This window comes from Malania oleifera, chromosome 12 (genome assembly GCF_029873635.1).
Source record: "Malania oleifera isolate guangnan ecotype guangnan chromosome 12, ASM2987363v1, whole genome shotgun sequence".
Classification (NCBI taxonomy): domain Eukaryota; kingdom Viridiplantae; phylum Streptophyta; class Magnoliopsida; order Santalales; family Ximeniaceae; genus Malania; species Malania oleifera.
The window spans coordinates 66282130-66419318 of record NC_080428.1 but is presented as its reverse complement, the minus strand read 5'-3'; the positions used below and the strand labels follow the sequence as shown (position 1 = coordinate 66419318).

Below are 137189 nucleotides of genomic sequence, written 5' to 3'. Positions count from 1 at the left end.
ATGCTACACAACCTGCAGTACCTGTTAAGAACCCTATGAGAGTTAGTTTGTACACTTCTCAATATAATTACCCCATATAATTTATAGTGTTTACTTTTCCATGTCATTACTTCATATAATTTAATTGAAATATATTAATCGCTGCTCTCCCTTCCCCTTTCCCTTTCCCTTTCCCAGAGCCATCGCGGCGACCCTAAACCCCCCAGGTCTAGCCCATCTACCTCTCCCACTGCTGCCGCCTATCCCAGCCACTATCACCCCCATATATTTAATACTATTTTCCTGTAGCGCCTGCACCCGCCACCAACGCCCCTTTAATTAAATACTCTCTTTCTGCCGCAGTGTGTCTCCTCCCAATTTAAATATTCATTTTTGAGATTGTGCACGCTTGTTACCCGGCGCACGCCCCACCTTGCTGCAGCAACCTCCACTGCCCCTCTTTACCTTAAATATAGTATTTAAGAAAGTTATTTTATATTCACTTTTGCATGTGATTACCCTGTAATTTAATTGATATGCCACCGTTTCCAAAACATTCTCAGTACCCCCAATGGTCAGGGCTACTCCACAGTCCATATAATTTGTAATTTAATTGATATACCACCGTTTCCAAAACATTCTCAGTACCCCCCATGTCCAGGGCTACTCCACAGTCCATACTGCCACTGGCTGAAAGTTTGGAACCACTATTATACTCTGGTGCTATTCTTTTTCCTTTTTCCAGTGGGAAGTTTATTGGGTTTGATTTGCTTGAAATTGAACTTCAGCTATTCAAGATGTCCCATACAAAAATTATTTATTTTATTTTATTTTTACTATGAAAAGAAGGATATCTCGTCTTTCTTTCAAAACCTTTTTCTAATCTCTTCCTCGTATTAGAATTGAAGACCGTAATTCGATCTTCAAAGTCTCGCAGTCTAATAATTTGAATGTCACCTAATCAGTCTACTTCCTGTTCAGTTAAAAGTTCTGCATTGCATGGGCTAATATATTCGGATAATGTACTCATACACGTGCCTTTCCTTCATAACTAAACCGAGTTTGCGTCTAGTGTTCTACACAGCTCAGATTAAGAAAGAGAACAGTTTCATTGCAATAGAGAGAGTTTGGTGCATGAATTTTGACAAAATTAATCCCCAATATGATTTTTTCAGGTTCTGCTGTATTGATATGATTGGGTGAGACTTTATTCAAACGAGTTGGATGTCGACATAATTAGTAATAGAATTTTTTATGATACTTGGTACACTGTATTAGAGCTTGTGTCTTAATATCTGTATTCTCCAGGAAGAGAAATATGGTATTATGATCGGCAGAAGAGACTAAGGACAAGGGTCACTTTTTTATCAGAAGACTTCAATAAAATCAAATATAAGATTTTATGAGAATTTAATAGAAGAAGTTTGGAGAGAAAAATACTTCAAACTAGTTTCTTCTAAAGCAAATTTCGAATCAGATCCTATTGTGATAAATCTAAAAAGAGTTAAGAAATGTCTAGAATCACAACTAATAGAAGTTGAAAGACAGATTAGTCTTTATCAATCTAGAATTAGGCAACTCTAGGATCAGAATCAAACGGCCAAAATCTCATTAATCTTCAAAAATGAAGGAAAGTCAATCCATCACGAACAAAACTAGAGAAATAATGAAAAGTTATGAGGACAAAATATAATCTCGTAGTAGGGGAGACGATCCTCAATTGTCTCAAGTCAGGAGTAGCATATTAGGGAGATATACGGCTAAAGACTATGAAGATGCACAGGAACAAGAGGTTCTAAAAAAGGGCAGAAAAACCCAGAAAAGAGATATCTTAAACCCAGTAGGATTAGAGCAGATGTCAAGAAATTGTTCAAGAAGAAATACGGACGATACCCTAAATGTCCGCAAGGAAAATCTCTGAAAAATTGTGACTGTTGTTGGTTTTGTGGCAAGAATGGCCATAAGGCTAATAATTGTCCAGAAGCAGAGAAAAAGGAAGGATAGCCTCAAGAGTATCTTGATGAAAAATTCTTCATAACTACTTTATGAACTGATTTTGGGAGAGGAGATTGACTTAGATGATGAGAGTATATATATTCTATTTTCAAGCATTTGTTTTTAAATATTATTATTTGGTTTTTTTATGTTTTTCTTAGGTTTTTGTTTTGCAGGTAATTAACATCAGTTTACAAGTATTTTATTTTTATTTTTGTTTGTTTTATTTTCATTACATATGGACTTATTTAGTTTGTTTTAATTGGATAATGGTACAGGTTTTGTAATGACCTGCTATAATTTAAATTTTTATTTTTTTCACATATACTAGTATTCACATATAAGCTAAAATTACACTGCCCTAATACCTTTTATTTTAGGTCTAATTATCCACCTAAGCAACGAGAAGTTGTAGTCATATATCCACAACCATACACAAATATCTTACAATACCAGAGAGCTAGATTATCCTCAAGTTACACGTATATAACTGAATAGGGGTATACAAAAATATTTTCTACCCCAAAGACTCACCCTTTTGACAAGGTGGTACTGTAGTCCCTCTACCTGCGAACTTGATCTGCTAGCCTAACTGGATCACTCGAAAAATATTAATATAATAGGATGAGACGACGCTCAGTAAGACGAAATATGTTATTGCTAGTGTGTGGCAAGTAAATTACATTTCTATAAAAATCTGATTCTATACAATCATGAATAACTGAATTTGGGAATACAATTACAAATAATATATAATACTACCTTGTTCACATTGCTTAGCATAATTGCCTTTATAAATTTTCTATTCATAAAACTTCTAATATACATAAGTATATTCTCTGTTTCTGTAAACTGTATATACATATAAATACTGAAAAACTTCCCTGTGAATAACTGTATGTCATGATTTAACCCCTCATGACAGGGTTGTGCAGGCCGGTAGGCGGGATCTATCACTGGATGGCCTACCAGGATAAACCACTATACTTCGTCAATCAGATTGGCCTTCCTCAACCCATATCTGATGAGGAGCATGTCCACGATATAGGCACGATCAACTTATCTACGACGTATTATCTGAATATGTGGTTGCATTCTGAACTGTATATAGCTATGGTATCGTGCTCTGTAAACTGTATCTGTAATGGTCCATCAGGGTCTGATATTATATAATACATCTCTATATACAACTATCTATTTTACCATGATTCTGTAATAATTGTATTAACCATAACGCTGTAGTAAACTATAACTATATTAACTGTATTTATGAGATTAACTGTAAATCTGTGTCATGGTACTGTAAAACTGTATAATCATGGTATTTTGTAAAACATGTTCCCTATCTGCATATTTTGTAAAACATAATCCAGAAAATACTGTAAAACATGTTTCTGTATAAATACTATAAAATATGATTCTGTACTGTATCATATTCTCATGTCACACGGTAATTTAAACATCTTAAATATAAGTGATAAAATATATAAATTCCTGCTCTGAATAATAATCTGGTAATAACATATAATTTCTACTGAAATCATACTAAAGTTACCTAGCATAACATATTTCCTTTACCTGATTCCTGCTAAAATCCCCCTACTATAACGAGTCTTTTACCCGCAGGGCTCCCCACTCAGTACCCTGAAAACAAAATTTTTTAGAACAGAATATTACTATTTCTTCGCCTACTACATTTCTTATAACTGTTGAAAAGCCAAATTTTGACAAAAAGACTTTACCCTGAATTTGGGATGAAATCCAACTTCGTCCCACCAACGATCCGCTCCAGTAAACTTTGGAGAAAACTTCCCTAGAAGCGTCGTGGTGGCCTCGAATCATCGATCCGGCAACTAACGGGGCCAAAATCGAAGAGAGAGAAGGGAGAGACCGTTGAGAGAGAAGAGAGAAAGTTTTGGTCGATTTTCCTGTGTAAAAACTGAGTTTAGCACTATTTATACTGCGGGCTTTGTCGAAGAGTCACATCATCTTGTCGACGAGGCCACGAAGGAGGTTCGTCAACAAACACCATCTTCTTGTCGACGAAACATGTCTTCGTTGACAAGACCCTCTTGTTCCCTCATCGACGAATCTCCTGTGTTCATCGACGAGGCGATGAATTAATTTCTTGGGTTATTACATTCTCTCCTCCTTATAAAAATTTTGTCCTCTAAATTTACTTATCCATATGATCCCTCATCTCTCAAAATAATCGGTCTACTTATTTTATTACTTACCCTCACTTATGGTAGAGGAATACCATGGTTACATGGGTAATTCTGGGAGATTACAAGTATAAAAGAAAATTCCCCCAAAACTAAAATACTACCTATCCTATACACTACATTACAATTCCACTGTGCTAAACAAAATAAAATTACCATTACCTTAATTATACATAACTGTTGTATTCACTAAACAAGTGTGGATATTTCCGTCTGATCTCATCTTCAAGCTCCCATGAGGCTTCTTCTATTGCGTGATTCTTCCACTGGACTTTTACTAGCGGTATCTTTTTACTGCGCAATTCCTGTTCTTTTTTATCTAAAATCTGTATTGGAGCTTCCTCATATGCTAGGGCATCATTGAGTTCCAATTCTGCGTAGCTGATAATATAGGAAGGATCTAGGATGTATTTCCTTAACAAAGAAACATAAAACACGTCTTGAATCCTAAATAGAGATAGCAGTAAAGCCAGCCGACAAGCAACCGACCCAATCTTCTCGAGTATCTCAAATGGGCCAATGAACATAGGGCCCAACTTACCCTTCTTCCAAAACCTCATGATTCCCTTCAATGGTACTATTTTCAGAAACACATAATTACCCACTTCAAATTCTAGTTCCCAGCGATGAGTATTCGCGTAACTTTTCTGTCGACTCTGTGCTGCACTGATTTGATCTCGAATGAGTCGAACTTTATCGTACGCCTGCTGGACTATCTCTGGCCCCAAAATTCGTCTCTCACCCAACTCACTCCAATATAAAGGGGAACAACACCTCCTACCATAGAGTGCTTCATAAGGAGTCATGCCTATGTTAGCCTGATAGCTATTATTGTAGGCAAATTCCACCAATGACATATACTGAGCCCAGCTACCCCCAAAGTCCAATACACACGCTCGCAACATATCCTCAAGTACCTGAATCGTTCTCTCCATCTGACCATATGTTTGAGGATGGAAAGCGGTGTTGAATGCTAGCTAAATCCCTAATGCCTCCTACAAGCTCCTCCAGAGCCGCAATGTAAAACATGGATCACGGTCCGAGACTATGGATACCGGCACTCCATGGGGTCGAACATTCTCTTGTATGTAAATCTCTGCTAACCTGTTCATAAGGTAGCTAACTCTAATGGGCAGGAAATGAGCTATCTTCTTCAACCTATCAACCACCACCCAAATGACATTCTAACCATGCGGCGCCGGTGGTAACCCAGTAATAAAATCCATGGATACGTGGTCCCACTTCCATTTAGGAATGAAAAGTGGCTGCAACTGACCTTCCGACCTCTGGTGCTCAGCCTTAACCTGCTGGCATGTCAAGCACTGCTGTACAAATTATGTTATTTCCCTCTTCATGCCACTCTACCAGAAATACTCCCGCAGATCCATATACATTTTCGTACTGCTAGGGTGAACAGTGTATAAAGATCTGTGAGCCTCTTCTAGAATCATCCTCCTGATGCTGTCATCTGCAGGCACACATAATCTGGTGCGAAATCTCAAAACCCCATCATCAGAAATGTTGAATTTCTCTCCCTAACCATCTTGTATTCTAACTATTACTTCTGCTAATTCTGGATCATTCTCCTGTGCCGCTTTAATCCTTTCATAAAGTTTAAGCTGTACAACCAGAGTAATAAATGCCTGAGGATCATCTTCCACTAATTCCACGCCGAACCTTTCTAAGTTCATCTGAATCGAGTGCTGAATTATTGTTGCTAACTGTGTTGTATCCTCCGATTTATGGCTCAGTGCATCAGCCACCACATTAGCTTTACCTAGGTGGTAACTGATGGTACAATCGTAATCCTTGATGAGTTATAACCATCTCCTCTGGCGCATATTCAAATCTTTCTGTATAAAGAAATATTTTAGGCTTTTATGATCAAGAAATATTTCACACTTCTCATCATATAAGTAATGTCTCCAGATCTTCAGTGCGTATACAACCGTAGCCAATTCCAAATCGTGAGTAGCGTAGTTCTTTTCATATTCTTTCAACTGCCTAGACGCATACGCTACCACCCTACCATGTTGCATTAATATACAACCGAGTCATTTCAAAGACGCGTCACTGTAAATCACATACTCATCACCTCTTGATAGAATTGTCAGAATTGGTGCAGTGACGAGCCGCTGCATTAATTCCTAAAAATTTTGTTCGCATTCTTCATCCCACATAAATCTGGCATTTTTACTGGTCAAACATTTGAGGCCTTGATAAGGCTAAAAACCCCTCAACAAATCGACGGTAATAACCTGTCAGTCCCAAGAAACTTCTGACTTCCTGCACATTCTTCGGCCTGACCCAACTCACTACTGCATCAATTTTATTGAGATCCACTGATATATTGTCTCCTAAGATCACACGGCCTAAAAATGCAATATTCTCAAGCCAGAACTCACACTTGCTAAACTTGCCATTGAGTTTTTCTTCCTTGAGTGTCTATCGAACCTGTCTCAAATGCACCTCATGATCCTCAAAACTCCTTGAGTACACCAGTATATCGTCAATGAAAACTACTACAAACTGATTTAGATACTGGTGAAAAACTCTATTCATCAAGTCCATGAACACAGCTGGGGCATTCGTCAGACCAAACGGCATAACGAGGAATTCATAGTGTCATACCTGGTCTTAAAGGCTGTCTTCGCAATGTCCTCAGCTTTTACCCTCACTTGATGATAACCTGATCTAAGGTCGATCTTGGAATACACCCGCGTACCTTGGAGCTGATCAAACAGATCGTCTATACGAGGTAGATGATATTTATTCTTAATAGTAACCTTGTTGATTTCTATGTAATCAATACACATCCTTAAAGACCCGTTTTCTTCTTTACAAACAACACTAGAGCTCCCCATGGCGATACACTGGGTCATATAAACCCCCTATTTAGCAAGTCTTGCAACTGATTCTTCAATTCTCCTAATTCAGCTGGAGCCATATGATAAGGAACCTTAGAAATCGGTGCTGTCCCTGGAGGTAAATCTGTAGAAAAATCCACCTCGCGCTCAGAAGGCAACCCTGGTAGCTCCTCTGAAAAAACATCTGGAAATTCTCGTACAACCGGGGTATTGTCAAGCTTCGATTCATTCTCTGACGCTTCCTTTACAAAATCCAAACCCCATACTTCCGTCTCAGTGTAGTCTTCTTGCCTGTATAGCTAATACTATCTACAATGGAGCATGTACACATGAACCAACAAACCGAAATTCTCACTCCCCAAGAGGTCTGAAAACTACTTCTCTCTGATGGTAATCAATACTGGCATAATTAACTGCTAGCCAATTCATACCCAGTATTACATCAAACCCACACATCTCTAACATGATCAGGTCAGCTGGTAGCACTCTCCCCTGAATTTCTATAGGATAGCCTCTGAGTACCCTTTTACACCTCATCACTGACTAAGATAGCATAGCTACTGACAGTTCTCTATCTAATAACTGAGTCTCATTTCCAGATAATTTAACGTAGGATATAGAGACAAAGGAATAAGTAGCACTTGAATCAAATAAAACAATAACGGAATGTGATAAAATAGTAAAAGTACCTGTCACCACATCCATAGCAGCTTCAGCATCACCCGGCGTCAACGCATAAACCCTCGTCGGGCCTACATTCCTCTATTGACCTTCACAAGGCGTTTGATATCCTCCCCAATAGGGCCTGGGAGCTGGGACCTGGTCTAGCAGACTTAGGCATGCACATGCCATGTGGTCGGGTCTCCCACAGTGATAACATACATCTCTCCCTACCCAGCACTCCCCCAAATGATGTCTCCCATATGTCTGACATACCGAAAAGGTCTGCACACCCTGAGTCTCCCGAGGTCCTACCGTCTACCTCTGATCTCCCCTATCACGACCTCCTCTCCAAAGGCCCCTACTAGAGTCAGCCTAAAAAACCCTGAGGCGCAGGCCTTTTCCTCTAACTCTGGGTTGCGATACCTCTCTGTATACCACTATCGATAATAACAACTCTGTTTACAATCTCTGAAAATGTCTGAGCCCTAAAGCCAATCACCTGTTCAAACAAGTTCTACCGCAGACCCTCTCAAACTTCCTTGCCTTCCTCTCTTCATCTGGCGCTAAATGCGAGGCAAAACGTGACAACTCGATAAATCGAGCTGCATACTAAGATACTGCCATCTGCCCCTGAACTAGATGCATAAACACTGCTGCCTTCGCGCTCCGAACGATAGAGGGGAAGTATCACTCGAAGAATAGCTCGTTAAATTGGTCCCACATCATCGGCACTGGAACCGACCTTTACTCCTCAATCAGTCGCACTGATCTCCACCAGCGCTTCACTTCTCCTACCAGTTTAAATGTTGCAAATACTACCTTCTTTTCATCTGTACATGGAAGCACAGCCAATGTCTCTTCAGTATCCTGGACCCAATTTTTAGCTACAATCGGGTCGTCTCCTCCAACAAAGGATGGGACTTCATTCACGTAAACTGCTCGATTGAACAGCCACGTTCCCCAGAGCTCCTGACTATCTCTGTCATCACCTGCTGGGTGACGCTACATAGTACTACATCCGTATCTCCTCCTCCCATTCTGGAAGGTCCTGGCTTATCCTCTCTAACATTCGTGCCACTGCTTCCTGGGTCCATCCTGAAAACAAAGAACACACTTTAAGAATTTTATTGCCTATACCATCCTTATCTATTTCTTTCAACTAAAGTCCCATATTCACGCTTTACTATCTTCCTTGTTCTAAATTCAAAATCAGGCTCTGCAACCTAGACACACAACCCGATGATAGTTTACTATGGTTTTCCTGAAATCTTCACCCTGGGAAAAACACTGAAGCCACCACGGTAATCCAGTACCCAGACTATAGAACAAACCTCAAATCATTTCTTATACTCTGGTATTACTTCCACTGCACTCTAAAGTTTATAAAATCTAGCAACTTAGGCTCTGATACCAAATTGTAACGACCTGCTATAATTTAATTTTTTTTCACATATACTGTTATTCACATACAAACTGAAATTACACTGCTCTGATACCTTCTATTTTACGTTTAATTATCCTCCTAAGCAGTGAGAAGCTGTAGTCATATATCCACAACCATATACAAATATCTTACAATACCAAAGAGCTAGATTATCCTCAAGTTACACGTATATAACTGAATAAGGCTATACAAAAATATTTTCTACCCCAAAGACTCACCCTTCTGACAAGATGGTACTGTAGTCCCTCTACTTACGAGCCTGATCTGCTTGCCTAACTGGATCACTCAAAAAATGTTAATATAATAGGATGAGACGATGCTCAATAAGACGAAATATGCTATTGTTAGTGTGTGGCAAGTGAATTACATTTCTATAAAAATCTGATTCTATACAATCATGAATAACTGAATCTGGGAATACAGTTACAAATAATATATAATACTACCTTGTTCACGTTGCTTAACATAATTGCCTTTATAAGTTTTCTATTCATAATACTTCTAATATACAAAAGTACATCCTCTGTTTCTATAAACTGTACCTGTGGATAACTGTAAGTCATGATTTAACCCCTCATGACAGGGTTGTGCGGCCCATAGGCGGGATTTATCACTGGCTGGCCTACCAGGATAAACCACCATACTCAGTCAGTGAGATCGGCCCTCCTCAATTCATATCTGATGGGGAGTCTATCCACAACATAGGCACGATCGACTTATCTACCACGCATTATCTGAATATGTGGTTACACTCTGAACTGTACATAGCTACGGTACCGTGCTTTGTAAACTATATATGTAATGGCCAATCAGGGTTTGATACTATATAATACATCTCTATATACAATTATTTATTTTACCATGATTTTGTAATAATTGTATTAACCATGACGCTATAGTAAACTATAACTATATTAACTGTATTTCTGAGATTAACTGTAAATTTTTATGTCATGGTACTGTAAAACTGTATAATCGTGGTATTCTGTAAAACGTGTTCACTATCTGTATATTCTGTAAAACATAATCCTGAAAATACTATAAAACATGTTTCTGTATAAATGCTGTAAAACATGATTCTGTACTGTATCCATATTCTCATGCAACACGGTAATTTAAATATCTTAAACATAACTAATAAAATATATAAATTCCTACTCTGAATAATAATTTGGTAATAACATATAATTACTACTTAAATCATACTAAAGTTACCTAGCATAGCATATTTCCCTTACCTGATTCCTGCTAAAATCTCCCTACTGTAACGGGCCTTTCACCCGCTGGGCTTCCCACTCAGTACCCTGAAAATAATATTTTCCAGAACAGAATATTACTATTTCTTTGCCTACTACATTTCTTACAACTGCTGGAAAGCCAAATTTTGACAAAAAGACCTTACCCTAAATTTGGGATGAAATCCAACTTCGTCCCACCAATGATCCGCTCCAGCAGACTTAGAGAGAACTTCCCTAAGCGCATCGTGGTGGCCTCAGATCGTCGATTCGGCAACTAACGAGGCAAAAATATAAGAGAGAGAGAGAAGGGAGAGACCGTAGAGAGAGAAGAGAGAGAGTTTCGGTCGATTGTCCTGCGTAAAAACTGAGTTTAGCACTATTTATACTGCGAGCTTCGTCGACGAGGCCACGAAGGAGGTTCGTCGACGAACACCATCTTCTTGTCAATGAAACATGTCCTCGTCGACGAGACCTTCTTGTTCCCTCGTCGACGAATCCCCTGTGTTCGTCGACTAAGCCATGAATTAATTTCTTGGGTTATTACAGGTTTTGTTAGACTTGTATTGGTTTTGTTGTTTGGGCTGATTTTGTTAGTTTATTTATAAATCTCTTATGATATGTTTATAATCACAGTTTTCCTCCGACATAAGTGAGATCTATTAATAAATTTGGGATTTTTAAAAAAATAAAAAATAAAAAAAGTGGGAAGTCAGGAAAGCTAAGTCTGTGCACAAAATTATTTGTTTTGAAATTTTTTAAATGCTAGCACAGGATAAATTTATAAAAACTCACCCCTCTTTTAAGATTTTACTTTCTTTTTTCCGTTTTCTGTTAGTCACACAGCATAGCCTAAGAGAAAGAAAAAAAAAATGAAAACTCATAGTAGTGCCTTATAAAATTAAGATATTACCAAGGAATGTAAAATTTTAATATAATTTCATATTAAATATTATCTAACTTTATACAAAAGCAAATGTAAAATTTGATTTACATACTCCTAAATGCATGTTATTAGCCTTGTTGGTTACAATATCATATTTAACGTGTTTTGATGATATTAACCTATTTGTGTGTTCCTAGTGTTTTCTTATCTTTGCAGTTATTGTTAGTAGAGGTACAAGTGGCAAATGCTTGAAGTACCGAACAAGAGGCAAAGATCGGGTCGAGTAGGCATCAAGAAGGAAAGATCAAATGGACGCATACTCGGAAGGACCCAAGTACAACTGGATGTTTTATACTTGTTGAATTATTTGTAATAAGGGTTGTGTGAGTGGTAGGTTCTGTTTTGTAACTCTTGTGTTTTGTTTCTTCATGATTTTTGAACAAGAGTTGAGCAAAACACATGCATACTAGGACACATGAGTTTATAAGATTGCACTAAAGACATAAACACAAACTCACCTTTCATGATTTTCAAAGTTAAACTTAAAGAATTTGTTAAATGAATCCTAAACTCAAATATGGTTTTCAAAGGGACAAGTTTTTAACATCTTGGTTTTACAGACATTTTCATACTTGGCCCCAAATGTGTCAAAATGAGTCTTATGTCCAAAAGCTTCGAAGAATTCGAGTATTTTTCATAAAAGAACATAATGGCATATAAGATATCAAACGAGCTTTCAAATAGGTTTTTATTAACAAGATATCTTATAATCAAGGGAAAACTCACTTGGACAAGTTTTGAACTTTATTAGACTTAATATCTTTCTTATATTTTGTCACATAAATGTTTTAAATGTTAAAAGGCTTTTTTGAACAAGGAAAAATAGTGTGAGAGTGTCAGCCCTAGAACATCGTCAACGAATACAGGGGATTCATCGACTAGTGTGTGAAGGCAACTTGTCGACGTACATAGAGTACTCATCGATGAAAAGATCCCAAGAGCACCTAAAACTGTAGAGGTGACACGTGGATGAATACAGGGGATTCGTCGACTAGTGTGTGAAGGTGACTTGTCGACTTATATGGGGGAATCGCCGACGAAGAGATACTGAGACCCACCTGAGACTTGCAGAGGAGTATCATCGACAAGAACAGGCATTTGTTGACGAAGGTATATAGGTGTCTCGTCGATGAGCGGTCTCGAGCCCAGCATCCTAACGGACAGAAAACGGCTAGTTTTTGTTGGGGATTGCTCCCAACGACTAGTTAACGACTATTAAGGGCTTTGGGCTATATATACAAGTTCCTAAACTTGTTTAGGTAGGTTTTTGATCATATTATTCAATTATATCTTTGATTTGCAAAACCTAACACTTTGCACCTTGCATATTAGTCTTTCATACAAAAGTGCTCAATCCTCTCTTGCTAATTGATCTTGTGTGAATGATTTCTTGAGAGATAAGAGTGAGGATTTGATTTTATTTCATATTAGCTCATTAAGGAGCGTTTCTTTGTAAATCATCTTTGTTGTAATAGGTTCTTTGTGAACCATTGAGTGAAGGTTCTTAGTGAACTGAAGTGAAGGCTCTTGGTGAGCGCGGTAGGAATTTGTTCCCAAGTTGCAAGACTTCTAGCCGGTGAAGGAGATCGGTATAGTGGATTGTGGAATCCTTACCTTGGTTCTAAGGCGTGGACGTAGGCTGGGTGCCAAACCACGTTAAATCTCAGTGTTAAGCTTCTCTCTCCCTACTCTTTATTGTTTATCTTGTGCATGATTTAAATTCATATATTGTGATAGAATGACTTGAATCTTTCCAAGTATTTTGTTTTGTAGAGAGATTTTTAATACGCGAAAAGTGCAATTCACCCCCCCTCTAACTCTATATTGCATATCCACTGCAGGGCACACGTACATACTCCCGGGCTACGACGATTAACAAGTGGTATCAGAGCCGCACGCTTAAGTTTAAAGGAGTAAAATCCAGAGCGTAAATATCGTGGAGTATACGTTTGAAGCACCCATCACTCAAGGACAATTCATAGATTGTCCACCACAATTCAATTGGGGCAACTACCCCGCATGGAAAAATCATATGACAATCTTTATTCAATCTTACGATTTCAAAATGTGGAGAGTGATCACTAAGGGAAACTACGAATTCAAAAATGAAGAAGGTGAATTGAAACAAATGGAGGAATTGACGGATGCCGAATCAAGGTTAGCACAACTCAATTTCAAAACCAAAAGTTTTCTTTATTGTGTTATTTGCGATTAGGAGTACAACCGCATTTGCGGATGTGACACCGCAAAGAAAATCTGGGACAAGTAGGGGTGTACAAAAATTACCAAAAAATCGAAAATCGAACCGAAACCATAAATGGTTCGGTTTTTCGATTTTCGGTTTCAGTTTTCAAAAATAAAAATGTTCGGTTTCGGTTTTATGTTGAAACCAAACTGAAAAAATCGAAAAATCGATTTATATAAGATATATATATATATATATATATATATATATATAATATGGCTAGTAAAAATATAGCATACAATATAGCCATATAGCCACTATAGAAAATAAAAATCCTCAATAAATTTTTAAGAACTTTATGAAAAATAAAGGTTATTTTTGTTAAAAGTGTCTAACAGATTTTATTTTGTTAAAATTATGAGTCCCTATAAAAAATTTAAATGCTCAATAAATTTTCAACAAATTTATGAAAAATAAAAGATTGTTTTTTTTTGTAAAAAAAATCGGTTTAAAATCGAAAAACCGCAACCGAACCGCCACATTTTTTGTTTTCAATTAAAGCATAATTTCGGTTTGATTTAGGTTTCGGTTTGAAATTCTCAAAATCAAAAATTTCGTTTCGATTTTTTGTTCTAGCCAAAACCGAACCACACCGAACCGTATACATTCCTAGGGACAAGTTCCAAGTAACATATGAAGGTATGTCACAAGTCAAACAATCTAAAATTTATATGTTAGTTAAAAAATATGAAATGTTCAAAATGGAATAGGGCGAATCAATTGCTTCCATGTTTACACGATTCACACACATAAAAAATGGCTTGAAAGCACTTGGTAGAATATTTTCTATGGAGGATAATGTCCAAAAAGTTTTCTGATCTTTACCTGAGTCATGGCATGCAAAAATCACCGCCATTGAAGAGGCAAAGGATTTAACCAAATTCACACTTGATGAGCTTATTGGGTCCTTCATGACTTATAAACTTAAGAAAAATATGACTTTGGATCCTAAAAAGCCTAGGAAGGATAAATGCCTTGCTTTTAAATCACCTAGTCCAAATTCCAAAGAAATTCTAGAAGATGATGAAAATAGTAAGGTTGACATGGAATCACTCTTAAGTGACATAAGAAAATTCCTTGTAGGTAAACAAAACTTTAGGAATGAAGAAATAAGTAAAAATGAGAAAGAAGCACATCAATGCTTCATGGCCAACGAGCAAGAAAAAGAAGGAACAAGCTCGGAAGATGATGATGATACTCCTTCTTATGATGAACTAGCAGATAGTTGTGCTAAATTGTATGATGAATTAGTCTTAGCAAAAAGAAAGAACAAAAATGTTAAGAAAGAGCTTGCTATGGTTAAACTTAAGGAATCCTCATTAAAAGAAGAAAATGAAATATTAGAAGTCAAAATCAAAGGCTTGGAAGATAAATTGTCAAAATGGAAAGGAAAAGAATCTTGCCTTTCTTCCATCTTAAAAGAGGAAAATACTTCTCTTAAAAAGGAAAATGAGGAGCTTTTAGAAAAGGCTCAAAAAGATCATGGATCTTTTCAAATTGAGGTAAAAGATTTGAAAATTCAAATTGAAAATGTCTTGAAAGAAAATGCTATCTTGAAAAAGAAAAATGAAGATCATGACAAACTCATAAGAGGTAAAGAAAATTCAAATAAATTCCTAGGAGCTATAAAAGAAACAACTTTTTCAAAAAGAATTTGAAAACCTCTTATAAGTCACATGGGTATGCCTCCACAAGCAAAAATAATGGAAATAAGTCAAGACTCTCAAAAACAAAATTTGTCTATATTGTAAAAGGAAGGGCCACATATGATATTTTTACCCTTATAGAGGAAATAAAGGCAAAGAAAGAAAAATGGAATGGGTTGTAAAGAAAACCAATCCCTTGGGACCCAAGGAGGAATGGGTACCAAAAGGAAACACATGAGCTCTTTGAATTGTTTCCTTAGGACCTAGGATTAGGAATTAGGTTTAGGACCTTAGGTAGATTCAAACCACACCTAGGTGAAATAAATAAGTGTTGAAAAAGTAAATTGTCTTTATGATAAAATAAAAACACTTATTTTTGGTTTGTGCTCAAAATATGAAAATTCCAGTTTTCGCATTTTAATTTGTATTAAATTATTTTTCTAGAAATCTCTTGAGAATCATGCCAATATTAATGAGTTCATTTGATTAAAACCAATACAATGCTTTAATTGTTTCTATCTTGAAAATTGGTTAACCTCCTTTTGAAATATTGGCTATTGCTTTATGGAATGAAATAGCATGTGCTCCAAGCTTGGTAATTGGAAAAACCTTGTTTTCTTTTGTGAATTTCTAAGGTTTTGATTTTTTTATCCAAAAGCATGTTATGATGTGTTTTGATGATTTATGCTCTTGCTTGGATATATAGTAGAATTATTAAAAGCATAGCATAACATATCCCATACATGGACTTGAGCTTTAGTAAAAGCTAGTCATAACAACTTTTAGAAAATTTGCATTGAATGATTGATCTACATCATATGGTATTTTCTTAAAGAACATCATTCATGTTTTTGCAAGAAAGTCATTCTTGGTTTTTCAAGCGTTATGGTTTAGCAAATCTTTTAGCATATGTGTTTAGCGCACACTCACCTCACCACCATGGTAGCACATTTTAAGGGGGAGAAATTAGTTTTTAGAAAAATGATTAGTACCTCTCTTTTTTATGATGATCAAAGGGGGAGAAGGTATTTCAGTGTTTTCTTTGTTAAGAGAATGTTGTGTGGTATTATGTGTGGGGGAGAATGAAATACATGGAAAATGCATGTGGGGTAGAATGCATGTGGTAATTCAAAGATAATATGAAAGTTCTAATTTTTATCTTTACATGATCTTTCTATTTTATGGTGTGCATATTTAAAGTTTTAATAGATATGAAAAATATAGTTAAATAATTTTACACCTTCGATGCATAAAGTAAAAGGAAGCTTTAAAATATACCCTTTAAGAGAACACCAATGGTTTGCCATCATCAAAAAGGGGGAGGATGTTAGCCTTATAGTTCTAGGTAAACTTATCTTTGCATGATAAGCTATGTTAAGTATAAATACAAATACAAAGATTAAGTAGATTGTTAATAGGTTAGACATTATCAAAAAGGGGTAAATTGTTAGCCTTGTTGGCTGTATTTAACGTGTTTTTATGATATTAACCTATTTGTGTGTTCCTAGTGCTTTCCTGTCTTTGCAGTTATGGTTAGTAGAGGTACAAGTGGCAAATGTGAGAGGCAAATATTGGACTGAGTAGACGTCAAGAAGGAAAGATCAAATGGACACATACCTGGAAGGACCCTTTGGAATTAGTGTATTCCCAAGAGGGGAGTGAATTGGAAATATAAAACTGTTGTCTAGGTTAAACCATATAACATCAGTATTTCATAACCTATGGTATTTCTATGCTATCCCAATCACACTGGTAATTAACTGAGCAAATATTTAAACAATTAAAGCAATCTCAGTATTTCCCAAGCATTCATAGAAATTGAAATATAAACAAATAAATATGGAAAATTAAATAGTGCAGGGAAAGAGAATGACACGAGATATGTTATCGGGGTTCTACCAACTGTGCCTACGTCCCTGCCTTAAGCAGCAGCTTAAGCATTCCACTAGTTGCTCACTTCACGAGTGGAGCGACACCGTTTACAACACCTTACAGGCTGGTGTACCTAGTTCTTTTATTCGGATCTAAACGAATCCAGTGCTCTTCTAACTAGGTCTAAGTAAGTCCAACACTTTTCACAAGACAAGTCTCCCTCTTCTGACCACACACCAGGAATAAAATAAATAATCAAATGAAATATTTTGTACAACCAGAATATGCTTCTAAGCAAGCAGATGTGTACAACAATATGCTCGAAATGCACTCAAGTATGATAGGATTTTAAGTTCAAGTGAGATCTTGATAATACAGAATATCAACTCACAATAAAATGTGTATCTATATGTTTATGTGTGAGTAAGTTAGATTTCTAATTCAAGATAATATATTCAAAGTATGAACAATTAGAGAATCATAATAACCCTAGTCAAATACCTCAACAATATATGTCGAATGTAAAGCACAGCAGATATTTAGGGTTTTGCTTGCCAAAAAATATTTTTCAAATAATGCACAATACAAGACTTTGAATCTTGCAATTGAGTGTGCAAGATTCACAAGCTAAGAAGAGTTTCCCAACAAATATATATCAAGGAAATAACTTGGGAAGGACTTAAGAATCACTCTCAAAATAATTTGTAAAAATGAGCAAAGGAGAGAGCAAGTGATTTTTGATTTTGAAGATAAATGCCCAAAATGTTTGCTCTCTTAAAAAAATTTTCAAAATAATAAAGATAAGAGAGTAAGATAATGAATAAAACACAAAATTTATTTGGGAGGATTTTTCTTCCTAATCTCTTGTTTAAAAATGAGTAATGAAGGGGTATATATAAAGTCTGGCAAAAAATAACCGTTGGGGGACAAGTTGGGGATTTTTAAAATGTTTAATTGAGTTTTTAACCCTAATTACCATGGTTAAATTAAGTTAACCGAGAGGTTCGGTCCCCCGGTCCTTTAGGCCGGTCGCCCGAATAGACAGAGGTCTGTTCTTGATTTCAGGGGGCTGAGGTGAGATTGGGTGGTTAAACTTTAAGGCGATTTCCCAACTTTCGTGGTTTCGGGCGCCTGATCCAACATTCGGGTTGCCAAAACCCAACATTCGGTTGCCCAAGCCCAATTTGAACTAAGAGTTCGGTCGCCCGAGGACAGTGAGAAAAGTTACTTTGAACGTTCGGTCGACCGTGCAAAATCAGTTCAAAATGGGTTCGGTTGCTCGAGCCAAGTTAACTTGTTGAATTTTTGCTCATTCGGTCACCCGAACCATTTTAACCATACAAGTTCAGTCTCCCTGAAGCCCTTTCAAATTCAGATTAAGACCTGATTGGCCTCTTAATTGTTGTCCCTATAATTATAAGTGTGATATAAAATCTTTTAGGGAATTTTCATTATGTGCATGGGAACCTATGGTTAGTTTACGGCATAGGCTTTTTAATTTAGCCTAAAAACCTAGTGTCGATCGACCCTGTGTATGGTCATTTAACTTCCCTATGGTCAGACTATGACCTTTGAGCAAAAAACCTATCATGCATGAGATGCAGTTATTACAGACCACAATATTACAGATCAAATAATGAAACAAAACGCATTATACAAACTAAACAATAAGTCTTCTTCTTCTTTGATCTTCTAAAACTTCATAGAATATGCTAGGAATATGTGTACTTTATGTCCCTTTTGGCTTCCATTTCCTTGCCTTGTGTATGTGTTTGAATTAAAGACCTGTTCAGGTACTGAGTGCACACATGAGTAACTTGCAATTTGTCATTATCAAAACTAAGGATCGGACTCAAAAAGTCAAAAGACCCAAGCACAACCGGATGTTTTATAATTGTTGAATTATTTGTTATAAGGGTTGTGTGAGTGGTAGGTTCATTTTGTAACTCTTGCATTTTGTTTCTGTATGATTTCTGAGCAATAGTTTAGCAAAACACATGCATAGTAGGACACATTAGTTTATAGGATTGCACTAAAGACAAACACAAACTCACCATTCATGGTTTTCAAAGTTAAACTTAAAGAGTTTGTTAAATGAATTCTAAACTCAAATATGGTTTTCAAAGGGACAAGTTTTTAACAACTTGGTTTTACAGACATTTTCATACTTGATCCCAAATGTGTCAAAATGAGTCTTATGGCCAAAAGTTTCGAAGAAATCAAGTATTTTTCACAAAAGGACACAATGACATATAAGATATCAAACGAGCTTTCAAATAGGTTTTTATTAATAAGATATCTTATAATCAAGGAGAAACTCACTTGGACAAGTTTTGAACTTCATTAGACTTAATATCTTTCTTATATTTTGTCCAAGAAATGTTTTAAGTGTTAAAAGGCTTTTTTGAACAAGGGAAAACAATGTATGAGTTTCAGCCCCAGAACACTCGTCGATGAATACAGGGGATTCATCGACTAGTGTGTGAAGGCGACTCGTCAACGTACATGTTAGCCTAGTTAGGCTTACAAACTCTTGATTTTGATGATTGTTGACTCTACGAGTCCAATCTTGTTTTGATAATGACAAATCACTTGATATTTGATTTGTGCATTAAGTTTGTGAACAGGACTTACACTAAGCATGCACGAAAAGTTAACAAATCTTGGCAAGATCCATGGAACTCAAAGAGTACGAGAATCAAGATGCAAGTGGCAAAGTTCAAGAATATCTTGGGAAAGGGTATTTAGAACTCATGTATCTACATTTTCGTATGATTTATCTTGAGGCTCAACATAACTTAGAATGATTTTAGGATTCATGCATTTCATATATATCATTAGGGAACCTTCATGGACTTAGAAATGTTTTTGAAATCATGGAAAATATGTTTTATAAAAGGCCCAAGAAAAAGAGCAAAACATTTTCTAAAATTAGAAAAAGGAAATAAAAATTTGGACTTCGGTAACCTGAAGTTCACTTTAGTAGCCTGAAGAATTTCTCCGGTTGCCTGAAGATTAAGTTTGGTCGCCTGAAGAATTAAATGGGAAAGACAGAACCTGGCAGAGGTACCTCGGTCGCCTGACCTTGGAACCTCAGGTGCCTAAAGTTGACACTTCAGGAGCTTGAAGTCGAGTTTGGTTACCTGAACTCGTGGGAAAGCCTAAAAATCAGTTCTTTATTAAAAAGACACGCGAGGTATCTTATTGATCCAACGATTGAGATCAATTCTAAGGGTAATATACTATATATTATGAATATCTAAACCCTAGAAAAGAGAGAGACACACAAGAAAGAGAAGAACACACTTTGTTACAAGTTTGTTGATTATCCACTCTTAGTGTTATTCGTTTGCCTATACATCAATCTCATATCTTCAAACTTGGGCAAATCAATTCAGATTTTCAAAGGGAACTTGGTTACTCTACTGTACTTCAATCTAGTATTGAGGTTTGATCTTTCAAGTTATTAGTCTTGTGATTTTTACATATCATCTCATTGGTTGTTCTTGACTAGTATTGAAAAGTATTGATCTTGAGTGTGCCTTTCGTACAAAAATTAATTTTCTAAGGGATCATTACTTGAGAAAGTTTATCTAACTTGGTAGATTAAATCTTAGTTCAAGAGTATATGAATACACATATATTTTCTCAAAGGGCTTCTTCTTGAAAAACCTAATTTTTGATTAAAAGAGTGATCTTGAAAGTATCTTTATATATACCAAGCTATTTTAAACAAGATCATTATTTGTTTTATGGTGTGTGACTCATTGAAAGGTTTGATTCAAGTGTGTGGTTTCTAAAAGGATCTTTCTTTAGATACATTAGAACTTGATTTAATATCCTTGATACTTATAAATATAATTTTAATTTAGGGATATTTTTCTGCAAATTAATATACTCAGTTTTGTGGTTGAGTACATGAAATAAAACTTTGTAATTTTGATTGAGTGTATATTCAAGACAAAGTTTTTGCCAACAAGTTCACTTCAATTATATAAGTGTGCAGTTTTGCAAAGTGAACCAAGAACCCTAGATTATTCCAAAACGTTTTGAATTTATCTTTACTTGAAAGTTTTGGTTAAAAAAGAATTCGTGTGTTGAAGCATATCATACATAAAACGATTTTATTGTTTTCATACATTCACGAGCTTCAAGTTATATCATATGTTAATGTGCTAGGAAATTGATACTCACTAGCTTTTGTTAGAAGCATTGTTTTGAGTGTTATTTTCAGATTTCATTGTAAACACGGTTCAGGTTATGAACCGGGTGTGAGGACGAAGTTGTACCTTTTATGAGCAGCAGATAAGGAGAGAGTTGCACCTTTTATAAGCAGCGGTTTGTAAGGGAAGCTCCGTCCCACTTTAAGGAGCAGGGTTTTTAGTGAATCCTTGAGCGGGTTTACTTAGACTTGATAGTTAATTTGTAAAACGATCACATGGCACACATTGGTGTAACTCCATTTGGTGAGGGACACTCATCCACTAGACCACCCGTTTTCTGTGGTGTAAATTACACTTATTGGAAACGTAGGATAAGCATATATCTACTGAACGTAAATTGGAAGGTCTGGAAAATTGTGACTAAAGGAAATCACATTCCCATGAAAGTCATTGAAAAGATTAATGTACCTAAAACTGAAGATGAATATACTGAAGAGGATTGGAAGTCAGTATGCCACAGCCATGAATATACTTTTTTGTGTACTAGATGTCAATGAATTTGATAGGGTAATGGCATGTAACTCAATTAAAGAAATTTGGGAAAAATTAGAAGTTACATATGAAGACACTAAGGAAGTAAAGGATAGCAGAACAGACATACTTACTAGTGAATATGAAGCATTTAAAATGACCATTGATAAATCCATACAATCCATGTACACTAGATTCACACACATGATTAACTCTTTAAATGCTCTTGGAAAAACTTACCCCTCTTATGAGTTGATCAGGAAAATACTCAGTGGATTACCTTTAGTGTGGGAAGCAAAAGCTACTACAATAGTAGAAAGGAGAAATCTCAAGGAGATGTCGGTAGACAAACTCATTGGATCACTTATCACCTATGAGCTAGCCATAAATGAGAGGAAAAATGAACAAAGCAAAGCTAACAAGGTTGCTGCACTTAAGGCATCATCAAGCTATTCAAGTGAAGGAAGCGATTCCGAAACGGATGATGGCATGGCCTTGCTAACAAACGGCTGCCAAGCTGAGGAAAGGCGATTGCCACCCTACTTAGTTGTTTAAAATTGAATTATTCTTGTGACAGACGATTGTCAACATAAGGACAGACGACTGCCACCTTTCTGTCTAAAAAAATATGAATGTTATACATAGACAGATGACTGCCAAGACTTCACATTCATTTGGCTCGCGACAATTTTCAAAATTTCCAACTGCCATATTTTTGAAATTTAAATTATTTGAAGCTTAAATAAATTTAAAACTTGGACCCTACTCCAAGTAAACTTAAGGAACAAGTAAGAAGTCTTTCTACCTCTATAAATACCCTCAAGGATCATTGTTTTAGACACCAAGAAATCAATTCAGCTATCATACTCTCTCTAAGTTTATTGAAATTCTGAAAGCTCTCTATTGCTTTCATCACTCATGAAAATCTCTGAAGTTTTGCTAAGTTTCTCACTGAGTTTGTGCATCGATTGTTGATTCTTTCATTCATTGAAAGATACTTATGGTGATAAATTTCTAGAGCTTCATTCTGAAATTCATATTCTGAATTTACTGAAGTACATAGTGTTTCAATTTGTACTAATTAGCTCTTTGAGGAGCAAGTTCTTGTACGCCTTATTTTGAATATTTGTAACAGGTTGATTGACATTTCGAGTGCTGAATCGTTAGACCAAACAAGGGGATATTGTTTGGAGAAGGCGAACTCTAGCCTTACCCAAGGAGTGTTGTAACTTGTATTGTTCCTCCTGGTAAAGGAATAGTGATAGTGAATCCTTTGGTGGTTTTGCCAAGGGCGAGGACGTAGGCTGTGTTGAAGCCGAACCTTATAAAAACCTCGTGTTCTTCTTTCTCTTCCTTGCTCTTTATTTTTAAGCAAAATATATAATCTGTGTGGTTGCTTTAAAATTCAATTATGGATGTTTGGTTGTTAAATAGATCGAAAGGTAATTTGTTTTGGATGGATCAGCATTGATTGCGGAAACCGAAAGGGACTACGTTGATTGATCATCCTTGACTTATTAATCTGAAAGTTTATTTAAAAGCTGAACATTAGGAAGAAGGATAATTGTGATACAAGGCTTATAACAAGTTCAACAAATTTTCATATTAATACAAGGTTATTGTTACAAGGATTGAGTGATTAATTATATTGTTTCGATTTTGATAAACTTTGTGATTGTGTTTAAGTTTTGGTTATTGTTATAACTCAAAAGAACTAAGACAAAGGGGAATATAATTTTTAAATCCCAATTCACCCCCCTGTTGGGAAGCTATTCCAATTTCAGTACACATAATACTCTTCGACGAAAAGATCCCGAGAGCACCTGAAACTACAAAGGTTACTCATCGACAAATATAGTGGATTCGTTGACTGGTGTGTGAAGGTGACTCGTCGACGTATACAGGGGAATCGTCGATGAAGAGATACGAAGACTCACCTGAGACTTATTGAGGAGTATCGTCAACGAGAACAAGAATTTGTTGACAAAGGTATATAGGTGCCTCGTCGACGTTACAAGGGACTCGTTGACGAGCGATCTCGAGCCCAACGTCCTAACGGATAGAAAATGACTAATTTTTGTTGGGGATTGCTCCCAACGACTAGTTAACGACTATTAGGGGCTTTGGACTATATATACAAGTTCCTAAACTTGTTTAGGTAGGTTTTTGATCATCTTAGTCAATTATATCTTTGATTTGCAAAACCTAACACTTTGCACCTTGCATATTAGTCTTTCATACAAAAGTGCTCAATCCTCTCTTACTAATTGATCTTGTGTGAATCATTTCTTAAGAGATAAAATTGAGGATTTGATTGTATTTCATATTAGCTCATTTAAGGAGTGTTTCTTTGTAAATCATCTTCATTGTAATAGGTTCTTTGTGAATCATTGAGTGAAGGTTCTTGGTGAGCGCAATTGGGATTTGTTCCCAAGTTGTAAGGCTTCTCTGCTGGTGAAGGAGATTGGTATAATAGATTGTGGAATCCTTGGCTTGGTGCTAAGGCATGGATGTAGGCTGGGTGTCGAACCACGTTAAATCCTGGTGTTAAACTTATCTCTCCCTACTCTTTATTATTTATCTTGTGCATGATTTAAATTCCATATATTGTGATATAATTGCTTGAATCTTGTCAAGTATTTTTTTTTTGTAAAGATATTTTTAATAAGTGAAAAGAGTCATTCACCCCCCCCCCCCTCTGACTCTATATTGCATATCCGTTGCGGGACACACGTACATACTCCCGGGCTACAACAATTAACACATGTTAATGGTAAAAGATAATGACCTTTCTCTAAGATTTGAGAAAAAAAAACAAGACCTCTTTTGAGATTTAAAAAATCTTAAGGACCTCTTATGATATTCAAAAATTTTCAGAAATCTCACTTAAAGTTTTTTTAAAATGACACTAAATTTTTTTTTTTTATATTTAACAAATAGATATTATAAGTACCTTAAAAATTAAATGTCGGGAGAGATTTGTGAAATACTTAAAATTTCATAGACCTTCTATGAAAATTTTCAACTTCAATGGCGATTCATGTCCTTTTATCAAACCTCAAAAGAGTTAAAGTATCTTTTATCTTAAAATTAACTTAAACTCGTTCATAGGAGGGTGAGGGATTACAATTAACAAAAAGGTTAAAATTTTATTTTTTAAAAAATATATTAAATTATTAAGCAATTAACCTTGTGCACTAATTATTCAATAAGTTTATCTTGGTTATGACAAGTATGTTATTTAGCAGAATGCTGCCTTATAAAATTAAGGTACTACTGACAAATGTAAAATTAAGGTACCAGTATGCTAGAATTATAGGTTGCAGGACTCAATTCTAGTGATAGTAGAAACTTCCAAAACACAAAGAAAAGTGCTTAGTACACAACTGCAAATTCCTTCAAGAGACTATTTTGTATAAAATTCATTATAAATTCTTGAGTTCAAGAATTATCCCTCACTTTAACTCACCAAGAACGCCCACCAATATATTATGACATCTCACCTCATGGTAATGTCATGGTACCAAAAATCTTTAGGTGGAATGAGATTAGCTTGTTACACTAATGGATAAAATCAAGAGTCCTTCCTCCACAAGCCCAACATGCAAATAGGACATTTGGAGGATATATTAAGTACGAATAAGGAGATATGGGAATAAAATTCTAAAGAGATAGATCCGATATACATTCCATTTGTTTTAGAACTATAATAACTAGACAAAGATTCTTTTTTGTTTCAAAACACATAATCATAGACTTCGAGAAATCTAGAATATCGACATCAGAAGAAGATCCCCTTACAAAGATGAAAGGGATACATATAGAAGAACAAATAGCCCAACCAATGTATGAAAAATTTAAACAAAACTTTTCATCAACCCAATTTCGGATTTATGAATGCAATGTTCTAGACAAAGAATTTATTACAAACAAGAATAATTAAACAAAGAATTTCTGTCAAAAAAAGAACAAAGGTTTAAGGGAAAAATTATTTTGAAGGTTTACTGAAGAAAAAATTTAAAATTACAAACAAAGATGATGCGAATATATGACCAAAATAAAAAAAATATTTCATTCTTTGATTGAAAAAAAAAATTCATTCTTTGATTGGTATAAAAATAGAAAAAAAATACAAAAGAGACTGCTCTACTATTAACAAAACTGGAAAAGTTTATAAGACAGATAATGATCTTATTATAGGAAATCACTCCCTAAAAGAAAGAATTTACTTACAACATAAAGACAATGAAATACATGGACTTCCATTCCTAATAGCTGACAACTTAAACCTAATACAACATGCAACACAGTAACATGTTCAAATCATGGATAGACAAAATAATTATACAAATGAATACTTAACAACTTTAGGAGAACAATAAGACAAAATAAAAAGTTATGAAATGGAAAAAAATTAGATAAGATAGATAAACAAATAGATAAGATAGAAAAGGATAAACAAAATATAGATCAACAAGACCATCTGCCTCGAGCGTTTCCACTCAACCAAAAAGGAAAAGAAAAAAGAAAAGAATTAAACATTGGATTTAAACTCCCTGACCCATTGTATATAAAGGGATGTTTTGACAAGAAAGAGATCTTAGACCAAATAGATAGTTAACTTTTAGCTACTTTCAAAACATAAGCTCTTGATGAAAATATTAGTGAAATTTTAGACCAAGAAAACTACCAAGAGGATTATCAAAGTGACATCTCCAAAATTGAGAAAATATTCAATAAACAAACTGAGTTATGTATGATATAATCAACCCATATGCATATTTCATAATTGTTTATATTGATGATGTTTAGTCTTCTTAGAAAATCTAAACAAACACTTTAAACATTTAAAGATTTTCATGAAAATAATCAAGACAAATGGATTAGTGGTTTCTGAAAAGAAAGTTGTATTACGCCAAACCGAGATCACATTCCTAGGTCATATTATATAAAATGGGACAATAATGCCTATTAGCATAAGTATCAAATTTGCTAACAAATTTTTGGATGAAATCAAAGACAAAAAACAACTCCAAAGGTTCTTAGAATGTTTGAATTATCTATCAAATTTTTACAAAGACCTAAGAAAAACCTATAAACATTTTTATGATAGATTAAAGAAAGACCCTCTACCATGGTCCTCATGTTAGACAAAAATAGTTAAGGAAATAGAACAAAATATCTTAAATCTCCCCTTATGACAATTTGTAACCCACGAGCTTTTAAATAGTTGAAACAGATGCTTCTAATGTGGGATATGGTGGCATCCTAACAAGTGATTGCCAATATAGAAAAACTAGTAAGATATAGCTCCGAAGCATGGAATGAAACTTAGGAAAACTCCTTAGTCAAAAAAGAAATATTGGCAATAGTCCTATGCATCATAAAATTCCAAGATGACTTATTAAACAAAAAATTCTTATTAAGAGTAAACTGCAAATCAACCAAATATGTCTTAACCAAGGATGTAAAAAATTTAGCATCGAAACAGATATTTACTAGATGGCAAGCTTTATTATCCATATTTTAATTTGATATTGAAAATATAACAAGCAAGCAAATTCTGCCTGATTTAACTCGTGAATTTTTACAAGGGAAGAAGTGACGAAAAGACCATTCAAAAGGTAAATTCTAAAGACAAATATGCTATGACAAGCTCACAAAGTACAAACATTACAACAAATTATTTGTGACCAATTTAGCCCAAAGGCTTACCCTCGGGACTTTCTCTTCTCTATTTTCCTTCTACTTCCAGACCAACTATTCTTTTTAAATTTTCAATCCTAGAACAATTAGGACAATCTTTTCTTCCTCTCTAATCTAAAATGAGTTCTTACCAATACAAACTTTCAAAACCACCCACAAAATACACAACAACATCTTCTACCTCTCCTATCATATCTTCTAATCATAAACATTCTCCTTATTTTATAAAACCCTATTTTGTAAAATTTCTTTACAATTCCAGAATAATTGCAGACAACGTCATTAACAAAGAATTCCATCGAGTTCTTTTTTTATGACAATTGGCGCTCTGATACCAATTGTTGTTTGTGAATGCGCAGCAGAAGCCCTCACACAAACTCGCAAATTAATCAATGAACAACCAGTGCAATCACTCAATGATAAACAATACAATAGAATAAATCACAGAGCAATGAGAACAAATGAAAGCAATAACCAAAAACACAAGATTTACGTGGTTCGGCAATTTGCCTATGTCAACGGGCTGATTTTCACAATCAATTATGTCAAGCTTGCATCAAGCGTTACAAAATAATGTATATAAATGAACCCTTATTCGTACATAAATCTTAAAACCTATCTAAATCACTTCTATAGTTGTCCTCGCATGGTACACCCAATTCTTCGCCAAATAGATGGCACTCTAACCATCACACTGCAGCCGAACTCCACCTTGTTAGACACTCAGCTCCCTGATCAATCCCGTAAGACACAACGCTTCCTTGGTAACCTCAGCCACTACTATGTACTTCGAATCAGTAGTAGATAAAGTTACGAGTGACTACGCCATAGACCTCCAACAAATAGATCCTCACACAAGGGTAAATATGTACCTTGTGGTAGACCTTCTATCATCAAAGTCTCCTGCGTAGTCAGCATCCACGTGCCCTACCACTAACGGATCACTATGTTGTCCACTAAGCATAATGTCATATCTGGTTGTACCCTTCAAGTACTTGAGAATCCACTTGACCGCATCCCAATATTGTCGATTCGGATTCCAAAAAAAACTTGCTCACCACGTTGACAGCATGTGCCAGGTCCGCCCATGTACACACCATGACATACATCAGATACCTCACTGCACTGGCATAGGCGACCTTCGACATATCACAAACCTCATCGTCCATCTTTGAGCATTGGGTGGTAGACAACCTGAAATGACTCGCCAACGGTGTGCTCACCGGCTTAGCATTAGCCATGTTAAAGCTCTCTAGCACCTTCTCCACATAGTCACCCTGAGATAACTATAATCTCCCTATAGCTTAGTCCCTGCGAATCTCCATGCCAAGTATCCTCTTGGCCGCACCCAAATCTTTCATGTCAAACTCTTTTCTAAAAGTCGATGTGTGATCCCAAAAGGGGGGGTGAATTGGGTATTTTTAAAATTTATTACAGAAACTTAATCAATTTTAAATGTTGTGATTTTACAAATGCTCTAACTTCTTAACAATAGTAGTATTCTCAACAGATAACTTTATCAATTTATATATCCTTAAATGCTAAAAGTCTAAGCTAAGATTTCAATATGTAACCAACTACACAATATTGGCCATACTCATAACAAAACAATATTAATAAAAATATGCTCGGCCACAAAATAATTTATGTTGTAACTTGAGTAAGTGATAAACCAATCACATAAATTTTTTGGCAAATTAAATCAATATGATATTCATAACTACTGCAGATTTCATCCAATAAAAATACTCATGCATTCACAGCGGATACAAATCAAAGTAAATATGCTTAGAAGAATAAAAAGTTAAGGTAGAGAAGCCCACACAACTTTGGGATTTATGTGGGCTCCACGTGGTATTGTGGGCCCCACACAGTTTCCAAACCCCATACGCGCTGGATGTGAAAATAATCACCTATGTTGCGAAATTTATGAAATTTATACAAGGACACTTATATTATTATTATTTTATTATATATTTCTACAATATGTCAGTTAAAAATATTATCTTATATATGTACACTAACTATTTTTACTCTATTTATCCTATGAAATTTCACTTTGATCAGGCTGACCTCCAGGGAGCAACTAAACCGCAGTGGTCTTTAAGCACTCACTAGACAAGGTATTTCTTAGGCATAAAAAATGGAATCAATGATCCTAACAGAAAAATACATTCACATTGATACTAACTTAATGACAATTTTTATTATTTTATTATTATTATGATCTACTCGTATATACATTTTTGTGGTCATTACAACATATACTAAAAATTTACTCTCCAAAAAGACTTTGAAAAAGTATGTCAAACTTGGATACAATAATCTTCATATATTCATGACCAAAATGAGTTGAGTTTATTGATGTTTGGGTTCAACAACTGCGGACTTATTTTAACAAAATAAAGTTTCAAGTATAATATCATGCATAAAAGAGGTGCTTACAACTTGAATATCTCTTTAGCTAAATAGCAATTTTAGTTATGACAAATTAAGTCTCAATCCATGACTATAAGAATTATTTTACACATAATATGTGAATGTTTTACAAACTATTCAAAATAAGCACATTACAACCCCAGCTATCTTGGTTATACTGAGCGAAAAAAAATTAAAAATCAAAATTCCAAACTCTTCCATAATAATATTATTTGATTGGTTATCCTCTGAAAATTTTCAATGGAATAATCAATTAACAATGATTGGATATCCTCACAAATGATTTTTTTTTTTCATATTTAAGTATATACCAATTTTTTTTCCAAAACATTTAAATCCTTTTCTTGCAATTGTGTTCTTCCGAAATCAATTTTGATTCATCATTGTAAAATATATTATTTATGCTACAAGCTATTGCTATAAAGACACGTGACAATAATGAGTAATGCTATAGATCACAAGTCTACGATAATCATGAGCCCATAGATAGCACGAAAGAGGACAACTACCCTCTCTCGTGTTAACACTTTAGCCAGCGACCCCAAGCATTTTTTGATAATAATGGATCCTACATGAATGTTTTGGATGATATGTTTTGTATCCAACCATCTTCTTCTCAAGAAATTATGGTAATATCACCATTCTCAAGGTAATGATAAACACACTCAACAATAACCATAGAATTTTCGGATATCGTATTCCACACTATTTTAGATATATCTTGAACATAGTGAAAACAATCTTAATCATTGTATTTAATCATTGTGTATAATACAATGAAGCTTATACTCTAAAAATATATTTAGTTTCATCAATAGCTTATGTAAATGGATAAAAGACTCTAATTTTCTTAATTAGAAAAAAAGACAAGAAGTCCTTAAGTTTTGAAAATATCAAAACCTTTCCTAACTTATCAAAGAATCTACACACTTCCCCCTTCCCCTGATATTTGACTTTTTGGAGACACTTTTACCCTTAAAAATTATATTTTTATCAAATAAGAAAAAGTTTGTGTCTTTATGACAAATCTTTAGGGAGGTCTGTGAAAATTTTAAATTCTCAAGAAAAGTTACTAGAGTTTTTAAAGCCTCGAAGTAGGTCCTTATCTTTTTGCAAAACTTTAGGAAGAAGTCAATATCTTTTACTCTATTTAAATAGCGGAATTCACAAATGACGTCATTTCGTGTGTACAATTAGCAATTCAGTCCATTAATTATGACATCATCACACCACCATTTACAATTAGAATGTCAATATCATAAATCAGTATATGTACCCCCCCCCCCCCCAAGGAAAAAATAAATAAATTTGATTTATCAATTTGGTCATATTACTTTTTCTTAGTAATAAAAATGGTGTATACTACACTTTGGGCACAACTGTATCATAAATGTCATTAGTTAAAATCATAAACCTGAGATAATTTTTGCATCCATAAGTTTGGTTCACATAAATCACATAAACAATCTCACTTTTTAATCATCACATCATATTGTTAGCCTCCAAAAACAACAAAAAAAAAAAATTGCTTTTTCAATTGTCTATGAGAATTTCCTCAAAGGAATAATTTTCTCCTTTTTTTTTTCTCAAGTCAAATAAACAAATACAAGATTTGATGCAATAATATATAGGACAAAAGACACTAACCTCTCATAAGATTTGGTAAAAAGATAAGAATCTCGCCTCTGAAGTTTCAAAAATCACAAATCTCTCATTATATTTTACAAAAAGACAAGTCTTTCGAGAAAAGATTTGTATTTTTTTTACAAATATCAAGGAAAGTTTATGGCATTTTTAAAATATAAGGGAAAATCCCTATCTTTTTGCCAAACCTCAAAGGAGGTCAGTATCTTTTGCCCTTACATTAACTCTATAAACCCCAAGGCTTCATCCAGCACAATATGCTTCCAATTACCAATAGTAGTGCTTTATCAAAATATATATATATATATAGTAGTGAGTTATTTTAAAAAATAATTAAGTGCTCGAACATTCACCTTATTCACTAAATAGTTCACATCAAATAGTATAGATTTATTTCATTTCTCTTCTTGATTAGGACCAACATTAAAATGCATGTATTTTCTCAAATATATATAAAAAATTTATTTCACAATCATATAAACTTGTGGATGATAAATCGTAACATGGAAATCTTCACTAGGATCCTACACCATGCTTCTTCCCGCGAAAAACTCACATTCCATCCAAGATGCAACAACCTCAGATTGGTGGGTCTATGTTTTCCTAATGATGTTATGATCCTTCCACTTGGTGACATTCAGCTCCAACACATTTTAGCTATCTTGTTTGGGATCAATGGACTTAGATGCAATATATCCAAATCTGAGATCCTCTCGGGTGTTTCCGACCCAGCCAAGGAAATTATCATCCAAGTTTTGGGAGTTCTTGATGGCAAGCTTCCACTGAAATACCTTGGTCTTCAACTTAATTTTCTGGTCTTTCTTCTTGCTTGTGAACTCTTTGCCGAACTCTTTCACAAACGGGCAACAGCAGATTGAAACACAGTCTTTCCCTCCTCCCCAGAACTAAACTTTATATTCCCAACCCCCCCACCCCCAACTCATCTATGTCATTGTTGTCACCCTGTAATGATTTCATACGGATACAAACTAAAAAAAAAAAGCTTCAACTTTGACCTCAAGAGCCACTGTCAACGAAGATTCAGTACAATAGTTGTCCCAAATAATGCACTTGCAATGAAATTCCTTGAAACCAGTATCCTAAATCTCTTCCAACCCCTTTTCAAGATTCAAATTTGACATCTCACTGCAAAAGTCTAAGGTCGAATGATGAATGTAGTGTTGTAATATCCCCTTGGGGACAAACAGACAGTGTTGCAACTCCGGAAAGTGTGATGATGGTGACAAAATTGTGACAACAGTGGAAGACACAAAACAGAAGCTAAGAATAGAGAAAGCATGTCTACTAAAAATGGATCATATTCGCACCCCATTTCAAAATTAGAACTAGAAACCTTCACTGCAAAAGACCAATGTGGAATGTAGTCTTGGAACTTCAATATCCCTTCGGCGACCGATAGACAACAGTGTTGTGAGTAATGAGTATGGACAGTGTGATGATAAACAGTGACGAGATTTCAGTGGATAATACAGAACAGCAGCAGCATTTTTATTAAAAACAGAACATGTTCTCAACAGCACAGCCTTGAATTTGCATACAACTCTGAATTCTATATATGCGTATATGATCCATTTTGAGCTTCAACAACTATTCAAAACATTTTTGAAAAATTCAAAGATGTGGAATACTGAACAACAAAATCTAACAAAGACGGGGGAGTACCTGAAAATCCCATACCGCCTTCGGTTGGCCTCGGCAGAAAATTGCCATTTCTTCCGCCATTATTTCTTGAAAGTTTTCCGAGCCCCCAAACACCTCAATTCTTGGAATCCGTCCGGAAAAGTTTCACCCTGGAAAGGGGCGTCTGTAAGAACCCCTCAACCTCATACTTCTTCGGTGAAAGCTCCCGATACTTCGCAAACTCTGCCCTCGCCTCTTCATTCCTATCCGTCAAGCTGTAAATCGTCCCTTTACAAAAATACGGCCTGTAATCACTCGGATCCTCCTTCGCTAACTCTTCGTACCTTTTCAACGCCTCCTCCACATTCTTCTGCAAGAACTCTATCTGCGCCATTATCAATTTCACGTCGCGAGCTTCCTTCGCTTTATTCTCACTCTCCGCAATCTTCAACGCCTCCTCGAGCCGCTTAATCACCGCCTCTCCCTCCCCGCATCGGTCCATCAACAGAGCGTTCTCGAAAAGCGCTTCAAACGACAACGGATTTGCTTCCAGAATTTCTTCGAACACCTTCCGTGCGTCTTCGGTGCTGCCCATTTCGTTCAGCAGCCTCGCCATGAGGAACTTCCACTCCGTCATCGCCGGCTGCGCAGACACCAACTTCCTCAATATGTTCAAAGCTTCGTCGTCTTCGCCATTCTCGAGCTTCTGCTGCAACAGGGCTTTCAAGGCGTCGACGGCCTCGGAATTGGAATCGAGAAAACTCTCCAACGGCGAGGATTGTTCTTCGGTGGCGGCAGCGGTTTCGTCGAGAACTTGGGTCTGTTCGGAGATGGTGACCGGGGACTGGGCCCTTGCCGGCGCGTGGGGAAACTTTCCGACGAGCAAGGCGGCGGCAGCGGTTAGAATAAGGGTGCGAGCGGTGGAATTGACGGTGCGGATGATGGGGTTTTTGGCGGCGGCGTTTGAAATCCTTAGGCGAGGAGCTGGAGGGGAAAGCGAGGGCTTTGGAATGGCAAAAGGGAGATGGGAAAGGGACCTTGCTTGTAGTGGTGGTGGTAGATTTGGGAGGAAAGAGGAAGAGTTCCGGGAACGGAGAAGGGATAATGGTGAAGAGGCCAAAGCAGAGTCCATGGCTGGTGGTGCTTCAGAGCAATCTGGGCGGAGAAGGGGTAGTTGGAGACGAAGTGCAGCAGGCGGAGGCAGAGCTCTGATTAGGTACAACTACCGTACAAGCCTACAAGGGAGTCGAAATTTGAAGAAGAGAAGTGCTGCCAAAACAACACAGAACTCTCTTATGACAACATTTTCTTCTCTCTCTTTGCCACTTTTTTTTTTTTTGAACGGGATTATTTTTTTTTTGGATTACGGGTATCCAACGTATCCGTTTTACGGTCCACGTGATTAATCCTGCGCCCCTTAAAGTTAATCTCACAACTTCAAAGGGAGGATAAATTCAGGAGTTCATGAGCGGAAATGAGTTCAGGAGGGTTTGAACACTTGACCTAATGAGAGGCACTCCCGCGGCCCACACTACCACCTGAACCACACCCTGGGAGTACGAACCTCCTTATTATTGAGCGAGAACAAACCGACCTCTTTAAAATTTAAAAATTTTACTAATCTCTTATAAGTCAATTCTATCGAACAAATTGCTTTAACTCAATTCTCTTTTAACCCGATTCAATTTTATTCAAATTAAAATCACTTAAATATTTTAGTGAGTCGACTTATAATGATATTCAAGTTAAGTTGTCATGCCCCGAACCCAGAAATGGGACTCAAGATGTGATTTAGTAACCTAACATGTCCATGTATCATACGATCGTCCATGATACTATATAATGTAAGGTTCTGACCCTGTAGGGTTCACGTATACCCTATACACAATCACATATACCATATACGCAACGGAATAAATCAACTAATACATTCATAAACCATACCAGAGTCTATACAAAACAGGAGCTAATTCCCCAAAATACATAACATATCCCGGGTGTCTATATAACCCAAAATGATAACCCGTCAAAGGACCAGTACATACACAAGTAATTCTGCACAGCTAACCAACCACCATGCTCCTGAACTGTTAGGACGCTAGTGTCGGCTACTCAAATGACTTGAAAAATATTTGTATGATAGGGGTGAGACACATCTCAGTAAGAGAGAAACATGTTATATCGGTGTGTGAATATATAAGTGTTATTTCAATATTAAAACATACATTTCACAATACCATTATTTTCACAAATACAGTTCCAGTATACATACGATACGAAACTAATACGATCTGATGTCGTCACACCCTTCGGCCTAAGTCAGATTGTCTGGTGGTATTTGTAACAACTCAAAAATTACACCATTTTTTTTCATATATAAAATATAAATTATTCTGATGTCCCTATATTACTTGCTATAACATCTTAGGGTCCAAATGGCACTGAGGTATCGTTGTACAAAAACCAACACACCTATGCAGCGAAAAACATAAAATCATACATCCATATTTATAATACCAGAATTCAGTGTTTCCAAATCTTATATATAATTATACATCACCCTAGTATCATCTACTCAAAAATGTAATCCCTTAAATACACTTACCCTATAAACAGAGCAAAATAAAAGATCTCTCTATCTGCGAGTCTGATCTGCTCGTCTAACTGGTTCACCTGAAAAATATTAAATCCCTGGGATGAGACAACGTTCAGTAAGTGGAAATATGTTATTATTAGTGTGTGACAACTAAGTTTTATAAATATTATAATGATAATATCTGAAACTGTAAAAGTTGGTAATCAATATATGCTATAACTTGCATCTATCGTAGTTTAAAGCATAATTGTATTATCTGAATTTTCTACTTTTCATACTTCTAGTATCATACTACTGATATTCTGTAAATCTGTATACATATACATAGCTGAGATTTTACTCTGGAAAATTGTACGTCATAATTTAACCCCTCATGACAAGGTAGTGCGGCTCATAGGCGAAACTTAATCCTGGTTGGCCCACCAATTAAGTCAACTGTAACTCTACCAATCCTCAATCCGGCCAAACTGGGTCCTCTCCTAGGTGCGAAACTAGTAACTACCTCGTCAAACCGGCCTCCTCAACCCAGAAAACTGGGGAGACTACAAACTCTCCATAGGCACGATTGACGAAATCCACATACTATATGAGATATGTGGTTGCACTCTGATCTGAAAATAGCAACGGTATCGTGTTCTACTATCTGAACGTAACTTGATTCATCAAGGTCTGTTACTGTATATACTATTTCTATAATTACCCTACTTTCATCATGTTTCCAAAATAACCATAACATTATAAATCTGAACTGAAAATACTGTAACATCTAAATAAAATAATTGTTGTATTTGACTATTATGACTGTATGTCTGACTGTAATATCTAACTAAATAATCTGTAATGTTTGAGTGTTATGGTTTTGGAAAGCATGACTTTCTGTAATTACTGTAAATTACTGGTCTATTAAATATTTGTAATATCTGTCTGATAAAAATTTGTCTGGTAAATATATCTGTCTATATATATACACTGTAAATCATGATATTCTGGATCAGGCAAATATCTACTCAAGTCACACAATTAATACAACTCATATTCTGAAATCTATAAAATTGTATAATTTTATACTCTATACCTTAATAAACAAATACTATAATTTTTCTAATCATGTTTCTGAATTTCCTAATATAGCATATTTCCCTTACCTAACTGGCTGGGAGGCTCACCCCTAACTTAATCCTCACGCTCATGGCGTACTATCCCCAAAATCTTGAAATAATACACATATGCATATTTCCAATAAATCAACTATATTTTCCCGAACCTACATACTCGTAAATTTCTGAATTATAATTTACCTGGGCTCCTAAAAATACTCATTGAGGTGCCCAACCCATATCTGCAAGGTTCCAAAACACCCTATTCCTGAAAATATAATACTCAAATTTTACTGCACAAAACTCCAGTATATTGGCATATAATACTAAATTTGACCTCAAATGAACTGTATAATACTGAAAATGCTCAAATAATCCACTCACCTGGGTTTTGGGATGGTTCCCAAACTTCTCAAATCGACATTTCACTCCGGCTATATTGTAGAGAATGTTGACTCTACGAGTCCAATCATGTTTTGATAATGACAAATCACTTGATATTTGATTTGTGCAATTGAGATTGTGAACAGGAATTATATTAAGCATGCACGGAAGGATAACAAATAATGGAAGTCATGAAGATTAAAGCCTACATATCTTGGCCCATTCCATGGAACTCAAAGAGTACAAGAATAAAGATGCAAGCGGCAAAGTTCAAGAACGTCATGGGAATGGGTACTTAGAACTTATGTACTTACATTTTCATACGATTTAATTTGAGACTCAAATCATACCTTAGAATGACTTTAGGGCTCATGCATTTCATGAACATCATTAGGGGACATTCATGGACTTAGAAATAATGTCAAAACCCCGAAAAATATTTTTATATAAAAGTCAAGAAAGAAAGCAAATCAGATTTTTCAAACTAAAAGAAAAAATCCAGGATTTGGGAACTTCAGAAGACCGAAGTCTACAATCAGTCGTTTGAAGTGGCAACTTCATAAGATCGAAGTTAACTTCAGCCATTTGAAGAATTTCTTCAGAAGACCGAAGATTAAGTTCAGTCCTCTGAAGATTTTCTAGTGAAACTCAGAACCTAGCAGAAGCACCTCAGAAGACTAAACACACACTTCAGTCATCTAAACTCGACACCTCGGTCGTCTGAGCTCCAACCTCGGTCGTCTGACCCTGTGTCCAGGTGAGTTTTTTTTCAAAGCTTAAAAAGGACTTTAGTCGTTTGGGTCCTTGACGTCAGTCGTCTAAACTTGCGGGAAACTTAAAAATTTAATTTTTAATGAGCAAACACGCAAGCTATTTTATAATCCAACGATTAAGATTGGTTCTAAGGGTTAAGCACCTATATATACTGCATATCTAAACCCTAGTGAGAGGCGAAGACGAACGTGAAGAGAAGAGAACATCTTGTTGAAAGAACATTGAGAAACTTGAGCTGATTGCTATACGATTGCCTGCACTTCAACACATACTCATCTTCCTTGGGCAAATCAATTCAGAAAACCAAAAGGGATCTCACTCATACATCTTGAGTTCAACTTGGTGTTGAGGTTTGGTTAATCCAGTTAGCTTTTTCAAGAGATTCTCATATCAACATCTATTTTTTGAATATCTTTAGAAAATCTTGATATTGAGTTTTCACATTAATGTAAAGATTGTTTTAGATAAAGTACAATACTTGAGAAAATTTTTATTTGGCCATTGATTAAAGAGTAACATTCAAGTGTGTTCTTAGTTAAAGATCTGATAGTTTGAATGCTTCTAAACTATTTGATTAGATATCCTTAGAAGTGCATAATTATATATATATATATATATATATATATTGAAGGATATTTTATGAAAATCATATGTTAAGTGTGTTAATCTTTGGTATTCTCATCGTATAGATACATATATATACATTAAGTCAAATATTACCAAGATCACATTGAGATTGAAATCTTGAGAGAAATATTATTTTCGACAAAGTGTGTTTCAAATCTTTGCAAAGTTGTTTTTGTATTCGAAGATTTAATCTAAGTTCTCCAAAGTATTGAGTTATATAAATATCTTTGGGAGATTTGATAAAAAGGGGTTTGTGTGTTGAAGCATATCATTCATAAACGATTGTATCGTTTCATACATTATGAGCTTCAAATGTCATCATATGTTAATGTATTAGGAATTTGAATTGTACTCACTAGCTTTGTTTGGAAGCAATTATGAGTATTTTATAGATTTCATTGTATTCATGGTTCAGTAAGAGAGTTGTATCTCTTGTAAGCAGCGGAGTAGGAGGGAGTTGTACCTCTTGTAAGTAGCGGATTGTAAGGGAAGCTCCGTCCCAATTTAAGGAGCAGGGATTATAGTGAAATTCTTGAGTGGTTGCTCAAGGTGAGGACATAGGCCAAGTTGGCTGAACCTTGTAAAAATTGAGTTTGTTTTCTCTTTTCCCTTAACTCTTTATCTTAAACTGCGATAAATGTAATATATGTTGTACAGATTTATCATTTTATACAATTCAGATGTTATTAAAATAGTATGCAACTTAGTTGCCACACACTAGTAATAGCATATTTCCACTTACTGAGCATCGTCTCACCCTATTACTTTAACATTTTTCAGGTGAGCCAGCTAGGCGAGTAGATCAGACTCGCATATAGAGTGGTTTCTTGGTTGCCCTGTTTGTAGGGTAAGTTTATATAGAGTGTTGTATTTTGGGGTAGATGATACTGGAGAGAGATGTAAAATATAACTATGGTCTGGAAATACTGAATTTTGGTGTTGTATGTGTATATATATGGTTGTGTGATTTATGTTTTCCACTGCATAGGTATGTTTATTGAATACAGGAATACCCTAGTGCCCTTTGAGGCCTGAGATGTCATAGTATGGGTATCAGAACAGTTCATATGTGTTTATTAAAAATATATTTATTATTAAATTTTTGAGGATGTTACATAGGGAATCTGCATCTGATAAGGGAGAGTCGAGTAAAGGAAAAGAAAAGTCAAACGCTCCTACGTGCTATAACTGCAACAAGGTTAGGCATATCAAGCCGGATTGCCCATTACTGAAAAAGGATGCTAGGAAAAAGAAAAAGTCATGAAAGCGAGCACTTCATGGGATAAAATAAGTAGTAGTGACTCAAACTCAGACTACAGTGACTCAGAGGTTGCTAATCTGTGCTTGATGGCACATGATGATGAGATATCGTCTTCTTGTTCTTTATCTTCATATTATTCTTATGATGATTATGAATCTAATAGCATGCCTACTTTTGAAGAATAGCAATTTGAATATATTCGTGTGTCTAAACCGTTGAATAAAATGACCAAAGAAAATGATGTTTTGAAAAAGAAATGCAAGAAATGGTCAAAATTATTCGAAATGGCAAAAAATTCTCATGCTTCGATTATTAAAGAAAAGGATTTGAAAATTGATGAGCTTGAAAGAAAATTGGAGGATAGCTCCAAAATTGTTTTTAAATTCAACGAGGGCCAACGCAATTTTAAAAAACTACTTGGAGCTCAAAGAAATTCTCTTAGTAAAGAGGGACTTGGTTTTAATGACATTGATAATGTTAGACAACCTAATCTTTACTTGGGATATTTCACATGTGAATCAAAATCTCAAATCCCACCTAAAGATCCTAAGTGTGGAATGAAATGTTTCAAATGCAAGCAAATCATATTTAATTTGATTGTCCACTTAGAAATAGACATGTAAAAATTAGAAAGGTGTGGGTAATGATCCAGTCACTAACCCTTGTGGACCCAACAGAATTAGGGGACTAGCATCAGTTACTTAGTCTATCTTACAGGTGTGTTTGAGATTGTCTTTTTCAAAGGACAAGTGGTACCTGGATAGCGGGTGCTCACAGCACATGACTAGCGATAAAGCGAAGTTTGCATCCATCACTCTCAAGGATGGAGGGTACGTGATGTTTGGTGACAATGCAAATGGGCGCATCATCGGCGTAGGTAAGGTCGGTAAGGATCCTTCCTTGGTTATTGATAATGTTCTATTAGTTGATGGCTTGAAGTATAATTTGTTAAGCATTAGTCAATTGTGTGATAAAAGATATAAAGTTTCATTTGAAAATGATAAATGCATAGTTGAAGGCAAATCATATCATAGAATTCTTTTCACTGCAGATCGCCATAAAAATGTATATACTACCACTTTTAATAATTTAGATTCACAAGTAATTTGTTTTTCTGCAATAAATGAAGCTAGTTGGTTATGGCATAGGCGCTTAGGACACACTAGCATGGACTTGTTGTCAAAACTAGTAAGAAAAGATTTAGTGAAAGGCTTGCCTAAAACACCATTTGCGAAAGATAAAATATGTGATGCATGTCAAATGGGTAAGCAAACAAAATCCAGCTTTAAGAAAAAGAAATTTATATCTACCACTAGACCACTTGAAATGCTTCACTTGGATTTGTTTGGTGCTAATTCTGTGCAAAGTCTTTGTGAAAAATCATATGCTTTTGTCATTATTGATGACTATTCTAGGTTCACAAGTGTGACGTCCCGATTTTCGTACAATTTTTTTTCCTCCAATAATAATAAATAATTACACGTCATCCACAACACCCACAAATCAGCCATGTCAACAATCCCACTATTGTTCATACGACTCGACCCGCATTGGGTACCGGGTAAAAAATGATTTTATTTATAAAACCTAACAGCGGAAGACAATGTATTTATATCATTCAGAATACAATACCCAGAGTATCTACGTACACATATATACATTATCATCACAAACTCAAAACAATCCAACTCTAGGGAAATAACACATCCCCTAATCCAAAAACTCACCTCATGTGTCAGGGTCCCAACTCCCTATCATCACAGAGTTCTATCACCTGGTCTATCCCTGTTTCTTGAAAAATTTAGATAATTTGGGTGAGACACATATCAGTAAGAAGGAATAAATTATTTACAATGTGTGGCCATATGAGTTCAATTATAATACACTTTACTTTTCAAATCATCGTTTCATCTGAGAAAATACACTGATATATACATTCTCATAATGATATAGATATACAACACAAGCTTTTATAAGCTTTAAAATTATTTCTCAAATTCAATAATTTTCAACACATTTACCGCGAAGTTCCTGAGAATAGGGAAGATTACCCACCCATACAGGTAGCTTCCCTCTGCCCTAACACGTTATGCAACCACATATAGGAACATCCGATACCTATCAGGGCACTCACCTTACTCAGCAAGCCCTCAAGCGGAGAGTTTCACTTCACCTCAAATATGTATATTATCAACTCATACGGTTCTACTTCTCAATTTTATCATTCTTTATTTCTCAATTTTCATTCTTTCTTTCATTTCTCATTTTAGCCAATGTTATCATTCTTTTACTTTTGGTTTCTATTTTACTTTCCGGCTCGAGAGTATCCTCGGTATCAATTACCAACATCGCGTCTGTAACTCATGACCACCCTAAGGATCTTTCTATCCACGTCATGCTTCCCCCCATGGTCAAGGTTGTGCAGTCCGAAGGCTGGATCTAATCGCGGTTGGCCGATCCGGTTAGATCAAATATCATATCACATATTACGTCTGTAGTACGACTACCCGGCCTAAAACCCTAATCCGGACTCAGGGGGCCCAACAACCCTACAAAATAGCACAGTCGACCATCACGCCACACGCTCCAAGAGTCCGTGTGGTTGCACTAACACCACTAGCAACGGTACCGTGCTCAATATCATAACTATCCAACAGGGTTTACCACCACATATCCGCAATCATTATGCAGTATTGGCATTTTATCATTCATATTTCACGTATTTCCACATTTCTCATTTTCATATTACAGAATTAACATTGCAATATTTTTATTTCACATATTCACAATTCAATATCAGTATTCTCAACACATTTCATCATTTAAATGATATTTTCTCAGTTTATAATTCATCTCATCTCATACTATCATATACATATCTTATTTCACAATTACTCAATATTTCTCAAAACACATTTCCATATTTCACCTTTCTTCATTTTCTCAGAGAATACATTTCTTACACATTTTACTATCATCATTTTCCCACATTTCAATTCTCATATTAAAACACATTTCAGTATCACATATTTCACAGGGTAAATTATCTAACTCAGTTTAAACATTTCTCAATATAAATCATATGTCACACAAATTTCATCCGATATTTATATCCTAATAAATTTCAGGTAAAATAACATACGCCATTTTCACATATTTCTCAACCCATAATTTTCATAAAAATATTATTATAATTTATTCCCCTTACCTGACTTACTGAGTGTCTCGCTAGAATCCCAAATCCTACGCCCTTGGCGCCCGAAATTCAACTCCTGCAATTTGCATTTTTCCCTAAATTAATTAATCTATTTCTCCAAAATAATACTCATCTAACCTTTCCTAGGTTCCATATACCTCAAATTAATATTTAAACTATTATTTAACACCCCCACATAATTTTTTTAATTTTACCTGCGGGTCCCAAAATTACACCCGCGCTCACCTAGGCCCTAAATTTCAGAAATCCTACTTTAACCCCAGATGCTCAACATTTTAGAATTTCTAAATTAATCATAATTAATTAAAAATAAGTCCCTTAATAACCCCCGTACCCCCACGAGAATTTCGTCCCACTAGATTTGTAGAGAATCATCCCTAGATTCTCGTGGTGGTGTCCGTTCGTCAATTAGGCTTATAATGTGCAAGAAATTAAAGAAAAATGGGAAATTGGCTTACCCCAGGGAATACACCTACGTCGCTCCTACCACCGATCCATTCCGGTAGAAATGACGACAGTGAAGAATGGAGTCCAGAGGTATCTTCGGATTTTCGATCGGATGAAAATCTGTCACGAAATCGAGGAGAGAGGGAGAGAGAGAAAATTCAGAGCTGCGCATAGGAAGAGAAAAGAAAAGAAAAGAAGAAGAAGAAGAAGAAGAAGAAAAAGAAGAAAAGGTGGGGGGGTGCGCCAATCTAAATTCAGGATTCTACCTGAAGCTTCTTTGAAGCTTCAGATAGGTTAATAATAATAATAATAATATATTTTATTAATAAAAATAAAAATAAATTTATTTATTATTTTTTTTATTTTTTATAAATTTGATTAATTAATTAATTAATTTTTTTTTTTAGGAATTACTCTACTAATCTTCTATAACCCTTTTTGGGGTTATTAAAACAAAAGTGTTATTTATCTCACATAAAAATGAATCATGTGAACAGTTTACTAAGCTTTGCAAGAGAATTCAAAATGAAAATGCTATAAGATAACTCACATAAGAAGTGATAGAGGCACTGAATTTAAAAAAGAAGGCATGGAAAATTATTGTGACCTAGGGGGTATATCACACAACTTTTTTGCACCTAAGACCACTCAACAAAATGATGTGGCAAAAAGAAAGAATAGATCATTGCAAGAAATGGGTAGGATCATGTTGAACGAACATAAGCTACCTAAATATTTTTGGGCTAAGACCATAAATACTGTATGTTATGTCGTGAATAGGGTGTTGATTAGACCTTCACTTAATGAAACCCCTTATGAATTGTGGAACAACCAATTGACCTAACATTTCCTACTTTCGTGTTTTTTGTTATAAATGCTTTGTGCTTAGGGATAATGAACATATAGGAAAATTTGATTCTAAATATGATGAAAACATTTTCCTAGGTTATTTTCTTAATAGTAAAGCATATAGAGTTTTCAATAAAAGAACTTTAACTGTCATTGAATCTATTCATGTTGTATTTAATGAATCTAATCTGTTTTCTAAGAAAAATGATGAAGATGACATTGACATTAGAAAATGCTTAGACAAGTTATATGTTGAAAATAATGCAAGTGAGAATTCAGAAATTAATGATAAATCATCTGAAGATAATAACAATGACAATGAAATTTAGGAGTTGCCTAGGGATTGGAAATTCATTAGGAACCATCCTATAGATCAAATCATAGGTGAACCTTCCCGTGGTATAACCACAAGATCTTCCTTGAAAAACCTAGCGAGTCATTCTACTTTCTTGTCCCAAGAAGAATCTAAAAATATTAAAGAAGCAATAGAGGATGAGTCTTGGGTGATGTCCATGTAAGAAGAACTTAATCAATTTGAAAGAAACAAAGTGTGTACCCTAGTTCCTAGGCCTAATGATCATACAATTATAGGAACCAAATGGGTATATAGAAATAAGAAAGATGAGAATGGGGTAGAAACTAGGAATAAGGTTAGACTAGTTGCCTAGGGTTATAATCAGGAAGAGGGAATTGATTTTGACGAAACCTATGCTCCCGTTGCTAGGATGAAAGTCATTTGTATGCTACTTGCTTATGCCGCTTTTAAAAACTTTAAATTGTTTCAAATTTATGTTAAAAATGCTTTTCTTAATGGCTATATTAATGAAGAAATCTATGTAGAACAACCACCTGATTTTGAAAATCATAAATATCTAGATCATGTATATCGGTTGTGTAACACCCCGACCCCGAGGGGCCTGGGATATTAACTTTTTACTACTGATTTACAGCGGAAGCAAAATAAACTCAAATTTTTATTAAACCAGAACACTAATATTCCATATTACAATCATTTATTTCAAAAGAAGGAAAATTACACAAACATAAATATCTGAAACCATACTAATATTTTTAATCAATCTTTATTTTTCTAATCCCCACCCGCATGCTTGCTAAGCCTGATTCCCGACATGTCCTTCAGAGTTATCTGAAATAAAATATGATTGGGATGAGACGACGCTCAGTAAGTAAATAAGATTATTATTAGTGTGTGGCCAAAATGAGTTTTTAAAGAATTTCGTAAAACAATAATGAATACTATAACTTCAAGATTTTTTTTAGAATAAACATAAATTTAACAATTTCTGCATAAAACTTTTGTCATCAATTTCAACAGTAAATTTTTAAATCATATACTATAACTGCTAAATTAAACTTTTAACTTTAAAACTGTAAAAATATTTAATGATAAACATACATATACTTTTCCTTATACGTTTTCCTTAGATCGTCATATAAGCACCAAAATGATCCTTTTCACGTAAACTTACACTTTTCCTTCAAATTATCAGTAACTTTGTACACGTAATTAAATATGTATAAACATATATCGTAAAAACCACCCTTAGGCCTGTTTGCCGTAAGTCATGTTTACCCCCATGACTGGGTTGTGCGGTCCGAAGACTGGACTTAGCTGGCTGGCCGACCAAACTAAATCAACGTACGTAAACTTTAAGTGAGATTTTCCTTATTAAGTCCTGGACTTAAACCAGGTGTGCACTCAGGAGAAATCCACTAACATAAATAACCACTCTGTAAACAGTGTGGGTGCACTCTGATCCGTATAAACTTTAAGCTGCGGTACCGAGCATCTGTAACTTTGAACTTTCGTTGCCATAAGGGGTTTGAAAATCATCTTATTATCATTTATGCAATTTAAAATAATATCGTGAAAATCTCATCTTTACTCATATTTTCATAAAAATGTAACGTAAAAATAAACTCATGCCACACAATTTTTGTGTTAAAAATATATATAATTTTATTTTTGAATAGAAATAATTACTGAAAATTTACCCGAGGGGATTAGAACATTTCTTAACCCAAATATAGATGCAAGTATATTAAAGATAGAACTGGTATAATTAAATATGCGTAAAAATAAACTCATAGAAATTTTTTGAAACTAAGTAACATAATTAAAATTTACGTACATAATAAACTCGGGTATGAATTTAAAATAAAAAGAAACTAACATAATCAAAATTTACTTACCTTCTTCTTTTACCGTGTGCTACGAACACAATAATTATCTTTAAGAAATGAGATCCGAAAAAGTGGGTGATTAAGAATTTATTCAAAAATTCTCTCTCCACCACAAATTCTTTCACTCACTAATCCTTCTCTTCCTTGGAAAATTGTTGTGAAAAATGAAGGTTGAGAGCTCCCTATTTATAGGAAAATTTTGGGGAAGAAATAGAATTTATAAAAGTGTGGGGAGATGGGTGAAATTAAAATTTTAAAAATTAAAGAATGGGCAAGGGATGGGCAAGGTATGGGTTGAGTGGAGGCTATTTGGGAGTGCTTGCCACCATTCCCACTAAATAAATTTTTAATTAATTACTTACCTAATTAATTAATCCATTACCTAACTAATTATTTTATTATTTTATTATTTTTCTTAATCATTATTATCATTATTATTATAATTGTTATTAATTTTAAACTATTTTTAGTATTTATTTATTTTATTATTTATTTTTGAACAAGAATTTAATTTGAATTTTGAAAACTCATGTGGGCCCCACACGGTCTTGTGGGCCCCACACAACTTCGAGACCCGAATGAATCCTACGTAACTCGAATAATTCTTATACGATTTTTATGCATCCTAAATAGCTTCGAGACTCGTGTAAACCTCCATACGGCTTCGGGACTCATGTGGGCCCCACACAGTCTTGTGGGCCCCGCATATGATACTTACATTATTATTATTTTATCATAAATTTCTACAAATTATGTCAGTCAAAACATTATTTTATGTACATATTTACGTATATAAACAGTGTCTACCCTGTTTATCCTATGAAATTCCATTTTGACCAGGCCGACCTCCAGGGAGCGACTGAGCCGCAATGGTCTCTGAGCACTCGCTTAGACAAGGTCTTTCTTAGGCATCAAACATGGAATCAAGGATCCTAACAGAGAAACACTTTCTTTCTTTTTTTTTTTTTTTTATACTAACTATTATTATTATTATTCATTTTTTTTTTCTTGGGTTATTACAGGTTGTCTAAGGCCTTGTATGGATTTAAACAAGCTCCTAGAGTTTGGTATGAGGGGTTTAGTGGTTTTCTACTAGAAAATGAGTTTTCTCATAGCAAAATTGACACTACACTTTTCATCAAATCCAAAAATGATGATATGCTTATTGTTCAAATTTATGTTGATGATATCATTTTTGGAGCCACTAATGATGAGTTGTGTAATGAGTTTTCCAAATTCATGCAAAGTGAATTTGAAATGAGCATGATGGGTGAACTTAGTTTCTTTTTTAGGGCTACAAATTAAACAAGCTCAAAATGAAACTTTCATATGTCAAACTAAATATGTCAGGGACTTGTTAAAGAAATTTAATATGGAAGATAGTAAAACTCTTGGTGCTCCTATGAGTTCTTCCATCAATCTTGATAAAGATGAGTAAGGAATCCCTATTAATATGAAATTGTATCGTGGCATGATTGGGAGTCTTCTATATCTTACAGCTAGTAGGCTAGATATTATGTTTAGTGTGTGCATGTGTGCTAGGTTTCAGGCCGCTCCTAAGGAATCTCATCTATTAGCAGTTAAACAAATCCTTAGGTAACTAGTTGGAACCATAGAGTTAGGATTATGGTATCCTAAGCATACGACCTTTGAGATTGTTAGCTATACTAATGCTGACTTTGCCGGTAGTAAGGTTGATAGGAAAAACACTAGCAGCCCTTGTCACTATTTAGGACAATCTCTCATTTCTTGGTTCTCCAAGAAACAAAACTCAGTTGCCTAATCCACAGCCGAAGCAGAATATATTGCGGCTGGAAGTTGTTGTGCTCAAACTCTTTATATGAAACAACAACTTAGGGATTTTGAATTGCACTATGATGTTGTACCAATTAAATGTGATAATACTAGTGCAATAAATATCTCTAAGAACCCTATCTCACATTCATAAACTGATGTAGGACAATCCTAGGAACCCTAGTCCTACCAAAGACCCTCTCACAAATGCACACACCAGATACACTTTAAGATGGAAATTTAATTAACCGCAATGACCAATATAAATTATATGCGAGAACTACAAGTTGTGGAAAATTCAAAAAGTTATAGGATTCATGTAAACTTGTCCTTAAGGACCTAATCAAGTAGGATAAGATAATTACTTGAAAGATGGTAAATTCAAGCCTTAGAATTAAGCCTAAACATGCAAATTATATATCCTTAGAATAAGACACAATCAAGCATTCAAGTATGAAAATCTTTTGGACTTTGAAGAGTTTGTCTGCAGATATTATTCAAAGACATGCGATGGATATTTTGAAAAGGCTAATGGAAGGTAAATATCATATTGGCTATCTAGGAGTTATTTTGGAAGTAATTGAAATGAGCTTACTGAAATTATTCGGAATGATGAACACAACACACTCGAACCTTGCTCGATATCTCGAATGGTGATTCTCGGCTTTTCTTGGGGTTGTGATTGATCTGCTTGACTGTTGAAGTACTAATCTCACAAAATAGCTATTGGAATGGTAATATGGAAAATGGATAATGATAATCTCGTGGCCTCTCACCACTCAATCTCCAAAGGAGAAGGGATGTGGTCTCTCACCACTCACTCACAAATAGGGAACAAGCTTAAAGCTTAAGCACAAGGCAATAAATCTTGATTCAATTCAAAATACTTGATGTCCCTAATAACTTACATGCCCAGCTATATATAGAGATGTTGGAACAACCCTCCAACCATAAGTAAATAAAAGATAACAAGCTTTGAATGGAAAATGATAAAATGAAACCAAAAAGTCAAAAATGTAAAATTTTCAAAACAAATAGTCTCATTCTTCGGCCTTCTAGACGTTCCATACTTTGAATTAGTTCACATACCATATACCAAATTAAAGATATGGATGTCTTATTTACAACACACTTTGAACCACTCCATTTGGACTTTTCTTGGGAAAGTTATGGCATATTTGGTGAGAGGTGTGCAGTTGTCCATGTGAGGCAGAATTTCTAGACGAATGTCTACTGTTATTGGGCTGCCAAGCCGTGCACAATTTGAATTTCATGGTTTTCCCTATACCCAAAGAAAGGTATGGGAGTCTTCTTTCCAGCCCAATTGGAATCGGGTTATTTGGGCCTCTGTAGATGAAGTTATGCATTTTCTTGTACAGGTGCGCAGTTGCCTTCATCCCAGCGAATGCATCCACGTGACACCATCTTAGCGAATGTTATGTTTAGGGAATGTTGATCCCCATCATAAACTAAACACATTGAGATTAGACATCATTTCCTTCGTGATCATGTGGAGAAAGGTGATGTGGCACTTAAGTTTGTGTGCACAAATGAACAATGGGCTGACATTCTTACTAAACCACCTCCAGAAGATAGATTCATACAAATTAGACGTGAACTAGGTCTCATGCATATTAGAGATGCTTCCTAGATATTTTATAGATTGCATCAACTTAGGGGGAGCTTTCTAACAAATCTTAAGTCTAACAATTGATATAAAAATTGGTATCTTTCATTGGTTTAGACTTTATGAATTTGCTTGTGTTTTACAATGCATAATTCTCATATCTACTACATGATAATGATTGTACTTATGTTTTACGTCTTGATCATACTGGAACTATTTGTGTTAAATAGTTGTGGATAAACTGTTAATCTTAAAACTCAAAACAGGTCATTTTTATACAAGTATTTTTAAGAAAATGTCCTATTTTCAAACGACATGATGCCGAAATTTTAAAAATTTCTCAAACTTATCTTGTGTATTAATGTATCATATCCAATGCCTATGACTATTTATTTCATAACCCATTTTGCTGTTGCCAAAAGGGAGAGATAGAGATGAGAGGCAAAAATTGGTAGTAGTACTTAGTCCTTGAAAAATTATTTGCATTGAAATTTTTTTTTTCATTATGCATATTGTTAGGGGGAGCCTTTCAAGGCTATACCCACTTTTTGCATGGTGTATTTGTCATCATCGAAAAGTGAGAGAATGTTGATGTAGTGACCCGAAAAATAATAGTATTTAAATAATAAGAGAGAAAAAAAATGGAAACAGAAACAGAAGGAGGTCGTAGATTTCGTCGACGAATACAGGGATTCGTCGATGAGAAAATACCGAATGGGGTTTTTGGCTACTTTGAATTTCATCGATGAATACAGGGCTTCATCAACGAATTTAATGAAGGACTTGTCGACGAGGTGACGTGTCTCGTCGACGAATTTGGCTCTATAAATAGCTAAAAATTCGATTTTTATTCACTTTCAGTTCTCCTCTCTCTCTCCTACGAACTCTCTCCCTTCTCTCTTCGTTTTTGGTCTCGTTAGTCGCCAGATCGAAGATTTGAGGCTACCACGACACTCCTGGCGAAGTTCTCTACAAGTCTGCCAGAGCGGATCGTTGGGAAAACGAACTTGGATTTCATCCCAAATTTAGGGTAAGGCCTTTTAGCCTATTTTTGGTATTATGATAGTTATAAAAAATGATGTAGGTGGAGAAATACTGATATTATGTTCTGGCAAATATTGTTTTCAGGTTTTTTGTAGGAGGCCCTGCGGGTGTTAAGCTGGTATTTCATAGGGGCTTTTTAGTAGTTAGGTAAGGGAAATATGCTATGTTAGGTATTTTTAAAATATTATACCGTTTATTAAATGATGAAAATTATGTATTACAGTATTGTGTGGCTTTTGAATGTGAATATAGTACGAATATATGTTTTACGATATTTCAGTGTTCTGATTTTACGATATTTCAGTACCATGATTTTATGAATCTCAGTACCATGATTATACGAATATCAGTATTATGATTATGCAAGTTTCAGTATTATGATTATTCAGTTTCAGTGTTATGATTATACAGTTCTCAATATTACGACGTATGAATTACAATACAGTTATGCAGCATCATGGTTATTACAATTATTTCAGAATTATGGTAATTCAGATAGTTGTATATAGAAATATATTATATAGTATCAGACCTTATTGGACTTGCAGCTACAGAGTACGGTACCGTTACTACAGATATTATGTTACTTTATGAGTGCAACCACCTATTTAGATAATACGTGGTAAGGTCGATCACCTAGGCCCTTGAAGAGGTTAGGCTCCCCATCTAGATATGGGTTGAGGTGGGCAGATTGACCGATGGAGTATAGTGATTTATTCATGGTTGGCCAGCCAGGGTAAATCCCGCCTACGGGCCGCACAACCCTGTCATGAGGGGTTAAGTCATGACATACAGATAGCCACAGGGAACATTTTCAGTTATTATTACGTATGTATAGATTTACAGAAACAGGGAACATAGTTACTTATACTAGAAGTATTTTGAATAATAAACTCCACTACTGTCATGTTAAGCAATAGGGATAGGGGTGGTGGATTTTGTCACTTATACTTTATTGATATATTCAGTTATATATGTTTATTTGAAAAGGAATTTTCATGATATAGTAACTCATTTACCACACACTAGTAATAGCATATTTCGTCTTACTGAGCGTTGGCTTATCCCAGTGTTGAATCAATTTTTAGGTGATCCAGGTACGCGAGCAGATCAGGCTCGCAGATAAAGGGGCTTTAGTGGTGCCCTGTCAGAGAGTGAGTAAATTTTACGGAATGATTTTGTATACCCTAGCTAGTTGAGGGTGTTTTTGGGAACAGTGATATGTGTATACTTTGGGAAACGTGTTAGAACTTTGTTATTGTATAATATGGTGTGGTATTGTATATATTTTCTTATGGTTATGTTTATTTGATTTTTGCTTCTTGCTGCTTAGGTTTATAATTGAGTTTTTCCCAGTATGGTATCAAAGCATGTAGAATATTGTAATATAAAAAAAAAAATACCCAGTTAATTAAGTAGGTCGTTACAGTTGACCTTATAGGTCACACCCAGTTTTGATAATGACAAATACTCAAGTATTTGATGACTATCTAGTTTATGTGCAGGTATATAATTAGCAAATCAAATTGATGGCACATAAAGTAGAGCTTAAAGACCCTGAAGACCATATTATGTTGTATTTCAATTCATTTCTTATTTGGATCTATAATAGTAAATAGGAAATGGTCTGTAATAATCAATGCATTACATGCATGATTAGATAGATAAGCTCAAAAAGACCTAAACTGACCTTAGGTTCCCCATGCATGCATAAAAGAGTGCCCTATTAAAATTAAGTTAATCACCATATGAATAGGGACAACATTATAAAGAGAAAAGGACCGAAAATTCCCAAATTGGCATGTTTGATCGACCGAACTCAGTTACACTAAGATCTTTAGTCAACCGAACCCCCACTGGGTCAACATGTTGACCCCTCAGTTGACCGACCAGAAACATATAGGCAACACCCTGGTCAACCGAACCCCCACGTGAGAAATTCCAACCGCCTGGTCGACCGAACCCTTTAATTCAAAATATCTCGGTCAACCGAAGTTCGACTAGTTCGGTCGACCATCTTCTCAATTCAATTTTTCCACGGTCGACCGAACTGAGACACTCGGTCAACCGAACCTTAAGTTCGGTCGACCGATGCTCTCGAGTTGGCGAAATTCACCAAGGTTAAAACAAGGTTAAATTTTATGAACCTCACTTAAACCTTTTCTAAAATAACCAATATGTCCTGAACGGTTGTAATCTTGGGGAATTCTATATATACCCCCTCATTTACAAAAAAGTAGTAATTGGTTAGCAATCTTAATTAGCAAAAATCCTCTAAAACTCAAAAATTCTCACTCTCATTTTCAAGCATTCTACACTCATTCTTACTCACTCTTATTGCTAAAATCACTTTGTAAGTGTGTTTGAGTGTTCTTTTCATTTGGCCTACATTCTCACTTGTTTGGTGTTGATTGAAATTTATTTATCTTGAGAGTAAGCCCTAAGTGTTTCTAGGAGACTTTGTTAATAAGTCTTCCTTCGGAATACTTCATTGAGCTTTTAGGTATTGCATTGTCATTGCAATACTCAAGGAGTTCACATTGTGTTTTGGTTGCTAAAAATATTTTACAAATCATTTTCAAAATATCTCCTGTGCTTATCTTTGAGAAATACATTTTGAGATATTTGCTTGAGTGTTAAAGATCTTTGTTGCTATATCTTTAGATTGATATTATCATCTTCACACAAAGATCAAATAATTTCTACAAACCATTGTAGAAAAATATTTGTTGAGATATTTGAAGTGTGCTTGTGATCTTTGTTGCTGCATTGTGATTAAGACTATTATTTTGTCACAAAGATCCTATCACTTACACTTTCACGTACTGATTGCAATATTTGCATAAATCCTTGAGAGTAGACACTAAGACTACATTGAGTTTATCTTATCATATCATTCGGTAGTGTATTGGTTACATTGGTACATAATCTGCTTAGTTGAAAAGCATATTGATTGTACGCAAATTTTATTGTGAAATCTATTGTATTCCAGGCGTGGCTTGAGGGGGCGGTAATCCAACTTGGTAAGGATTGTATGTAAAAGTTGAGGTCAGTTCTGTACTAATTGACCTGGTTGTTTAGGTGTCGCTCCATCTATTAAGTGAGTTTATAGTGGTAATTCTTGTGCTTGTTAGCCAAGGCGGGGACGTAGGCAGTTTGCCGAATCTCGATAACATTTTTTGTGTCGTCTCCTTTACTACTTTATTGTGCATGCTTGGTTAATTTATTTGTGCAATTTAATTTTCGCTGTGTATATATATATATATATATATATATATATATATATTGATTTACTTTATCTGCACTGGATTGACCTTAGGCTTGTGTAATACTATTGTTAGGGGATTGACCTAGTGGATAAAATTTGAAAATACCAGTTCACCCCCCTCTTGAGATTACGGTAAAGCTAACAGGGAGAGTTTGAGCCTGTATAATGAATATGTAAAAACAATCTCACTCAAAATAAATGACTAGATGAGTATATGAGAAGAGATTTTGGCAATGAGTACGAAAATTATGGAAGTATAAATGATTTTGGCCAAAAGATTTTTAGAGGAATTTGACTAATCTCGAAACCCTAATCATATGTTAATTTTACAAATGAAGATGTATTTATAGAGTTGGGAAGAATTATAGTCATTGGGGATACGCTAGGTATTTTGAAAAAAGATTAAGTGAGTTTAATTAAAAATAACTCAATTTAAACTCGGTAAAAGTTGGACAACCCGAGAGGGTCGATCGACCGTACTTGAGGTTCGGTCGACCCAATTGCCAAGTTTGGTCGACCGAGGCATTTTTGAACTGCAGGTTCGGTCGATCAGACTTAAGGCGATTTCAAAATCTTTGAGGTTTGATCGACCGGGGCTAAGTTCAGTTGATTGAAGTTGAACGTTCGATTGACTAGACCATTTTTCTACTACAAGTTCAGTCGACCAAGGCATTGGGATTTCCCACGTGCTAGTTTGGTTGACCAGGGCGTTACAGTTCATTTTATGGACGGTCGACCAAGTGGTCAACTTTTTGACCATGGGGAGGTTCGATCGACCGAAGGTTCTCAGTGTGTTCAGGTTCGGTCGACCGAACACGTGAAATTTGTGCATTTGATTGCTAACCTTCTTTTAAAGTTGCCCCTACTCATATGGATATTACATCTAAGATATGTGGGGGCTTTTTCATGCAATATATTGGGTCTTTTGGCTAGTCTAAGGTCTTTGAGTTTATTCCCTATCATGTATGCAATGTATTAATTATTACATACATTTTCTACTTAAATATTACAGATGCCAAACTAAACATAATTAAATTACAATAAATGACTCTTCTGGGTCTTATTTTGCTTCAAACCACTGTGTGTCGCCATATAATTTTACCAATTTGATCTTGCATACAAACTCGACAAACCTTAAATACCTTGTATTTGTCATTATAAAAAACGAGATAGGACTTAAAAAGTCAACATTTGTATACATTTGAAGTCCTTATAAGATGATTGGATAAATAGACATGGAATCCTATATTAAGTTTATAGATAGAAATCATTTGCTAGAAGTTAATTAGAAAGTTTTATATAGAGACGCTATATTTAAAAGGGAGATACACATCATTCTACTTAACACAACAATTATTTTAATTGTGAATAATCATTAACTTGATGTTGACTTTATAACATGGTTTATTCATATCAAAATTTATAGTAACTAATCATCATCTACTACAAAAAATCTAAAATTTATATTTTAATAGCATTATATATATGGTTACATATGAAAATTACATGTTAGACATTTTTTTTTTGGGTAAAGTTGGCTCCAACTAGATCTTTGATGTTTAGATAATTATATAATTTTTAATGCATAAAATCAAGTTATTATGTAGAAATAATCAATTTTAACTTTTTTTTTCTAATTGGATTAAAATTCACATTCAAGATGAACAATACAATCTTTTGAAAGTGGTTACTTCTTAAATAAATCGGCACCATGTAAAGATCATAGATTCAACAACAATAAGAGAGACCTATTGTTTAACATTATTCACAAAAATATATAATTCTTAGTTAGTAGAAGATATTATTATTGGGATGCTTTTGGTGACAACTTTTCACTGAAAAAATGACTGTCGAATAGTATTACATGTTTTAATCAATTGGGAAAATATATATCGAATTCAAAGATTAGCGTGTTTTTTCCATTAAAATATTTCTACATTTTAGAGCCAAAGTAAGTAAAACATTGATAAGCTCACTTTGGTTTGTTTAAGATATATACTAAAAAGGAAATTATGTAATAAAGTTTCAAATAAAATTTTTAAAATGAATACTTTTTCAAAACAAATTACTTGGCAAATGTGTTTGGTTGGTTGGAATAATTATCGTTAATTTAAATGCATTGATAAACCCAAACTAATTTAGGTAAAAATCTTCTCAAAACTAAAAATATAGTATGAACATTAAAGTTTTTATAACATTAGAGACTTGAAATAGAGATATTTGATGATATAACGTTATTAATGAGAAATAATCAAATGTCTTATTATACATAGTATGAGGTAAATTCAAAGAAATAATTTTGTTACCTATTATTATGAGTAATAAATGTGGGGTTTTAAATTTTAGTAATCATTATACTTCAACTTGATCTATATAAAGTACAATGCTCATGTCAAATTTGTTCAAGGTGTAGAAAGTAAACAGAAGAGAAAGATGATCATTGCTGAAACTTTGAAATTTCTCATGTCCCTTGTGGATGGTTCGTTGGTTCTAAGAGATTTTGTTCGAAAGAATTTTTGTCTGAATAGTGAAGAGAAGATCTATGCTTGTGGCAAGTCGATGAAGGTTGGATAGCAAATATAATTATTCATTGTTGAGCGCTAAATAAAACAATTAAGTTTTTTATTTATGTATTATGCTTTTCTTTCAGTGTATTTTATTTTATAATTTTTCATTCAAGTCATCTATTATTGTTGCGAATTACTCTATTATGTAAAATTGAAAGAAAAACAAACCAATTGTTTATTTTATATTTTATTTTTATTTTGGTGTAACTTTTTTAATCAATTGGGAAAATATGTATCGAATTCAAAGATTACATGTTTCTAGAGCATTATGCGAGTAATATTGAATTTAACTTTCCTTACAATATGAATGACTTCGATCTCATTCATTGTATTCATGCACAAATATGATTTAGTATATAACATATGAACACATCTATTTTTTGTTTCCATACTTTCTTGGATTTTATTACTCAAATTATTAATATCAGGTTGCCTTAATATATAATAAAATGACTCATCTCTTGCAAATGTCAAAACTCATGTTTGTGTGGCAAATTGCGATTGAGGGGATTGAATTGTAGTTAAAGAGGATAAAAACATATAAATTAAACTAAATTTTGTAAGATGTAATATTCTTTGGTCGATCTTTCTATTTAGAATTAGTACAAAAGTAGTTAACCTGCTTTTGAGAATGTGAATTTTGAATCTTAGATTTGAATTTGGATGGATGTAAGCAAATTTTAATACAATTTTATATAACATTTATTCAAATATAATGTAAATTCTAAATCAAAATCTCTTCAAACATAAGATTTAAGTATGCTGACTTCAATTGCAAAAATTATCTGTTTACTTTAAACTAATCTTTGCCAGATCTTATTTTTATCGGCCAATCTTTCTATTTATAATAGTACAAACGTAGTTCAACTACTTTTGAAAGCATAGATTTCGAATCTTAAATTTGAATTTTGATAAATTTGAACAAATTTAAATATAATTTAATATAACATCTCATTCAAATCCAAAGTCTCTCCAAACATAGGATTCAAGTATTATGATTTCAATTACAAAAATAATTTGTTTATTTTACATTGTCTTCTTGAGGGATTTTTTATCATCCTTTTATTGTAATTATGTTTTTTAAGTGGACTTGTTTTATTATAAAAAATAATAATTTTTTGTGCATTTTTAAATTTTGGTTATGAAATTAATCTCAAATTATTAGAATTATGAGATTGTTTATAGATGAATTATGAGTTGTTGCATTCGAACTGTGATTTCAAATATGCTTGCATTTCTTTAATGTAGGCATTAGTAAGCTCGATCATTTTCCAATTCACTTTGATAAAGATTAATGTGTCGAGAAAGTCTCCTGTAAGGGGGAACTTAAAACGAAGTTAGCCTACTTTGTGTGCTATTGTCCAATGAGAAAAATGTATATTGTGGGTATCAAGAAAAAAATCTCATTGTTTTCATAATTAATTGAATAATTAATTCAGATTTGAGAATTTGGATTTGGATTTATATTTAAGTAAAATATCGTCAAAACTGTGTTAAGTTCCAACAAAATCCATACAAATTGAAATATAAGGCATGAATCATATTCATAAACCAAAAACTTGAAGTAATTTTAATTGGATCAAATCTTAATGACTTATAACAATAATAATTAATGCATACATATACATGTGTGTGTGTGTGTATTACTAGTTTATCTGTCGTATAGACCCCTGGGTTCAATCGATTTGACCATAATTGTCACAACGCCTTGGAGAATGATTCGAAATGACAAGAAATAAAAATATTAAAGGTTCAATTCCTAACTTATTAGTTTCATAAGTGTGGTTAGCTTACCTAATTACTACTTGTTGATTGGTTTCCAGACTAATCTAAAACCAAAGAACAAGTAATCTCAATTTTCTTTTACCAGAGGTGAGATTGGGAGTTCAATTATGCGAGGGAAAGGTACTAGTACCCTCTACACACACGTTGTATGAACGGTATCTTATTAACCATGAATTAACTCCTTTAGAAATAAATAAAAAAATATTTAATTTTTTAAATAAAATATAAAATAAGATGCAATTTAAGCATGTCTAATAAGACCTCCAAATGAGTAGATCTTATTAGAAAAACCTTCATCTGAACTAATGTAAGTGAGGTCTGAAATACCTCTTTACCACTTTAAAACATTCTCAAATTTTTCTAATTTTTTTTTAGAATTTTCTAAAAAAATTCAAAATTTTTTATGCAATTTTTTTGGGATTTTTAAAGACTTTTTCTTTCATTTTTTTTAAATATTTTTTGTTTCATTTTTTTTGTCCGAGTCAAAATAATTCAAATAATTTTTATTTATTTATTTATTTATTTTTAATATTTCGACTTGATTTTTTTTTTTACTTTTTTTTCTAATTTTTAAAATTTTAAAATCAATTTTAAAATTGAATAAAATGAATTGGCGGTTTAGAAGAGTCATACAAGTTCAATCAATCTGAACCGGTTCAACGAGTCAATGGACTTGGATCCGAATCAATGTGACTCAAGTCTTTGGGTCAGATCTAAGGGTACTCGGGTATGGGTATTTGAATTCGGGGCACGTTGACTTGGGTTTTTTAGGTTGTATCCGAATCAACACTTTGGTCTAGACATTCTAAATTGGGTCAAATACTTGAATTTATTTAATATATTTTGGGAAAAAATTTAATTTCTATTTAACTCTAACTATCGAATCCTGATGTAGTAACCCGAACCCGAAAAATGAAAAAGAAAAAGAAAATGAATAGAGGAAAAAGGGAGAATAAAAGAAAAGGAAAAGAAAAATTGAAAAAGGCATCAAGAAGGGACTTGTTGACGAAGTAGTTCTACTCATCAACGAACGTCCTTCTGGTTCTCGTCGACGAGTATGCGTGTCTCGTCAACAAAGACTTACCAAGAGAGGTTCAGATATTTTTCAATTTTGTCAACGAACCCTCGGCTTCATTGACGAACGGTCTTCTTAGGCTCATCGACGAAGTCCTACTTATAAAAAGGTTTGCTTTCATTCTAAGCGATATTTCTCTCTCCTCATGATTTTCTCTCTCTACCCTACAGTTTTTCACCTTCTTTCTTTGATTTTGGACCCAATCCAACCTGGATTAACGATCAGGAACCACCACAAGATTCCTGGAAGATTTTCTACAACTTAAGCGGAGCGGAATTTCAGTTTGGGGTTTCAGGGCACCATCCCAAAATCAGGGTAAGTAGGGTAGTTTTAAGTTTTATTATTGATATGGAGTATATAGGGCCTAGGGAATGATAAAATAGCATTTTATTGAAGTTTAGGTTGATAAACTCGGGTTTTTGAATTAGGGTTCGGGTAGGTGCTGCAGGCGACGTTATGAGGTTTCGCAGGCGAAATTTAGGAAACCAAGTAAGGGGAATTAATTATAGTAGGTTTTATTAATTTTAAACCTGTTCATTTGAGTATTCAAATATATATATATATATATATATATATATTTAGGTATGATTTATCTGAGAAGTTAGGCATCTCGAAAAATGTTCACTTTTGGTATATATATATGGAAAAGAAATTGTGTGGCAGGAATCACCTTTCATAATTGTAATTGGCTGTTGTGAGTATCGAATGATGAAATATACTGTTGGAATGTGGCTAGTTGTGAGTACAGTTTATTTGTGAATAAAGATTTGGTTGTGAATATTGGCTGCTTGAGATTGCTGCGTGATAAATAATGTGATGTGCGTATATGAGTCATTTTGTATGGTTATTCGTGTGTATCACAATATAACGTTGGCAGGTATAAGGAGTTTGTTATATTGCCTGGATATAATCACGATATACGTTGGCAGGCCGGAGGAGTTTGTATATTGTCATTACATACTGGAGTAGAGCATTGGCAGGCCTAAGGAGGTTGTTCTACTGATGTACTACAGGTAGGTCATGGGGATTGGTGCTGGTGGTTAGTGGTGCTTGTGTGGACCATGTATTCTATAAAGATGTTAGTCTTATATGGACCAATCCTGCGTGGACCGTGTATTCTGTGAAGATATTAGTCTTGTGTGGACCGTGTATTCTGTGTGGGTGTGAGTCCTGTGGGGACCAGTCCTGTATGGACCGTGTATCCTATGTGGGTGGGAGTCCTGTGGGGACTAGTCCTGTGTGGACCATGTATCCTGTGTGGGTGTGAGTTCTATGGGGACCAGTCCAGTGTGGATCGTGTATCCTGTGTGGGTGTGAGTTTTGTGTGGACAGTCCTGTGTGGACTGTGCGTTTTGTATGAATAAGAGTCCTATGTCGATAGTGTTCTCTTGTGTGGATAATTTGTGTGGAATGTGGTCTGATAAGATAAATGGTATGTTAATTTAATTTATGTGTATTTATGGCAAAGTAAACTTATTGCCAAGAGCTTGCTGAGAAAGGCGAGTGCCTTGATAATTTTCAGTTTGGTACCAAAGCAGAGGGAAGCTACTTGTATGGGCGGATAATCTTCCCTATTCTTGGAAACTTTGCCTATATACATAGTTCGAGTGCTTACTGAGTAAGATGAGTGCCCTGATATTATTATTAGAGCAGAGGGAAGCTACTTGTATGTGCGGGTAATCTTCCCTTTTCTCATATTTTATTAGTAAAAATATTTATGAATGCGTGTATGATTTTAGATGACAGTATTGTTGTTAATGATGCGTTTTCTCAGCTGTTGTGGATAGTGAAACACAAATGAATATATATTCTGTATTTATTTAAACTCCCTGCCACACATTGTATGATTTATTCTTCCTTACTGAGATGTGTCTCAACCTAGTGGATGATTATATTTTTAGGTCCATCAGGAGATTGAGCATAGAGCTCTGGGCAGGGTAGTATTTTATTTTGGTAAACTTTGGGGTGACTACATTAACAGTTTATGTGTAGTTTATGTTTATAAATGCTGGAATATAATATAAATAGATGGTTGCAGTTGTTTTCGGGATATATACTGTAACGACTTGCTTATCTAATCATATGATAAAACATATTTAAAAATATAGGCAACCAGCACCCATGGGTGACGGGGACACACCTGTCATACACAGCGGAAACTTAGGTAGCAGTAAATGTAATTGACATTCATAAAACCATAAAATACATAATACCAAAGTCAATTACATTCCAAAACACTGTGTTTATATACAATCTCTAAAAATACAAAAGTATATACATATCTATGAGCCTACAACATAAATCTTCTATTCCTAAATCAAAACTTATCCTCCTAGCGGGGTAGTACCAAACTAACTCAACGGCGGCCTCGATCCGCCAGTCTTTCTGGGTTTCCTGAAAATTATTTAAGTTGGGGATGAGACACCTTTCAATAAAAAAAAATAAACTAAATACAGTTGTATTGCAACATGAATATTTGAAGCTATAATACACATACAGTACATTTCATATGCTAGAAAAACATTCATCATAACATAACTGAATAATCATATACTTCCATAATTTCTAATAAGTCATAGTGTTCATGAAATGTCTGATATAACTGATAATACTGTAATTTACCCAGGATTTATAACTAGTTGATGTCACGTATTACCCCCCATGACTGGTTGTGCAGCCCGAAGGCGGGACTCGACAATGGCTGGCCGACCACTGCCAAGTCAAAAATGTCTATAAGTACGATGGACCCACCACACCCTGGTACGGACTACCAGGTGGACGTCTACAACTCTACACTGAAAGCCACATTGACTATCCATCTCCCACCCCCTCTACTTGCAGGGGCGGTTAGCACAAGTCTGAAACATAATAATATGATCTGTATAGCTACGGTGCCGTGCTCCTAAAACTGAATTGAAGCTAGGGAGCACTGCGTCTCTCCTCCTCCACCTGGACCAAACAACAAGGGGCGGGCCTTATTAGACTAATGACTAGCCCCACAAACCAACACGTGTCCTTTTCAGTATGTTTTGTCCTCACTTACACACTTCCTGAGAAAACTTACCAGGTGATCACCCATCCCAAGATTGCTCCAAACGAAGCACGCTTAACTGTAGAGTTTTTATGGGAAAGCTCCCGAAAAGAAAGGTGCACCTTGTTGATATGGGTAGTAACATCTAATCTTTTAAGTCTTTCATCCATGGGGTATCACTACGGTGCCGTGCTCCTAAAACTGAATTGAACTATCATTCGGGTTCTGATAACATATAATACATGATAATACACTTGTCTAACATAAATAGATTGATAGCATTTTCTGTAATAACATGCATACATACATACGACCTTGCACTAATTTCTTTCATATCAGCGGCCTTGCGCCGAAATCATAAATATTACACGGCCTTGCGCCGACTATCAATCATGGTCTTGCGTCGAACATTTCATACATATCAATTTGAATAATTAATTTGTTTATCATGCATTTTGAAACCATAATGTACTGCATTATTCCATAATTTCTAAAAGCATACTTTATTCGTAAAATTGCCATAACATAATACTTTTCACGTAAAATAATATTCATGCCACAAAATGCTGAATAAAACCATACATTCTATTCTAAAATCATATTTTCTAGTATTTCATACTAATACATACATTTCAGTATAATAGCAGTATTTTTCCAAATATGCATTTTCTCAATAATATTCAAAAATATTACATGCTTTCCTGAACATAATTCTATTAATAATTTAATAATAATTTTCATGAAAAAATGACTGCTCTAGTTTATTTCCTTACCTCATTTCTAAAAAGAAACCTCCTAAAATATACTGGTCCTACATTCGCAGGGTTCCCCGTTCAACACCCTGAAAACGATATCTCTCATAACTAAATTTCAGTATTTCTCTATGAACAACATTTCAAATAAAAAGCCTTACCTTGAATCTGAGATGAATTTCAAGCTAGTCCCACCGACGATCCATTCCAACAGATATGTAGAGAACTTCCCCAAGAGTGTCGTGGTGGCTTTAGATCATCGAACCGACGAGATTCCGGCTCGAAATCTTAGAGAGAAAGGAGGAGGGATGAAGGGAGGAGAGAGAGAGAGGGTTTGGTGCGTCGAAATTTAGCCAAAAAATGAAATTTGGGCCATTTATACACCGACTTTTGTCGACGAGCCACTTCACCTCGTCGACAAGGTCAAGAAGGCAGTTCGTCGACGAACTCTCACCCCTCGTCAACAAAATTCAGAATTGCCAAAACATCCTCTTGGTATCTTCTCGTCGACGAGACATGTCCCCGTCAATGAGCCCCTCATGTGCTCTCATCGACGAATCCCCTCTGTTCATCGACAAGACCCTATTTAATTATTCTTTTAATTCCTTTTTCCTCCTTCTTCCATTATTTATATACCATAATTCTCTAGGTCACTACATATATAGATAGATTTTGGTATTTAAATCGAGGTTATTTATTTTAATTCTGCTGCATGATTTTGGTGTATGGTATCAGAAACAGGTGTTTGGAACACGTAACGTTCGCGCCCCACTTGGCAGGTTTGGGGCGTTGCGGTTGGTATCAGAGCCTAACGGTATTGCATACTTTAAGGATAATTAATACTAGATCATAGGTTCGAGTTAGGATAAGGATAAGAGTGGGTAGGATAGGAGGAATAGTTGTATGGATACGTGGAGGCGGAGATCCTTTGATGGTCTTTTGTATTTTTCCGAGGGTGATGATTTCTGGAAAACTATGGCAAATCCATTAATGTTTTCATTTCTGAGTTGAGAGATTGGAATTTGAGCATGTAAGTTGGAACGATAGGTTAGTTGAGCACATTGTTGTGTTGGTGTTAAGATTCTGTAGTAAGACGGTATGAATGAATTGTGGATTAGAACTTATATGTTATAGTAATTTTTCATGTTAAACTTGTTTCAGTTATGATAAATGAGGGATTATAAGCTTATTTTTATTCTATCTTCAGGATGGATCCTAGGGGGAGGAATGTTGATACTGGGGGAGATATACACGTGGATACCTCCAGTGAGGATGACGTTGATGTCTCGGCGGTGTTGCGTAGCATAACACGTCAGGCTAAGAAGGAAGCTCAGAGAGAGCAGGATCAGCCACTAGCTGAGAGGGGCTGTACCTTTCAGCAGTTCACCCGAACTAGTCCGTTGGCCTTCGTAGGGGGGTGCAAATCCGATCATAGCCAAGGATTGGATTCAGGAGATGGAAGAACTCCTGACTGTTCTGCACTATACTAAGGAGCTAAAGGTACAATATGCCACCTTCAAGTTGGTGGGGGAAGCAAAAAGGTGGTGGAGGTCGGTGAAGTTGATAGAAGAGCAGCGATTGAGACCTATGGTCATCACCTAGAGTCGCTTTAAGGAAGGGTTCTTTGACCGGTATTTCCCCGCCGCCACTTGGGAAGCTAAAGTAGAGAAGTTTTTACATTTGACCTAGGGGTCTATGACCATGCAACAATATGCAACCAAATTTGTGGAGTTATCTTGTTTCGCTCCACATAATATCCCGGACGAGCCGCTGAAAGCTCGAATGTTTGAGAGAGGACTGAGGTAGGGGATAGGCGCTCAAGTGGTGGCATTGTTGACTCAGAGTTTTTTTGAGCTAGTGGCTAGGGCCATGGCAGTTGAGGCCAGCATATAGTAAAGTGAAGCAGAAGAGAATCAGAAAAAGAAAAGATCCATACCTTCCAGCTCACATACTGATATCCGACAGGATTCCTGGTGAGGAGATCGAGATGTTGGTAGTCAAAGGTTAGATAGGGTCGATCGAGACTACCATAAAAATTCATTCCGCCCCCTTTGTGCTAGATGTAACCGGAGGCATTGGGGGGGGGGGGAATGCCAAGGTGGGAATACCGTGTGCTATAGGTGTGGCAGGCATGACCACATAGCTCATGATTGTCGTACTCCACCGAAAAATGCACTCGCTCCAGATCATAATAAGAGAAACAACTAGGTACCTCGCGATTGTGACGGCTCGACGTGTATTTATATGCTTGGTACAACTGAGGGGGGGCAATGCTAGAGGTGCAGGTAATATGTTTATGTTTGAATAAGGATAATTTTGTTTGATTTTAAGTGATTCGATGATTTGGGTGTTAGAATTGATTGAACATTGTGAATGTGGTTAGTTAGTTTTTAAGTTATGAAAAATGATGCATTAACGAATTTCAAGGACAAAATTTTGTAAAGGGGGAAGAATGTAGTAACCCGAATCTGGAAAATGAAAAAAAAATGAAAATGAATAAAGGAAAAAGGGAGAATAAAAAAAAGGAAAAGAAAATTTGAAAAGGGCATCAAGCAGGGACTCGTCGACGAAGTAGTTCTACTCATCGACGAACGTCCTTCTGGTTCTCGTCAACGAGTATGCGTGTCTCGTTGACGAAGATTTACCAAGAGAGGTTTCAGATATTTCTGAATTTTTTCGATGAACTCTCGGCTTCATCGACGAACGGTCTTCTTGGGCTTATCAAAGAATCCACGTGTCTCGTCGACGAAGCCCTACTTATAAAAAGGTTTGCTTTCATTCTAAGCGATATTTTCTATCTCCTCATGATTTTCTCTCTCTACCCTAGGGTTTCCTCACCTTTTTTATTTGATTTCGGGCCCAATCCAACCTGGATTAACAATCAGGCACCACCACGAGATTCATGGGAAGATTCTCTACAACTTAGGCAGAGCGAAATTTTAGTTTGGAGTTTTGGGGCACCATCCCAAAATCAGGGTAAGTAGGGTATTTTTAAGTTTTATTATTAATATGGAGTATATAGGGCCTAGGGAATGATAAAATAACATTTTATTGAAGTTTAGGTTAATAAACTCGGGTTTTTGAATTAGGGTTCGGGTGAGTGCTACAGACGACGTTATGGGGTTTCGTGGGCGTAATTTAGGAAACAAAGTAAAGGGAATTAATTATAGTAGGTTTTATTAATTTTAAACTGGTTAATTTAAGTATTCAAAAATATTTATATTTAGGTATGATTTATCTAAAAAGTTAGGCATTTGGAAAAATATTGACTTTTGTTATATATATATATATGGAAAATAAATTGTGTGGCACGAATACGCCTTTCATAATTTTAATTGGCTGTTGTGAGTATCGAATGATGAAATATACTATTGGAATGTGGCTAGTTGTGAGTACAGTTTATTTGTGAATAAAGATTTGGTTGTGAATATTGGTTGCTTGAGATTGCTGCGTGATAAATAATGTGATGTGCGTATATGAGTCATTTTGTGTGGTTATTCGTGTGTATCACAATATAACGTTGGCAGGTATAAGGAGTTCATTATATTGCCTGGATATAATCACGATATACGTTGGTAGGCCGGAGGAGTTTGTATATTGTCATTACATACTGGAGTAGAGCATTGGTAGGTCAAGGAGGTTGTTCTACTGATGTACTACAGGTAGGTCATGGGGATTGGTACTAGTGGTTAGAGGTGCCTGTGTGGACCGTGTATTTTGTGAAGATGTTAGTCCTGTGTGGACCTTGTATTCTGTGAAGATATTAGTCCTGTGTAGACGGTGTATCCTGTGTGGGTGTGAGTCCTGTGGGGACCAGTCTTGTGTGGACCGTGTATCCTATGTGGGTGGGAGTCCTGTGGGGACCAGTCCTGTGTGGACCTTGTATCCTGTGTAGGTGTGAGTTTTGTGGGGACCAATCTTGTGTGGATCGTGTATCTTGTGTGGGTGTGAGTTCTGTGTGGAGAGTCCTGTGTGGACTATGCGTTTTGTATGAATGAGAGTCCTATGTGGATAGTGTTCTCCTGTGTGGATAGTTTGTGTGGAATGTGGTTTGATAAGATAAATGGTATGTTAATTTAATTATATGTGTATTTATGGCAAAGTAAACTTACTGCCAAAAGCTTTCTAAGAAAGGCAAGTGCACTGGTAATTTTCAGTTTCGTACCAGAGCAGAGGGAAGCTACTTGTATAGGCGGGTAATCTTCCTTATTCTTAGAAACTTTGCCCATATACATAGTCCGAATGGCTTACTGAGTAAGGTGAGTGCCCTGATATTATTATTAAAGCAGAGGGAAACTACTTGTATGGGTGGGTAATCTTCCCTATTCTTGAGTTTTATTAGTAAAAATATTTATAAATGTGTGTATGATTTGAGATGACAGTATTGTTATTAATGATGCGTTTTCTCAGCTGTTGTGGATAGTGAAACACAAATGAATATATATTATGTATTTATTTAAACTCCCTGCCACACACTGCTATGGTTTATTCTTCCTTACTGAGATGTGTCTCACCCTAGTGGATGATTATATTTTCAGGTCCATCAGGAGATCGAGCTTAGAGCTCCAGGCAGGGTAGTATTTTATTTTTGTAAACTTTGGGACGACTATATGAACAGTTTATGTGTAGTTTATGTTTATAAATACTGGAATGTAATATAAACATATGGTTCTAGTTTTTTTCGGGATATATATATATATATATATATATATATATATATATATATAGACTCTTGTATTTAAATTGAGGCTATTTATTTTAATTTCGCTACATGATTGTGGTGTACGGTATCAGAAACAGGTGTTTGGAACACGTAACCTTCAGGCCCCACTTGGTGGGTTCAGGGCATTACACCTGAGCTCAAAATTTAGCATTTTGCTAGCTAATGAAATAAAACTAATGCAAAATTAACTAGCACTTACGTATGACTCTTTGAATTATGACCTTGTAACTTCATCTTCCTTTGTCTGAGCCCCTTTAATTCTTTACTGCTGCTCTTGCCCTTCGAACCACCCTTCCTTTAACCTTGCTGCTACAAACTCAATTCCTTCAAAAACTCTCGATAAACAATTTACTCTCTATGTTTCTATCTCCATGTGTGTCATTCTTCCTTTCTGAAATCTTCTATTTATAGGTATGAGGGAAGCAAGTAGATTAAATTTTATCGATCAATCAATTTTAAATTGATCAACCAGACTCAAAACTAATTGATTAATCAAATTGATTAATCAATTAGTTTTGATTAATCAATTTTAAACTGTTCAATCACATTGAAAAAATCAATTAGCTTTTATCCTAATTTCCTAATTGACATTCTTTTGTGTGTGTGTGCAGGTGCAAGCATGGAGAATCTGATCTACCTTTTTATTTCATTTTTTCCTTTTCTATTTTTTTAATTTTATTTCATTCCTTGTATTTTTTTTAATGTATTTTCTCATTTATTGTATTAAGGGACTTTTACTCATTTGTGTTATACAAACTTCAGACAAAATAGGGTGTCTACAATAATGGCTTCACTAGTCAATCAGCAATATAGTTAAAGAGGATAAAAACATATACATTAAACTAATTTTTGTAAGATGTAACACTTGTTGGTTGGTATTTCTATTTAGAATTAGTACAAAAGTAGTTTATCTACTTTTGAGAGTATAAATTTTAAATCTTAAATTTAAATTTAAAAAAGATCTAAACAAATTTTAATACAAGTTTATATAACATTTTATTCAAATCCAATGTGAATTCAAATTCAAAGTCTCCAAACTTAAGATTTAAGTATGCTGACTTGAATTGCAAAAATAATTTGTTTACTTAAAACTAATTTTTGCGAGATGTTATATTTGTCGGTCAATCTTTCTATTTACAACTAGTACAAATGTAGTTCAGTTGCTTTTGAGAGCATATATTTTGAATACTAAATATAAATTTTGATAAATTTGAACAAATTTTAATATAATTTTATATAACACCTTATTCAAACCAGAAGTCTCTCCAAACATAAGATTCAAGTATAACTGATTTACCTGCCGTATAGACCCATGGGATTAACCAATTCGACCAACATAATGACTTCATCGGGAAATCACCGATCTAGTTTTTAAAACCATGGTATGCATTTATTGAGTAATTTTTTCAAATGACATATAAGATTTGATTGATTAAACTTTACTCTTGGTTGCTTTCAAATAAATCCAATGTTGGAGTTTACGCTACCAGTCACTTAAGCCTTTTAGTGCAACTCACTTGGAAGAGATTTTAAGCAAGGGGCAGCACTCTACTAGGCCAATATCATTTAAAATGGTAATACTAACTAGTAGTCGGTGAAATATGATAGCGTGGAGTCAACATATATTCACAAGTTCATTTGTATTTTATGGACTCACATGACTCCACTAATTTAATTCACAAAATAAAATAGGATAGCAATAAAATTAAATAATTATTTTTATAAATAATATGTAAAAGTTTAATAATAAAATTTTATTTCAATTTATTTTAAGTAGCAAATAACATGTAGCAAAGTAGTGCATTATTAACATCTCAACACCCTCTCATCAAAAATCAGAATTTTCATTTACAAAAACAAGAAGAGAATGCAGTGGATATTTATGTCATGTGCGGGAAGGCAACATCTTCATCTACTAAGGAGTGTGTTGTAAATAAATATATTATTTATAAAATTATTGTAGGTATCTTGAGATGCATGATTCTCTGCTGTACCATCCGAAAGACCCACAACTACTTTTCCGATGACTCAGTCAGCCCACCCCCTCCCCCGAATTCCAATCCTAAGTAGAGAAAATAGGGAGACAGCAAGAAGTGGTGGGCATTGAAAAATTGAGAGTTACTCGAGCAGCAAGAAGAGAGAGTGAAAAAAAATAGAGAGCTAGGAGGGAAATCCTCGTGAGCATTGCTGAAACTCATGACCAGAGAATAGAGGTAGTGGAGAGAATGATGCAGAGGGGAGGAACCTAGGAGGAGGACTAGAGCAGAGTCTATGAAGATAAGAATAGCTATAGACAAGAAACTTGGCTGATTTGCAGAGAGGGAAGACGAAATTCAAAAGGAATTACCAAGCGAAAGGATTAGAGTGCTCAGTTGAAGGAGGTATTAAAGAGGGAGGAGTTGAAGACCTAAGGTAAAATTTTTATCTCCTAGAACCTGTCTGTTTTGGAGGTTAATCTAATGGTCAACTGAATGCTTTAATTTTTGTCGGTTCTTTTAATTGGTTGAGAGAGTGATTGGTTGTGTGATTAAAGTAGAGCACAACCCGGGTTGATTAATTGAATGTAAATTGCTTGCATCTTTCAAATTCACATAGTCAAATATATAAATGTGTTCATGTTGAACTCTTTGGTTGTGATTTCGTGATAAACATCAATTATTGAACAAATTGCAGCAACTACCCAAACTTGAGTCCATGGGCCCTTTTTGCCCAAACCCGGAAACCAGCCTGAACCAAGCATCTGAGTTAAGCCATCAAATCTCTGAAACCCAACCAATTGAGCCCAACAACTTGAACCAAATAAACTAGACTAGAGAGCTGAGTCAAACCGAACCCGATCCTAGTCAAACCTACCCAAATACCCAAGTCAACAAACCCAAACCTAAGTCAACCTACCCAAAAGCCTACGTCAACCAAACCGAACAACCCGGGTCGACTAACCTAGACCCAAGTCAACCCGTACCGAATACCTGGGTCAACAGATCCAAACCTGAGTCAACCCTACCTAAATACCTGGGTTATAGACCTAGACCCAAGTCAAACAAACCTGACCCAAGCCTAAGTTAAACTAGACTCGAAAACCCGGTCAACCCTACCTAAAAACCTAGTCAAACAACCCAACCAAATTGACCCAAAAGCCCAAGTCAAACTGATCCAAACTCAAGTCAACTCTACTCGACTACCTACGTTAACAGACCCGAAGCCAAGTAAAACCTGTTGGGCTTTTGTGGAGCCTAGTTATGTTTTGATTTGGATGACGACCCGACCTCTATTTAATTAGAGATTTCTATCCTAAGGCTTAGTCCATGGAGCGAAGGTCGCAGTGCTCATGGACTAAGCGGTACAAGCTGTACTCGTGGGGGTCCGGGGGCAACGCCCCCGGGGAAAATTTTTGGAGCCCATTCGGAACGGAACCCTAGGCGCAACATATAAAAGGGTGCTTTCGGGTGATTAGGGTTTTTAGTGGTTGTATCCGCGAGAGAGAACGAGAGCGAGAGAATTGTATCGCCACACTCTCTGTGCTTTCTTCCTGATAATATTGAAATTCCTGCAACTCCGTGGACGTAGGCAAAATTGCCGAACCACGTAAATATTGTCTTGTGCGTGTGATTGAATTTTTCTTTGGCGTTATTCTTTCTCTATTTGTTTCTCACAGGTTTCGGGAATTTGTTCGTATATTCCTAACAAAACCAACCTAACTACCTAGTCAACCCAAACCGATAACTCGATCAAACCCAACCTAGAAACTGAGTCAACCCAACCTAGAACACCCTAGTCAGCCTACTTGAACTTGTGTTAAACAAATCTAACCAGAACCTAAGTTAAACCTACCCGTATCTATTTAGACTTGACCTGAACCACTAATCAAACCCTAGCCTGAACCCCAACCTATTTGTTTGGTGAGAAAACAAAAAGAAAAGAAAATGGAAAATAAAAGGGGAGATAACACAAAGAATACTAGGATTCAATTCACTCTTTTGTTGAAAAAAGGAAGAGTGGTTTGGGTTGGGTGTTTGGCTGTAAAAGAAAATGAAGAATAAGGGGGTCAGAAAGAGGAGCTGAAAGAAAGAGAGAAAAAGGCTAAAGTTACTGAGAGAAGGGAAAAAAAGAGGGGAGGACAAACCTAGGTGAGGGCTAACTTGAGACCTTCATAGCTTGGGGAGATGCTGGTAGCAAGGAGGGTCGCTAGAGATGTTCCAACAGCGATGGTGGCCATGGTGGTGGTAGAAAGAGAGAGAGGGCAAAGAACCCTAGGGTTCTGTGCTAGAGAACATGAGAGAGAGAGAGAGAGAGAGAGAGAGAGAGAGAGAGAGAGAGAGAGAAGGAGAAAGTAAGAGAAGAAAAATAAAAGAAAGGAAAAGAAAGAAAAGAAAAGAAAAAAAGAACCACAACGACCAAAACAACAAGCCTGAAGTCCCACTAGGCGGGGTTGGCTACATGAATTCTTTTTTCGCCAATTCACCTGTTCAAAAGTGTTTTCCTTTATTATATTAAGGGTTGTTAATTCCTCACTACCTCATTCCAAGTTATTTTAGGCCTACACCTACCTCTTTTCATGTTAGAAACAATAACTAACTCACTCCTCCTTACAGGTGATCTACTAGGTCTACGTTTCAAATGCCCAAACCATCTAAGTCGCTCACCCTTATCTTGTTTTCATTCGGTGTGTCTAAATTATTGCGTATATGCTCATTTCTTACTTTATTTTTTAATGTTAAACCACTCATCCGCCTTAATATTCGCATCTCAACAACTTTTATCTTTTGTATATGTTGTTTCTTAGTTGATCAACATTCTGAACCATAAAACATAGCTGACCTTATAGTTGTCTTATAAAACTTGCTTTTATTTTTAAGGGTATTCTTTGATCACAAAATACACGTGGCACACTCCTCCATTTTACCCGACCAGTTTTAATTCTATATACTACATATTCTTCAATTTCCCCTTTAGCTTGCATAATAGATTTAAGATATCTAAATCTATCAGTACTATTAATCTTTTGATTATCAAGTCTAATTTTCTCTCTATTTCTACTCCTTACATTATTGAAATTATATTTCATATATTCTATCTAATATTTACTTATCCTAAACCCTTTAGACCCTAATGTGGCTCTCCAAAGTTCTAGTTTAGGCTCCACTCCGCTCCTACGATCATCAATTAACACAATATTATTTACAAACAACATACGTCAAGGAATTTCATTTTGGATTTTTTTAGTTAGTCATCAATTACTAAAGTAAAAAATAAGGACTCAAAGTAGAACCTTCATGTACACTTACTATGATTGGAAAATCTCTAGATTCTCCCCCTAATGCTAGCCGCTACTCTATTATACATATCCTTAATGACCTCTGTATATCTACTGCACACTCCCTTCTTTTCTAAGACCTATCAAAGAACTTCCCTAGGTACTCTATCATAAGCTTTCTTTGGGTCAATAAAAACTATATGCAAATCCCTCTTCTTTTTCCTAAACTTTTCCATTAAATTTCTTAAAAGATAAATAGTTTTCGCTGTTAATCTCGCAGACATAAAACCAAATTGATTTTTAGAAATCTTTGTTTCTAATCTTATTTTATGTTCAATTATCCTCTCCCATAATTTCATTTTATGACTCATAATCTTAATTCCATGATAGTTACTACAATTTTGAATATCAACTTTGTTTTTGTACAAAGGTACTAAAGTAATTTTCCTCCATTCTTTTGACATTTTCTTAGTTTTTATTATAGTGTTGAATAGATTTGTTAACCAAATAATTCCTTTATCCCCTAAACATTTCCAAACTTAAATTGATATTTTATGTGGTCCTATGGATTTCCCACTTTTCATCTTTCTTAATGCTATCTCTACTTTTAAGGACTCTAATTTTGCGAATAAATCTCCTATTTTTAATCTTCTCCTCATTTGTCTCTTTCAAGTTTAATCTTTCATTTTTGTTTTCATTAAACAACTTATCAAAGTATCTTCGTCACCTCTCTTTTATGTCTTCTTCTCTAATTAAGATATTTTCATTCTCGTCATTTATACATTTTACATCACCTAAATCTATGCATTTTCTTTCTCTAATTCTAACAAGTTAAAATGTCTTTTTCTCCTTCTTTTGTATCTAGTTTAGTATATAAAGTATCATACGCTCTATGTTTAGTTTCACTAATAGTCATTTTTGTATTTTTTTTGCTTTTTATATTTTTCAAGTTTTTTTATATTTCTACAATTTGCCATATTTTATACTAATTTCTTTTTGTCTTAACAATTTTTTGGACTTCTTGATTCCGCCACCAACTTTATTTACTACTCGAATATCTTCCTTTGGACTCACGTAAAACCTCTTTTGCTATCTTTACGATAGAATTTTCCATTTTATTCCAAACAGTATTTGCGTCAACCTTATCCCCTAATATCCAATCACACTCTTTGTTCATTTTATCTTTAAATTTTACTATATTATCTCCATTGACCATTAAAGTTCCACCATCTAGTTCTATTGCGTTGATTTATGCTACTCCTCTTCCAATTTTTAATATGTATATCCAATGCTAAGACTCTATGTTGCATAGCCAAATTTTCACCTGGAAAAACTTTACAATCCTTACGAGATAGACTATTCCTGTTCTCAGTTAAAAAGAAATCTACTTGACTTTTATAATATCCACTCTTAAAGATTATTAAGTGTTCTCATTTTATAAAGCAATTATTCAATAAAACCAAATTGTAAGACATGACAAATTCTAATATTGTATTATCAGTCTCATTTTTATCTCCATATCCATGGCCTCCATATTTCCTCTCATATCCTATATTATCCTTTTTAATGCGACCGTTCAAATCAACTTCTATGAATGTCTTTTTAGACATTGGTATCTCTTATGCAATATTATCCATATCTTCCCAAAAGAAAAAAAAAAATGAAAAAGAGAAAAACAAATAATTCTTTTAAAATTTAAATTTCTTTAAAAACATTGTAGTGGGCCATGGGTTGTGAGTGACTTCACCTAATGACGTGCATCTTCCCAGTCGTTCGATTTGTGCTTTTTAAGAACAACTAGGAAGGCCCTTTGCGCCAGTAGCATTGCGCCACGTGGTGGGAGACAGGACAAACGGGTGACATTAGCATGACATCATCCCGCCAATATTTTTTTAAAAAAAATAAAAAATATACTGTTGAAGTGGGCCACGTGTCACCTAACTGTGGTGACACATGGCATGGTCTTGGCGGTTAGATATGTGCTTGTGGCCAACAATTGGATCACTGGCCATGTCAACAATCCCCATGCATAAGGACGCGTCAATGGTGAGTATATGGCACCTGATCTAGCCCTCGAGTGATGTCATGCTGACATCACCCATGTCATGTGTCGGCAACGGCTCACTCCTGCCTTTTCCTATTGATTGGGTCAACTCCATTTAGCCGACTTGACTAGTTCGATTTGACTGATCTAACCTGGTTTGACTGAGTTGAACTGCTTTATTTATTTATTATTTTTATTTTTCAAAAAAATCATTTTATTTGCAATAAATCATTAAACAATTTTTCGTAAAAAAATAGAAAAATGCATAAAAAATCTAGAAAAATTTAGGAGTTTGTTTAGGAGTTTTTAAAATTTAAAATTTTAAAAAATTAAAAATTTAAAAATCACAAAAAATAAAGAAAAGTTGAGAAAAATCCTTAAAAATCTTTAAAATTTGTAAAAAATAAAGCCAAAAAATAGAGAAAAATTTAAGGAAAGCTCTAGGACTTTGTTTGCTTGTTTTTTTAAGCATTTTTTAGTGCATTTTGAATCTTTTGTGGTTTTCTTTTGTGTGGCCTTGCATGGTGCATGAATGTATGGTAGTCTCTTTTAGGCATGTGTGTGCTCAGGTGATTGTGTGTGTGTGTGTGTGCGCGCACCTCTATGAGGAGGAATATAATGAAATGGGGATATGTACTTTCCTATTAACTCCTGAAGGGTAAAGAATCTAATAGAATCATTTTGAACTTGTTCGTCGGTGATTCTATTAGACTATTTGATTTAGGTGTAAACTTTTAATGCATTATTTGCGTAGGTATTTTATCATGCGTGCACTTTTGGGTTATATGCTTTGAATGTCTATCTTATATGTGTACTCTCTAGCTTATGTGCTTGTGTATCTCTTGAATTCTTGTATATATTGAATTATGGTTTGAAATTAATTCCCATTATGAACTTTCCTTTGAACTTGGGGGTTATGTCGCCCTTGGGAAATCGGAGGTGGGGGGGGGGGGTGTTGTCTTTCGCAAGGCCTTCCAATATTTAAAGGTTGGGCAAATTGAACATTTGATCTGGAGAAACCTCTATAAATAATCAATCCTCATAAGAGATCTTTGGAGGTTGTTTTTTTGCATGTTTTTGAGATCTTGAGGTGAGGATAGCTTCTGTCTTTTGCAGTGCTATCCAATATTTAATGACTCAGTAATTAAATAAAATAAAAGAACTCCCGAATTTTACTTGCCAATGCAAACTATTGACTGCTGATTTCCTTAGACCTAGGTATAGCTTAGAAGTCAATAGACTGGTAGAATGATAAATAGGTATTCTAACATCACCTAGAGTAAAAATATGGTAGTGGCGAATTTATTGTACTATTTTGACCAATTTCTCACTCCAACGCATTATCATATGATTTTAGGTTTACTATTTGGTTGAGGCGATTCTGAGATTAGACTCCTTTTTTCGAGGTTGATTCTGCGGGACATAACGACGTTACCAAGACCCAACTCCAAATATTAATACGAACCACATGGGACAAGATGGTGAGCGAGACATGCCCTTACCCCACAAAGACAAAGACGGAGTTGGGGGGAAAGGTAATGAGAATTATGGATAAATTCCTGAAAGGACCCTCATTGTAGTGGTAAAGTGTAGCTAATAGTGAGAGAATGGAGAGGGAGAGAGAGAGAGATAGAGATAGGTGAAGAGTAGAGGAATATGGAGAGTAGCATAGAACCTCTGCCTCCTTCACAATTTTACCAAAACATATACCAAAGCAGCATCTAATAGTGATAGAATAGGGGGCAAAAAAATGACTACATGAGACTGCTCTTTTGCCTTCACACTTTTAAATATAGATGTGTAAGTAGAAATAGAGTTGTGATATTGTCTTGGTATGTTAAAGGGTTGCCTCAAAAATAAAAAAAATGTTTTTCAGTTCCATGTTAGAAATCTCGAATTCAAGTAAATAGTAAAGGCATGGTATGGGAAATCGGGTGCCTTCCATTATGCAAATATATATATATAAAAGGCCGTACCAAGTGCACAAGGCTCCCACTTTGAGTGGGGTCTGGGAGAGGTGGATGTCGGCAAGCCTTACCACCATTTTTGGAGTGGCTGCTCCCATGTCTTGAACTCGAGACCACTTGTACCGAGGCGGAGGCACTTGCCATCGCACCAAGGCACGACCTTTATATATATATATATTCAAATATTTTGTTGGTCTTAATAATTTCCAAGTTGAGCATAGACGTTAATCCTCATTCCCCAAATAGAAAATTCGGTGCAAAGCAGAACTCCTTCAATGCGCCACTTCCATTTGACCACTGAATGGATTAAATCGGCATTCAATCATGTTCATTGATTAACTGTTCGTGTCTGGCTTCTGATCAATCTCGAAGGCTGTATCTCTCTCCGGAGGCGACAGGCTTCCACAACTATGGTATTTGATATTTATTTTTCTGAACTCATAGTTGCCTTTAGTATCTTTTAATTTCAGTTCCTTTGCGTCTGTGGATTACATGAACTTGAATTTTAAATCAGTTAATGCTATTTACTAGATTTTGGGAAAGATTTAGCGAGCATTTGCCAAATGACTTGTTTTTATTGATTTTGTAAGAGTGAGAATTATTTGAGAGTGAAGTGGATTGGGAGTTTTTAAGGAATTAAGCGGAATGTATGTTGAGTGTCTGTTCCTGAGGATGCTTCTTTCCTTTTCTAGTTAAGGCTTTTTAGGGACTTAATCACTATGGCAGGTCAATGTGATATTCCTAACAATTGGAGGAGACTGAACACACACTGATCTGACAACTCAGGAGAGGATTTCAGAAAAGATAAGACCTAAAATAAATGGAAGATTCATACTGAGTAAAAGAATTACTCTAACATGCTAATGTGGCCAATGAAAGTCCATGCGAAAGTTTCAGGCCTGAGAGGGAGTTGTAAGCTGAACCATTTTTTTTATTTTATTTAACTGTTGACCTCATTCCATACAACATTCATTGATTAAGATAATAACTATGGTGCTTTGTCCTATGTTCACATTCCTATGTTCTAATAAAATTTCTTTACCAAGAAAAATCTAGTGATTATTTTATGGTTATTTTTCTTCGCAACTTTAATTTCTAAGTTTAGGATTTGTCTCTTTGGAGTTTGGATGATGTTCAATAGATCTTGTGATAGGAAATTTAATATAAAAAAAAAAAAAAAAAACAGATAAAAAATACAAATATAAACACAATTCACAAATAGGCCGAGGCACGGATATCTCGCCCTCTTTAAGAAGATTCAAGCCCTCTGTGAATTTTTGGCTTAGCCCACGAACTGGTGCAGCAAAACTCTTCATGACTTGTCTCTCCCAGGATACAATGGTTTGATTTGAATCGTATGACTCTCTCCAATTCTGCACAAATGGAAGAGTCCAAAGCTCCAAAAAAAAAAAAAAAAAAAACCTTTATATGCTTGTCAAACTCTATAGACTTGAAAGAAGGATGACATGATGAGAATGATGTGAAGAAATTGGTATATGGTGCCAATGCCTTAAGGGTCTATTTATAGGTACAAAATGACCTTACATTTTCCATGCACTTAATAAATAAGATGCATACATATTAAATAGGTACACACCTAGATTTAAGGTACACTCACATAATTAATCTTATGAATTTATGCTATACATGAATGAATGACCTAATTAAATAAAGATACATAACCCATTTTAAGGCACATGCTCTTTTCCTAGATAATTAATAAAATTATAATATTAAAATATACTAACATCTTGTTTGTCAAAGTCTCGCTTTTGAAAAAAGCATACCTTCAAGTGTGTTGATTGTATAAAAGAAGAATTGTTTTCATTAATTCATTCCCGATCCCATGTTGCACCAAATGCTGGAATGGGAATGATTTCAAATCCTGCATAATCAATCCAAATGCAGGAATGAATTATTCTGATTCCCAGAGAGTGGGACTGGCCAGATCAGGATTCCCATTCCTATTCATTTCTAATCCAGGATCCAAGTGAGGCCTTTAATATTCTTCCTCTCTTCTCATCTATCAAGATGGTATGATCTGCGAAGAAGATGCACCATAGGACCTGATCTTGAACATGCCTAGTAAATTCTTCCATACTAAAGGAAAAAGACAAGTGTTGAAAAGGGGGATGTGGATTGGATGTCATAAGATACACTTTTATTATATGCAAAACTAAAAAAATAAGTGATTCCAGAAAATAACAAATGCGCACTTGATAATTTGCATTAGTCCACTCAATGCAACTTTTTTTATCATCAAAATCAAACATTGGGTCAATAGAGGACTTGAAATAATTCCTAGATGTAAAACCATTATAACTGGAAATTCCTATCTTTCTCCCTTGTAGTCCTAACACTTTTTTGATCTGTTGGAGGCCTGTGGGCCAGGGCTGCTCAATGCGAGGTGGTACATCTTCCATTCCCCACTCCTTCCCACCCCCTTCTAAGGTTTGAACCCTTGACCTCAAACGTGGTAGTCCGAAACTGTAACAGTCATTACAATCTTCCATATTTCATGACATCTATATATCTACTAAATTTTTTATTTTGTAAAACCCACCATAATACTTTCCTGGTCATCCTGACTTTTTGAAGTCAATAAAAGTCATGTGAAATCTCCTTTTCTTTTATCTAAAACTTTCCATTGGTCTTCTCAATAAGTATGTAATCCCTACGCCTGATCTCCTTGATATGAGAACAATATAATATTTTGATATCCTCATTTCTTTTTTTAGTCTTTATTTAATTATTCTTTCCCCAAGTCCATTGTAATGATTCCATAACAATTATTGCAAATTTTAATATCTATATAACAGAGTTCTCCTTCATTTATTTTTCATATTCTTAGTTTTTATAATTTTTTTGAATAAGCTAGGCAAGTATATCGCTTCGTTATGCCCAAGCGCTTGCAAACTTGAACGGGATGCCATCTTGTTTTATAGATATTTCAATTTTTTGAACCGCATAAAAAATATATATTTTTTTATTATGCCTCACTAAAAGTTGAGGCGTCTGATTTAGGTTTACATTTGTTTCTTGCAATCCACTTGATGTGAAATGATCCAGGAAAGCCTATTTATGTTATCAAGTGTCATGGAAGTTCGTTCTAGCCCCAAGAGGAATCTAATAAAATCAATTATGATATCCGTATGACTTGGTGATTAGAACTAGTATTACCAAGTTACTATTATCAAGTACTTAATAGTTCTTGATAAGAATGCTCTATATATCATAATCCAAAACCATAAATCTAAGAGAGTGATTTTATTCATCATGATTGACATTTCGTATGGAAGTTTTCATAGGTGATGTGATGTGCAGCAGTTGGTGTAAAAGACAAGCACAATAACTTCTAACAGAATACTAAACTTTTAAACCAGCTATTGCATGCCATGTTTCTCATAGAAACTTTCATTGAGTGACTTTGAGAAAAAAAGGTAAGAAAGAATATATTAGCTCAGAGGGAAAAAAACAACAAAGGAAGCTGACAAAGGTTGGCAGCTTAAAAGCAGTTGAATATCTCCCGATACTAGAACATCTACCCCTCACTTCATTTAAAATGGAATAAATCACATTGTTAGGAATAATTGAAATATTATCAAAATTAAAGATAAATTTCTATTTTTCCAAACATGATAAATGGATGCAATCCAAGCTAGCTTGCTGATGACTTCTGCATGGGATTGTTACCAACAAGGAAGGCCAATGGATTTCATCCTCCCAGCTTGAAAAAAAAAATCTGGGAACTTTGAGAGCAGCTGCTGCCTTATGATAGATGCTTCTAGTATAATAATAGTCAATATATAAGTGGCTTCTGTCCTTAGTTCCATGATGACAAAACAAACAAGAAGGTAGTATAATAATAGTCAATATATAAGTGGCTTCTGTCTTTAATGCCATGATGACAAAACAAACAAGAAGGTACAGAAACTCTACCCCAGATCAAGAGTCTGTCAAGGGTCAGGAGCTTATTCAAAGCTGCTAACCTGCTTATAAAAGCTTGCCTTTGAATATTTTGTTTAAATGAAATTGTAGGATGCCATGAGCCTCTCTCCCTTAGCTGATCTTTGGTGAATTGAAATTAAAAATGCCTGAAGCAGTGGGTTCCCAAGAAATAGAATCTTCAGTGATAGGATTAGGTGAGAAATCCAGTCTAGTCTTAACTTCAGCTACCTTGCCGGAAGCTCTCCTTTGCCAATTCCATCTACCCTCCTTTTTTATGCTTGAAACTTTAGCATCCAATGAAATACCAAAGTCAGAGCAATATCAAGGCGATACGTTTCCACAAAGGTACTTAGAGAGTGTCAATTATCAAAAAGCAGAGAGGTGGATTTATTGTTGCCAATGATGTATTTGAAGCAGCTTTTACTTTTTTATCCTAATATGGAAAATTTTATTTTGTTAAGTTTTTTGTTAGATAGGTTTTTAAGATTATCTAGTGATGTTAAAGCAGGCTAGCAATTTTAGACTCTATTTGCTTCTGCATTGAAGTGCTATTGTTTCTAAGCACAAAATATTACTTCACACATCGCCATTTCACTATTAAAATTTAAATAAAATCATCATATTTTAAATCCGTAAATTTAAATTTTCAGGCAATGGGGCCCTGAAGGAACGTTGATTTTCTAATAGGGTGGGGGCATGGAGTATTCTTGTTCCCTGTGGGAGAACTGGCCATTCTCACTCCATCGCCATCCTTACCAGTTTAAATAGAGAACAACTTTTCAGTACATGTTTTTACTTCTTTGGAGAGATACTTTTGTCTTTTGCAACAAAAGCTTTTATTCAAGTTGTAGACCCTAAATAGCAAATGGGGTTATATTTTTTAGTCTATTACCATTAATTTAAAAGAAAATGAAAGGATTTTGTGTCACTGATATTTGCTATAGGTAATCTACTCATAAATACACTTTTTCTTTGGTTATGAAATTGTGTTATTCACCTGTATCATGCTTATAGTATCATTATTACTAACCCTTCATGAATGAAAGAGCTATTTGTTTTAGTACAATTAAATGAATAATTTACTCCAGATGTGTATGTTAATTTATTAGCATTCTCTAATGTAAGGACAAAATTGTTATTCTATACTTTTCTTTTTCAAATTTCAAGGGATTCAACATGTTAGGTCTTTTCTCAGAGCCCTACTGGCAAGAATTGATATCAAATTTTCAGCGACACAGATTTCTAATATAGTAATATCTATGTGTCTCAAACATGATCTTTTCTCTTTTGTATACCTGTATATGATTATTAATTTGGTGCTGGACGATTTAAATTTAGCTTAATTGCAAACAAAAAGTGCTGGATTACATATTTGAGTAAAGGGAGTAGATTACTATTGAAATAAGGGAATAAAGTAATTTTTAGAAATTAGCAACAGAAATGGCTTTGATTGGTAATTTCCAAGAAGAAAATAATAATAAAAAAAGGAAATGGAAATGGATGTGACTGGTAAATTTCAAGAAAAAGATAAAAAAAACAGAGAGGGTATAAGAGAGCAAATATACAAGACAGAGGACAAAGAGCGAAAATGCTGCTCTGTTGGTGTTTTGTTATAGATCAATAGTACAGTGAAACAAGTAATGAAAAAATACGCGATTTACCTCCTGCGTGTTGGCTGTGGGCACGGCTGGCCTAGGCAACATATTAGTTTGGGCAAAAATACCTGGGATACTGTTGTTAATCCAAAAAAAAAAGTAACAAAAAAAATCTGTCAATTACATTTTAAAATGTGTGTGCTTCAAAAGGCCATATTTATGGACATTGAACACCTTGTTGACACATATAACTTATAAAATTGTCCTACTAATATGGTGGGCAAGTAGGACTCAAGTTCCACACAAATAGAAAGTATTTTGACCTCTATTAGACTGGTTGGCATCTCAGTAAAGATCTGAACTCCACTCAAAGAGAAACATTTCAGTGCCAAATCCTAAATAAATGCCATCTTTCTGAACATGGAAACTTCTGGAATTTATAAACTTTAAATTCTGTAGGTTGTAAAAATACAACAGTTAGGAAATGTCATGTTAAGGAAATTCTTAAAATTTTCAATAATGTCCTCATGTGGGTATTTTATTATTTTTTTATAGCAAATTTCATTAATAAGAGAAGAATTTATGAGAGGGAGGAAGAGACATCTCCCAAGAAAGATCTGGAACAGACCAGAAAAAAACAACTAAGATCTACAAAAAGAGAAAAAATCAACAAGCCAGTACATTACTCCCATCTCTTTGAATCTCCTGGAAACTATCCCCTCTGAAAAATCCAAAACCAACACACCAATGATGCCAAATACGAGCACCTAATTTAATTTCTTCGTGGAGAATATCCATGCATTATGCTCCATCCATATCCCCCATAAAACTGCAAGTATGCCACACCTCCATAAGGCTGCCCTATCCTTCCTTTTACCAAATCCTGTGAAAAAAATAGCTCATAAGTCTTCCACCGATGTAGGACATACCCAACTCTCTCCCACAATACCAAAAAGCTTATTCCAAATCCTCTGAGCAAAATCACAGTGCATAAGATGATGAGAAGCTGTCTTGGAGTTCTTGAAACAAAGCACACATGCATCGAGAGAAAGAGCCTTCATTTTGATTTATAGAAAGTTATTAGTATTTATTTTACCAAGCACAACCAACCAAATGAAAGCCTTAATTTTTTTGGGAGCCTTGACCTTCCAAATAATAGGATAGAGTGGAAATGAAGGATTAGAATGAGATCAAGAAATCAAAAAAATATTTGCAAGAATACACTCCAGACTGATCCAAGGACCAAGAACGAACGTCGCTCCCTAATGAAGGTTACTTCCATTCAATAAAGATAACAAAGAAGAAAACTTCACCATATCCCTACCGTTAAGAGGTCTCCTAAAATGGAGATTCCAGGAAACCAAGGGACTACTTAAATCCCCAACAAAGAAAGATATGGCTCTATTTTGCTCAGCACTAACGAAAAAGCTGCATTCCCCCAGCCAAGGGTCTTTCTAGAAATTGATATGTGGACGCCCCCCACCTCAAGATTAATATGAGGGTGAAGGAAGGAAAAATATGAGAAATGGACCTCTACAGATTCACCAAAAAACATCTTAAATTAGCATTGGTATCCCACCCATTCTCATCCGACCCAAACTTACTTCTTATTACTCTATGCCAAAGGGAAAATTCTTCTAAAGGGAATTGCTAGAACCATTTAGCTGAAAAGGCAGTGTTTTTAGACACCAACTTACCTAGACCCAGCCATCCCTCCTTCTTAGACCTGCAGACCTCTTCCCGGAATCCTGTCTAAGTGGTCCCTTTGACCCCTCACACCAGGCCACAGAAAGTCTCTCATAATTCTCTTAAGGTTACTTGCAATCCCCTTCAGAATCTTACAGATGTAAAATATAGAAGAATGCTAGAAAGCCAAGCCTAAATCAGGGTAATTCTTCCCCCAAAATAGAAGAGAGGGTCCATCCATCTAATTTCTTCGTCACCCTTTCCGCAACTGGACTCCAAAACTTCGCTGCTCTAGGGTTAGTTCTCAAAGGCACCTCTAAGTAAGTTGATGGCCAATCCAGATTGCTGCATCCACTTCAGTAGTTTAATCCCTGACACGCTCCATGGGCACATTCAAAGATGCTAAACTGCTTTTCCCCATATTAAATTTAAGGCCAAACACCCTCTCAAAGATTTGGAGAATACCAAAAATTCTCCCGAAATAAGGGCTATGATCATCAAGGAAGAAAATACTACCTTTAGCAAACTAGAGTTGGAATACCACCGCTCCCTCTCCCTTTACTTCTAATCCTCTAACTAGCCCCCTCTTCACAACCTTATCCACCATCCTGCTCAACACATCAGCTACAAACTATGTGTTACTGTATTTTAATATTATTATGTTATTAATTATCTTGGAAAAGAGCATGTACCTTAGAATGGGTTATGTATCTACATTAATTAGGTCATTCATTCATATATTTCATAAATTTGTAAGATTTATTATGTGAGTGTGCCTATTTAATATATATGCATCTTATTTATTAAATGCATGGAGAATGTAAGGTCATTTTGTGCCTATAAATAGACTCTTAAGGCATTGGCACCATACACCAATTTCTTCACATCATTCTCATCATATCATCCTTCTTTCAAGTCTAGAGAGTTTGACAAGCAAAGAAAGGTGTTTTTTTTTGTGGAGCTTTGGACTCTTTCATTTGTTCAGAATTGGAGAGAGTCGTATGATTCAAATTGGGCTATTGTATCCTGGGGGAGACAAGTCTTGAGGAGTTTTGCTGCACCAGTTCATGGGCTAAGCCAAAAAACTGCAGAGGGCTTGAATTTCCTTAAAGAGAGGGAGATATCCGTGCCTTAGCTCATTTGTGAATCGTGTTTATATTTGTATTTTCATTTTTGTTTATGTTTATTGATTTTTATTTTATATTATATTTCCTATCACTATGCTCTTATTGTCATGGAAAAAAAGATGCCTTGCTCTATGCTTTGTGAGAGTATGCGGTTAGCATCATTGTGGGTGTTTGTACCTGGTTGTTTTAAAGGGCCGTCTTTTTTGGATCTTTAGTGTGATTGGAAAGGCTGTTTTTTATTTTTTATTTTTTTCATTTTTAAAATTCTTTTTAGTTTTTCCTGTTTCATTTTTATCTCTTGTAAGGAGGATTTCTTTGGGTTCCTTTCGCTAGTTTCTCTCCTCTGCAGTAAATTTGCTTCATTCTAGGAAAGTATCCCAACTAAATTCGACCCCCCCTTTCTTGTCATAATAAATTCCATCATATTTGAAAATGTTGGGCCAACCTTCTCTAGATTTGCAAGAAAAGAAAATAAGCCTTGGAGGACTTTGGCTGTTCTCTGGGGAATCACTCTAATGCTTAAGTTAGGCGTGAGAGAGACTATGAATCTAGGCAACTTTACTAGTAATAGTATGCATACCTTGCCTTGTAGAAGAACTCCTTTTTTGTAAGTTAGACCCCCCCAGCTTAAATGGCCTTTGGGTTAAATCCTCCATTATTTTCGAGGTTTAAAATTTTATTTGTGGGTTACAAACCTCTCATGCCCCCTCTTAATTCCCTTGACTTTACTCATTCCTTTTACTCCTCATGGGAAGGTCCTGGAGTCCCTTCATTAGCCAATGCTGACCCTTCATGTTCATGGTTATATTTTTGCTTCATCGCAACTTAATGGAAAAAGGAGGAGCCTCATTTTTATATAAAATGGGCTTAGTAATCGTACAGGCCTAGTGTATTCAGTAACTATTTTGGATGCTCATCCTAAGGGAAAGGGTGATTGGGCCAATCATAATGGGCAGGCCCAAGATGCCCAATACTCAAGCAGGTGGAGAATATAGGGAAGAAGGATTTTCACCCATCTGTAAACAAATGTCAAAATCTCTCTCTAGTTCCCCAAGATTCATGTGGAACAGATCATATCGTGGAGCAAGTACAGGAAGCCAGAAGCTTGAGTTTGGAAAAGTCTCTTGAAGGAAAAAAGGGAATAACTAAAAGTGTTAAAAGTGGTTGAAGATTCTGGTTTTGCAGAGGGGCAAGAGGGCGCTGCAGCAAAGGTTTACAAAGGTGATGGTGTTATGGGCAGGCGATCTGCTGTCTCAGACCTTAGGACAGAGGGAACTAAGGGTCCCAAGGTTTATACTCGTTAGAAGATTACACAGATGGGTGCGGAAATGAAAAAAATTGTCCGAAGAAAAGAGAAAGCACTCTGGTGAGGTAGTGCCAAAGATTTTAAAGAGGAATTTAAAAGGAGAGTTAGTTATTGTGGAAGATAAAAATGCTAAGAAGACAGACAATTCTTGTGATGAGGTTAGCAAATGGAAGGAGATAATGAAATGGGGGGATTTATTAGATAATGAAAGCGATGGTCTTAGTGAGTCTGATTGTGGTATGTTTCTGATTCCAGTGATGCTTTAAGGGGCTTACTATTGTACATCCATCCCCTTTGGAAGGATTGGAGGGGTTCTCTATATTTGAAAGTGATGGTTTGATTAATGATCTGTGGCGCAAGGATGGTATTTTGCCAACACCAGGGGAGGAGATTTCAAGAAAAGATTTAGAAGTTCAAGATCTCATGGATGAATTAGATATAAAGTTTTGTGATCTTGGGGGAAGTGCATTTGATGGGTGTAAAAACAGAGCTAAAAAGGGTCAAGGGAGTCAGTTAACTTGAAGTTTTTGGTGAATTATGAAGGAAAAGTATTAAAGAAGGGGTTCTTTTTTCAATTGTTAATTTTAAATTTTTAAATTTTCATTTTATTTTATGGGGTGGACTTCTTGTCCTCTTTCATAGTAACTTCTCTTTCTCTATCTAATATACCTTCTTTTATTACCAAAAAAATTTTCTATGAGAAACCCCAAGCATTATATTTCACTAGCGCTTGGGACATTGAGTTGACTATCTTTTTAATTCTCAAGTCTTTTTTGAGGATTTCATGATAAGCAAGTTTGCTATTTATGATTCTCAATCGCCAAGCTATGATACTGCTCCAAACTTAAAATAGATATTTTTTTATAAAATTTTGAGTAGATAATTTTTATCAGATAGATCTAAATGGTTTTATTAGATATTTTACTGATATTATTTTTAAAATATTATAATGGAATTTTAATTATCTCTCTTCTAGTCTAACTTCTGTTTATTTTTTAATTTAAAAACTGAGCCAGTAAAGCAGTAACCAGTCTAATGATTGTTATGCCATATCATAGTTTTCAAATATCATCATGAAATCCCAACTCTAAATCGTCGTCTTTATTATCAAATATTTTTTAAGATAATTTTATTTGGTAAAATTTGAATAGTTCTATTTGGCAATTCACTTGAATTTGTATTGTTGACTTTTAATCCTCTCTCTTCTTCTCTAGCTTCAGTTTTTTTTTTAATAATTAAAAAATCTAGCCAATAAGGAACCTAATAACTATTATGTCCACTTGCTTTTATCTCTTTGTTGTGGGTTTTGATATGCCATGTAATTGATTAGGTTTTGTTAGAAATTTACCAAGAAACCCAAATTATAATTAGATAATTTTGTTGCATAATTTTTCTTTAGCATCCCTTTTATATTTATTACCATTTACTACTTTTGCACGTTTTATTTATTATTATTTTTATAGAATCCTATTGTATTTTGGCAGTTAAATATTAATTTTCAGGGTCAACAACAAAGGAACATGGTCGTTTAAAAAAGAAAAAAGAAGAAAAAGGAAGCATGTTGCACTCAAGATAATTGTAATGTTCAACTTTTAATCATGAACATAGCTTATAATATTATATGATTCTTGATTATATGAATTCTATAGATTAATATAATTACAAAAAATAGGCCGATGAGATGTCCATAAAAGTTTTTCTGCATGATATTGAAAATATCTTTTGAGATATCATTGCAAAGAACACAAATACAGTTATGCTGATGATAAATCTTGAAGAAATAATGGTTGAAGACCAACTGATGCAAGCCCATCGACCAGGGATGCATAGTTGTCATAGGCATGCCTCGAAAGTGCAAGCCCCAGGGGCAATGGGGTCTTGGCCTTACCCATGTCGAAGCAAGTTGACCCTGTAATATTCGATCATCAATCTTTAAGCATTCTTGCTTGATATATTTTTCTTTTAATCTGAGCCTTCTAATATGTTTATATGATTTAAAGTAAAATTGAGCAACACTGGATAAGAACTGTTGTCATTTTCAACTTTTCAGGCTCTCTTGTCTGAAGACGAGAAGCCTAGGGACTATTTAGTTGTGGAAAACAACTTTATTGTATTTCTAGTTTTTAGGTTTTCAAAGAACAAAATTGCTACCTCATCTTCCAGTTTTCCGACATTTATGCGGAGAACTTGGAGAGTAGTAAACAGATGCTTCCCAAGTTTCTTATATAAATATTGAAAAACTAGAAAACAAGGTTGTATTTTTGTACTTTTTTGGAAAATTTAAAGTAGAAAATGAAAACTATTTTGTGCTACTAAACGAGTCCCTAAATTCTTAGATCTCACAACTGGGCAGATCAACCCGCCCTTTTCTCATGAGTCACAACAAACCAAATCAAGTCAGTTTTCTTCTTCGACCAGCTTTCTCTCTCTTCTTTCGTCATTTTCTTCTTCTTCTTTTGGCTTGCTGCTCATGTCAGAACTGCTTCAGTCGTTGCTTACCCTATTTTCTTCTTGTTTCACTCATCCAGCTCTCTGGGATCCCCTATTTTGTCTCCCCCCCCCCCCTTCATTTTTTGGTTGTTCTTTTTTTCCTTGGCATTTCTAGCATGATAACTGTCTACTGTTCCTCTTTCTACCCACCCCCTGGATGGGCGTGCACAATGCATTTGTCTTTTGGTTTTTCCTCCTTTTCCTGTGGGCTTTGTGTTGGGGTTTGTCCCACATCGGTTGTGGAAGGGGCTTGGTGGTCAGTTATAAAGTGTGAGGGAAAACCTCACCCCATGAGCTAGTTTTTGGGGTTGAGAAGACCCAAGACCACCTAACACTCTGGGTAGTGGTATTTTCTATCTACTGCTCTAGTATTGGGGGATTTTGAAATGCAAAAGAATGCCCCAATTGTCTAGTTCATGCCTGTAAGCAGATTGGCTAATATATGCTTGAGAAAGAAGTGGTCAAGGGAAAATGATTTATTGCTTGTGCCTAATTTTGATGCAGATTGTTGTGGTGAAGATGAGGAGGATGGAGTTAAAAAAATTGACTCTCGAAAGGGGATGGAGTTCAAAAAATTGTCTCTCGTGGTGAGAGGGTGCCTAGTCATGGTAGTCAAAGTTCCTTCCAAAGTAGTAACAAGTCACCTAAACACTTCCCAAAGAACCAAGAACCAAAGGGGCATATGGACTTGTATTTACTCCTGATTAAAGGAAAGTTGTTCAAAATAGGAGAAAAGGGAATATGAAGCATCATCTATTGGTGAGGCATGCAGGAAAGAATTGAGAAAGAGTACTTGTAGAAATATAGCTAGGTGGATATATGATGTGCTAGAGTACCATTGAACATTGTACTTTTGAAGACTTTTTTAGTGCCAGTTGTATTGATTGGGCAGTATGGTCCTAGAATTAAGACACCTAGCTATCATGAGTTGAGAGTTCCTTTCCTTATAAGAGATTAATCTAAAAATTTAACAAAGGATAGACTCGGGGGTTAAAAATTTAGCTTGATGGATATGTGATATGCTGGAATACCATCCCGCACTCAATTTTTTCAATGTGGGACGGACTCATGGGTGAAATTCTCAACAATCTCCCCTCACATGTTAGTTACAACCAAGGACTTAAATTTCGATTTCAATGGAAATTTCGATGGTCTCAATTTACGGAAATTTTTATGGAAATTTCGATTTAAAGAAATTTTGGAAATTTATAGTAAATGATAGAAATTTACAATAAAACTTTAGGAAATATTAGAATAGATGATTATGCTTAATATGGTATCAAAATTCATTAAAAAAAAAATACATATATGACAGGTTTTTAGTGTGTAGGATATTAAACTGCATATCGCGAAACAAACTATGAAGTGAAGAACATTCAAATGATTATAAAGTTTTGAAGCTATTCCTTTAATGATTTAAAGCAACAAATTATCATTTAAACAACTACATTTTCAATAAATATCATACATTTAATGATCTAATATCACATGGACTTTCTTGGTGGCTCGAAGTCATCTCTCCTATCCCTATCATTAGGATTTTGAGATGACATATATTGTTTACAATAATCACTCCATGTCATATGACTTCCAAAATATTGAGTATAGGTGTACATTTGTTGTTCATACTCCTCCATAGTCATCTAGTTCATGGCAGTTTCTATTCGTCCAGAAGATCTTTGTGTACTAGGATGTCTTCTTGTAGGTTATACTTGTTGTGTATGTCACTAGGATTGTTTTGCATTTGCATACTGATCATACCCATATTCTTGGCCTGTTTGTCCATACCAATAGGCATGTGGTTGCCAATTTCCATATAGTTGTGCCTACTCATTTGCATATGAAAATGGTTGGCCATATGTAGATTGTGAGGAGCTGTTCTGTGTAGATTCATAACCACTATAACTATTAAGAGTCATGCTTTGTTCCTATGCTCATAGATTCCATGCTAAGGGAAAAGGTATTCTCTTCTATTTGATGCATCTTCCCTTTTCCCTTTCTACAACTGTACTGCCTATCAACTGGACGTGTTTCTCTTTGTGTACCCTCATCTTCTAGTTGGGGAGGACGTGTATATTCCACTTCTGGTCTATAATCTTGCCATCCTTCATTTCTTCCATAGTCCCCACCATCACCACCTTGCCCATTGTTACCGTTGGGGTTAGATCCATCACCACTAGCATCATCGTCGTCATTATCATCATCACCACTAGAGGGCATAGTAGATGAAGTTCCATATCTAGACCCAAGATTCATTTGTGAATCATCACTACTAGATATTACTTCTTCTACCATTACCTGATTAACATTAATGCCAAAGTCATCTCGTGCATGCTTGGCCATTTGTTGATGGGGACTTCCGTCTCGTTCATCAAGTTATGATGGTCTAATCCACTGAAAAAGTGGATATTCATTCTCATCATCCAATTCAACTGATATGTCAAGAAGGTCCAGGGGATCTTGTTCAGCCACTTTGTCCATTTCGGCATCCATATCTCTTATTCGAAGCTTCATGTTGTAATAACAAAAAACAAGTTGCTAAAGTCTGGTGTAGGCTAGTTTATTTCTTTGCTTTGTATGAATGAGTGCAAATGTGCTCCAATTTCGTTCACAAGTTGATGAAGATGCGGTTTGTGACAAAATGCGCAATGCTAGCTTCCTTAGGATTGGAGCATACATCTTTCACCAATCAGCTGTGTAAGATATTTTAAGAACACAAGTTAGTACTTAGTAGATTGTACTTGAAGTTTGTAACTTTGTATTGTACATTTATATATAAATACTTACTAGGTGCCATGGTTGCCCTAACTGCTTTAGTAGCTGCTTCTCCAAAGCTTCTTTTAGCATCTCTAAATAGAATAATCTAAAAAAAAATTGTTATTGAATAATTAAACATGGATTATGACTTATTTTATTTAAATTTTATTTTAAAAATATACCTCATTTCCAATTTGATCCAGGCCTGAGGAATGTGGCTCAAGGGTGTTAAAAACTTTGTGAATTGCATCAAGAAAATAAGGATCCTCCCCTACACCTTTTTTGTATTGAAATTTTGGATTTAAAAAATAAGCTGTCAATTAAATAAAATAAAATATAAATTTGTAATAAGTATTTTGATGTATGAATTTCTTGAAATTTATAAATATTTTATACTTGCTGCATGAAGTGGATGTTCAAAGGTTCTTTCCCACTGGTCCCATTGGTCATTGATTACTTTGAGAACTCATCTTACACTTCTTGCACCTACTTCAATGGCCTCTTTCATCACCCTTATTGCTTCAAACACAACTCCTAATGTTGGCCACACTTCACTATCGACTATACGCAATACTCGATATATAAGCTCATAAATGTTACAAACTTTTGCCACTATGAAATTAGGAAATCCTTTTTAATTGATTCTTTTGCACCGTTGAATGTACCCATTCGAGAAGAATGGAATGATGACAAAATTATCAAAGATTGACATTCTTTATTTCTATTCAACAATGTATGAATAGTTCCTTGATTGTTGAATACTTGTTTCCCAAAATTGATGGTTAAGAATTGAGCTTTCAATTTCTCTACCCATTTTTGTTCGACTAAGAGCATGCTTAGCCCATTCATTAAATGTGAATAGAGATTTTAAACCTACTTTTTTTTTTTTTTTTTGTAGGCTATCAAGGGCAATGTAGTTTGTAGCAAATCGTGTGGCTCCTGGTCGCACAGTATCCCCTTGACAGTGCTCCCTCATTTTAGCAAGCAACCATCCATGTGTTGTGCCGGGCACCCCACTTGTGCCAAACACCAATACTACAACTATTGCTATTGAATATATAAGAAATTAAAGCAATGCAGAAACTAATAATAAAGCAATAAAAAGAACAAGACAAGAAATTTACGAGGTTCGATATAGAATTACCTACGTTCTCGGGCGCCGATGATCAATCCACTACTTCTTGACAAAGTACAACTTTGAGGTGTGTTTTACAAATGAAGATTTGAGCTCTTTATATAGCTTCAACCTCAAATTTAAAAAACACTTCTCTCCAATGTGGGACAAATAATATAAAAAATTCAAAATAACCTTTTATACTAATGTGGAAGTATTCTACCAATGTAGGACAAAAAACAACAAATCTCCACCTTGACGATAAATTCAACAAATTTTTCAGTCACCAACATTTTCTGGAGTTCCACATCATCAGCGCCTTCCAAAAATATTCAGATTTGCAGGATATTGATCAAGTCCAAACAATGTTTGAACTTGATTGTTGTTACAATCTTGGTCAACATATCCGTGGGATATTCAGTTGTAGTAATCTTCTGAAGAAGTATCTTGCCTCCATCAATAATATCCCGCATAAAATGAAACCGAACGTCGATGTGCTTCGTTCGTGCATGGTAGACTTGGTTCTTTGCCAAGTGAATAGCACTCTGGCTATCACAGAATACAAACATGTGCTTTTGAACAACTCCCAAATTTTCAAGTAAACCCTGCAACCAAATAGCTTCCTTAACAGCCTCTGAAGCTGCCATGTACTCTGCTTCTGTTGTAGACAAAGCAATGGTAGATTGTAAGGTAGACCTCCAACTCACTGGACCATTAGCAAATGTAAATATATATCCAGTAGTTGATCGACGTTTATCCAAATCACCTGCAAAATCTGAATCCACATATCCAACAACACGTTGATCAATAGTATTATTTTTCTCAAATACTATACCAATATCAATCGTATTCATAATATATTTCAAAATCCATTTCACAGCTTGCCAATGTCCTTTACCCGGATCATGCATATACCTGCTCACCATACTAATAGCTTGTGAAATATCAGGTCTAGTACAAACCATTGCATACATCAGACTACCAACAGCACTTGCATAAGGAACCTGTGACATATACTTACGTTCCTTATCTGATTTAGGAGATAAAGCAGCAGTAAGTTTGAAATGAGGAGCAAGAGTGCTTACTGGTTTTGACTGCTTAGACATGCCAAAACTCTGTACTACCTTCTTCAAATACTATTTCTGAGACAAACTAACTCTTCCTCTCATTCTGTCTCTGCAAATCTCCATGCCAAGTATCTTCTTTGTTTCATCAAGATCTTTCATCTCAAACTCCTGATTTAACTGACTTTTCAACTTGTTGATTTCTTCCCTATTCTTTGAAGCTATCAACATATTATCAACATACAAGAGTAAATATATAAAAGATCCATTTTGTAGTCTGCGAAAATAAACATAATGATCATGTTTATTTCTGATGTACTTCTGACTCATCATAAACTGATGAAATCATTTGTACCACTGTCTTGGAGACTCTTTTATACCATACAACGATTTACCCAGTTTACATACCCAATTTTCTTTTCCAGGAACCTGAAATCCATCTGGCTGAGTCATATAGATTTCCTCTTCCAAATCACCATGTAAAAATGTAGTTTTTATATCGAGTTGAACTAGTTCAAGATCAAATTTTGCTACTAAAGCCAACAAAATTCGAATGGAAGGATGTTTAACAACTGGAGAAAATACCTCATTATAATCAATGCCTTCCTTCTGTGCGTAGCCCTTAGCTACCAATCTAGTTTTAAAGCGAACATTATTTGCATCTGGAAATCCTTCTTTCTTTACATAAACCCATTTACAACCAATTGCTTTCTTACCCTTAGGCAGCTGGGCTAGCTCCCAAGTCTGATTCTGATGAAGAGACTGCATTTCTTCATCCATTGCTTTTTTCCACTTATCTGATTCAGAGTTCCTCATTGCTTCTTTGAAAGTGTAAGAAATATTATCATCCACAATTGGAAGTGCATAGGCCACCATATCAGTATACTGAGAAGGTTTTCAAATTTCTCGTCTTGGCCTTTGAGAAACAATTGATTCTTGTTGCTGTGAAGATTCTCGAATTGAAATCTCCTCTTCTTGTATACTATTCCCACCGTAACTGGAGAGTTACCTTGTGTAGTCTCATTTCTCACTGGGTTTCCCAAAATTGTCTCAACCTCCACCTGTTGTTGAGTACCACTGGTCTTCTCTTCAACTCGTGACTCCTTGCATATTGTTTTCTTCATCATCGCAAGTTCATCAAAAGTTACATCTCTACTTAAAATCATTTTTTTTGTTTCTAGACACCAAAGACGGTATCCTTTGACTCCTGCGCTTATCCCCCAGAATATTGCTTTCTTGGCTCTTGGATCCAACTTAGATTCTTTAACATGATAATAAGCCATAGTACCAAATACATATAAAGAATCATAATCACTAGCAGGCTTTCCAAACCATACCTCATAAGGTGTTTTTCCTCCTATTGCAGATGATGGTAGACGATTGATGAGATGACACGCATATCTAACAGCCTTAGCCCAAAACCTTTTGTCTAACCCAGCATTAGACAACATACATCGAACTTTCTCCAGCAAAGTCCGATTCATGCACTCTGCCACCCCATTCTGCTGTGGTGTATTTCGAACTGTGAAGTGTCGAGCAATACCTTTATCCTAACATACCTTCATAAATGGGTCACTCGTGTATTTACCACCATTATCTGATCTGAGCCGTTTAATATTTTTTCCAGTTTGAGTTTCAACTAATTTTTTCCACTTAAGGAAAATATCACACACTTCATTTTTATGCTTCATAGAATACACCCAAACTCTTTTAGAAAAATCATCAACAAAAGTAACAAAATAATGTATACCACCCAATGAAGCTGTTTTTGTGGGCCCCCATACATTTGTATGGATGTAGTCTAAAATACCTTCAGTTTGGTGGATTGTTGTGCCAAATTTCACTCTAGTTTGTTTTCCCAGAATGCAATGCTCACAAAATTCAAGTTTGCACACCTTTGCACCCTTTAACAAACCTCGCTTAGCCAATTGTTGTAAAGATTTTTCTCCTGCATGTGCTAATCGCATATGCCATAACTTGGTTGTATCTGAACCTGTATCTTTCTCAGAAACAACAGCTGCTGAGCCAATAATTGTACTACCTTGTAAATAATACAAGTTATTTTTCCTTATTCCTTTCATCACCACCAACGCACCTGATTTAATCTTTAAGGTTCCATCTTTCAAAGTGATAGTGAACCCTTTAGATTCTAAGGCACCCAATGAAATCAGATTCTTCTTTAGGCTTGGGACATACCTAACATCAGTCAAGGTCTTAATAGTTCCATCTTGACATTTCAACTGTATTGATCTTATTCCAGTTGTTTTACAAGTATTATCATTTCCCATAAAAACAACCCCACCATTTAATTCTTCAAAATTAGAAAACCATTCCCTATTGGGACACATGTGATAGGAACAACCAGAATCCAAAATCCACTCACCAAAATAATGTGACGAAGATGTTCCAACAAGAGAAAAATCTGAATCACTTCCATCATCATTGGCTATATTGGCATTAGAATGTGCTTTTCCCTTATTCTTCTGCTGTAATTTAGGGCAATCTTTCTTCCCATGCCCTCTCTCACGACAATAGGCGCATTCATCTTTAGCAGGTCTCCCATGAGATTTACTCCTCCCATGAGATTTACTCTTCCTTCCAGGCATACGACTCGGAGAACGTCCCTTTATTGTTAGTGCTTCTGCTGTTTCCTTATGGACCCTCTGATCCTTCTTTCTGCATTCAGTACTAATCAATGCAAACAGCATCATAAGTAACTTTATCTTTCCCATACAATAAAGTGGTGGTCAAATGTTCATACTCATTAGGGAGAGAATTCAGTAACAATATGACTTTATCCTCATCTTTCACCTTTTCATCCAAAGTTAACAAATCGGCCAAAATTTTATTGAAAGCATTTATGTGGTTATTAATCGAAATACTTGGTTGATACTGGAAGCGAAACAATTTCTTTTTCAAATAGAGCCGATTTTCCAGACTCTTGGTCATAAATGTATCTTCCAATGTCTTCCACAATTTCTTTGCAGATGTCTCCCTCATAACACAATATTTCTGATTTTTGGCGAGACACAGACGAATCGTACCACATGCCTGACGATTGATCTTTTCCCAATCTCTGTCACCCATATCTACCGGTTTATCATCCAAAGCAATATCTAGTTCTTGTTGATACAAGATGTCCATCACCTCACATTGCCACATACCAAAATTATTGGTACCATAAAATTTCTCCACCTCAAACCGAGCATTAGCTATCGTTTTCGATGATGATGTTGAAGCCGAAGGGGTTGGAGTTCGTGTGGATAGAGTTTCTTCTACTGCTGCACTAGTTTCTGCCATCTTCTATATATTCAATAGCAACCAACAATGCAAAAGGCCTAGGGTGAATAGTACGTACCAATAGTGTCTACTTGTTTTATCCTATGAAATTCCACTTTAACCAGGCTGACCTCCAGGGAGCGACTGAGCCGCAATGGTCTCTGAGCACTCGCTTAGATAAGGTCTTTCTTAGGCATCAAACGTGGAATTAAGGATCCTAACAGAGGAACACCTCCGCATCAACACTATTCAACCTAGCTCTGATACCAATTGTTGTGCCGGGCACCCCACTTGTGCCAAACACCAATACTACAATTATTGCTATTGAATATATAAGAAATTAAAGCAATGCAGAAACTAATAATAAAGCAATAAAAAGAACAAGACAAGAAATTTACGAGGTTCGGTATAGAATTACCTACGTCCTCGGGCGCCGATGATCAATCCACTATTTCTTGACAAAGTACAACTTTGAGGTGTGTTTTACAAATGAAGAGTTGAGCTCTTTATATGGTTTCAACCTCAAGTCTAAAAAACACTTCTCTCCAATGTGGGACAAATAATATAAAAAATTCAAAACAACCTTTTATACTAATGTGGAAGTATTCTACCAATGTGGGACAAAAAACAACACCATGATTATATATAAAATTAGTGATCTGTCTCCCTTGCAAGATCACTGTGCTTATTGCCTCTCTTTTTCCGATCTCTTAAAAAATGAGATCAATACAATGGGCAGCGCAAGGACTCCAATATAAGTTGAATTTTTTCAGTAATTTTAGACCCGCTTCCTTGTAGGCACTGCCATTATCGGTCGCCACTTGGACAACATGTTGCTTTGTTACCTCTTGCACAACATGTTTTAATAGGGAATATATGTATTCATGGTTTTTTTATTTTGTCAGAAGCATTTATTAACTTTAGAAAAATTGTGCTTCCTTTCGAGTAAACCATGAAATTTATGATAGATAATTTTGTAGTGCCTGTCCATCCATCACACATTACAGTGCAGCCATACATGGCTCACTTTTTCTTCATTTCTTCTACGTAGCCTTCCATTTCTTTTACCTCTAAATCAAGGTATTTTGTTTTAATTTCATAGGGTGTCGGTGGATTGACTCCCGTTCTAGCTAATTGGCAACCCCATACCATGTTTTTAAAATGAGGTGATTTTGCCTTCTCAGGTGGAACATTATCATATATAAAAAACTTTGAAATCAACCTATTCATTGCTTCTTTTATTTTACCTCCTTTGAATAATTTTTTCAAGTTTTTTTCTTTTTTGCTGCGTCTAACTTGTAATATTGAGAAGACTTTGAAATATATGACTCTGTTTCTAACTCTCTCATACTATGAGATCGCCTCATCGGAGGTCGCCCTGCACTACTACCAGCCCCTGAACTACCTCCTTGTTGGCTACCTGCAAACCTACGAGATTGCCCTCTTTCCTATTCCGTCTGTTTTGAAGCATGACGATATGCAGACCTTTCATAGGGAGAAATGTCAGGCGGGTATGCAATATACAACAAGTGTTGTGATCCAGTTTTTCTATTCCTTGAGAACAAGTCACTGGGATGCAATAATTCGCATTTTGAGATTCTCAAAGGTGCACTAAGGAGAGATCTTTTATATTAGGATCGGGGTTACACTCATTTTCAGGGATATATAGATGCATATTAGGCCGGGTCACCTTCTTGCCAAAAATCCACAACCGGGTCTGTATTTTTGTCGGTGGTAATTTGGTGTCTTGGAAAAGTAAGAAACAAACTGTGGTGGTCAAGTTGAGTAGCTAAGTTAGAATACAGGGCTATAGCGCACACTACATGTGAACTTATTTGCCTGAAGAACATGTTGAAAGAACTAGGTTTTTCACATTCTCAGCCTATGGAGTTTATGTGAGATAATCGAGTTGCTATTCATATTGCTTCCAACCCTGTCTTTCATGAGCAGAAAAAACACATTGAAGTTGATTGCCATTTTATTCAAGAGAAACTTGTATAGAAGCTTATTACAACCTCTCACGTGCAGTCTAAGTTTCAGCTTGCTGATTTGTTTACTAAAGCCTTGGGAGGTGCTTCATGCTCATGTGAAATTCATTTGTAACAAGCTAGAACATATGATATATTTGCTTAAGCTTGACAGGGAGTGTTAATGGTTATTTAGTTATTTAGCATTATTATTAATTGTTAGAGTTTGGTTTGTAATAAGTGTAAGTTAGTAAGGGTATTATGGTCATTCCTATTGTACTTGATATATATTATAAATAAAGGGAGAGACCTATCATTGAGTTAAGGTCTTCCATTTTACCCATTTATTCAATGGCCACCTCTCTTTACACTTTCTTTCTAGCTCTAGCTAGTTCATATATGTTTCTTTCCACATCTTTGTATCTAGTTTAGCATATAAATTATCATAAGCTCTATGAAACCCCGCCTAGTGGGACTTAAAGGCTTGGTTTGTTGTTGTCTTTGTTTAGCTTTACTAATGACCTTTTTTTGCTTTTTTTCTTGCCTATTTACACTTTTCAAAATTTTCTATATTTCTAAACTTCTGCCATGCTTTATACCATTTTTTTTTTTTTTTGTCTTTACTTCTTTTTGAACATCTCCAAGGCCCTCTAAGAGGAAGAAAAAAGTTGCATAAGGAGTTGAATAATTTAGCTAGTCTATCACTTATGGGTAAGGTAAGGGTATTGGTAAAGGGTGGTGAACTAGTTAAATTATGAAGATAATTAGTTGGAATGTGGGAGGTCCAGGAGATGTGAGGAAAATAGGGCTTATTAAGGAAGTTTTGAATAGAAATGCTCTTGATATTGTTTTTATTCAAGAAATAAACTTGAATAGGTGGTTTGGGGGGGATGGTTTGGATTATTTGGGAGGGGAGGTTTAAGGAGTGGGATTTTCTTCCTTCCTAAAGGTCATTGCGGGGATTTTGATTATTTGGGACACTTGCTCCATTTATAAGATAGATAGCTTAGTTGTTTCTTTTCCTTGTCAGCTTTGTTTGATATTAGAGATGGTTTCATCTATGTATAGACCTTCTAAGCTAGTGGTTAGTTTGGGGGAGGGGGACTTTAATGTGGTTAGGTTCCCTCGAGAAAATAAAAGGGGAGGGAGTTTTACTTCTACCATAAGTCATTTTGATAGGTTTGTTAGGGAGTTTGGGATAAGGGACTTTCAAATGGTTTATGCCTTATTTTCTTGGTCTATGGGTGTGGAGAGGGTTGTTGCTACTCGTTTGGAAATGTTCTTATTTTGTGGTGAGGGGAAGATGAATTTTGTAACTTTCTCAATTTGTATAATCATTTTCCTATTAAATTAGAGTCTATAAAGGTTAGGTGTGGCCTTATGCCTTTTAGGTTAGAAAGTATGTGGTTGGATCATTAGTCTTTTTCTATCATTGGTGAGGGATTTCAAAATGAGGGGGTTCATAAGGCTGGGAGGGTTTTAGGCTTATGAGAAAACTTAAAAAGTGCCTTAGGTTGTCTTGAAGAGTTGGAATGTGGAGGTTTTTGAAGACAACAAAACTAAGAAAATAGCATTTTGTAGGAATTGCGAAAATTGGAGAGGAAAGAGGAGGAAGGGATGCTTTTTGGTGGATGAGGAGGTTAAGAGGATGGGTTTAATTAATGAGTTAGAGGAGGTTATTTTTAGGAAGTGAAGAGTTGGAGACAAAAACTAAGTTCAAGTGGGTTAGGAAGAGTGATTGTAATTCTAAATTCTTTCATAGCTTGGCTAATGGTAAGAAGAGGAGTGTTATTAGGGAGTTGGAGGTGAGGAAGGGAGAGGTTATTGCTGATCTTAATATGGTAGCTAGCGAGTTAACCTTCTTTTTTTTTTTTTTTCAAATAATTTTTTTGAGGATAGAGGAAGGCCAATGATTAAGGACTTGGGGTGGAATCTCGTTTCTTTGGATCCACAATATTGGTTGGAGAGACCTTATGAGGAAAGTGAGGTTGGGGAGTTTGTGTTTGAGATGGATACGGATAAAGCGCTGGGTCCAGATGGGTTAATGTGGCTTTTTTCCTGGGTTATTGTGATGTGATCAGAGTGGATTTAATGAAGATTGTTAAGGATTTTTTCTTTAATTGTGTTTTGAGCAAGAGTTTTAGTTCTAATTGCATTACTTTGGTGCCTAAGGAAAGTAAACCTATGCATGTTGCTAATTTTTGACCTATTAGTCTAGTTAGTAGTGTTTATAAGATTATTGATAAGGTGCTCAAGAATAGAAAAGTCCTTTTTTAAGAGAGTACTTATCTGAAAAGCATGGTTGGTCTTGTAGTCATCCTATAGAACTTTCTTTTTAATTTTAATGGTATTCTATGATCACGCAATACACCGACACACTTCTCCATTATACATTTATACCTAACCTGCTTTAACTCTATGTACTACATTCTCTTTAATTTCTCCTTTCATTTGCTTAATAGATTAAAATATCAAAATCAATTGATTTATTGATTATCTAGTTTAGTCTTGTCTTCGATATTCCTCCTTACATGGTTGAAATTACATTTCATATATTTTGTTTTATTTGTACTAATCTTAAAATCACTAGATTCTAAAGTTGTTCTTCAAAGTTCCAACTTAGATTCAACCCGACTCTTACTTTCATCAATCAAAATAATATCATTTGCAGACAACATATACCATGGAATCTCGTTCTAGATATTCCTAGTAAGTTCATCAATCACCAAAACAAATAGATAGGGGCTTAGAGTAGAACCTTGATATAACCTATTGAACAACAACAACAAAACCAAGCCTTAAGTCCCAGTAGGTGGGGTCGGCCATATGAATTCTTTTCTGCCAATTTATGCGATTACGGACAATTTCTTTGACATATTTAGGGCTATTAAATCCTTACTCATTATCTCCTTCCAAGTTATTTTAGGTCTACCCCCTACCTCTTCTACTGCCCCCCACAGTAACTAACTTTTTCTTTCTCACTGGTGCACTATACGACCTACGTTGCAAGTGTCTATACCATCTGAGTCGTCCTTCCCTTATCTTATCTTCTATAGGAGTTATACCTAACTTATTGCGAATATGTTCATTCCTTAATTTATCTTTCAATGTTATACCAATCATCCATATAAGCATTCTCATCTCGGCAACTTTTACTTTTTCGATATTCTGTTTCTTCGTCGCCCAACATTCTAATCCATATAGCATAACTGGTCTTATAGCCATCCTATAAAACTTTCCTTTTAATTTTAAGGATATTCTACGATCACAAATCACACTTGAAGCATTTCTCCATTTTACCAAACCTACTTTAACTCTATGCATTACATCATCTTCAATTTCTCCTTTAGCTTGCATAATAGATCCAAGGTATCCAAATCTACAAGTGCTATTTATTTCTTCATCATCAAGTTTAACTTTGCCTTCAATATTCCACCTACCATTACTGAAATTACATTTCATATATTTTGTCTTATTTCTACTTATCCTAAAGCCTCTAGATTCCAAAGCTTCTCTCCATAATTCTAACTTAGCCTCTACTCCACTCCTAGTTTTATCAATTAATACAAGATCATCTACAAACAACATACACCAAGGAACCTCAATTTGAATATTCTTAGTTAGTTGGTCCATCACTAAAGCAAAAAGATAAATGCTCAAAGTAGATCCTTGATGTACACTTAAGGTGATTGGAAATTCTCTACTTTTTCCATCTATAGTCCTCACACTAGTCATTACCCCATCGTACATATCCTAAATGATATCAGTATACCTACTACATACACATTTTTTTTTCCCTTAAAACCACCATAGAACTTCTCTAGGTATCCTATCATATGCTTTCTCTAGGTCAATAAATACCATATGCAAGCCCCTCTTCTTTTCCCTAAACTTTTCCATTAATCTTCTTAAAAGATATATTGATTTTGTGGTAGATCTTCCGGGCATAAAACCAAATTGATTTTCTGAGACTTTCGTTTCTAACCTTAATCTTTGTTCAACTACCCTTTCCGATAATTTCATCCTATGACTCATAAGTTTAATTCCATGATAGTTATTACAATTTTGAATATCTCCTTTATTTTTTTATATAGGTATTAATGTGCTTTTCCTCCTACAGTCATGACACTAGTGGTTACTCTATTATACATGTCCTTAATTACTTTAGTATATCTGCTGCATACTCCCTTCCTTTCAAAAACCCACGATAAAACTTCTCTAGGTACTCTATCATTAACTTTTTCTAAGTCGATGAAGACCATATGCAAATTGCTTTTCTTTTCTCTAAACTTTTCCATTAATCTTCTTAGTAGGTAAATGGCTTCTGTGGTTGATCTCCTGGGCATAAAACTAAATTGATTCTCTAAGACTTTCGTTTCTATTCTTTTTCTTTGCTCAATAGTCCTTTTTCACAATTTCATGGTTGTCTCATAAGTTTAATACCGTCACAATTATTGCAATTTTGAATATTACCTTTGTTTTTGTAAATAGGTATTAATGTGCTTTTCCTCCATTCCTCCGACATTTTCTTGGTTTTTATAATATTTTTGAATAGATTAGTTAACCATATCTTTCCTTTATCCCCTAGTCATTTCCAAACTTCAATTGGGGTGTTATCCTATAGATTTCTTTCTTCTCATTTTTTTAAATTCATCTTAACTTCAGTGACTCTAGTTTTGTGAATGAGCCTAAGATTTTTTGTCTTCTCCTCATTTGTCACTTCTAGGTTTAAGCTTTCAATTTCGTTTTCATTAAACAACTTATTAAACTATTGTTGCCACTTCTCTTTTATGTCTTCTTCTTCTACCAATACCTTATCATTCTGATCCTTTATACATTTTACATGCCCTAAATATTTGCACTTTCTTTCTCTAACACTAGCTAATTTATATATGTCTCTTTTCCTTTCTTTTGTATCTAGTTTAGCATATAAATTATTACAACTGACAAGTAATTATTTGGGAGGTGCTAGAACTTTGGAGTTGGCTTCTTTAGTGGAGTGCACTATCCTTGACTTGCCTTTGATGTACGTAGGGGTTCCATTGGATGGTAATCCTAGGTCCATGGGCTTTTGGGCTCCCGTGGTAAAGAGCTAAGTGTCTAGATAAATGGAAGGGCTTTTTTTTTTATTTAAAATTTTTAATTTTTTATCTTTACGTGGTAGGGTAACTTTTATACAGTCTTGTCTTTCTAGTATTCCTCTTTATTTTTGTGTCTATTTTTAAGGGTGGCTAGGACTATTGAGAGAATCATGAAACTTTTGTTTGGGGTGGGGGAGAAGAAAGATTATTTGGTTAGATGGGAGGTGGTATGCAGGTCAAAGAAAGAAGAGTTGTTTGGGTCTTGGGAAATTGTTGTCTAAAAATATTGCCTTGATGAGTAAATGGTTATGGAGGTTTCCTTTAGAGGAGAACTCACTTTGGCATAAAGTAATTACAAGTTTGGCATACAAGGATATGCATGTATACTAATCTAAGTTTTGGATCTTATTGTGAGAGTCCCTTGGAGATTACATCTCAGCTTTATCCACATTTTATTCCTAATACCAAATTTAAGGTGGGCAATGGGTTGTGAATTCATTTTTGGGAAGGCCCTTGGGTGGAGAATTAAGCTCTTTTCATGTTTTATTTAAGAAGGGGGGCGGCACCTCCATTTATTTATTGATATACCCTTACTTTTGGCGGAGGAATACCGTGGCTACAAGATAAGCATTGGGAGATTATAGATAAAAAACATTAAAGGCATCCCAAAAACAACACCAACAACCACCCAACACAGGACTACAAATCCAAACAAAGCTAAATAAGAAACAAATCTAAGCAGGCCTAACAAAAACAAAAATAATAAAATTAACTAAAATAAAAAAATCAATAACGAAAGGAAGTGAGACCCAACCTATCCATTCAAAAGATACCTTTCAGAAAACGTGGTAAAAGATGTTGTTCTTTGTAGATGACATTATTTTCCATTTCTCCTTCTCTAGCGAGAAAATCAGCTGCACTATTGCCTTACCTATATTGACGGATCACCATGAAGTTCACTCCTAGCTCCGCCACGAGGTCCTTCCAAAAATCCCAAAGATACCACAAGGTACATCTACCTTTCCGAAGCCAATCAACAACAATTCGTGAGTCACTTTCAATAATCACATTAAAATAATGAAGTCGTTTGCATAAACGAATTCCTTCCAGAATTGCTTTTAATTCCGCACTATTGTTCGTACTATTGCCAAAATAGCTTGAAAAAACCGCTTTCACCAAGCCATGATAGTCCCGAATAATTCCTCCACCTTCTGAAGTACCCACATTGCCCTTATAGTTACCATCACAATTAAGTTTTATCCACCCTGCGGGGGTTTAACCCACGAAATAATTGGGCCTATTTCTTCCTTTTTGCTTTCTTATGGGGAAGAATTTCTTTGTGGAATTTTCATTTGCATAGATCTTTGAATGATAGAGAGGTGGAAGAGCTTGTTTCTTCTGTTGAATTTGTTGGAGGGTTACCATCCTTGCAATATGGAGGATAGTGAGAAAGTGGGCACTAGAGTCTTCAAGAGAATTTTCTTGCTATTCTTTCTTTGAGTTCTTGACCTGACAGAATGTCTTTTTCTTTCATTCATATAATATGGTAGGCCAAGTTTCCTCTAAAATTAAGTCTTATATTTGGTTGGTTGTTCTTAATAGAGTTAAAGTCAACATTCTATCGCCGATTAGGAGGCCTTCTAAGTTATTATCCCTGGATGTGTTTATTCTTTGCATTGATAGTTCTGAATCTGCCTCTCATTTGTTTATGCATTGTTCTTTCTCTTGGAGGAATTGGAGCAAATTATTTGGTTGTATTGGTGAAAGTTGGGTTTGTCCGGAGCCTGTGGAGGATATGTTGGCTATTTCGTTTTTGGGTTTTGAAAGAAGCAAAGACAAGGCTGCTTTATGGATATGTTGTTGGTTTGCGGTGTTCTGGGGTATTTGGATGGAAAGGAACAATCACATTTTAAGGAGAAGAAGACTTCTTTGGTTTTGGTTTGGGATGAGATTCAGTTTTTGGGGATTGTTATTGTTGAATGTTGGTGGTTTGAGGGGATTGTGTTTTGAAGATATTCATTGTGATTGGTTTGTTGTTTTTTATTAATTGTTTTGTTTTTCTACTTTAAATTTTCTGTTTTATTTTTACTTTTTATTTTTTTGGAGCTGTACTGTGCATTCTTTCTCTATTAATAAACTCCTCTTTTTCGATAAAAAAAGAAGAAAAATCAGATATTAATCATCAGTTAATTAAATTTTCTATATATATATATATATATGTATATATTTTCTTTCTCACTTTACTTAATAATCAAATATAAAAAAATTGACTCAATATTTTTTTTTTTCTTTTCCTGTTATTTTCTGGGTTCCAGCCGGCCTCCATTCACCATAGGAATTATAAATGGTTAGCAAAGACGTAGGTGGTCAAATTCTCCTGGAAAGCTTTGGTAAGCTAAGAGCTCCCAAAACCCTGCATCTTTTGTTGGGAAGCTGTTTAAAATTTATCTGTAGCTGGAGAAAATCTCCTTAGGAAGAGGGGTGTTTCTCATGGCCAAGAGCTTCACACACAAAACGGATGAAGAGAACTGCAACCATCTTTTGGTGCCACTACCTTGTTGCTGTCTAAATTTGTTGTTTTTTGTGGGAACAGTTTAAGATAATTAGTTGTTCTTTACAGCTTTGGTTCTGTTCTTCTGTGCTGCTGCAAAGTCAAGGTAACAGAAACATTGAAAACCGTGTGGTGTTCAGCACCTTTTCGTGTTGCCAGGTGCTCTTGAAGAGAGAGATATATGTAAGCTTTTGAAGGAAAGGAAATTACTGGAGGATATGTTTATTCACAGTTCACACTCTTCTTTTGGAATTCTGGGGATTGAACACCAGACATCAATACTTGGACATTTTTTATTTTTTGTTTTTTTAATAAATTTTTTTTTAGCTCCATAGCTTCTATATTTTCCCCTGCTCTGAGATTGCATCCCTTGGTGTTTTGTTTGATTGTTTGTTTGTTTTTTATTTTCTTCTCTTCCAAATTCACTATTTATGCTTGCATTGTTCTCAACCACTGGAGGCAATGGCTCAGCAAGCACCACAGTGGGATTAGAGTTATCTGTCAATGCTTCGGCCTTTCCATTCAAATGCCCAGAAATTTCGACTTTAGCATTTCCAACCATGACACAATCTCAAAATTCCAAAATCCTAGATCTTCTCCTTCAACATTTCCTCCAGTTCTCAACAGACAAATGTGAGTGCAAAGTTTCAGCCTTCCATTAGGACTCCAATCTGAAAACAGGAAGTAGAAGTCTACATTAAATCTGAAGAAATATTGAAACTGCGACGTAAAATTTGAACAAAATCAAAACATCAATAAACACCTAAAAAAACAACTGTGAGATTGATATCCCAATTGGTGGCTCAGGGAAATTGAAAAATCATACCAAAAAATAAAAAATCTAATTTAGCAACCAGTGATTACTCGCAAATGCACCTCTGCCTGGAGCACAGTGGTACAGGCAGCTGCCTCATTGAGCTCATGCAATCAAAATTCTTGAGTAGTGCTGCATAGGTATCCTCATTTATATTGAACAAACACATTTCTTTTCTATGATCTTGTTTTCTTCCAAAACAAATGGATTCCAATTGAACAAAGATTTGAACTGAAAATTATATTTCAGTTTGGAGAACGGATCAAAGACTAGAAGGAAAATGATAAAAATTATTGATGCACTAGGGAGTGCTCAGGATCATGCCCAAAGCTAAGAACTGAACACTTCATGAAAGTCACGACTTCGTACAGGCGCCCACACGGAACTCTTCCTTTGAGAAATGGAGTTTCTTCTCGAGTTAAAGAATATGGTTCCTGAAAGTTGAAGAATAGAGGGGCAAAGAAATATTGTAATTGTTTTGGGGGATGCAGTGATCAACACCTGCGTGGAACAATGCGATTGCTCCTCTTGTTGCAGGCCAGTTTGTAGCTGTGGTTTTTGCAGTTGGGTGGATTGCCTTTCAATCGAAAAGGGTAGATTATGTTGGGGATGTTCCCGCATGGCAGAGACTATCAGGTATCACTATGATTAGTACTGTTGGCTCTGCAAACGGCAGTTTGGAGCAGCTAAAAAAGGAGGGAGAAGATGACTGCATGACTTTTTGTTGGATGGAAACTGATTAAAGGCAGTCAAGGTAGGACCCCAGCTGCCAGGCACACAAATGTGATATTCCACGGAAACATTTCCAGTGGATGCTTGTTAGTCAAGGACGGAAAGAGGTGCACTGTGACATTTTGGTACATGAGTGACCTTCATGCACAGGAAAAAAGACTAGTGATTTCGGTTTGATTTTAGTCAATCATTCAGTGACTCTGTACATTTAACCTGAACTATGATAAAATATAATATAAAATTATTCTGAGTTTCTTCTGAAAATCCATACAAATTCAAATCAAGCCTCAAAATCTATGATCTCTATATTACCTTAGCAAACAAGTTATAATTTTTTTGTAATTATCTTGAAATCTAGAAATAAAAATGAAAATCTGTTTTGCATAACTAAAAAAAAGCTGTTTATTTTCTGCCTTTTTAATATGAATTTTGAAAAAATTAAGAAATATGCTGGAATTTTTATAATTCTTTGAAAACCTAAAAAATAAAAATGGAAAATGTTTTTCAAAATTGAATGAGTCCTGAAATACCTGTACATCAAAATAGGGAATGTGTCACAAAGCATTATTATTATTATTTTTTTAAACTAAAGGAGGGCGGCACCTCCGATTATTTATTGATATACCCTCACTTTTGGCGGAGGAATACCGTGATTACATGACAAGTATTGGTAGAAAATAGATAAAAAAGACATTATAGGCCTTCCAAAAACAACACTAACAACCAACCAAAACAGGACTATAAATCCAAACAAAGCTAAATAAGAAACAAAACTAAACAGGCCTAACAAAAACAAAAATAATAAAATAAACTAAAATCAGTCTCTTGTCTGGAGTGAGAGAGGATTAGGACATGCGTGAGACGGCAAAACACTGCTCTATTTGCTGCCTCTGCAATCTGTCCCAAATAGGAAACTGCACTCCACTGTGTAATATACCTATAAATTACATTACAAGTAATGGCTTAGACCTTGGATTCAGATCATAATCCTTAGTTTGAATGTTTAGGACTAAAGATAAGTATATTGAATAGTCCGTTGAACAATTCACTATATTGTCTAGAAAGCAGTTGAAGCAAACCGAACCATATGCCATAATGGATTCCTTGAGTTTGAGAAGAGATGATTGAAAATCATTATGCCTTGCATATTGAAGGTATAAACATATGAGACAATTAAACATTTTCTATCTAAAGGTTTATGTCCTACTTGAATTGCACTTACATGGGCTAGATCAAAGTGTCTTTTAAGATACCTAAGATCATTTTTTGAAAATACTTTTATTTTTTTATTCGAATCTGCAATTGAATGTGTTCCTTCTACAGTTTGATATTTACAGCATTTCCCCAAAAAAAAGGAAGATGAATATACATGTTACTAATATATGCATAAATAATAGTTGCCACTATTAAACTATTTAATGGGTATGTTGTCGTCGTGTGACCTGGAGGTCATGGGTTCAAGGCGTGGAAACAGCCTCTTGCAAAAATGCAAGGTAAGGCTGCGTACTATAGACCCATTGTGGTCCGCCCCTTCTTTGGAACCTGCATACATGGAAACTTTGTGCACCAGGCTGCCCTTTTAATATTTTTAGTCAATGGAAACTAAAAAAGCATTATGTGGTTAGGACACCCATAACAATAACATGCATTAGGTGCAGTCTTTTCAAATTCATACTTAAGCTACTAAACAATAAGAGGGGTTATAATAAAGGTTTCTTTGGATGTTTAAAGAAAAATATATATCATCATTTAATGGGTATTTTGTGCATAAAAATAGCACTTGTATTTAATATGTTGATTTCCATCAAGAAAAGTAATGGTGTTACTATTATCATACTTTCGAAATCACAGAGGGGTTAGTGATTATAATGAAACCACAATCCCCCCCCCCCCTTTCAAAAAAAAAAATTATGTTTAGAAAAATAAGAAGTGACTGCACCATTGAGAAGTTATAGGTAACATCAGTCGATAAGAACTTTTTAAAATGGTTCACTCACGCAATTAATTCTTGTTGATGCTGAATTAAGGAGTAGTGCTTTGTTTGAGTTGCAAGGCCTTGGACAAAAGAGAGGTAAAGAAAAAAGATGGTTTGAGGTGTTGAGAAAAATGGACTTAGTTAATAGGTCCATCTATGTAGCCAATTCCAGGAAGTTGAGTGGTTTTCTACCATTGTTCCTATAACACTATTGCAAAATTGGGGATCTATGAAAGCCAGTTTGTTATTTTGGAGCACTGTTAATTGGAGAGATGTGCATGTGGATATCAGTAATCATTGGTGAGGTTCATGCCAAAGCACTGTAATGCTGTTGTGGAACATCTGAGAATAATTGGCAACTTTGTTGTAGTAATGACTTTAAAAAGCATTTCTGGCTCTTTACTTTTCTAGTTGTATAGTGTATACTATGCAGTGGGCAATCACATGCTAAATTCACGATTGTATAGAGGTAAGCAGGTTTAAGTAAATACTGAAACATATCAACATACAACATTACTATATGTCTACCTTACAGATGAAATCCTGCCCATCTTCTGAAACTTGTGATTTCACTGCCTTCAGAAGCTGCCATTCCAATTCCTGTTCTTCCCTCTTGCCCAACACCTTTGTAATACAATCTCCATTCTTCTGCATTACCATCCATCTGGACCAGACTTGGGAATCCAACTCCTCTATTATCCCATCCATCTTCCGTTGAAGGCTTGAGGACAGGTTCTATTTGAGCTCTAATCCAATTCTTCAGCCCATCTGAGGATTTTGCCAATCCAATACTCCTATTTCCGTCTGCGGCGACACCTTCATATGCCATTAAATAATTCCCATCATTCTTGTTTCTTACAACGCATGCATTCATGACCCCAAGCTCGTCAAAAGAACCACTCAATCCTCCTCCTATTATCTTCCCCAATTTCACCCATCTAATCCCATCTCTTGATCTTGCAATTCCAATAGCAAACTGCTTATTTTCTACATCATATGAATGATAATACATCCTGAGATCATCGCTATTATGTATAACGACATGTGGTGCTGCAATAAACAGCGAATCCCAGTCCTTTCCTGACCCTACATCAAACAAAGCTCCAGAGTGATGATCCCCTTCGATTCTGGCCCAGTGCCTACCATCTTGACTGCATGCTAACCCTGGTAGAGACTTCAAAATTTTGCTATTTGCACCATTTTCATCTTTCTTGTCATCGCGGTGAATCCTTTCTGGGTTTTCTAAATGGAAATTTGGAACTTCTGAAAATTCTACTTCTTCAGAACTAAATCCAGTGTAATAAAGCCAGTAAACAGCACTATACATTGGACTAGACATGATGACCAACTCTGAAGGCCTGACACCCTCTGTGTCAAAGGCCCACCAATTATTTCGGCAGTTCATCACCAAACCTGCATCGCCGCATGAGCGAACGTGTTCTGCTCCTCTTGCCCAGTGAATTCCGTTGTTTGAAACTGCTAAACCAATTGAATCAGAGGCATTGCTTCTATCTGATCTTCCATGGTACCACATATACCACCTTTCTTCATCGTCACCAATATATCTTTTAACAACTGGTGATCCAATTTCTACACCATCCCATGAATTTTTGGGGCCCAAATCAAACAGTAAGCCTCTAGTGAATCCAGAAGCAAGTGTTTGATTTTGAGGGGGAGTTGCTGGCTGCTGGGCCGTTGAACTCGATCCGAGTTCGATTGCAGCATTCTTATTTGTTGCATTGTCGCTGTCAACACCTGGTTTTGTGGAGCAATGAGTGAGGAAGAGTACACCATTTCTAGAATTGGGTACCATGCATCTTTGGTGGTGGCATGGGAAGGTAGTGCTGAAAGATCCGCTGCCGGCATAGAGAGTAAGCTTTTCTGGTCTGGTGGAAGGCCACGCTTGTTGTATAACGTTTGTTGCATTAGCCATTCTTCCAGTGGTAGGAGATGCAAGGATATTACCACTTTTGATTCTTGTGGTTGCTCCTGCAGCTGCGTCCATTACAGGACTACTACTGCTACAAGAGTCGAAGATTATCAGTGTTGATGCTAGGATATGCGCTCTAGAGTAAATACCAATAAAATGGAGCCACACAAGTATGTCTTTTATGTGGAGTGGTGACCACCTGTCATTTTTAATTACATTACGCCCCCCTCTTCAAATTCAAATTTGTACTAAATGACGGACTTTGGTCCTTCACCTGATAGTCTGATTGTAAAATCATCTTCAAGTAAATATTCTGCAAAAGGTTTACTAGTGAAAAACTGAAACTTTAATCCGGAAGTCCTAACAAATTGTTATTAGAACTTTATGCTAATCGATAGTTTGAGAGAATCTGTACAGTGTAAGTAACCGAAAAAAAAAAAGCAAGAAATACTTTGAAATGTGTGAAGATAATGGGATGAAAAAGGAACCCTATCTACTCTTCTTCCCAATGATTTGGTGTCCACCATTTCAATTTGATATTACGTGCACTTTCTATCTGTCAAATGTTAAAAGGCATAATACTACAGCTATAGGTTAATTGAACGGATATGAAGTAGATATTACTGCTTTGCTGGCTGCTTCAGTGTGGAAAGTGTTTCATATGCCCTTCCTCCTTAACTTCTCAGCTGCCAAAATTTCTGAAATTACTAAATTTTAAATCTAACCTCACCTATTTAGTTCTGGCTTTTCTATTATTGTACTTTGTTTGGTAAGAGGGTAAGAAGCCCATCCACTTGGGAAAAAAAAGGGAGGAAGGATGGCTGACGGACAGCTACATTAAATGGCTATAGCCTCTTCCTAGTACTGTTGCTTTCTTAAAAGTTCCTCTTGTATTTTATTTCTAGGGTTAAAGAAAAAAAAAAAAAAACAGTTGCTTCATTTACAATGTCATGCAACTTGCAACTGTGCAGGGAAATTGTGTCAATATCTATAAGCATTTTGACAAAAAAAATAAAAAATAGCAAACTTTTTAGTTCTATTACATTTATACCTAAAAAGTGAATGTCGAGTTAGGTTGGCTCAAGTAATAAAGGTGACTTGTGATTTTGGTGATCCTAAGGTCACGGGATTGATTTTCCCTTGAGAATTTATCCCGATGAATTACCAGGGATACGTCAATCGGCGGGTGGCTCTCACATCTTCGGGTTTGGTGTCGCACCATAATGTTTAAAATGACGTGATGGTGGCTGGAGTCCTCGAGTTATTAAAAAAATAAAATAAAATAAAAGTTTTGACATTATTTGCTTGCAGAGATAGTTTTATTTTTAATTTTTTTAAATAATTACAAAAAATACCACATTTTTTAACTTTGTAAATTTGTATTTGTATAGAAAAGTTAGAAGTATTTTTTAAAATTTATTTTTAGATTTTTTATTTCTTATCCTATGTTTGAGAGAGTGGAACTTTTTTCTAATAATTATTTTGAAAATTAAAAAACAAAATAAAAATTATATTACACAACTAAACATATATATATATATATATATATATATATATATTTTCATTTTTTTATGCAATTCTTGAAAAACTTTTAAACAAATTTGGAATTTTTATAATTTAAAAAAAAATAAAAAATTATTTTTCACGAATAAATGAGCTCTTAATATTACAAGAAACTTACCCATGTTGCTAGATAAAAGGTGAAAGGTGTGACCTATCGAGACACTGCCAAAAGTTAGGAAAACCAATTAAATACTATAGAATATAAGTAACCCATCTTAAATATTATATTATATTTAGTCTAGGTTCATTAACATTATATTTAAAAATATTATTGATGCTTTATTTAATTTTATGCAAATTTAAATAAAATTTAATATAATTTTATATTATATCTTATTTAAATTCACACAAGTTTAAATTAAAGTGTGAATTCAAAGGTGAGGTGAGGATAAATCATATGGAAAGTTTTTAAACATTCACCATTACACTTCACTCTTTAAAATTCATATTGTGACAGTTTGATTGTTAATGTCTCAATCAATCTTTAATTAGATCTTTCAGTGTGAAAAATAATAAAATTCAAAGATCAAGCTATTAGAATTTAAATTTTCAAAAAGAAATACAACTATCATGTGGTGGGGAGAAATTTTAATTTTGAATTTGTGAGGATTGTAATAAAATGTAACACTAAATTGTATTAAATTTAATTTAAATTCAATTAGACTTAGATAAAAGGTTCGAGATTAATGTTAAACGCGACTTAGCGGCAAATTTTCAAAAAGAATAAAAGGAAAAGAATATAATTCAGCAATTTTTATAAACCATCTTAGGCAAATCTTTCTGTCATTCTCATCTCCTGATTAGGAAATACTGGACTTGTGTGTATTTTCATTTAACTAAATGGAAATGACAGGTCAGACATCAACGTTGTAGATACAAATTGGGGAGTCAATTTGTAACGTGTCGGGTCACGTGATCACCTAACTCACCCAGCGGCCAGCGGTCAATATCTGCTTTTCTATTGGCAAGGAGTTCCTCACTTGGCTTTTCTAATTTCAAATTTGTTCCTTAAGTCTACTTGACAATGGTGTACTCATTGTTTTGTGGATAAAACAAAAACTTATAATAAAAAAAAATTCAATTTCCTTATCTGGTAAATCGAGAATCTATAATGACTTCGTTAGTCTAAATTTTTTCAATTAAAATAATTTTTATAAATTAAAAATAAAGAGTACGAGTACTCGGTGTACAATCATATTAATTTGCTTTCGTTCAATCATACCGTTAAAACTTGATATACAACCTAATAGCTTAAACCTTTAGGTAAAGTGATAATCTAACATGGTATCGGAACTTTAGTTATTAGGAGATCTTGGGTTCTAGTCTTGTCATTTGTGTTTATTCTATAATATTATTTATTATTTGTTTATCTCTCCACGCTGCACGTGTGGGGGAATGTTAAAGTTTGCTATATATTGTTGAGCGAAGTCAATTCTCTGTATTCCTCATTGAAGAAAAAAAATCTTAATTATCACGTGAAGGAGTTGGTTTTTATAATTTCTTGGATAGTATGTATTTTTTTAAAATCTTAAGGGTCTGTTTGGATTAAGAATTTTAAGAGGGGAAAGGAAAATAAAAAGGAAATTTAATTTTTTTTTTTATATTTTATATTTTATTAGATATTATTAAAATAAAATTTATTTTTATATGATTAAAAATTAAATATGAATGATCTCTAAAATCAAAATTTTGAGGGTGAATGACAGGAACAAAGAAACCCACAACACACACACACAGTACACTGCCATAGAAAACCAGGACAAGTTGATTAAGCCGATGGGAGAGTTAAATTGAAATGGCAGGCTGAGGCTGTGACCAAAGGCCAAAATTAACTTTTCTGCTCTTCTAGAAGATTGAGACATCTCTGAAACGTGTTTTATATGTAGACACACACGCCCCTTTCTTAATCGCACTAGTCAAAGACACGCATTACCCATGCACATGGCTCATGAACACAATGCTTTCCCTCTCTATCTACAAATTCCTATTCATATAAATCCCATTGCCAAGATGAAATCATAAAATATATGTAGTACATATTTGAAGGTTAAAATTCCAAGACCAAAGGTCTTTAAGCTTGTTGCTGCATTTGTTTTTGTGGTAATGGTTTATGAGACTTGGAGTGGTTGTGATAGTTATTGTGTGTTAGAAAATTTAATATAAATATAGTAAAAAAAATTAAATTTTGAAAAAAATAAAAAATAAATATAATACATGATTAGGTTGAGATATGGATATCTTGCTCTTTTTAAGAATATTCAAGTCTTTTACAATTTTTCGACTTACCCATAAATTGGTGCAGTAGAACTCCACTTGACTTGCCTGCCATGGATACAATAGTTCAATTTGAATTGTAGAATACTTTCCAATTCTGTACAAACGGTAGAGTCCAAAGTTTTACAAAAGAACATCTTTCTTAAGTTATCAAACTCTCTAGACTCGAATATGTTGTAGCTGGAGACAGGAGAGCCAGAAGCTAGAGACGCGTGATGAGTTGGAAACGCGGTTCACATTTATCTCTCCATTTATCTTGATTGTGACTTCCCATTTGTGATTTATTATATTTAATTGTGATTTAAATATTAGCCCTATAAATAGAGAGCTGAGGAATGTAATATATATAAGAGAAGAGAAACTTAGAGAGCAGAGAGGAGGAAGAAAGCGAGAGGAAGAGAGAGTTGTAATTTTTCGGCGAATAGTAAATTTGTGGTGTGTGCTCCGTGGACGTAGGTCGATATTGACCGAACCACGTTAAATTTTTTGTGTCACATCTTTCTAGTTGCTCACAGGTTCCTAACAAGTGGTATCAGAACCCGGTTAGAGTAGGAAAGCCAGATCGGAAGTGATTTCGAAATCAGAGCTCTCTCTAGTGGCTCAAAACCGAATTTTGAGGCCACCATCACATTCAACATGTCGAGACGAAGAGATTCGTGCAAACCGGAGCTTGAAAGGAGCTCAGACAAAGCCTCACGCGCCCCACTCACCTTGTTGGAGCAGGACGCTTTGCTAAGCGCCGGTCACGCGCCCAACGCGTTGCCACGCATCTTCCTCGCCCGGACCACCTCAACCCGACTCGGAATCCACCCGACCTGACCCGGAGCCTCTTTCATATCAAATCAACCCGCGACTCGATTCGCGGATTTGTATTCGACCCGAACCGAGCCAGAACCGGGGTGCCATGTCACTGCCACGTCACCGGATGCCACGCCAGCGCACCACGTCAGCTGGGCCCACTGCCATGTTAGCTGCCATGTCAGCATGCCACGTTAGCTTGCCACGTCAGCATAGTTGACCAGTTTGACAAGGTTTGACCATAACTTTGACTGAGCTTTTCGGAGTCGTTTTGGGTCCGTTTTTCGAGCAACTTGAACCATTTCTAAGGTTTTCGATTGTTCCGAATCCAACCGCACTATCCATTTTAGCTAATTCCATCTTTAGATCAACGAATCAAAATGTTCAATGGTAACAATTTCGATTTCTAGAAGATACAGATAGAAGATTATTTGTTTGAGAAGGAATTGTACTTACCATTAAAGGGTAAGCCAGCATCCATTGCTTGATTGAAAAGCTTTTGAAGCCATCAGAATGACGTTGTCGAAATCTATGACGTTCAATATCAAGTATATATTATCCACCAAGTCTCTAATGGATGCGCTTTCTAATATGTACGAGCAGCCTTTAGCCGCAAACAAGATACATCTTATGAAAAGACTATTTACGATGAGCATATCTGTAGGTGAAAGTTTCAGTAGACATTTGAATAATTTCAATGAGTTGTTGGATCAACTCGCCTCAGTCGGGATAACGTTTGATAATGAGATTCGTGCCCTACTGATTCTCAGTCAGTTGTCTGAAAGTTGGAATGATATTGTTACTGCCATTAGTAGCTCTGTGGGAAAATCGAAGCTTGTATACAATGAGGTCGTCAGCATGATTTTGACGGAGGAAATCAGAATGTAGTCGAACCATGGCTTCACTTCAAGTTTAGCCTTGAACATGGAAAGTCAAGGCAGAGGAAACAGGCATGGACGATCAAACAACCGCGGCAAATATAGGCCCAGACGGTCTAAATATAGAAATCCCAAAGTTCTCAGGACATAGGTTCCTAGAGCACAAAAGTTATTGAGTGCTGGAATTGTGGAAAAACTGGTCATTACAAGAACCAGTGCAGAAGTCAGAAGAAAAAATATGAGACAAGGGCAAAGATAGAAGCAAATATTGCTTCCGAAAATGATGAGTTTTTGATCTACTCTTTGGGGAGCAAGCAGGAGTCTTGGGTCTTAGACTCCGGAGCTTCATTTCATGCCACTTGCTGCAGAAATTGTCTAGAGGAGTACACACTAGGTAATTTTGGTAAGGTGTACCTTGACAACGATCAGCCTTGTGACATAACCGGTAAGGGAGTTGTGAAGATCAATATAAATAGGTCAGTATGGAAGCTGAATGATGTCAGATATATTCTAGACTTGAGAAAGAATTTGATCTCAGTTGGTCAGCTAGCAGATGAGGGATACACGACGAAATTCATTGGCGATGAATGGAAATTTTCAAAGGGTGTACTAACAATTGCGTGAGGTAAGAAAAGGGGAACACTTTTTATAATCTCCAATGCCTCCATGTCTATTTTAGTTGCTGCAAGAAATGACGACAGCAACATCTGGCACCAACGACTCGGTCATATGAGCGAGAAGGGACTCAAGATGATGCACTCAAAGGGAAAATTGAGTGGTCTACAGTCAGTACATATTGACATGTGTAAGGATTGTATAGTCGGGAAACAAAAGAGGGTTAGTTTCCAGATAAACACTCGTGGCCCAAAGAAGAAGAGACTAGAACTAGTCCATTCAGAATGTGTCGGGACACAACAGTAGAATGCCGAGAATCCTCAGGTGGAGGAATTAGTGGAGCATATCATCGCACCACCACCTCCTACTCCAGCTCCGGAGCTTAGGAGTTCTACTCAGTCCAATGTACCAAATAGAAGGTATATTGATTACTTACTTCCTATAGATGGAGGAGAGCCCGAATGCTATGATGAAGCATGTCAGGTGGTAGATACGAGCAAGTGGGAGCTTGCGATGAAGGATGAGATGAAGTCCCTCACCTCCAACAGAATGTGGGAACTAGCTGAGTTGCCCAAAGGCCTTCACAACAAGTGGGTGTACATAATCAAAGAAGAGCATGACGGCTCCATAAGGAATAAGCCTCGGTTGGTAGTTAAAGGCTTCGAATAGAAGGAAGGGATTGACTACACCGGCATCTTTGCACCAGTTGTGAAGTTGACAACCATCAGATTAGTCCGTAGGAATTGAGCAGATAGGAAGGTGGTGATTATAGAGAAACTGAAGTTGTGTTTAACTTCAGTTGGTCTTCATGCCTGAAGATATATTTTGAGCACATCATTTATTCATGATACTGATTGAGGAGGCGTCTCCGTCTCCAAGTGGGAGATTGTTGTAGCTGGAGACAGGAGAGCCAAAAGCTGGAGACGCGTGATGAATGGGAAACGCGGTTCACATTTATGTCTCCATTTATCTTGATTGTAACTTCCCATTTGTGATTGATTATATTTAATTGTGATTTAAATATCTGCCCTATAAATAGAGAGCTGAGGAATGTAATATATATAAGAGAAAAGAAGCTCAGAGAACAAAGAGTAGAAAGAGAGGAGGAAGAAAGTGAGAGGAAGAGAGAATTGTAATTTTCCGGCGAACAATGAATTTATGGTGTGTGCTCTGTGGACGTAGGTCGATATTGACCGAACCACGTTAAATTTCTGGTATCACATCTTTCTGGTTGCTCACAGGTTCCTAACAGAATAATGATGATAATAGTGTGAAGAGGTTTGTGTGTAGAAATTGTATCATGTTGAACCAAGACAATTGGGGTCTATTTGTAGGCACACTAGACCTTTCGTTATCCATGCACTTAATCAATAGGATGTATTTGAAATAAATTAGATACATGGCCAAAATCAAGGTACACTTACATAAATGACTTATGAATTTATGAAATACATGAATTAAAGACCCATCTAAATGTTGATACATTTCTCAATCCAACATACATGCCCTTTCTCAAGATACATTCAGTCCATAAATAAATTAATAATATTAAAATATTAAATTATACTAATAATTCTCCCTTATTTTAATATTATGAATACAATATGCATGTAGAGAGTTTAACAATAAAAAGGGCATAATTCTGCATAATGAAGGTATGGTCTACATTGAACATTCACTTAGTGAACAAATAATCTTTACTCTAGAGTTGGTATTGATTTCAGATTTAAACTATATATGACTACTTAAGGGAAATAAATATTACTGCTCACACATAATGATCCAGATGTCAACATGAGTTTTAATAGTCAGTACGTTTTGACCTTATGCTAATCCTAATTTCATGAGCATATTTGAGAATAAACCCAATTTTCATAGAGAGAGACCTCATTCTCATGTTCACCAAGGTGAAATTTGTCAAGAGTGCTTTTGTAACTCTAACACCCCACTCATAAGAGATACAAATTATTATGGGGATGAGTTTAAGATAGTTGTGCATTTTTTATGACCACTATATGATTCGTTTTTTCCATTGAAGCAAATTATAGGGTCTTTACTCCTTGAGTTGAGTATCCTTGTAGTAGACCCGAAAAAAAAATTCGTTCAAAATTTCTTTGATATCACCTGTAATAACCTGAATATTTCATACAGCGGAAGACCTCTAATACAAATTACCAGAGTACTAATTATCCCAATATAATAATATCATTTTCAATATCACAATTTATATATCCCTAAAAGAATAGTTTGAATGTATCAAAAACATAATTTAATTAAATATCTATTCTAAATAAAACCTTTTATCCCACCCACGCTTTCACTGCGTTACTTTGATTACTGCTATGCTCCTTATGACATCTAAAAATTATTAGATAATGATGGGGTGAGACACTTCTTAGTAAGACAGAATAAATTATTATCAGTGTATGGCAAATGAGTTTTAGTATGAGCATTATACATCTATCAATTAACTTAAAATGAGAAACTGTACTCACACCTATGTAATATCATAACACATTTCTTTTCAATTACTAATTCGGTTTAAAAGCCTCATTCATTAAATATCTACAAATTACATGATCCGTACATATCAAGTTGTACTCACACCTATATAATATCATAACACATATTTCTTCAGCAACTTATATCTTTTACATTTTTCCTCGTGAGTCGCGTCAACGGACCTGATAAACTGGAGAATCCATCTACGAAGCACCGGTAGTAGCCTGCTAACCCCAGAAAACTCCTGACTTCTTGAATACTTCCCAGCCTTTCCCAACTCACCACAGCTTCTAATTTACTTGGATCAACTGATACACCTACTTTAGAGACCACATGGCCGAGAAAAGTAACTTGCCTTAACCAAAACTCACATTTCTTTAGTTTTGCATACAATTTCCTTTCCCTTAATACCTGCAACACCAGTCTCAAATGATGCTCGTGCTGCTCAAAACTTCTCGAATAGACCAGTATATCATTGATGAATACAACCACAAACTGATCTAAGTATTGATGAAACACCTGATTCATCAAATTCATGAATATTACTGGTGTGTTAGTCAATCCAAACGGCATCACCAAGAACTCGTAATGCCCATATCTAGTTTGAAATGCGGTCTTTGAAATGTCTTCTGCTCTAACTTTCACCTGATGGTAACTCGACCGCAGGTCAATTTTAGAGTAAACCTGGGTCCCCTGAAACTGATCGAATAAATCATCAATCTTAGGGAGAGGATATTTATTCTTGACTATAAGTTTATTTATTTCCCTATAATCGATGCACAATCTCATGGTTCCATCTTTCTTTTTCAAGAACAAAACTGGCGCACCCCAAGGTGACACACTGGGCCTGATGAAACCTTTATCCATCAATTCCTGTAACTGTTCTTTCAATTCTTTTAACTCTACTGGGGTCATACGATATGATGCTTTCAATATTGGTGTAGATCCCAACAACAAATCAACGGTAAACTCAATCTCACAGTCAGGCGGCAAACCAGACAATTCTTCTGGGAATACATCTAGGAATTCCCTCACTACTAGTATGTCATCTTGTCTCAATTCTTCTTTTGACAATTCTTTTATGTATGCGACATATCCCCAGCACCCTGTAGCAGTCTCCTCACTTGAATAGCCGACACTAACTGTGGTGAGGCACATACACATGAACCCACGAATTTGTATTCCTGCTCGCCCGGGGGTCTGAAAATTACTTTCTTCTGATGACAATCAATACTGGCGTGATAAGTTGCTAGCCAATACATGCCTAATATCACATCAAACCCCTGCATATCTAGGACCACAAGATTAGCTGATAATACCCTCTCCTGAATACTTACTATAAAATTCCGAAGTATCCTCATGCATCTCACCACAGACCCCATCGGCGTACCCACTGACAGTTCTATATCTAATGGTCGTGTCTTTATTCTAGTCATTTTTTCATATTCCGCCTATATAAAGGAATGAGTGGCACTTGTATCAAATAAAACAATAATTGTATATAGTAAAGCAGTAAGGATATCTGTAACCACGTCTCCAGCCATCTCGGCGTCTCCTAGTATCAACGCATAAACCCTCATTGGCGCGGTATTTCTCTGTTGACATCTGCGGGGCGCCTGGTATCCTCCCCGAAATGGTCTAGGAGCCGGTACATAACCTAGTGTCATCATATAGGATTGAGCCATATGACCGGGTCTCCCACAGCGGTAGCAAACATTCTCCCCCAACTGACATTCACTCGGGTGTCCTCGTCCACATCTGGTACAAATGGCGGGAGGCTGACCACCCTAAAATCTACCCTGCTCTACCATCTATCTCTAACCTTCGCCAAGTCTACCTCCTCTTTAAGGGCTTCGACTGGGACCCGCCTAAAAGCTTGAGGGTGCGGTCCTCTTCTTCTGATTCTATGTCTTAGTCTCTTTCAGCAGACTCTCCTCTGCTATAATGGCCTTGTCAACCAACTCTGCAAAATCCTAGATCCTCAGTACCGCCACCTGCCTATAAATATCTCGCCTCAAATTCCTCTCGAATATTCTGGCCTTCTTTACTTCATCGGGGATGATATATGACAGAAACGCGAGAGTTCGATAAATCTTGCCACGTACTGTTGGACTGTCCTCGACCCCTGGGACAGACTCAAGAACTCTTGTACTCGAGCCTCTCTGACTAAGGCAGGATAGTATCTATCAAAGAATATATCCCTAAAACGGGCTCAGGTCATCGACACTGGAGTCGTCCTCTACTCCTTCAATAGTCTAGTGGTCGTCCACCATCTCTCAGCTCCCCTGCTAGCCAGTCTATACGTAGCCTACAGAACTCTCTGCTCGTTGGTGTAGTGAAGTACTGTTAGGATCTTCTCTACCTCTTGCATCCAGTTCTCAGCAACTGTATGGTCAGTCGCTCTAGAAAAAGCCGGCAGATTCATGAATTTCTCTATGGGGCATCCCTAAACCAAAGATGGACCTCCCTGCTCTCTAGAGCTCCGCGTTATCTCAGCCATAATTTGCTAAGCCACACTACGTAGCATAGCATCTGAATCCGCACCTCTTACATCAGAAGGTCCGGCACCATCATTCCCACTAGTGTGAGCACTACTGCCTCCTAGGTCCATCCTGCAAATATAGAGAACACCGTTTCAGAATCCTATTTCTCATACAGACCTAACTTATTCCATTTAACTAAAAATGCAAATTCTCTATTAACCATCCATCCTGATCCTAACCCCAAAATCCAATCCTGCAGCCTAAACACATGACTCGTTGATAGTTTACTATGGTTTTCCTGAAATCGTCACCTCAGGAAAAATACAAAAACCACCACGAAAATCATGTATCTAGATCATATAATAAAACCTCAAATTCTTTTCCTATATTCTGGTATTATTTCTTGCTGCATTCTAAAGTTTACAGAACCTAACAACCTAGGCTCTGATACCAAAATGTAACGTCCTCAAAATTTACACCATTTTTTTTTAAATATCTATATAATCATACCTAAGCAGCGGAGACATAAGTCATACAATAATATATACTATACAATACCAGAATTCAGTATATCCGGAACATAGTCTTACAATACATCTCTCTCTCTAGTATCATCTACCCAAAAATACAAAATCCTATCACAAACTTACCCTACAACCAGGGTAACTAAGTCAACTCTCTATCCGTAAGCCTAATCTGCTCGCCTAGTTGGCTCACCTGAATAATGGTAAAATAATAGGGTGAGATGACGCTTAGTAAGCGAAAATATGCTATTACTAGTGTGTGGCAACCGAGTCATAAAATTACAACATTAATATATAAAACTGCATGATCTGGAAAATCTGTAAAACACATGTATAGTAGCTTAAAACATTTGTATCATTTGAACTTTCTATCATTCATATTGCTATATCATACTATATACGACAAAAGCTATAAAAATTGTATACATATACATATAAATAACTGTGCTCTTTCCCTGGGACTCTGTATGTCATGATTTAACCCCTCATGACAGGGTTGTGCGGCCCGTAAACGGGACTTAACCTAGTCGGTCCTTTAGGTAAGTCATCATACTCTACACTACCTCGGTCCAGCCAAATTGCATCCACTCCTAAGCTCGGGACTGGCTGCTACCTTGTCAAATTGGCCCCCTCAACCTAGTGATATGGGGAGCTGCATCCTCTCCGAGCACAGTTTGACGGTACCCACACACTATCTGAGATATGTGGTTGCACTCTATCTGTATATAGCAACGGTACCGTGCTCTATAAACTGTATCTATCTATATTCTTTCACAGGGATATGATACTATATATATATATATATATATATATATATATATATATATATATATATATATATATTTTACTGTTTTCATTGTGTTTCCAAAAAAACCATAACACCATAATTTTGTGCTGTAAATACTGTGATATTTGAATAAATGTAACATCTTGATGTATAACTATATTATCTGTCTTTGTAAACTATCTATATACACTGAGTGTTATGACATTTAGGAAAACATAGCTTTCTATATACACTGTATATACTGTTCCGAATAATTATCTGCATACTGTTTTATATATATATATATATATATATATATATATATATATTTGTTTGTGTAGTCATCTGAATAAAACTGCATAAAACTTCATATCAATATCATATACTCAGGCCACATATACTTTAAAAATACATATTCTGTAAAATTGCATAATAACGGGTATACATGCATATTTGTAAAATTTCTATCAATATATTCAAATCTCCTAGCACATCATATTTTCCTTACCTAATTCTTGAAAAGCCCTCACAAAACTCTGGTCCTACACCCGCAGGGTTATCCACTTAACACCCTAAAAATAACATCCCCTAGAACAAAACATCAGTATTTTCTTACCTACAACATTTCTTATAACTGCAGGGAAGACATAACCTGAATAAAATACCTTACCCTGGATTTGGGATGAATTCCAAACCAACTTCTCCTATGATCAGTTCCGGCAAACTTACAGAAAACTTTGTTAGGAGCGTCGTGGTGGCCTCGGATTTTCGATCCGGTGAGAAATAGGGTGAAATCGAAGAGAAAAGGAGGGATAGGTGTTTTTTAGAGAGAGAAAGAATCCTTTGCGCCAAAAGTCTACTGAAAAATCTGGGTTTCAACTATTTATAGGGCCGGATTCATCGACGAGACACGTCATCTCGTCGATGAGTCCTTAAGTAATTTTTTAGATGAACCATACCTCCTCGTCAACGAAATTTAGACTGCCCAAAAACCCCTTTTGGTATCTTCTCATCGACGAGGCGTGGCTTCGTCAACGAGGCCTACTTATACGCTCGTCGACGAACTCCCTATGTTCGTCGACTTTATATTCAAAATGTGCGTTCATTGACGAAGCCTGCTGCCTCCTTCTGTTTCTGTTTCCATTTCCCTCCCTATTTATTATTTAAATACCATTATTATTAGGGTCGTTACAAAAGGACCCGACACCTCACAAATAGGCTAGATCCTTTTCATACTAGTCCACTTCATATATTTAGCGTTTGTTCCTTACAATATGTGGGATGTTTGATCGCGACACTCCTTCTCACATATGATGAGTGAACCTATCCTTTTTGAGTGTTTTTTAGGATATACCAGTTAAACCGAATCAAAACGACCGTTCTGTAGGTGTCCACTGGTATCCTGGGTATAACGAGTCATACACATTACACATATTTCGATATTTCATCGGTTTATACTCGAATTTATATGAATACATTAACTCTGAATTGAATTGCCAGTTGACTTCATGTGAGTATACTATTCTTAATGACTATATAACGATGAAACTTGCATGAATGACTTACTTCGGAGTTGCGTGCATTGTATATGATGAGCTTGTGTGAAATTTGGTTATATTCTTGTATGTGAAATGGTATGGATGTGTAGCATGTGCATTCGTTTCATGTTTGTTAGAGTTAGAATTTATGGGTACCGCTCTGAAATTCATTCACGTTGTTTGATAGAAACTAGCAAAACGTTAGTTGGGGGGGGGGAATGTGATTACGTACTTAAATTGCGTAACTAGATGTTTTAATTCATGCATCACGACTTATATTTTTAATTAAAAATGTCTAATTATGCTCAATATTTTAACATTACGCTCTATTTATAATATTTGGATTTTATTGAATAATTTATGAATTTTTGGTATTTTATTTTTGTAGGGTAAGTTATGGATGTTAAAGTCGAAGACACTTCATAATTTGGGCATAATTCCCCCATCCGAGCTCTGATCGAGACGATTCAAAATTCTAGGGAAAGTTGAGGGAGTGCTCTATGATTTTTGTGTTTCAAGCTTTGAGAGATATGAGTTCTAGGAGGGTCAAACTCGGGTTTGTTCACTAGGAAACAAAAAAAAAAAAAAAACAAGAATAGAGAAGAAAAGAAAAATAAATAAAAAAATTTATGATTTGACTTAACCATGCAACTGGGTCCTCTTGAGTTGGCCGTATAGGGTTTTGGGGGGCTCTCTCTCTTTATGTATTTTTTTTCTCCTCCCTTCCTCCCAGCTCCTCTCTCACACTCTCAAACTCTCTGGACTCTCTCTCCCTCTCAACCTCCCTATTCTCTCCTCTCGTTGTCTCTCCTTCTCTTCCTTTCCCTTCCTCTCTCTCTCTCTCTCTCTCTCTCTCTCTCTCTCTCTCTCTCTCTCCCTTACTTTTCTCCCTCTCAGTTCCCTTTCTGTCTATCCGAGCTTCTCCTGCTGCTATTGGAAGCCCACTTGAGACCACTCCTTGCTGTTGCTGCCAACCCACACCCTATGGCTGCTGCTGCTCCTTCTCCTTCAACCTACTGCAAGCTGAAGCCCCTTCTGCCATCACTCGAAGTCCTTGTTACCGTCTCCATTGTCGATGCTATGAACTTGAGAGCTCTCAACTCTACTGTAGTTGCTACTGTGTAGCCGAATCTGAGAGCTTACCCTGCTGCCTCTGTTGCATACTAGCTCACCCACACCAGCTCTCCCACATTGCCAGCCAGATTCTTTCTCTCTTCCTTTTTCTTTTTTCTTTTTCTTTAGTTTTTGTTATTGCTTTTAAATAATTAGATCATTTTTATATTTCGTTTAGTAGAATTTAAATTAAAGTTTTAATTTTTAATTCTTGTTTGGTTATTATTATTTAAATCAAGTTATTTTCTTTCTTGTCTTATTTTACATTATCATTAGGATTAACGTTGCTTAGGTTATTTTTTATTGACAGAGTTAGGTTTGGTTTCTTGAGAAAAAAAAAGAATAAAATGTAAAAAGAAAAAAATATATCTTCTTTAGGACTAAAATTAGTTGTCTTCTTTAAATTTGAATTTTGTTGAGTTCTATTTAGTTTAAGTTTAGTTTTATTAAAGTCAGAATTTTTTTTTATCGTATTTCCGTAAATGTTTAGTAGTTAAAGTTTTAATTTTTGTTTAAGTTCTTGATTGCGTAAAAAAATAATTGGTTCTTTTTGAAGTTAAGTTTGATGGAGTTTTTTAATCACACGCTTAAGCTGCGTAGGAAAGTTATTGTCTTTAGGTTTTCCGTGTCCGAAGTTCAACGTATAATTTAATTCTTGCCTAGTTAATTAAATATAGGGTCGTTTCTCGTTGTAATTTAATTTAGTGCATGTTAGGATTTAAAATTTAAATTGCGCGTTCTTTTAATTCATAAAAAAGAATCTCAAACATCATAGAAAACTTGAATCTAAATTGTGTTAAGTGACCCTTTTGTTTATTATTTTCTGATTGAAATTACGTAAAATTTGGAATTAAACTGTGTTTCCTGAGGAGACGATCTGGCCTTTGCGCTAATTATTACACAATTTAACTCCTATACTTGGGATAGCTTCCGAACTGCTCATTTTTTGAGTGAGTCAATATTCATTTTACTTATGTCACACCATTTAAATAATATGCATAATTATATCATCTAAAATAATAAGCCAACCATATTCATCTTTTGTTTGACTGAAAATACACGTCATTACTTTAATCATTTCATTTTCACAAGTAATAACTAAAAACACAGCCATATGCTCAAAAATTTCAATTTAAACGGTTGGCTTTCAATACTCGCAGAATATTCATATAAATACACAAAAAATTTTCATTTTAGCCGGTGAAATTTACAAATCCATTGGCTTAATCTATTCCCCTTACCTGGTTTCTTGAACTACGCCAGCAGGAACCCAAAATGATGCCTGTGGTGCTCACCCGAACCTTGATTCAATAATCTTAGTTTATCAACTCAAATCCCAAATCAACAACTAATAAACATCCCCTAAGCCTATACATCCTATTTAAATAATCATATACTAGCCAAACAACTCATTTCAACCCTTACCTCAACTTTGGAGTGATACTTGGAAAGACGCCGTTCAAAAATCCACTCCGCTAGACTTGTAGAGAATTTCCCCCAGATCCTCGTTGTAACTTCCGATCATCGAATTAGGGGATGAACGGTGAGAGATCGTAGAGAGAGAGTGAGGGGCATCATTTTAGAGAGAGAAAAGAAGGATTTTAGGTTTCTTAATGAGTAAGAAATGAGAAATTCTATTTATAAGTCGTTGACTTGGCCAACCTCGTTAACGAAATGAAGTCTTCGTCAACAAGTTGCAAAAGAACATTCGTCGATGAAAGGACTTCGTCGACGAACACTAAACCTGAAATTTCTGTCGTTCAGGATTTCTTTGTCGACGACGCCTGAACTTCGTCGACAAGACACGGAAGGGCATTCCTCGACAAAAATAGAGGATTCATCGATGAAGCTTGTTGTTTTCTTTTTAAAAATTTTTCCTTTTTCCTTTCTTATTTATTTCTTTTATTTTCTGGATTCTGGTTTCCATAATCTCCCTCTTTATAAAAATTTCATCCTCGAAATTTTGCTAATTGTTCATTTCCACATTTCTACAATTTATTAACTTTCTCATATAGTTCAGTATATACCACCATCTGAATTTCTACATTAACTACAGTTAAATAAAACCTTCATTATCTTAAACATAAACTCGTACCTGCCCCCTTGGCATTATCTGTCTCAATCAGGATCATCGTGTACACATGTGTTGGACCACCTCCACCTCAAGGTACGTGTTGGTTTCCTTGGATTTGATTTGGTGCAGGTGCATTAGGCAGTAGTTCATGGAAATTCCTTGCAATGTGCCCTGATTTACCGCACCTATAACAATTAGGACACCTAATTCGGTAGTCACCTCTATGTCTCTTGTTACATCTACGACATACAAGGTATGATGAATCATCTTGATAACTAGGGTAATCCCCATCCCTCGTCTCTTGCCTTGGGCCGATAGTATCTTTTTCTCTCTTCCACGATCCTTGACAAGCCTCAACTTGAAAACTGGGAGGTGCAGGCCTTTTTCTCTACTCTAATGGCTCTGTACTGCCCTGCAAACTTTTCTCCAGTACCGAAGCTTTATCCACCAAGTTCGATAAGTTATGGACCTCGAACCCCACCACAAGCTCATAGATCCTTCGTCTCAGGCCTTTTTCAAACATTCTGACCTTTCTGGCCTCTTTCGGGATCATAAATGGTGCGAAACGAGATAGTTCCACAAATTTCGCTACATACTCCCCAACAATCATATTCCTCTAGGTTAGGATGGTAAACTCCTCAACCTTTTCTTCTCTAATGGACGAAGGAAAGTACGTGTCAAAGAACAACTCCTTGAATCATTCCCAAGTCAGTGCCATTTTCACTAACATTCGTCCCTTTAGCAGCTTCACCGAAAGCCACCAACATTTCACATCACTTGTCATCTTAAACGTGGCATAACGAACCTTCTACTCGTCCTTGTAGCCGAGTACTTCCATTATATCCTCACTTTCCTGAATCCAATTCTCTGTAGCCACTGGATCAGGTCCTCCCGTAAAATTCGAAGGGTTCAATCTCATGAACTCCTTGATGCTACAGCCTAGATCTACAAATGGACAGTTTTGCTCTTTAGGATCCTTCCTCATTTCTACCCTAACCTGACGGGCTATACCCCTTAGCATCGTGGAAGTATCAAAGTCCTCCTTACTAGAAGCCTTCGAGTCATAAGTTCCTTCTCCAGTTTCTATGTCCCTACCCCTAGGATGCATCCTGAAAATAGGACATAAAAGAATTTAGAATCTCATTATCATAACGTAATCAACACAATCATTAAACTAAAATCCATTATAAGTCCAAATTCTCAACTTAAGGACCAGTCCCACAGCTCAGAAAAAAAATCATCTAAGGTTTTCTGTGGTTTTTCTGAAACCGTCAATTGCGTTAGAAAAATCATAGGAAGCCGTTGACGTACTTCCGCCTCCAGGCTACAAGACAAAATCCTAAAACTCTTAATACCTAACTTATCTATTTCCTATCCTCATTGTCATTTGTTCCTATACTCTAGTATTCATCATCCCTAAGTCTGCAGAACCTAAAACCTAATTCTCTGATATCACCTTGTGATGCTCCGAACCCGCCAAGTGAGGTCTGGGTGCCACGTGTTCTATTTACCTACATCTAATACTCTAACATCAATTATGCAGTAAAAAAAAAAACTAACATCCATTATAACATACCAAAATTCTATATATATATATATATATATATCCCAAAAAGTATACTCCAGCATCCAGTATTCAAATATATACATCTCAGAAAACTTAAACAAAACCCAAAAATATACATCAAAAGTCTATTTACCCCCCACCTCTCTCAAAAATGCTACGCCAGCCCCAAGCTCACTGAGCTCAATCAAGCGGAGGTCTTGAAAAAGATGAAATTCATATCGGATGAGACACATCTCAGTAAGACGGAATAGATTAATACCAGTGTGTGACTATCATGAGGTTTGTGTAAAAAATATAATCACCATTTACAAATTAATCCACGATTATGAAATCATTCTTTGTCCCTACTTACACACATGTAGCGTATTTTATTAACAAGAGTTTCCCAAGGATTGGAGTGATTACCCGCCCATACAAGTAGCACCTCTCTACTCTGATACCTTATGCAATCGAGTATAGGTACAACTGATGCTCATCAGGGCACTTACCTTACTCGGTAAACCCTTAGGTAGATAGTTTGTCTCGTATTCACACACATTCACACAATTATTTATCAGCAAAGGTTCCCGAGAATAGGGAAGATTACCCAAGCCCATACAAGTAGCTTTTCTCTGCCTTAATACGTTATGTAGCCCGTTATGGCTACATCTGATACCTATCAGGGCACTTGCCTTTCTTAGCAAGCCCTCGGGCAGAGAGTTTACCTCGCCCCAAATAAATATAATACTACAATATATAATACATTTTTACTTTACTTCGTATTCGTTATCTCCATAATACTCATCTCTTCATGATCTCAGTTCCCACATTTCTGAATATTTAAAATCACATAAACTCATTTCACATTTCTCATCTCCTGTCTTCACATACTCAATATTCAAAAATATTTCACATATGTTGTCCTCATGTTATACATTGGTTAAATTAACAATTATGCATTTAGAACTCACTGCCAGATGGATAATCACAGTCATGCTTCCCCCCATGACGGGTTATGTGACCCGTAGGCTGGACTTAATCCTAGTCCGTCCACCAGAGTTAAATCAGTAACCGTCTTCAGTCTGTAAGTCAGATTGATTGTTTCCATATTGGTCTAGACTCTAGGGGGACTCTACCCTTTTCAGCCCAATCGACCATCCCGTCTCCACACTGTCTCTAAAACATTTGGGCACACTAAGCTCTTTAGTAATCACGCGCAATAGTACTGTGCATACAACGATCCACCGAAGTTCTCAAACCATACATTGCAATTTAACATTCACATTCTGCTCTGATTAAACAATTCATATGCAATATAATCCCAATACATTTCATTATTTCCAACATGTTATACATATATCACAACCCAACTCAGTATATTCATTTTACTCATGCCACACCATTTAAATAATATGCATAATTATATTATCTAAAATAATAAGTCAACCATATTCATCATATGTTTTATTAAAAATACACGTCATTACTTTAATAATTCCATTTTCACAAATAATAACTAATAACACAGCCCTATGCTCAAAAATCTCAGTTTAAGCGGTTGGCTTTCAATACTCACAGAATATTCATATAAATTCACAAAAAAAATCCATTTTAACAGGTGAAATTTACAGATCTACTAGCTTAATCTGTTCCCCTTACCTGATTTCTTAAACTACACCAGCAGGGACCCCAAAATGAAACCTGCGGCGCTCATCCGAACCTTGATTCAATAACCTTAGTTTATCAACTCAAATCCCAAATCAACAACTAATAAACATCCCCCAAGCCCATACATCCTATTTAAATAATCATATACTAGCCAAACAAATCATTTCAACCCTTACCTCAACTTTGGAGTGATACTTGAAAAGACCCCGTTCAAAAATCCACTTCGCTAGACTTGTAAAGAATTTCCCCCAGATCCTCGTGGTAACTTCTGATCGTCGAATTAGGTGACGAACGACGAGAGATCGTAGAAAGAGAGTGAGGGGTGTCGTTTTAGAGAGAGAAAAGAAGGATTTTAGGTTTCTTAATGAGTAAGAAATGAGAAATTCTATTTATAAGTTGTTGACTTGGCCAACCTCGTGGACGAAATGAAGTCTTCATCGACGAGTTGCAGAAGAACGTTCGTCGACAAAAGAAGGACTTCGTCGACGAACCTTAAACCTGAAATTTCTATCGTTTGGGATTTCCTTGTCAGCAATGCCTGAACTTTGTCGACGAGACACAGAAGGGTATCATCGATGAAAATAGGAGATTCGTCAATGAAGCCTATTGTTTCCCTTTTTAAAATTTCCCCTTTTTCCTTTGTTATTTATATCTTTTATTTTTTCAATTCGGGTTTCTATAGTGAAATTTTTATTGCATACTGGAATTGAATTTTGACCCTCCACTCTCTTTAGGAAGTGATCCAAAGTCCTATGGCTAACTTATGGAAATATGGAAAAATTGAATATTTTCTTTAAGCACAAGGAACATGAGAGAGATTAACACACACTAAAGAACTATAACTTTTCATAAAACCTTAGGATAATCAGTATCCACAAGGACTTCATCATTAAAGAACCCCTGAGATTTCTAAGCATCTAAATCCAAGGATAACCACTAACATTTTTTTTTCAATTGCTCTCAAATCCACACACACCAAACCATAAAGGAACCATAGAGAGCTAGGGGTATACTCTAATAAGCAAAAGTGCGCACATTCCAAAAATGCACAAAATTCTATTTCATATATTCCAGTATTACAAATGGCAGCTCATTCCTTGTAGTGACTATTAATGCAAGAAAAAGATCATAGTGCAGCATTCTGGGAGAAAAATGTCAATGGTTTGCCATGACTTTTCTGGAACTGCTAATTGTTCCAAAAAAAAGTCATAGAAAACCCTCGACGAATTTCTGCTTTCAGTTGCGAGTCAAAGCTTCAAAATTCCAATTTCTTGCTGTATTTTACTCTGCTACGCATCTTATATCTGATCGCTCTTACCAAACCTAGCCTACCCATTCCTATCCCTATCCTACTTCATACCCGTACTCTAGTAATAATCATCCCTAGAGTCTACAGAAAAGACTTGATTACAATCCTCTTAGATTTGGTGTTAGGCTCCTCATTCCAAGAAATGATTTTTCTTAATATGATGTAACGCCCCGAACCTGTAAACCTGGTCCGGTGTGTTATACCTGATTAACCGTGTCTTGTGGCGCCCTGAACCCACCTTGTGGGACCCGGTGCCACGTCATTCATTTTCTTCTACCTATTATTCCATTTACAATTACGTAGCAGAAAACATAACTACAGTCCTCAATCAGTATAATACCAGAGTTTTCTACATCTATCTATATTCCAACATAAATCATACATTCGTCTGTATCCACATATATACATAACTCCAAAAACATAAACCACAACTTCCAGTATTCCCATTCATCAATTTCTCAGATGATTTAAAACATAAAACATAAAATATAAATTTATACAACCCAAAAGTATCATCAAGTTTATACCCTTTTGCCTTTCTATAATTAAAAATGCTATAATAATCGATCTCGTGGAGATCTTGAAAAAGATAAATTTGTATTCGGATGAGACACATCTCAGTAAGGGAAACAATATATTAATTCAGCGTGTGACCAATATGAGATTACAATCAACATAATATTCAACAGTTGCAGATCTTTAACATAATTTATGAAATCATTTTCTGAACCTAATCAATCACATGTAAGATATTTTACACACGAGAAAAAAACCTAAGGATATGAGTGATTATTCGCTCATACAAGTAGCACCCCTCTGCTCTGATACTTTAGGCAACTCAAAGGTCACAACTGAAGCATACTAGGGCACTCACCTTACTAAATAAGCCTTCGGGTGAAGAAGTAATCTCGTACTCACACAGTTCATCCAAAGGTTGACCAGTGAAGGTTCTTTAGAATAGAAAAATCTACCTGCCCATATAAGTAGTTTTCCTCTGCCCTAATACGTCATACAACCAACTGCTACACCTGATACTAACTAGGGTACTCGCCTTTCTTAGCAAGCCCTCGGGCAAAGAGTTTGCCCCGCCCAAACGTAACATGTTCTACTAGCATAAACAATGATACTACCATAATACATTATTTTGTCTGTCATTATTCTGAAATTCTCATTTATTCATGTTCTCAACTTTGACATTTCATATCATTTCACTTTACTTGATTCTTCACATTTCACATTGTTCACATTTCACATTTCATTTCCATTTCATTCTCATTTTCATTTCATAATATACCCAAAATCTTTCAGCTATTTTTGTGTTAGCCCCAACATCTTTCAGCTATTTTTGTGTTAGTTCTAGTATTTTTCAGCTGTTTTTGTGTTAGTCCCAGCATCTTTCAGCTATTTTTGTGTTAGTCTCAACATCTTTTAGCTGTTTTTCTATTAGTCCCAGCATCTTTTAGTTATTTTTGGTTCCATGGTTGCATTAACACTCATATGCAGCATATTTCATATAACATTTTCATTTCAATTCATTTCCTGTATATCCTGCATTTCATATATATAACATAATTTCATACAAAATTCTATTTTACTCATGCCACACTATCTAGTAGTAAAATTCTTTTATATATGTATCTTCTGTAAAATAAGTCAACCTACATTTAACATTTATATACTGAAAATATACCTTTCCTTTTTACATAGTTATCCTGAAAATATCATTCACTTACATCAGTTCAGTTTCACATATACGTATCTAAATAAACAGCCCTAGGCTCAGAAAACATAATTAAAATGGTTGGATTCTAAACCCGTACAAAAACATATACACATATATTCATATATATTTCATTTTTCAATTAATTCATAAAAATCCGATTTAATATATATTCCCCCTTACCTACTTGCTTGAACTACGCCAACAGGAATCCCCAAGATGATGTTTGTGACGCTCACCCGAACCTTGGTTCAAAAACCGTAGTTTAATTAAATAAATCCCAAATAACCTACTATTTCTGTATTTTCTCAGCCTATAAACCTCAAATAAACCTTTAAAAACCCAAAACTAAGAATCTTAACCCTTACCTCAACTTAGGAGCATTTCTCGAAAAGTCTAGTTTAGAAAACTGCTCCGCTAGATGTGTAGAGAATCTTCCCTAGAACACCGTAGCGGTCTACGATCATTGATTCGGGCTGGATTCTTAGAGAGAAGGGAGAGGAAACGTTTAGAGAGAAAAAAAAATAGAGAAAATGAGTTTTCTTCGCGTGGAAGCTTCCTTGGTTCTATTTATACTCGATTTTGTCACGTGGCCTCATAGACGAGTAGACAGGATTCGTTGACGAGTCACAGAAGGAACTTCGTCGCCAAGGAGATTCATTCGTCGACAAGGAACTGAATTTCGTCGACGATCTTTAGAGAACACTCATCGACAAGGACATAAAACTCGTCAACAAGGTCTGATGTTCTCTTTTTCCAAAAATTTTCCTTTT

The 137189-nt window shown here is 35.5% G+C and overlaps 2 protein-coding genes and 2 long non-coding RNA genes across 6 annotated transcripts; 2 read left to right on the top strand and 2 right to left on the bottom strand.

Moving 5' to 3' along the window:
• Nucleotides 1-33085: 33085 nt before the first annotated feature.
• Nucleotides 33086-34544, bottom strand: LOC131144440 (protein SLOW GREEN 1, chloroplastic). Its single transcript, XM_058093098.1, has one exon. The coding sequence runs from the start codon at nucleotides 34371-34373 to the stop codon at nucleotides 33378-33380; it is 996 nt and encodes a 331-aa protein (XP_057949081.1). The 5' UTR covers nucleotides 34374-34544; the 3' UTR covers nucleotides 33086-33377.
• Nucleotides 34545-70198: 35654 nt separating this feature from the next.
• LOC131144086 (uncharacterized) lies at nucleotides 70199-77474 on the top strand. The gene is made up of 2 exons (XR_009133690.1): nucleotides 70199-70776; nucleotides 77020-77474. It is a non-coding gene; the product is annotated as an uncharacterized LOC131144086 (long non-coding RNA).
• Nucleotides 77475-77561: 87 nt separating this feature from the next.
• On the top strand, nucleotides 77562-82551 carry LOC131144085 (uncharacterized). Its single transcript, XR_009133689.1, has 2 exons — nucleotides 77562-78042; nucleotides 82228-82551. It is a non-coding gene; the product is annotated as an uncharacterized LOC131144085 (long non-coding RNA).
• LOC131144084 (uncharacterized) lies at nucleotides 81784-113479 on the bottom strand. 3 transcript variants are annotated; one of them, XM_058092468.1, is made up of 2 exons: nucleotides 111644-113479; nucleotides 81784-81861 (listed from the first exon to the last, which is right to left on the bottom strand). In XM_058092468.1, the coding sequence occupies exon 1, from the start codon at nucleotides 113118-113120 to the stop codon at nucleotides 111645-111647; it is 1476 nt and encodes a 491-aa protein (XP_057948451.1). In that variant the 5' UTR covers nucleotides 113121-113479; the 3' UTR covers nucleotides 81784-81861; nucleotide 111644. The 3 variants fall into 3 exon arrangements, with proteins under 3 accessions (XP_057948451.1, XP_057948448.1, XP_057948447.1); XM_058092465.1 differs by lacking the exon at nucleotides 81784-81861 and adding an exon at nucleotides 106667-108265; XM_058092464.1 differs by lacking the exon at nucleotides 81784-81861 and adding an exon at nucleotides 109704-110077.
• Nucleotides 113480-137189: the final 23710 nt, after the last annotated feature.

Excerpts from the sequence above, each read along its gene's own strand:
- LOC131144440 (XM_058093098.1), bottom strand. The coding sequence starts at position 34,373 with ATGGACTCTGCTTTGGCCTCTTCACCATTATCCCTTCTCCGTTCCCGG.
- LOC131144084 (XM_058092468.1), bottom strand. The coding sequence starts at position 113,120 with ATGGACGCAGCTGCAGGAGCAACCACAAGAATCAAAAGTGGTAATATC.